Source organism: Odontesthes bonariensis, chromosome 22 (genome assembly GCF_027942865.1).
Source record: "Odontesthes bonariensis isolate fOdoBon6 chromosome 22, fOdoBon6.hap1, whole genome shotgun sequence".
NCBI lineage: Eukaryota > Metazoa > Chordata > Actinopteri > Atheriniformes > Atherinopsidae > Odontesthes > Odontesthes bonariensis.
In genome coordinates, this window is record NC_134527.1 from 26691678 (window position 1) to 26802621 (window position 110944).

General features: G+C 40.6%; 3 protein-coding genes across 7 annotated transcripts; 2 read left to right on the top strand and 1 right to left on the bottom strand.

The window, feature by feature from the left end:
- The first annotated feature begins 6081 nt into the window (after window positions 1-6081).
- On the top strand, window positions 6082-9800 carry cetn3 (centrin 3). Its single transcript, XM_075455344.1, has 5 exons — window positions 6082-6230; window positions 7024-7159; window positions 7291-7405; window positions 7483-7674; window positions 9330-9800. The coding sequence occupies exons 1-5, from the start codon at window positions 6214-6216 to the stop codon at window positions 9371-9373; spliced, it is 504 nt and encodes a 167-aa protein (XP_075311459.1). The 5' UTR covers window positions 6082-6213; the 3' UTR covers window positions 9374-9800.
- A 17732-nt stretch (window positions 9801-27532) lies between these two features.
- LOC142373273 (myocyte-specific enhancer factor 2C-like) lies at window positions 27533-70276 on the top strand. 5 transcript variants are annotated; one of them, XM_075456456.1, is made up of 12 exons: window positions 27533-27745; window positions 31005-31149; window positions 41779-41953; window positions 45855-46058; window positions 60258-60401; window positions 60480-60663; window positions 60979-61023; window positions 61831-61988; window positions 62086-62109; window positions 64176-64305; window positions 64394-64517; window positions 65784-70276. In XM_075456456.1, exons 3-12 carry the CDS (start codon window positions 41900-41902, stop codon window positions 66130-66132), a joined length of 1416 nt encoding a protein of 471 aa, XP_075312571.1. In that variant the 5' UTR covers window positions 27533-27745; window positions 31005-31149; window positions 41779-41899; the 3' UTR covers window positions 66133-70276. The 5 variants fall into 5 exon arrangements, with proteins under 5 accessions (XP_075312571.1, XP_075312569.1, XP_075312573.1 ...); XM_075456454.1 differs by having other exon boundaries at window positions 27534-27745; window positions 60477-60663; XM_075456458.1 differs by lacking the exon at window positions 62086-62109 and having other exon boundaries at window positions 27534-27745.
- A 12910-nt stretch (window positions 70277-83186) lies between these two features.
- Window positions 83187-96491, bottom strand: LOC142372272 (arrestin domain-containing protein 3-like). Its single transcript, XM_075455092.1, has 8 exons — window positions 95988-96491; window positions 92563-92644; window positions 91466-91613; window positions 90908-91010; window positions 90530-90786; window positions 89588-89741; window positions 89344-89498; window positions 83187-84215 (listed from the first exon to the last, which is right to left on the bottom strand). The coding sequence occupies exons 1-8, from the start codon at window positions 96265-96267 to the stop codon at window positions 84147-84149; spliced, it is 1248 nt and encodes a 415-aa protein (XP_075311207.1). The 5' UTR covers window positions 96268-96491; the 3' UTR covers window positions 83187-84146.
- Between the last annotated feature and the right edge of the window lie 14453 nt (window positions 96492-110944).

The window sequence follows — 110944 nt, forward strand, 5'->3', positions numbered from 1 at the left end:
CCATCACAACCCCCCACCTGTTTAACCTCAGCAGAGACAGGAGGCATGAAACACCACCTCTGTCTAAGAGGTGGAAGTCTGACAGACAGGAGTGCTGACTGGAGTTCAATCACAGGTTATTTCAGTTTTAAGAGGCATCTGCTTGTGTTTCTTTAGTTGAACAATATGATGTAGAAGTGTTGTACTTACATTCATGTTCCACAGATGAGAAACCTTCATTACCAGAATATATTTAGTGTTTTTGTTTGTTATGAAAAATACAAAAAACAATGTTTTTATCCACCCCTGATTTCCTTATATTTTATCAGGAAAACAGGAAAAAGCTGCAGTGATTTATTGAAACATGATGAAACATTAATATAAATACATTAAATAAGGCAATAAGACCTGTTGCCACTGATTTTCAGTCCTCTTCTTGTGTCATTTGGCATAACCCAGCCTTTTGTCCCTGTTTCCCTTCCTTAAGAATAGCTTCTTGACAGCCACCCTTCCACGGAGGTAATTTCTGATGAGGCTTGGGCCAACAGTAGATGGATCAAATGAAGGTCCAGATGCATCTCTCCTCTTTCTTAAGGACATCACTTTCAGATACTCTTCATCTGCTGTAGATAGTTTTTGAGGCCTGACACTTCTTCTTGTGTCCTCCACTTGTCCAGTTCCCTCAGATGTTTTAAGGACACACTACACACCATGATGAGATATGCCAAGTTCTGAGCTAATAGCTCTTTGGGAATCACCTTGTTGCTGCAAAAATACTATTTTCTGTCTGTCAAACTGTGTTATCTTTGGTATTTTTCATAGATGTAACTAAAGAAATGGGAACAATTTATGTGTCTGTGTGACAGGCTGCTAGTAAGAAAGTGCCTAGATCCAATTTAAAATGGCTTCTTTGCTAAGTTGTCTGTTATGTGTAGACACAACATTGGTTCATCCCTTGAGTTAGGAGCTTTTTTTCTGCTTGAATGATTCATAGGTCAGAGTTAAGTGGCTTAACAAAGAAAAAACACATTACTCTGAAAATGGTCAGTTTACAAGGACTGGACTGAAAATGAGTGAAAAAGCAGAAAAATGTCCAAAGAACAACTCTGAAAGACCTTCAGAAAGCCTGGAGAACTATTGATAAGGACCACTTTAAAGATTACAGGGAAATCATAAAGAAATGAGGGCTTGATCAGGACTCTGGATTAGGACTACTGTAGTTTAGATAAAACCCCTGTCGGAGCATACTCTGTAATGCTTTAAGCTTCTTAATGACCATTATTTCAAATATCTGTGCATGTGATGATTTGTTTTCACTTTACTTTTCTTATAGCACCGCCCTGAAGATGAGCTTCTTTTTGTGTGTAATGTCTCAGTGGTAAATCTAACCTCTGTGCTTCCACCCTGTTGGGAGCCCTGTAATATGAGTGTGAGCTGATGTGCCCCAAAATTATGACTCACCTTTATCTTTATATATCTTTAGATTTCTTTGTTCACTCTTTATTCTTGTTTTTACAAGTTCTTCTAATTCAGACTGTAATTTCAGCACAGGCTCATTATCACTCCACATTACATTTCACTTGCTGAATTGAATCTGTACAGATACTAAGTGCACGGAGGCTGAACCAAATTCATTTTCAGTCCACCAACAGATTAATTTTCATGATTTTGAGTGAAATATTTCCACAAGTCATGGTTGCAAGGGGGAGCATCTAACTGCATTATGGCAAGAGCACGAATGTCTCTACGACATTTCATCTATTCTTAAAAAATACAGCTGTGGCTAAAATTATATTCCGCTGTGAGCACAAGATTAGTCTGGTTGTTATTTGCAAAATCTTAAATCCATTAACTCCTTTTTTTCAAAGTCAAGGTCCAATTGAATTTACATGTGAGTAGGGTAAGTTGTTTTGTCTGAAAATACACAATGAGCATGTGTGCTGGGGACATTCCTTTTACACAGCCGACATAAAAACTAGCTTTAAGATCCCATCAGTCTTTAACTGAAGAGACAACCTCATTTATGAGGTATGATAAATCCAATGAGAAATAAATCCAAGAAATGGAACTCGTTAAGTTGTTTTGGAACAAATTGTCACGTACAGTTGTAACCACAGCATAATTTTTGTATAATTTCCTGCCTACTCTTCTTGTACACTCTTGTACACTCTACCCAACCGTAAGAGCCATCCAACAATCAGTGGTAAGGTAGAGTATACTGCTGGAAAGTTTAAAAAAGTTTGACAGAGAGATCTGTGGATTTTTCAAAGAAATGTTGACACTTTTTCTTGATCTGAATGGAGTTTATTTCAAAGCTGCATGCTACATATTTAACACTTTTTGAATAAGATGTTCTTATATGCACAAGGGGAATGATCTTTTGTAGAAGGGGGTGGTTCAGCTACATCAACAGATGTGGTCTAAGGAATCAGGTCAGTCCTGAAGTGCAAGTGTTTAAATCCTCTGTGTTTTCACTCAAGACGACACAAAGCAAAGACTTTGAGGAGGGCATATCAACCAGCTTTACGTCTTTCCTGTGATGAGGTAGCTTGTCTCCCAGCTGCTATCTCAGCATACACATGAGAAACAGGAGACACACTCTGAGATAAGCAGAGACCCAACGGCACCTATATCACACAGCACTGTCACAACTGGTGAGAACTCTCTGTGGGAAATACATGATAGTGCTGAAAAGGATGTGGTGAGTCAACAACGGACGACAAGTCTTTGAAAAGATTGAGGTGATGTGGACAGGGTGGATAAGCAGACAGCCCTGGAAAAATGTTTATCAGGAGTTTGTATCTTCCAAACACCTGAGACTAACACATGTAACACAAAGGATCCTAAGTAAAATAACTGGTTGAAATGTACATGTACAGGACATTCAGACAACTAATATATGATATAAATAACGTTGATTATCTTGTAACAAGGGTGCTTGTCAACATTAAGTGAAGAGTTGGGTCTTGTAGTTCATGTGTTGAATGCAGGATGGATGGGGAGGTGAAATGCTCGAGAGACTTTGACAACAATTACAAACGTTACACCCAGACAACTGGAAAAAGCCATTTGTATGGTGCTTCTGATCTGTATTGAGTTTGTAGCAATCGTGGCGAGAGGAGGGACAAACCATGAATTGGCCCTTAAGTGTACAGGAGTTGGTGAAACAAGACCAATCCACTTCAACTCCCAACCACAACATCTTACACGCCTGGTCAGATTCCCTGTGTGTCAGGTACTGCTGCTTTGTCAGGCTAGCTTGGTGAGACGAATCAACACTGAGGGCAACATTTAGCATCGATTTTGTATGTGTTTAGTTAACTTTGTGAGGTGCTTTAATCTAAACCTTTATGTTTGCCCAGCCCTAATCATCTAGTTTTGGTGCCTAAATCAAACTGAGTATTTTTCCCCCAAACTTAACCAAATAAATTTGCTGCCTAAAGCTAACCTAAGTTATGGTGTGTCTACAGCTAACTATGAAGCTTTGCTTAATGCCTTAATGTTAACTAACAAGTTTTGTTGTCCAAACCAAGTAGTTTTGGGGCCTAATCTTAAACTTGTGGTTAAGGTGACTAAAGCTAACCAACCAGTTTTACTGCCTCATCTTATCCAAGTGGTTTTGATACCGAAAGCTAACCATGTAGCTTTGCCACAGAAACCTAACCGAATAGTTTTGTTGCTTCATCAAATCCAAGTAGTTTCGATACCTCAAGCTAACAATGTGGTTTCTGTGCCTAAAGGTAACCAATAATTAATTAGTCTAATTACAGAGTCTAGAGAACCTAGCACTCATTTTGGACCCTAAGGCTAATGGAAATAATTTGTTGCCTAAACCTTACTGAGTAATTGCGTTGCCAACACAAACCAAATCATTCGGATTCCTAAATCATCTTGGGGATGTGGAAGAACTGGAGATTTTAGGTGTGAATGTGCAACTGACAAATCAGCAGAAATTATGTGACAACTGAAGTTAACATAAACAGAACTTAAAGGGACGTTTGGAATGTCAATAAAGACTGAGAACAGAGGGAGGGCCTTCAATTGTTAGTATCTTGAGCCTAATACAGTTCTATATTAGAATGTTACTGTACTTGGATTGAGAACATGAGATTATTGGCCTTACTTTCCTGCCTCTTTGTCAAACACACGGAAGTGATGTTTCTGTGTGTTTGAGTCTATTAAAGAGCTGAAAAGAATGACCTCTTAACACGATTTGTTTGCTGGTCTGCTGTGTATTGTTGCTCTTCTGTAGATTTGACTGATGGCAAACAACCCAACTTGAGTCTTAAACTTACCTGATTTGGAATTTGCATTAGGCTACTTTGTTTTTAGTATCAGTTTTTATTTTTAGTGTTAAAACTTTATTTGCAAATACAGCTTCTATGATATTCCAGCGAAGGCAAACAAAAATGAGATTTCAGTTTATAAAGTATCAGTCAAAGGTTGAGATAACTTTAGTAGTCTCAGGAGGTGTTTTCATCATACCTGCAATACACACCTTTAGCCGGCAGATATCAGTAATTATCCAGTTTGGATTCTAAACTGGTTACAGTTGGCTAAGAAATTGAAACGTACAAAACAAGATAAAGCATGTCAGATATGTTCTGTTTGGAGAGGCAAAAAGCTTCTTTGATGACTAATAATAACAGTTTCAAATACAACTTTGAATCCAAAGGATACAGGGGAGAGTTTAAAATTAAAATTGAAATAATAGCTGAAACTCATGAGAGAGGAAACTGTGATTAATGCAAAATACCCTGAAAAATATGCAAAAAAAAAAAAAGAAAACTCCAAGAAGAATCAATACACATCTCTAAATAACTGGTTTCTTCTATCCATTTAGAGGAAGTCTGTCCCAAGAAACACTTTTTCTAAAATATACTATCTAAGTTAATTATTCCAGTTGATTTTACAGGCCAATCTTATATTCTGTTGTGTCCTGGTTTACTCTTAGTCTCGTATTGCAATTTTGTACATGAAAATAAAGAATCAAAAATTTATCTTTTGAAGATACTAAATGAACACACATGGACAGGGAACTGACCACATGACCTGTTACATGTTGCAAAACTACAAAAAGAGATACAGTCGAGATATAACACACATTCGTCCAAAATCAATAAAACATGAACACAAATACACACAAAGCAACCACTGAAAAACACAGAGGGACTGCTATAAGATGCTAAACAGATACTAAACATATTCACGATGGTGCGAACAAGTATCCTCTTATATTCCATCAGTGAGAAGTATAGATAAGAAAAATTTCAATTATTAGTCAACTGATCAATTGAAATAATAATAAATTGGCCTAAGCATGTGTGGATTCTCTGGATACACCAGCTTTCTCTCACCATCCTAAAGCATGTTATTGTTAACTGGGAATGTGGGGACCATAACAAAATCTAATCTGTACTAATGTTGGATGGAACTGTTCAATCAGATATTGTGAGATATTGTGATATGTAGTACTCTGCAAATTTTGAGCCACTCCTTGTTTCTTAAAATATTTCCAGGAAAACAAGAAATAATTGCGGTGAAGTATTGAAACATGGTCAAACATAAATGTTTGTACATTTATAATGAGTTTTAAAGTGAACATTTGGTCTGAGCGCCGTCATTCTTCTACACAGTCTGATCCCTCTTAGACAAGCTTTATGTCATTTCTTTAAGTAGTCTTCAGGAATAGTTCCCTAGGCTTCTTGAAGGACATCCCAAAGCTCTTCTTTGGATGTTGGCTGCCTTTTGTTCCGTTCTCTGTCAAGATGATCCCACACTGCTTCCATAATGTTGAGGTCCGGGCTCTGGGGAGGATTCATCCCTCCATAAAACCTGTTGCCACCGATTTTTTTCCTCTAAAAATGGTCAGGCGGAAAATATAAAGAAATGAGGGCTGGATCAAGATTTTTGTACAGTGGCTAATAAATAATATGTTTTAAAAAATAAGTTTAATTTAGAACAACTTTGTTTCATCTTTCAAGCCTCTAATCTACACTCCAGTCCAGTAGGTGGCGGTAAAGCGCCTTTAGAAGGCTGTGGGGTAATTTGGACCAATCGGTGAACACTTTGCTGTTGTCTAGCGACCACTGACCAATGGAAATCTTTAGTATCATACCTCTGTGTTTAGTATGAGCGCGGATAAACGGAATTGTCGTTGAGTTGGAGGAAAGCTAACTGTGTGTATAAACCATAGACTGTAATTTAATTTTAAGAGCTTAACATCCACGCGGAATGAGTGTGTCTCTAAGGTAAGCGCTCTGCCACTGTTACTCCTGGAGTTTAACCGGTAAAGTTCAGTCCGGCGCCGTTAAACAGCTCTTAGCCTCGTTAGCAGCTGTTAGCATCTTTGGCTGCCTTTGATGAGTTTCAACCCTGTCTGAAGATGTTTCTCTGAGAAGTCCCAGTTTGCGGACGCGAAAATGTAATGTTTCGGGGAAACATATTGTACCATCTCCGACTACTACTCCGTTTGATAATGATATCATTAATTATATTCAGTTTTCTTACGTAGGCTGAGTCGGTATGAGGATAACTCCTCTTCATGCGTCTGTTTCACTGGCGTTAAGATTCATGGCTTGTTGACACATGTGCCGTTAAAGATTATCCTGATGAAGTGTGTAGTTTAGACCATTACTGGTGTATTGTTTTATCCAGCATCTTATCAAAAATGCGTGTTAATCTTTTACCTTTATGTAAAGTAGCTAAAACGCCGGTCATTTTATTTATTTCCCCAGTTTGCAGATCATACGGAGGCTGTGCATTTTATTGTACAGCTAATTGTCTTATCAAGGATGTAACTTCAATTTATTGCTCTTGAGTGTCTATAGGACAGTCTGCTTTCCCGGTTTGTTTTTTGGTAACAGCTAATGAAGATGTGATGCAGGTGAACAAAAGTGTCTGTCACCCAAAGAGCTTGAATAAGGACAACTTCACTAAGGTGAAAAGAAGTCCAAGCTGTAGGATTACAATGACCTTAATGATTCAAAGCCTACAGCGAAACTCTCACATTTGTGTTCGTTTGTCCATCTTGTGTCTTCGTAGAACTGAGCTCTCTGCTGACAAAACCAAGCGAAAGAAGAGGAGGGAGCTCACCGAGGACCAGAAACATGAAATCAAAGAAGCTTTTGATTTATTCGACACAGACAAAGATAAAGAGATCGACTATCACGAGCTGAAGGTGAGAAACCGAGAGGAGCCAGTTCATTTAAAAAAAAAAAGTTAAGGTGACATGCATAATCTGTGTAAATGTTTGTAAATACTTTTTATCACTCTAATCAATACCAAAATTACAATTTAAATGCTCACCAGGTGGCAATGCGCGCTCTTGGGTTCGAAGTGAAGAAAGTGGACGTTCTGAAGATTCTGAAGGATTACGACAGAGAGGGAAACGGCAAAATTACATATGAGGATTTCAGTGAAGTGGGTAAGTTTTGGAAGAGACGACTCCTCATCCTCAGTGAGAACTAATCCATTGATATTGTGTTTCATGTCCGCCCACAGTAACGGAGCGCATCTTGGAGCGAGACCCAAAAGAAGAGATCATGAAAGCTTTCAAGCTGTTTGACGATGACGAGTCCGGAAAGATCAGTCTGAGGAACCTGAGACGAGTCGCCCGGGAACTGGGCGAGAATATCAGTGACGAGGAGCTTCGCAGCATGATCGATGAGTTTGACGCTGACGGGGACGGAGAAAGTAAGTCTGCTGTTACTGTGTAGTTTCTAATCAGACTGAGAGCAGTTACACCTCCAGTGTTATTGGATCAGCATCTTAGTATCAGATGTTAACAGGCTCATTCTGTACACCCTCTCTAAATCCAGCCTCAGATGAACATCAACACTGTGTCTTTATTTATTGAACAAAAACTGAGACAGAACACAGGAACATCTCCACTTTGGTCTGGTCTGTCTTGTTGTCACCCAGAACTCAAATTAAATGGTGGACAAATAAATTTGACCTTATTGTAATTTTCAGACACTGTTTCACAGATTTTCTTCCATCACTTCACAAGCAACACACGACAGCAGAACAAAGATGCTAGAACAGCTCCTGATGAATTTATCGGCCGTAGCTACTGCCTTTCATTAGCTGCTTTCGGACAGAGCCGTTCTAAGAACACAGTTCTAAGAACTGTCCTACTCGAATTTCGTTCTGATAACTGTCCTTCCCCAGCGGAACTGTTTCAGTCTGCATTCGCAGATGAGTCGGGACCAGGTCGGGACTGATGCGCCGCGCGCAGCCGTCTGCGTCAGTGACGTGTTACTTTAGCCGTTTAGCGCCACATTCGACAACAAAACAAAACAAAACCCAGTAAAAGTAAGGAGAGAAGAAAAAACACCACAAAGAAGCTAATATGGAGAGCGGGGAGGCCACCGTGTTCATGGTCTGCATGATGGTGATATTAATCATGGACGATCACATCAGGCGTCTAATATCGAGGCTGGAAGAGCACACAGAGAGAGTCAGGAGACGAAGGATCGAGCGCAGGCGATACTTTCTCATTTCATGAAGTAAGAAAGGAGAGCAGAGCGCCGCAGACAAAGGAGACAAAGTGTAAGTTTAACTTATTAAACACCCGCCGGTTGTGTCCGTGTCGTATGAGTAAACATTTCAGCCGTGACAGCATGACAAGGGGCGTACCTACCGACCACCAAACACCTACGTCAGATGTGTTCTATAGAACCCTGAAAAGACCCGAGCTCGGAGAAGAGGCTGAAATGGTTATAGGAACTGAGGGCGATGGTCCCGAGTTCCTGTATGTCTGAATGCGGGAGAAAACGGCCCCGCGGATTAAAAGGTTATTAGAACTGCCAAAGGTTCCTAAGGTCCGAAAGCGGCTTTTGTCTTTCGTGGTGATAAACTGAACATTTTTGGGTTCTAAACTCTATAAGTCGTGCTTCCCCTGGTGGCTGCATACCTGAGTTTGTCTTATGTCATCTGTCTCGTTACCAAAGTATCTCCAAATGAATGACGTGTCGTTCTTTTTAGCCATGATTTCTTCTTCGCCCGCATTTTTCTCCTTCGTCCCTCTCCCTCCAGCCATTGCGACCTCTTGGGCTCCGTCTGAGTGGCCAAACATATTGACATGCAGAGCACATTCAAGCAGTCTTTGTGATGTCATGATGATGTTTAGTTTCCCATATGTTGTGCAGCCTTAAACCACAGTAACATGGACATTACCCTACGAGCTCCTGGTGTTGGCTTATTTATCTGCCTCTGCAAACCAGTACGACATCAGTCATGGTGAAGAGTCTTCTAACTTTCCCCTCATCAGATAGTCTGACGTTTTCCATCATTTAGTTGTCTTGGTCATCGACCATCTGACTGGCCTTGTTTCCCTTCTTTCTCAGTAAACCAGGACGAGTTCCTCACCATCATGACCGGAGACTCCTGAGCAGCTTTTCGAACCTTTGGGTTGAATTCTTCGTTCACTTTGAAGCTGAGTGACGCACAGTTTCCCCTCGAGAAGCTGAAGTGGACTGGACTGTTTCATTAACCCGGAGTTTTTTTTTTAACTTGATTCATTGCTTAAGAGCTCTGGCCTGTTTGAGAGGTCCAATATAGTCCTCAGCTGTGTCCTGCTGGTCTGTAAGTGTTGTTGACTGTTCTTTGTCCTCATGAAGTGTTAAGAGACAGATTCACGCTCGTTTAGGTGATTCAACTGTTAGAAACAACTGTTATGGGGATAAATACATGAAAAAATTATTCAATCCTTAACACACACATTTAATAGCTTGTTTTGACTGTTGTATTTGTAGTTTACATGCGAGTGTTTGAATGTGCTATTTATTTTTTACACAATAAATTGTTTTTCAAGCAAATCTCATAAAACCTTTATTTATAATCTTCAGTTTACATCACAACAGGTTAATTCAGAAAGTAACAGCAATAAATCCTTAGAAGTGAGTGTACGTCATCTTCATTAGCTAAGCTGTTAGAATTAGCTACTACAAAAGGAAAAAAACATCAAATAAACCATGAGGAATTATTTCTCAGATGATCAATATAAATCAAAATTATTATCCCATGGAGGTCTGGATTTAGAATCACTAAATAAAAGTGGAAGAAGTGTCATCACACAATGACAAAAATATTACAGGCTGATCCAATTTCAGGGGAAATTCCTCAAGACAAGTCAAAATGAGGCTCAGTAGTGTGTGTGTGTGTGTGTGTGTGTGTGTGTGTGTGGCCTCCACATGCCTGTAGGAACTCCCTACAACGCCTGGGCATGCTCCTGATGAGGCAGCGGATGTTCTCCTGAGGGATCTCCTCCCAGACCTGGATTAAAGCACCAGTCAACTCCTGGACAGTCTGTGGTGCAATGTGGCGTTGGTGGATGGAACGAGACACGATGTCCCAGATGTGCTCTATTGGATTCAGGTCTGGGGAACAGGCACGCCAGTCCATAGCATCAATGCCTTTATCATGCAGGAACTGCCGACACACTTAAGCTGCATGAAAGCTGTGCATTATCATGCACCAGAAGGAACCCAGGGCCAATTGCACCAGCATATGGTCTCACAATGGGTCTGAGGATCTCATCCCGGTACCTCTGGCTAGCACATGGAAGGCTGTGGGGCCCTCCAAAGAAATGCCTCCCCACACCACCGCCAAACCGGTCATGCTGGAGGATGTTGCAGGCAGCAGAACGTTCTCCACGGCATCTCCAGACTCTGTCACATGTGTTCAGTGTGAACTGCTCTCATTCGTGAAGAGCACAGGGCGCTAATGGCGAATCTCCCAATCTTGGTGTTCTCTGGAAAATGCCAATCCCTTGTACGGTGTTGGGCTGTAAGCACAAGCCGCACTTGTGGACGTCAGACATGCATGGAGTCTGTTTCTGACAGTTTGAGCAGAAAAATTCATATTAGTCGCCTGCTGGAGGTCATTTTGCAGTGCTCCTCCTGTTCCTCCCTGCACAAAGGAGGAGGTAGCGGTCCTGCTGCTGGGTTGTTGCCCTCCTAGTCTTCCACGTCTCCTGATATCTCCTCCATGCTCTGGACACTGTGCTGAGAGACACAGCAAACCTTCTTGCCACAGCTCGCATTGATGTGCCATCCTGGATGAGCTGCGCTACCTGAGAAACTTCTGGGGGTTGTAAACACCGCCTCATGCTCTAGGGGTGAGAGCACTGACAAAATGCAAAAGCGACCAAGTCTTCAGCCAGAAAGGATGAGAACAGAGAAATGGTCTGTGGTCACCACCTGCAGAACCACTCCTTTATAGGGGTTGTCTTGCTAAATGCCTCTCATTTCCACCTGTTGTCTGTTCCATTTGCACAACAGTAGGTGAAATTGATTCACAATCAGTGTTGCTTCCTAACTGGACAGGTTGAATTTCACAGAGTTTGACTTGGAGTTACATTGTGTTGTTTAGGTGTTCCCTTCATTTTGAGCAGTGTAGTTTATCCACTGGGCTTTTATATCCTCTCAGGCTGCTGGTAGATGGAAGATGCATGCTCTACGGACAATGAGTCAAATTTTGTTGGAGTCATTTTCAGCTGCAGTTTTTGGACAAATGGAGAAAATGGCAGCAACACGATTAATGCATGCAGACTAGTAGACAACACATTCACCAACACTGCAGCTCAACACAAAGCAGTGAATGAGCCATGCTTAGTTAAAAGAAAACTACAATGGATAAAGATAGAAACCCTGAAGCAGACCCTCCTTTTTGTTGTGTTTTTAACCAGTAAATTACATGTCCGGACTCGTAGTAAAAGAAAATAAACTGCACTTTTAGGTTCAATGTTTTAATAAGCCAGAGTCATACCTACAGTTTCCTCAGTAGATAATAAAACATGTTGTTTGACTTCCTGCTGAACCTTTACTGTCCACAAGATGGAGTCATTCACTCATGACAACACCTAAGCACTGAGGAGCTGATCAGGAAATCAAAGCTGCAGTCTGATGTGAGGACAAAGATTCAAGTAGATCAAGCTAAAAGTGAAAAAATATTACATAAAAACTCTTCTCTCTGGGGTTTTGTGGGCTCCACTGACCTTTATTTACACTCAGACGACAGGAACGTAGGCAGAGAAAGGCATACAGCAAAAAGCCACGGGCCAGGACTAAAATCTGGTCATCCTGTGACTTTCAGCCTTAATACATGAGGTGTCCGTGTAACAGATGAGCTTCTTGCCACCTCAACTTTTTTTTAACAACTATATTATAGTATTGTGCATAAGTCTTGATCCAGTTATGATTTCTTTATATATTTAAAGAAAAACAGAAAGATAGCTGTTGTGAATGAATGAAACATGTTCAAACATAAATATAAATACAGAATATGAGGCAGAAACAGAGTTTGTACAATTCTAAGGAGCTTTAAAGTGAATATTTGCTCTAAGCACCTTTATTCTTCAACACAGCCTGAGCCCTCTTAGATAAGCTTTGTGTCATTTCTTTAAGTAGTCTTCAGGAATAGTTCTCCAGGCTTCTTGAAGGACATCCCAAAGCTCTTATTTGGATGTTGGCTGCCTTTTGTTCCGTTCTCTGCCAAGATGATCCCACACTGCTTCAATAATATTGAGGTCCGGGCTCTGGGGAGGATTCATCCCTCCATAAGACCTGTTGTCACTGATTTTCAGTCCACTTCTTGTGTCATTTGGCACAGCTCAGCCTTTTTCTCCCTGTTTCCCTTCCTTGAGAATGGCTTCTTGACAGCCATCCTTCCACAGAGGTTATTTCTGATGAGGCTTGGGCCAACAGTAGATGGATCAACTGAAGGTCCAGATGCATCTCTCAGGTCCTGTGTCAGGACTTTGCTGGGTTTTTCCTCTTTCTTAAGGACATCACTTTCAGATACTTTTCATCTGCTGTAGATAGTTTTTTAGGCCTGACATTTCTTCATTTGTCCTCCACTTGTCCAGTTTCCTCAAATGTTTTAAGGACATACTGCACACCATGCTCATTTATGCCAAGTTTTCAGCTAATAGCTTTTTGGGAATCACCTTGTAGCTGCAAAAATCCTATTTTCTGTCTGTCAAACTGTGTTATCTTTGGTGTTTTTCATAGATGCAACTAAGTAAATGGGAACAAATTATGTGTCTTTGTGACAGGCTGCTAGTAACAAAGTGCCAAAAGATCCAATTTAAAATTACTTCTTTGCTACGTTGTCTGTTAGGTGTAGACACAAAACTGGTTCATCCCTTGAGTTAGGAGCCTTTTTTCTGCTTGAATGATTCATAGGTCAGAGTTAAGTGGCCTAAAATCACTTTCTTCTGAAAATGGTCGGGTACAAGGACTGGACTGAAAATGAGTGAAACAGCAGAAAATATCCAAAGAAAAACTCTGAAAGACCTTCAGAAAGCCTGGAGAACTATTGATCAAGACCACTTTAAAGATTAGTAGCTTAATTCTTGCTTTAAAATATGAAGGAAACCCATAATAAATTGATTATGGAGATGTCGACACTGGAAAGGGAACAAATAAAATCTTCCAGTTACTTTCATAAAAGTCAGTTTGTGTATTTTCTTTCTTTCTTTTTATGTCTTCATCTGGAAACATGACTTTTAATTTTGCTGTTTCCTTTTATTTCAGAACAGATAAAAACTGGAAAATGACAAAAGATTCAAAGTAGAACCTGAACGTTTGGTTTATAAGATTTCTTTCTTTCTTCTTGATAAGTGGGCACTTTATGGATTATTTTTTTGCTATTTATTCTGAACTTAAAGCAAAATAAACGGCACAAAAGTAATTTTCTCATTTGATATATTTGCCGTTGACAGTTGAATGTTGTTTAGCCTTTTCAAAAAGTAAATGAAGCATCAACAGTTCAACAAATGATGCAATAATGTCAAATATTTAAGAATTAGAGTGTTTTCTTTTTGTTTTGTCATAATTAATGTAAAAAACTTAAAGGTAATAGACTAGAATTGTTTTCATGTTGGCTTCTCAGGTTTGAAACAAAGGGCTCATACTGTTCTGAGTAAACATCCTCATATTACAAATTTGACGCCGGTGCTGATGTATGCGCTGACATGACGAGGGCAGTTTGTGAGGGCTCCTATCGCACACTTTACTCACAACGCAGATGCAGAAAACGCACCACAAACCCTGTTTAGGCGGCTCCCTGTGAGCACCCTGTCATTAGTCTCCCCGCAGGCCTTTGCATACGGCTTCAGATCAGGGCCTGTGGTGGGGAGCTGACTGTCTGCTCGGCTTTTCATCTGTCTGCTGCTCACATGACGGAGAGGGCTGTGGTTCGCTAACCCAGTTTGCTTTGGTAATAACTGGAGCCAATCACACAATGACAGAGTGGAGGACTGTGGTTTTTCTGCAGTGAAACAAAGTTGAAGTATCAGAGGGAGACGAATGAAAGTGAAGCGGTGATAAAAGGCTGTGTGTGTGTGTCTGCTGAAGGTCAGCACCAGTGTGGGTTATCACAACCCGCATCTGGTCGTTACCGTGGGTTTGAGACTCGCCCTTGCTCTGGCACATGCTCAGCTGTTGGTCCCTGGACCAGAGCAACACATGCTCCAGAAATAACCCAGCCCAGTTCCTCCCCAGTTACAACCTCAAAGTCGCCCCCCTGTGGTTTCCACTGTATGACCACACTGACAAACACACACACACACACACACTCTTTTGTGTTGCTAGTAATAATCTGTGTTGATGAGTTTTCTAAAAATACCGGAGACCAGCTGACCTCGCCAGGCTCTGACTGCTCTTTGGTTTATAGGTAACGGCGTCGCTTCTCCAGTTTTAGACGAGCTGACGGGATGAGGGCGCGTTTACTGGAGGAATTCTGACTTTGTGTACTGTTGCTTGAATTGAGAAACTATTCAGTTAATTAGTATCCAGCAAAGAGAAAGTCGCTAGCAGGACTGTAAATAATCAATATGATATAATACTAAAGCAACAAACTGTTTCAGAGCTGCCTGACCCAGAGTCCTGACCCGGAGTCCTGACCCGGAGTCCTGACCCAGAGTCCTGACCCAGAGTCCTGATCCAGAGTCCTGATCCAGAGTCCTGATCCAGCCATCATTTCTTTCTGACTTTCCTGTAGTCTTTTAAGGTGGTCTTGATCAATTGTTTTCCAGACTTTCTGAAGGTCTTTCAGAGTTGTTCTTTGGACATTTTTCTGCTTTTTCACTCATTTTCAGTCCAGTCCTTGTACCTGACCATTTTCAGAGTAATGTGTTTTTTCTTTGTTAAGCCACTTAAAGCTGCCGTCGGCGACTTTTTTTTAGTCATATTAGTTTGAACTGTCATGGGATTCTGGAAGTAGAATATTAAATAGCTGTTTAGGAAAAATCCCGAATTCTGTAACTCCCTCTAAAGCCTGTAATCGTGCTTGCAAAAATCGAGCGCTCCCGGCTGTTTTTAACCAATCATGTTAGGTTTATTATTAATCTATTATCTGAGCAGAACAGTCACCAACCACGTCTTCCATGCTGAGCGTGAGTCTGCCCCCAGCTTGTGTGCGCGCACACTGGTGTGAACTCACGTGCACAACCTCGTCCACAGAGGGGGAGGGACCTGAAAGTTGTATCAGTTCGAATTTTCCTACTTTAGACTCGGAATTTTGAAAACCTGCCGACGGCAGCTTTAACTCTGACCTATGAATCATTCAAGCAGAAAAAAGGTTCCTAACTCAAGGGATGAACCAGTGTTGTGTCTACACATAACATACAACTTAGAAAAGAAGTATTTTTAATTGTATCTTTTGGCACTTTGTCACTAGCAGCCTGTCACAAAGACACATCATTTGTTCCCAATTTTTTTATTTGCATCTATGAAAAACACCAAAGATAACACAGTTTGACAGACAGAAAATAGGATTTTTGCAGCAACAAGGTGATTCCCAAATAACTGTGGCCTAAAAAAAATATCTACAGCAGATGTACAGTAAGAAAGAGGAAAAAATCCAGCAAAGACCTGACACAGGACCTGAGAGATGCATCTGGACCTTCAGCTGATCCATCGACTGTTGGCCCAAGCCTCATCAGAAATGGTCTCCATGGAAGGGGGGCTGTCAAGAAGCCATTCTTAAGGAAGAGAAACAGGGAGAAAAGGCTGAGCTATGCCAAATGACACAAAGTGTTTATACAGACGACTTCATATTTGTCTGATTAAATTCATCGTGTGTGTTTTAATGTGGTTTTTTTAAAGGATGTCGTAGCATCTAGCTGTGACCTTCCTCCCTACCGAGCGCGTAAGAAAAATGTATTTGGTTCTGAAAAATAAGAAAACAAAATGTCTTTTCTAGATGGCTGGATCACAGACAAGAATGGCCATGGATTTTTTAAAAATTTATTATATATGATAACGACTTATTATTTCGTTATCTCAATATAACAAAGATTGCTTTCTCTAGATAACAAATTAATTTATAATGTTTTCGTCTAAGTCCATGGCCGTTCTCGGCTTCCGTATAAACGAGCATAAAGTCACTCAAGAATTTCAGCAATTTTTTAGACAGTTCGTACTTGATTTTTAGAAGTTTTTTTGTTTAAAAAGGCAGTGAAAAGATAACAAAATACTTCTTACATGAACTGAAAATTGTCCCTTCAGCTTTGGAAATTAGACCCAACACATGTACACAAATACTGAATTTCAGCGTAGTTTATTTATCAATGGGATTGACATCTATAGTTTTTAATGGCCATTTTATCGAAAATATATAAAACAATGCCTTTCTGCACAGTTTTTTATGTTATATTTAGGAATTTTGAATGTTTCATTAATTTTTGAGTACAGGACTTTTACGTTGCTGGTATACTCGAGTCAAAACAGACTAAATCAGAGTTTTGTGTATCTGTATGTTTGTGCAGAGAGTGCCTTTAAATGGTCTGATTGATAACTAGTGTCAGAGTTCAGATTGTGTTTCCACCTGTCAGTCATTAGGTGAAGCTATGCCGACCATGTGACAACTCTTGACCTCTAACCTCAGCTGAGACGTGATGGGGCAAAGACCGCAGGGCTGTTTCCTGCCAGCTTTGGTTTGATCTGTCCACCAGAGAGGACAATATATCAATAATAGAGGAAGAAAATGCAGTTTTGAAGTTTTACCTAGTCAAAAGTTTCCATCTTTTATAAGTAAAAACAAAGATGTGATTAAAAAAGTTGAGACAAAGTGAAAATTTGGGCACAAAGAGGAAGAAGTATGAGATTTAAAATCAAATAATAATATCAAGATTTGGACTTTTCATCCATTATCTAATAATTCTGACCTAAAATCTTCTGTTTCTGAAATAATTTGTCATCATGAGTGTGTTACAAAAATATTAAATAAGTTAAAATTCTGAGATTAAATAGTCTAATGCTGAATCGCGTGAATTATGATCAATAATTAAAGTGTAAATTCTGCGAGAAAATGAGAACATGACTTTTATTTTTTTATTTAAAAATCAATATTATTAAGTATAAACTAAGTGAAAGAGTTTTCTAAATCAAGATTATGATGGAAGAACTCAGTTGTTTGAGTAAATTAAACTAAACAGTTCTGACGGAGATAAAAAAATTCTTCAGTTTGAGTCTTTTTTGTCATAATTTAGATTTAGTGAGTGAAAATTCTGCAAAATAAAATATGTATTCTGACAAATGAAGGCTAAACTGTTACAGAAAATTAAAATTTCAACTTGTTTTGACAGAATATAAAAGTCAAAGGATTATTAAATTTCAGATTTTCTGAATAAAGATTATCACATCAAGAATTTCAGTTTTAAATTAAATTGTCTCACAATTTAGACATTTTGCTTGTTCATTAAGTTTTAGACAAAATCCACAAGTATGAAATTTAAAATAATAAAATAAAGTCAAATTGATGTTTTTCTAAATTTGATTGATTTATTTCGTGAAAACTGATGCAGTTTTAACGATGTGAGAAAATATCAAATTGATACAATTATATTATGCTGTTATTCCAAGTCTTGATTTTGATTTATTAAATCATGCCTCCATCTTTTGTAACAGATGATGATAGAGCTGATGATGATTAAGAAATGTCTCCCGTAGTAATGAGCGATTTTAACGGGCGTCAGCTGGTCATGTGACACCCGTGTAGAGGCGGATGCTGTGACCTTTGACCTCGCCCTTAAGAATGACCTTAACCTACGCAACGTCAATCAGTTAAACTGCATTGTAAAATGACCGGCATCTCAAACAGCTCATCACCGTTTTCTATTATTATTATTATTATTATTATCAATGAACCTTTTAAACCATTCTTTCTTATTCACGTTACACACTGATAAATGAATTAATTTGTGAAAATTGATCGTCCTTGTGAAGTATCTTTCAGAATTTCCACTTCTGTTTTTACACAAATACAATAAAAACTCAACACAGTCTTGGTACACTTCATTATTTTCTGCAGAGGGGAGAAAAATGGTTAATTTATAATATTTTGGTTGTAACTAAGAGCATCTATAATCAAAACTCTATAAAGTTTCACTCATTGCTCTTTCTCATATGTGAAAATTAGCTTTTTAAATGAGTTTAAAGATGACATATTGTGTAAAAATCACTTCTTCCTCTTCCAGCGAGCATAAATTAGGGTGTGTGAAGTCACCAGCAAGTGTAAAACTCCCCATAAACACAACGTGGTATTTTTTTAGTTCCCCTTTGTTTGAAAGTTACTCATTTAACGAGTTGTTCTACATTTCAAAAGTACATCACTCCTTAAGTTGTCTCCACCTCCTCTACTAAGCCCTGCCCACTCACATCCACCCTGCAAGACGGATGAAGCCAGCTTCTGGTGGAAATGCTCTGCTGTCGGCTGTACTGAGGAGCATGCATCTTCCATCTACCAGCAGCCTCAGAGGATATAAGAGCCCAGTGGATAAACTATATCTGAGGGTAATGTTCCAGCAGATTTAGCTAAAGACTGTGTATGTGCAGCAACCACTTTTCATCGGACTGTTTTAACAACTTGGTCCAGTTCAACACTGGACTGAAGAAACTGAGCCACAAAGAGGGATCAGTTCCAACCCTCAGAGCCTGAACTTCAGAGCAGGGAAATGGAAGTATCTGAGAAATAATTCCTTATGGTTTTTTAGTGATTCATTTTTTCCTTTAGCAGCAGGTAACGCTAACACCTTAGCTAAGGAAGATGACGTACACCAACTTCTAAGGAGTTATTACTGTTACTTTCTGAAAGATGAACATTATTGTTGCAACATTACTTTTTTAACTGAAGCTTTGCAGTTGAACGGTTACATTCTGTAACTCAGACAACCTGCAGCTGTGTGGATAAGGTGTGTTTTCAACACAACACCGGTCCTCTCCTCACTCCTGTTGCCACATTGAACGCCGTGTACCGCACCCGGTGTGTTAGCATTAAATTATCAGCACGTTTCTGATAAAGATGTAGGTCTCCAGTAGCTGCTGACCTCACCAAAAGGGTGGGGTTGAGCACCTGCTTAGTCTCCACCCTGAAAACAGACTGTTAACAAAGACGTGTCAAAACAGGGCTGAGATAAGAGCCACTTTAACCAACAAATATTTTGAACAAAGTCTGTCTCAAACATCTCAATAAGACCTCAAAATTTAGTTAAATTGTTAGAGTATAATGGGACATCTTCAAGTTTTGTGTTTAGACTTATAATAAACCCAAAAATGAAGCGTTTGAATGTGTCACTGTAACTTCTGGAAAACTGAAGAGCAGTCAACTGATGACAGAAATTAATCTGCAGTTATTACTTGTATCAGCTAAACTTTGTATCAGCTGGTTTTAATTCTACTTCTAATTAGGCCTTCACATTTAATCGAATTTTAATCTCATAGATAAGTACAGCTGAGTATCATCAGCATAGCAATGGAAATGTATGCCATGCTGTCTAATAATGTTACCTAATGGAAGCATGCATAAAGTGGAAAGAAGTGACAAAGCGTTGTCAAAGCTGCACATAACACTTCTAACATAGGACGTACATTATATTTGAGCAGAATTCTGCTTTTCATATTTTCTCCACAATTAAGAGATTTTTGAGCTGTGTTTTGTGTGATAACAGACGTAGTAAACATGACGGAGGTCTGCGAGGGCAACAGACAGACATCGAGAGGGAATGCTTCGAGACATGCGGTGGATGGTGGACTATGCCCGGCAGCTGGGCGAGGATGTATTAGTTTACACACGCTCATGGCTTTCATGGTAACTTTATCTCCCTGACATCCCAGCTCCACCCAGCCCACGCCACAGTATGGCGGACCTTCTCAGAAAACACAAATCCTCCTAAACACATTGTCCTCCTCCTGCCTTGTTCTGATTGAATACAATGAAAGACGCCTCACTGTGGGCATCAAGAGGGATTTAAATCACTTAGAGAGGGCTAAGAGGAGTTTGAAAAGTAATAATGTTGTCAGGATCTTTCTCTGCACACATCTGGTTGTCTTTAAAGAGAGCTTATTGTTTCTGCAGCGCCTCGTCCACCCTCCTACACACACTGAGAGCATGGAAGACTTTTCTTTATGTCACGTGTTTTTATTGGAAACTATTCAGTGATGCAGCAGCCATACCTGTGATACAGACGAATGTTTTCTTTATTTTTCTCCATTTTTACACAACCCACTTAAAACACCTTCAGTTTGGGAGAAGACAGTCACATTGAGCCCTGCAGAAGGAAATCATAACATAAAGATAAATATATATTCCTGAATATGTGCACAAGAGCAGAAACTCCTGGTTGGCAGTTTGTAACTCCACTTCCAAACCTCTGAAGTCTCTTAACTGGACTTTTTGACTGTGTGACTGCAAAGTTGTGTCCCAGGACTAATGCCGACCAAAGCTCACATGGTGCCCAAAGAAAACCTACTCATCAGCACCAAAACTGATCAAAAACTACATTTATGGTCATGACTAGAACAATATAAGCTACAAATAATTAGTTAAAGCTGCAGTCTGCAGGATTTGTTGTTGTCATACGTAAAATCCTAATTTTTGGCATTTTAAGAGTTTACATGATCTATCAGAACGCTTGAAGTTGAAAACGGTGACCTCCGTAGTCGCAAAATGCTTATTTTTTAACCGAAAAATAAAAAGTTATTCAACTTCCTGTCCCGCCCCATCAAAACACATGAGAACTCGTGCACGTCTACGTGCACGCCAGATGCGCGTACACGACTCCTCATTCATCAACTCACCTGTCATTTGCGATCATGGAAGACACAGTAAGTAGACTAGCCCGTAATGAAGTTCAATAGTCTAGATAAATAAGCGTGGGGACGAGCCTACCTTGTATCGCGTGTGCATAATCGGTGATTGACAGGCAGCAGAGCCCAGCTCGTAACCTGATTGGTTACCTTTTACCGGTCCGGTCTGCAATTTTGTAAACAAACCTGCTGGCTTTGGAGGGACCTAGTGGGACATATAGGGGACCTAGAGAACTCTTTTTTTTTTGTATTGGGGTATTTGTTGTACTACTTTCAGAATCCCCGGACAGTTCCAGGCATTATGCTTGAAAAACAGTTGCAGACTGCAACTTTAAAGCTGCGGTCGGCAACTTTTTTTTAGTCATATTAGCTTGAACTGTCATGGGATTCTGGAAGTAGAATATTAAATAGGCTGTTTAGAAAAAATAACGAAATCTGTAGCTCCCTCTGAAGCCTGTAATCATGCTTGCAAAAACCGAGCGCTCCCGGCTGTTTTTAACCAATCAAGTTACTGTGGAGGAATCCTACCTGTCAATCACAGCTTGTGCACACGCTGCTGAGCGTGAGTCTGCCCCAGCTGGTGTGCGCTCACACTGGTGTGAACTCACGTGCACAACCTCGTCCACAGAGGGGGAGGGGTTTGGGGGGCGATTCGGAGCTTGTTAGAGGTTGGGGGAGGGACCTGAAAGTTGTATCAGTTCGAATTTTCCGACTTTAGACTCGGAATTTTGAAAACCTGCCGACTGCAGCTTTAACTATGTTATTAATTCTAATGAGTGATCTCATTAACGTCAGAAAACGAGCATGCTAAGAAAACAAAGCCCAGGACACCAACCAATAGACCAGATGTCCGTTTCACGTAGCAGGTTTAGTGAAAACTCTGAGTTGGTTAACCCTGAAATGAGGGAAACCCTGAGTTTTCCGTTTCACAAAGGGAGGTAACTCAACCCCGAGAAAGAGGGGTAACTCTAGCCTGTTTCACAAAGAGAGGTAACTTAACCTCACGGTCAGTTACCGGAGTAACAGACTCTCTGAACCTAACCTGGTCGGGACCAGGTTTTATTCAAGAAACCTCGAGTTTCTTTCTGTCTCCGCCCTCTTTCAGCCACACACGCCATTTGATTTCCTCATTCATTCAGTCAGCCGAGCGAGTTCTTCTACTTCTAGAAGTCCATTAGGCACAGTAGGAGGTGACTTTTTTCACGAACATGGCAACATGTCCTTTTGACAACGATCCCGTGGAAGGAAGGTGCAGCATTATTGCGCAGAGAAATAAATATTCGTCGGAGATGGTTATCAGACCGCGCACAGATTTTTGCATTTACAGACAATCTTTTTGAGCGGCACCATCAGAATGTGTTGGGACAAAAGAAAAAAAGACATAAAAGACAAATAAATATTTGTATGAAAAGGCTTAAAAAAGATATCTATAGGCCTATTATATTTTATAAAGGCACTCGTTTCTTGGGGGTGGACTCCCTCCAGGGATTCCCTCAGCCACTGGCCTTCCGTTAGAGGTGGCGGTGCTGGGCACCACCCGTTTTACTTGCATCTGCCTTCTTTCTGTTGGCTCAGTAGAAGTCTGTGTTAGTTTAAATAGGCTTAATTATTTAACAGAACATGATATAGATGATGACTCTAAATTGTCCTTAGGAGTGACTGTGAGTGTGTATGGTTGTTTGTCTCGTTTGTCTCTATGTGGCCCTGCGATGGACTGGCGGCGCAGGGTGTACCCCGCCTCTTGCCCATTGACCGCTGGGATAGGCTCCAGCCCCCCCGCGACCCGACTCAGTCGGCTTTTTATGGGTGAAGCCTTCTGTGTAATAGTTGTATGTATGACTGGTGGTCATACTTTTTCAGACTTTTTGATGTTCTTTATGAAGTTTTTTTTTTTTGTCTAAACAGAATAGAACTGAACTGAAGAGTTGGGCCCTAAGATGTTTTTTTGTTAAATGAATTTTGAATAGAATGAGAGGGCCGTGTGTGTGTGTGTGCGCGTGGGGGGGGGGGGGCAGTGTTCATGTTGAGACAGGTAATTTTAATCCAGATGGATTAACCTTGACATGGTTTAAAATGTTTTTTAAAATGAAGTTTGAATTGGATGAGAGGACCAAATAAGACAAATTTGTGTGTGTGCGTGTGATGCTGTTACTGTTGTCAGTTCCAGTCTTTTGCCAAAAATAAAGTGTTAAACTTCAAATGTATGTTTTCTTCAGGACTGACTTTATTACCTAGAATAAGATAAACTTAAAATATATGCAGACTTATCAAAATGGTTGCATGTAGTAGTACTAATAGTAGTAGACTAGCTTTATTTGTCTCATGGGCAAATGTTCTGCAGGACTAGCAGACATAAACACTTTTATATGTATCTGTTCTTCATACAGTGTGACTATTTTTCCTATGTTTAAAATCCATTTGTTATGTCACCATCGGTGCTGATTGATGTGTATGAAAATCCAAAGAACCAAGACTAAGGTTGAATTTTCACAATGTTTTCTTGTTGGGTTACGTATACAAATTATACATGCTCCTTTAGCCTTTTCAAACTTAAAGGCAGAGTGTACATTAAATTCAGCTTTGTGCTCCCAGTCAGCCACCCTTCTCCAGGTAGCCTCCCAGTTTAGTCACCTTTGACCTGAAGGGGCACAGACTCACCAATATACAAAAGGCAGGCATTAATAGATATGACATGTAAATGAACTAAAGAGAAAATAAAGAAATGGCTCCTACACAGTGAAGACATGCTTTTATGTTACACCAGTAATTTTACCACTTACCTTAAGGTGCACTGTGTAAGATTGTGGCCAGAGTAGGTATTGTAACTATGCTGATCATTGAAACAGTGCTGCTTATTGCCATATTTGATCTTTTCATGAATATTTACTAAGTAGTAAACTAATATTTACTAGTATGACCAAAGTAGGCCTACAGTACGTTTTGGAGCTAAAAATGACGGTCAGTGACTATAGTGAGTTAGGCCTATTTTTCGTCCATAAACTGCTCCCCATCTCCGCCCCCCCTCTGGACCTATTGCCCCACCCCTGCCACCCCAGGGAAAAATCTCTAGAACCGCCACTGCCCGACTGACGGATTCAGCGGTATAGATAATGGATGGATGGATAATATAGATGAGAAGAGATAGTTTATGTGTGTGAAAACAGCATTATGTTGGGAATAAAATAACTGCACAGTCAAATAGCCACTTAATATTTATTTTACAGTGTAAAACATGATCAAAATGAGGTACCTCCATGCCTAAAGGTCTCACCTGTTTGAACAATGTTTTTATATTTCATCTTAAACTGCCAAAGTGCGCTTCTCCCCCGCGAGATTGCACCTAAATGAAATAAATGAATGGGCTAGCCTACCATTCAAGCAGTTTCCCTGTAATATTATTGTGATAGCAAAGGACTACATTTAAACTTACACTTTTGCTGCTGCAACGGTGTTGCACTTATTTCTAAAAACGTATTGAAACTCACCGTATGAGCGCATTAAGATTTCCAATTCGAGGTTGGTGAAAAACGTAGCCCCTCCTCTTCCCCGTTGCCAAGGTGACTCGTCGAATCGGGGCTCCATTGATGCTGGCTTTTTAAAGTTGTGGTGCACGCGCTAAACTCAAGGTGAACTTACTCAGAGTTGATTAACCTCACTCAAATCAGCGTTTGTGGAACCGAAAACTCAGGGTTTTCTATCTCAGAGTAGATCAACTCAGAGATCAGGAATAGACTCAGAGTTGGTTGAACCTGCTTTGTGAAACGGACCCCAGGTTTAATGGCAGTTACACCAACATGAGACGGTCACTCTGTTTCCATGCAGAGTTCAGTCGAGCCACAGTTACAGCTCCATGAGGCCATTTAATTTGACAACTGTGAATTGATTTACTGCGTTAAATGTGTCAGAAACGGCTACAATAGATATCCATACACCCCCATTCAGGATGTTAGGCTTTTACCTGTTACAGGACAGACAAGTTGTTGAGTAACAACTGAGTTGGTGGCAAATTGGTACTATGTGGAGGGATCATGTAAAAGACTTAAAAACTCCTGATCCAGTCTTCATTTCTTTCAAGTGGTCCTGATCAATAGTTCTCCAGGCTTTCTGAAGGTCTTTCAGAGCAGTTCTTTGGACATTTTTCTGCTTTTTCATTCATTTTCAGTCCAGTCCTTGTACCTCACCATTTTCGAACTCAAGGGATGAACCAGTGTTGTGTCTACACATAACAGACAACCTAGCAAAGAAGCCATTTTAAATTGGATCTTTAGGCACTTTGTTACTAGCAGCCTGTCACAAAGACACATCATTTGTTCCCATTTCTTTAGTTGCATCTAGTTGTATTTTTGCAGCAACAAGGTGATTCCCAAAGAGCTATAAGCTGAAAACTTGATATAGCTCAGCATGGTGTGCAGTGTGTCCTTAAAATATTTGAGGAAACTAGACAAACTGGAGGGCAAATGAAGAAATGTCAGGCCTAAAAAACTATTTACAGCAGATGAACAATATGTGAAAGTGATGTCCTTAAGAAAGAGGAAAAAATCCAGCAAAGACCTGACACAGGACCTGAGAGGTGCATCTGGACCTTCAGTTGATCCATCTACTGTTGGCCCAAGCCTCATCAGAAATGGTCTCCATGGAAGGGTGGCTGTCAAGAAGCCATTCTCAAGGAAGGGAAACAGGGAGGAAAGGCTGAGTTATTCATATCTATGTTTGCATTTTTCTTGTTTTCTTCAAATATAAAAGAAATGAGGGCTGGATCTGGACAGTAACCTTCTGTACATTTGTCCACAATACGTGACTGTAAACTGTGAGGTGGTGCGGATCCTGAGGGTGTTGATTCCTGTCCTATAACTTTAATGCATCATGACAGGAATCAAAATGTGAAAGCTGTAACCCAGATTGTTGTTTAACCATTTATTTCATTAGAACGATTCGTGGATGAGAGTGCAGTTGAAATGTAACAATTGAAACATTGTGCACAAGTCTCAAACCAGCAATCTTTTGCAGAAAAAAGATTAGACTCTTAAAAAAAAGAGTTCCCATCATCTCCCATCATCTCCAAAACCCCCATTTTAATTTAAATATACTTTTTTGAAAGTGTGTGCAAAATTTTTCATTTCTGTACTTTCCCATTTTCTAAATTCCTTGTATGTTTGTTAAAAATGTGTCATGATGCTACTAAAAGACGCTCAGCAGGGTCCTCCATCCTCCTCTGTAGCTCAGCGAGCTTCAGTCTGATGGAGAGGAAACAGCTACGGTGTAAAGGATTATTCCACCTAAAGATAAACTTTTTGCATGATTACCTTCTTCCAACATACAGATGGGCTCAAAGGAATGTGCCAAATGTTCCGGTGGGTGAAATTTATTTATTTTTAAGTTCCCCACCGTTGGTTTGCATAAATCCTTTGCCTTATTCACCCCAACAGAAACATACTGTGCATGTAATCCCATCTCTCCCCCTCCAACGAGCGGTTAGAGCTCCTCTCTACACCAAAGGTGGAGGGAAATAAAAAAAGGTGGCAGTGATTGTTTGCACTTCTGTCTGAGTCAAACAAGCTGTGAAAACATGGGCTGGATCCTTAATTATGTCAGACATCACTCTGTTTGTGGCTCATTTAGAGTTTGAGACAAACCTCTTAGTTTTTTTAGAAATTTTTTAGAAACATTTAGAAATAACTGATGCCGGGGCGGTCGGTGGCGTAGTGGGTTAAGCAGCCGCCCCATATACAGAGGCTATAGTCCTCGCTGCAGCTGGCCCCGGTTCGAGTCCCGCACCGAGAGGCCCTTTGCTGCATGTCTGCCCCCTCTCTCTGCCCCCTGCTTCCTGTCTCTCTCCAACTGTCCTATAATTAAAGGCATAAAAAGCCCCCCCCCCCCAAAAAAAAGAAATAACTGATGCCATAATTCATGCATTATGTTTTACAGATTTAGTTTGAAAAACACAAGCACACTAATGTCTGACAACCAGCTGGAGATCATTTGGGACATATAAAAACATGAGTTCTGTGTTCTGATTCAATGGTCTCATCCGTGATGGATTCATAATGTCGCCTTTTCCTCCGACTGCTCTGGTCTGACAGGAGGGGACAGCTGAGCGTAATCCTCCGCCAAGCAGATGCTCTGAGCACTGATATCTGGGACACGCTGGCAGGTTTCATCTGCGTGCAAGTGTGTGTGTGTGTGTGTGATGTGTCGAGCCGAAGGCCTTTGGGTCAGTAATCCTGGGCTCTCACACCAAGGCCCACAGAGGCCCCAGAGTGTCAGCAACACATTCTTTTCCCCTGCACACACACACACAGGCAGCATCAGTGACACCTCATAGCTAAATATACAGTGAGTGACAGCGACAGGTGAGCATGCTCCTCCACAGACATGCACTCAAGAGTTCACAGGGTGTGTGAATGTGTGTGTGCTAGTGGGTCGGAGGGGGCGGCGTTTGCGTGTCGCACTACCTCAGCTGCTCAGTCTGCAGACAGCTCAGATCCAAACGCTGCCCAGTACTGGGTGCCCCTCTCGTAAGCCAGCTGGTCTGGCTTAACATCGCGTCTTTTATTCACTATTTTTTGGTTCTTATAAATTCTGTTCTTGTTTGATACAAGGGATTGAGTGTGCATGCCCACAGCTGGAGCTGCTGGGGATCCTTCCAGGTGAAGACTGAACAGAAAGCGCAGGTGAGTTGGCTGAAACGGGATAAATGTGACAGCATCAGTTCTGTCAGATAACTGCTTATTAATGCATAAAGTAAAAAAGAAATTAAATTTTACTCCAAAACTTAGAGATGGAAGTTTAAGATTAAAACAGGAATAGGGGATTTTTTTTAACCACTTGGTGGCAGCAGAAGCTATAACAGATTCAAGCTGTGTTGGAGAATAAAGGTGCTCAGAAAAAATATTCACTTTAGAGCTCACTTTCTGCCTTATATACTGTATTTATATTTATGTTTCAGTAAATCACTGCACCTATTTCCTGTTTTTATAGAAATATATAAAGAAATTAGGGCTGATCAGGACTTTTGTATAAAAACATATGTAATATATCATTGGCAAAGTAAAGCATTATATCTTTCAAAAAGATCAAACAAACTGCAACAGACAGAAGAGATGGGGATGCAATTATTCAACCTGATGTTGTTCTTTCATACAGGCATGAAATTATGTTTCCATTGGCCTCAATCAATCAAGAAAATAAAAAGTAAAAATACTTAAGATTTTATTTTTTCAGCTGCTGAGTCGATGATATTTAACTTCACTTAAGTTTCCAGTCAGCTTTAGTCCAACCCAAAATATTCCAAATGTGCTCTAACCATTCTTTAATGTTAAATAAGTTTGGTTTGAATGATATCTATCTGATTAAATTGTTTTTTTTCTAAAAAAAAAAAGAAATGTATAACACAGAAATACATATATATCACTTTCCATTATAAATAAAAGAGAGGATAAAAAGAAACTGATGATTTGAAGATGTTTGACCTCCTGTTTTCTGAGTTGATCGCCTCTTCAGGAAGATTGTCGTTGTCTGGAAAGCTGCAGATTTAAACCTAAACCACATAAAAGAGTTGAAAGATTAAAGTAAGGGTAAAGTGAATGATCAACGATGGTCAAACTGTGTAACCAGAGACGTTTCTAAGTGACCTCAAACATGTGTTACTCATTTTTGTTCTGACGCTCGTCCACAGACAGAAAACACTCGGATAACATTAAAGCAAAAACAAAGAGCTAAAACAGGCTGAAAGGACCCACAGAGATAATCCCACAGCTCACATGCTGTTAATCTGGTATAGATGTGAAAATGTTGATTACAGCAGATGTGTTTGTATTTACTTGATGAATGTGAGATTGTTGCAGCACAAACTGACGATTCAGACACTTTTTTTTACTGTAATATTCAACAACTTAATTTCCCGATGTGAAATGGAATTTGTCTGCTTTTGTGTGCAATTTGACAAAGATTAATGTAGTCATTTGTAGCACAGTTAGTAATGAAAATACATTCTAACTTTAATTAAAAATGCTCGAAATCAGACCATCTGGCCATCACAGTTGTCCAGGTCACAGTTGTCAAGTCTTTATGTTTGCTTATTTTTCTGCTTCCAACTTCAAGGTCAGAATGCTAATTTTCTGCCTAATATATCAAACCCACTGTCAGTTATCACTGTAATGAGATAATCAGTGTTGACCTGTCAGTGGCTCTAATTTCATGGCTGGTTGGTGTCTGTAAAAGACGACTGTGCAGAAGCAACAGTTGTCAGGATGTATCTGCTGAGCTATTGGTTCTAAGAGCGTTTAGAGACCAGCTGCTGCTCTTTTCTTTCAGGAGCTGGTGGAGACCAAACATGGGGTTTAAACACCTTCAGTGTGGACAATTCAAAATACATCAATGTTATGATTGTTAAAGCAACACTAGAGAAGTTTGAGAACCTTTAAACTAAGTGCTTCTGACTCGTCTTTTGTTCCCGACCCTGAAACTGTCCCGGAGCGTCTGGGAGCTGAGACGTTTCCAGCCCTGCATCACATAATTTTTCCTTTATGGTTGCTTGACATTTTTGTGGGCTTTTCATGGAGTCTTTGTGGGCTCTTCAACTTGAGAACAACTTCACGTGTGTGGCTGTATGTGTGCAGGGCTCAGAGGGAGATTTGTTATCATGACAGTAGTGTTACATCCTACAGGAGTAGAATTCTCTAGTTACTTTAAGAGGCATCAAGAAAAAAAACCTGAGGGTTTAAGAAGTTCTAAAAGAATGAGCAACAGTTTGCCAACAAGGTCAAAAAGTTGATAATATTGTGATTGTTACTTGTTTCTTCTGAAAAGGTTTGACAAAAAGAAAAAGCACTTGGATCTGAATCAGGTCAAAGGTTTGAACAATAGATTATGATTATTATACGTTCATATGAATATGGAACGTTGTCATCAAAAGACACAATTATTCCAGTTTTAAGTTTAAGTTCTTTATTCATTCAAACTAACAACGTTTATTATACTAGTTTAATGGAAAAAATATACCCAAATACTGAGTTTATGTAGAATTTACAGGTATTTCAACTCCTTTGTATCCAGTAAATTATTCATTTAAGAGAAATTCACATCAAGATTTTAGAAAGAAAAATTAGCTTTAAAATTACTTTCATAAAGGAGCAGCTGGTGGTAAAACTTCCTACATTTTGTTGCTTAAACTTCTGTACTAAAGTATTAATCTGCTTATAATACATTATATATATATATGCTTATCATATTTCCATTAATTAATAGAGCTATTAATGTTAAAACACTGAGGAATCTTAAGAGAAACTGAAATTTATAGTATCTTATCTTCAAAAAAGGATTTCTAAAAATCGATAAATTGTTCAAATTGACACTGAATCGTGTCAAATTTATAAAATGTAATTGCAGATGTTATTTTATGCAGTTGAGAGGTTAATGGAAAAATAACAGTGCACTTTGACTAACAGTCCAGAAGTCATGTGGGTTAAAGACAAAAATCAAATTGTAACATTAAAAAAGATTAAACCAGCTGATTTTTTCACATTTCTAATGAATTTACAGATGATCAAATAATTTACTTATTGATTGAATATTTTAGATTAATTATTGCTTTTTTACACATGAAAAAGATTGGAATACTTTTTCAACACTGGTTTTAACAATACCACAGTCCCTGAAACTTTAAAGTGAGTAAAGTTGTACTTTGGGCTGTTTCCACTGAGAGGCAGTGGTGAACCTGAGCTGAGTCTGAAAACTTGTTGAAAATATACATTTAAATCAACTAAAACAAACTAAAGCAAAAAAATCCTCATAAAACTCGTTCTGGTTTTATTTTTAAATTTAAAAAATCTACTTTTCTTTTCTGATGTCGTCCCCCCCCCCCCCCCCATTTTCTGTGTTCGTGCGCCTGCGTGTATGTGTGTGCGTGTGCGCCTCCCGACTTCCATCCAGGTGCTCGCTGACAGCCTGAGAAGCGCGTGCTCTCAGCAGCAGGAGGAGGAGGAGGGGGAGGAGAGTCGCAGATGGACAGAGCTGAACCGCTGGACGGAGACACGAGGCAGCGGGACGTCATAAGACATGCGGGACTGAGCTGGAGGTAAGCGGCCTCACCTTCGGCTGTTTGTGCGCCTGTGTGGGAAAAGGGTGGGTGTGTGTGTGAGCGTGATGCGGGGCTTGACACGACGGTTGACAGATAAACAACAGGAAGGAAACAGGAGCCGGGTCATCCTCCTCTCTGTCCGCGGGGCTTTTCCTCTCTCAGTCACAAGAAGCTGCTCACTTTCTGGATAACTTTTACTCCCACACTTCCCCGGCGGCTTGTAGATCAGAGCCCGGAGCTGCAGGTCGGGCTTTAGCAGCGGACAGGTCGAGTTTCCCGGCTGAGACTGGTGGAAATACTCTGGGCATTTTCCCGTTACGGATTCATCGCACTGGTATGAAAGACATTTCACTTATCTGCAGCAGCTCAGGGTAAGAAAGTTAGAAACTGATGGAAACCAAAATGCTGACAAGGATTCATCCACAATAGTTAATCAGTAGCGAACCCTGAGGTGCCCCGGGGCAGCAGACTTGTTACTGACCCCTCATTATGGGCTGTGTGTGTCCCAGAAACAAAGCAGTCAGAGCTGATGTGGAAACAATTTGGATAATTGAAGAATAGTTTTTAAGCAACACCAAAAAGGTGTCAGCTGCTTTTCCTTTTATCAAAGGTTTGATCTTCAAATTTGGACTCTTTGGCTAATTTAGCTGATTAATTTAGACTTTTTCTTTAATGGTTTGCTACTTAAGCTCTACTGAAACACAGATTTCCTCCATATATAGGTTTGATTGTAGAAATTGAACATTATTCAAGTTTAAGAAGCTGCTTCCAGAGACTTTTGACTGTAAATTGATTTTATTTTTCTTGAAGAAAGGTTGGAGGCTGTAAGTCGAATAAAACAACTCTGTCTGATTTAAACTCTTACTGAAACTCTTACACAACTTCCAAACTAACATCTGTTTCTTTTGTGTTGCAGCATGTTTGTAGCCTATGTTTTATAGATGGGCGTGACTCCTCAGCTGTTTAAAAAAGGTTTACATAAATATTACAACAAGCCAACATATCTTACTAAACCTGAGGGTTTTTTCTTTTTATCAAGGTGAACAGGAGTGAGTCTGACTGTAAAGCAGCTCATATCGACACTAACAAACCTCCAGCTTCCTGAATTTGACTCTTTCATGAGATCTTTTTAAATGAGCTAGTTACAGTCTTCAAACCAACTTGTAATTCTAAAGTTTATTTTTCTGAATGTTGGTGAAATTAGAAAAACTAATATGACAACTTAGCTTTAAATCACATTTTTAGCTATTACTTAGTTTTTAATGTTAAAAAAATACAGTTTTAGTCTGAAAATGGTACCTAGTTACAGACTAAAAGTTAAGTTTTTTAGATTTGATCTCAGGATATTAAAACTTGAAGAGTCTATATTATCAGGAAAGAAAATGGAAGCAGTTTTGCATGAAAAATAACAAGTTAAAACCACTTCAGGCTGGTTTGGAGTGAATAAGCTAGTTTGTTCAGTTTGGTCAGCAGGTGGCGCTAAAGGTTACGTGGCACATGGTTTTCGTAGAGCAGTCGTTGCTAATCGGAAATAAAAGTTGGAAGAAGAAAACATGAACAAAACCAAGTAAAAAGTCGTTTTTATTTGTTCTGATTATATTTTAGTTATGTTACAGAATATTTTCCATGTTTATTCTCCTGAAGCTAAAACAGCTGATTGGTCACGTGATCACATGTGTGATTGTTATCGTTGGTACTCGAGGACTTATTTGCAAAGTGAAATTCTTTGAATATTTGCTGAACTCCTGGATTCTACCACATTTTAAGGTATTTGTGTGTTGGTCTGACAAAACGTTCTGGTTCTGATGGAGGTTTCTTCCTGTTAAAAGGGAGTTTTTCCTCTTCACAGTGGCCTCATGCACGCTCAGGACGGGGGATTGGATCAAAGAGAAGTTTCAGTGCAATCTGTTGGTTTCCTTAGCCATGAATTTTTTTCAGTTGGCTTTGTGTGAATTGGACTCATTTGGAATTTAATTAATTTGATTTGATTGGATTAGGATTGTATTACAATGAATTGAATTGTAATTGGCTTGAATTGGGCTGTATCTTTGTTGGAATTTGGCGCTTTATAAATAAAACTGAAGTGAATTGAATTTATTGAATTGAAAGAACCGAATCAATCGTCGCACTCTTCAGGAGGTTTTCATTCACTATCGCAAGCAAAGAAGCGATCTTTTGAAAAGCATCGAAAACAAATGTGAATCAAACATGTTTGATGGCTTGAAGCGACAAAACGTTGTCTCTGTAGTGTCGCCAGAGAGAGGCGGTATAGGCCACAGCTAGTCGTAGTAATTCAGTAGAAGAAGTAGTTGTCCTAACAAGAACCAAACAAGAGTATAATGGAAACAACATTTCAATAATTTAATTTCTGGGATATTTCCACCGTCGCCTCATGCACACTCAGGACGGGCGATTGAAATGAGGAGTTTCAATGCGGTCTCTTGGTTTCCTTAACTAGGCAACTTTTTAAAGAATTGACTTAATATGACTCATTTGGAATTGAACCCTTAGGAACTCTTAGGAATTACGCACGGAAATAATTTTTACATAAATTTACATTGTCTTTTTGTCGTCTGTCGTGAATGCGGTGGGTTTGGAGATTTACCAAGCTTCTTATTGGACCACAAAGGCAGCATGCAATGCCTTCTGGGATAGATAATCAGTCAGCGCCTTCATTGTGAATTCACCCATTGTTTGATTCAACTGTCTATCAATCTATAAACCAATGAGTATCCAGGGTTTTCACCACTTTCTGTGAAGATGGACAAAACTGGTTCACTTGCACGGGGGATGCAAAAACAGAAGAAGAAAAAAAAGCGACTCCACAGCTGGCATTTGCTTATAAAGATGAAGCAGACATTTGTTGTTTGTTCGTTTGTTGATTCCATCGCACAACTACAAGTAAATGATCAGTTTGCAGTCATCCTGTGACATTTATATGAGGAATATAGTCAGTACTACATCTTAGACATTAATTATGTATTTACTTGGTTATTTTTCATGTTCTGCTGCCCATGTGAAAAAAGCAGATTTTATATAGCAGTCTCATAGTTTTAATTCATATGTAGTAAAGGTGTTTTTACAAGATATTTCACTTTTTTTTCAGCTTCAAAGCCCAATATTTTCTTGTCACAGTGTCCAGTACAAATAATTCTTCATCTAACTGATATCTGAGATTCTCCTGGAATATTAGGTTACAATATATGTATTCCAGACTCCTAAGGGTAACTGAATTTGATTGGATTACAATTAATTGGATTGTAATCGGCTTGAATTGGACTTCTTCAAAGCTCATTTTAACAATGTTAAGCAGAGTTTTACACTATGAAGGCTTTTTTAGTGCATTCACAAATGTTTCCAACGTACCATCGACATAGTCTCAGTGCAGGATTGTTACTTTTTCATCCACTGACAGGATGCCTGCTTTTTTTGTGTGCGTGTGTGAGTTTGAAATGATAAAGTTTTGATTTAAATGGTGAAAGAACCAACAGAGTAAAGTTCCTGGCTTGTTTTACAGTTGTTCAAATCTTTACAAAGAGACAAAGAATCCTTGTAAAGATGCTGTAAATGTCCATGGGATTTTTCACTTACGCTGAGCATGTGGTTCAGTGTCTGTAACACAAAGTGAATCACTCGCCGCTTATAGAGGAGTATCCCTAACCAAACTACATGTATGAGATCGGGTTACTTCTGAGCTCTACGTCTAAAACCCTAAAAGGGGTTTTAATCTGTAATTTAGTCCACTTGTTTGTAGAAGTCGATGAGACACTTTGTTGATATGTTGCTCTGCCTCATTTCATACACCCAAACGTGTTTGATGTGCTTTGTGGACTTTTAAAAGCATTGCAGAGCTCTGTGACAGCAAACACGTGCTTGGAAATCAGCTGTTGGCCTTTATTCAAACTCATGAGTTGCTTTTCCACCAAAAGTTCCAGGAACTTTGAATATTGTTAGTAAACTTTCCCAGTAGAAAAAGTCCACCATCATGCTCTGCAAAGAATTTACATGAACATCTGAATTTTTTAACCTACACTCACTGTAGAGTGTTTAGAGATTTTAGAAGGATGTTTTATAATGCACATCTACTTCACAAATCAGCCACTTTCGGTTCTCCAACTTCCCACAATTTGGAAGTTCCTGAACCTTCAGGTCCACGTTTCCATCAAAACCAAACAGATGGTGGACCGGAAACTATTTAAAGGTTCTTTTAATTCGTCTAAGCTGTACAAGGTAAATCAGACAGTCAATATGTTAGGATGCAGTTGTACAGCATCGATATGGGCTGATGAAGGCCTTAAGATTAAATGGTTATTTGTGGTGGGGGCTTCATCCATCAGATTTAATGAGTTGATAAAGTGTTTAATGAGGAGTTTATAACATGTGATGGTAGTTTTCTTTTATTCAGCTCACTATTTTATGTTGACATGTTTGGTAGCTTTAACTGCAGTTAATAAGTTCTGAATAGAGAGTTTGTTGCAAACAAACAGATACTCGGATGCCTCGAAGCCTGTGCCGCATTTTTCAATGTAATGTACCTCATGCTTCTCTCCACAGTGATAAAGTCAGTTCACAACATACAGAAAAGAGCTGCAGGCTGCTATCAGAGGGGTTGAGACAGAAGAGGGTTTGTGTGGGAGACACACACCATCCCTGAAGTGATTATCACGTGGATATCAATCAGAGTTGTTGATCTTTGCACCTGTTTTATCATTAGGATTATCTGCGTCACTAATTGGTAAGGAATTAGTTTAATTGTTGTTGTAAGTCTTTCAGGGTTCATTGATGTTACACAGTATTTGGAAAAGCCTTTAATTGACTGTTTTTAATTACCTAACTGTAGCTGAATGTCTATTCAACTCCATACAGATCTTTCCCGGAGAACCATATCAGTTTGTAGGTTGATCATTATGAAAAATGCAGAAATAAAGGAAGAAAAACTTTTTAGATTAATTTAGATTTTTATATAAATACAGACAATATGAACCCAATATATTTCAAGTTTAGTCTTTTCAGATTTATTTAATTCGTTATATACATAATTGTTTATATGTTAGGCCTGCAAATCCTTCCAAAAAAAGTCTAAATCACTGAAGTGTTTAAAACAATGCAGAATATCATTAAAGCATTGAAGGAATCTGGAGGAATTTCAGTGTGTAAAGGACAAGGGAGCAAGCCTAAGCTGGACACCTGGGATCTCTGATTCCTCAGACGGTGCTGCATCAAGAACCGTCATTCATCAATAGCTGATAGAGCCACATGGACAAGGGATTACTGTGGGAAACCTTTGTCAAGCACTACAATACAGAGTTCCATTCACAAACTTTACTCTGCAGAAAATAAGCCTTTTGTTAACCTCGTCCAGAGGTGGTATCCACTTGTCTGGGCTCGGAGGCATCTGGGATGGACCATCACACAGTGGAAACGTGTATTGTGGTCAGACCGATCAGTATTCCAGATCTTTGTTGGATGAAATGGACGCCGTGTGCTCTGGACCAAAGAGCTAAAGGAGCATCCAGACTGTTGTCAGCAAACAGTCCCTGCAGCCAGGCTCTGTGATGGTATGGGGTTGTATGAGAAAACATGAAATATTCTGGGTTCATAGTGTCTGCAAACAAAAGTACAAGTTAATGTACAACTGGAAAATGTTTTGAGCTGAATCTACTAGTTCAGACTAGAGGATTGAACATAAAAAAGTCTGTTGGTGGGAAGATGGAAAGACATGAGGTGACAGACATCTGCAGCTGTTATGGCCACATTTAGCTCCCACCAGCATCGCATACCCCAATCCCTACCCAACTGTCAGAAACCAAATACTGTTCAAAGGGAATTTTTTTGGGTTTGCCTCTGTTAAAATGCCTTAAAGATGACTTTATGTTGTGGAATGGAAAACTTGAACTGAACAGCGAGGAGCTTACAAGGTGTAGCTCTTGATTCTGATTAGATGAGTGGCAATTGGGGAAGAAAAATTACACGCATAATTTTCTGGTTTAAAATCTCATGGTAGGCAATAACATAAATCCTGTCTGAACATCAAAAAGTCTCATCTGATCGATTGTTAATATGGTATATTGATCACAGGACTCTTATTGTCCTTGCCTTTAACAGACATGGTCTATCATTTCCAAATCAGTTCCAGGGAGACCTAAAAACCACTCAGCATCAGGGAGCATTCACAGCTGTCCATCCACCTCCTGTCAGCCCCAAGATGGAGACTCCCCCTAACCCTCACCTCTCACCCTTGCAGCCCTCCACCCATCCTCACCCTCACACATCCACAGCGTCCTGCCAACAAGGGCACGGCCACCTGTCATCCATTAGCTTCTGCTCTCTGCTGTGTACAGCAGGCTCGGCGTTTTGGAAATTAATTGTCGAGGGAGCAGCTGAGGAGTGTGAGACAGCTGATTTCCATCTCTTCCCCTGTTCAGCGCTCACTCTTCTGTCTTTCAACCAGAAACCAGTCGTATTGCTGTTTGGGGTAAAAAGTTCACTCATTTATTTTTGGAGTCCTACTGTTTCGAACAGTCTATAAATAGCTGGGAGGTTTGTGTGCGTGGGCGTACAGGAGGGTGAGCTGGGTGGAGATCTGCCGTCATCCTGGAAAAGATCAAACCTCCACACTGATTGTTATTGTTTTAGGCAATCTTCCCGTCTCGGCTTAAAGATCCTTTTTTTTTCTTTTACTCCAGCGTGCTGAGTGTGCGTGTCTGTGAGCGCTCTAAATTTAGTGTTGTATTGTCGTCCTACAGCGAGGAGGACTCGCTGGCAGAGTGACTCACACACCAAATATTCATGTAACACTCAACCGTCATGTCGCTGCTTGCTGCGGATGATTCTGATCCTATCGCTTAATGTTTTTTTGTTTTGTTGTTGCAAAAACACATTAATCATGTCAGAAGCTATCAGTTAATGCATTCCTGCTGCTGAAAACAAGAGGCAGACAGCAACAGAGAAGTGGTGTGAAGCTGATTATTATATTAGTTGATTTGAACTGATGCTGCTTGTTTTTTTAAGGTGTTAAAAAACAGTCCGTGTTCAGTTGCAAACATTATAGTGTAGAAGACTAATGTCTTAGCATTTACAGCTGATGTGCTGCATCCCACCTGTTAGAAGTTGTGTGTTATTATTTTGTTGAGAGTGGTAATCTAAATAGTTTAGGTTTTTTTGCTGCTTTGATGACTTTTAACTGAGGAAAACTAGAACTGAATGTGTAAACCAGCCTGTTTGCCAAACATTTCCACACTTTAAACCAGTCGGGATTTGTGAGCTTGCAGAAGACAAAACTACAGCAAAACTGAGCTCAAAACTTCAAAGGATGGGTTTAGTAAACTGGCAACAGATGCTAATTTTCTTTATGTGCTTATATTTGCCAATATATTTAAGTTTATACTTTACTGTGATATACCTAAATATATTAGCCCTGTGTTAAAAAACATATTTGCAATAACAGTTGAAAGATGGAAACCACCAATTTAGAACAATGAAAAGGTTGTTCTTTATTAAACAAACAGTTTCTCTGAAAATTAAGTTTAAATCTGCACCACAAGTTGTTTCCATCAAATCTCTTAATCCACACTTTGAAGTTTGTCTCTTTTTTTTAAGGAGTCGATGCCTTTGTGGCTGTAAGGAAGCAGCTTTTGTGAACATGTCAGCTGTTTCTGCTTTTAAAGAATAAAAATGGTCGATACTTGGATTTATTGTAATTTAGGATCATGAAAAGCATTTAATTTTCACTTCATTAGCTTCAATTTGCTTGAATTCATTGATTCTCTTTATTTTGACCAACTGAAAAATAAAGCAGAAATGAACGTGCCGAATGAAAAGTCGCGCCACAGTCCTTTTCTCCTTTTTGTCAGAGCGCTCACAACTTCATCATCGACCTACGTCCTCACCAATCCTCGTCTTATTCTCCGTTTCATCCTGCCTGCTCCTGAAACCCATCGCACCTCCTGTGTCTTCACCGCTGCTGTGATGACAGCAGTGAAACGCTGCCAAGAAAGCCACCCGTGCATGTGTTTTGTGTTTGTGCACGTCTGTATCTGCGTGTGTGAACATCCATTTAACTCACCGACCCAAGCTCTTAAGCTGGACACAGGTCACATGGCGCTAACACACGCCTCATGCACTGGTCCTTCTGCTCACACTGGATCACACATTCTTCCCTGAGCCTTTTAGTCGTATGTTCCTTCATGACCGTAAACATGGAGTTAATGGAACTCGAACTACTGGGAGTTCAAACTACTGGGAACTCCAACTACTGGGAGCCGGTTCCCGAAGACGGAGGCGAAAATAGATAAAATGTTGGTGCATACTTGAAATTAAAGTGTTTCTGCAACCAAAGCCATTTGTACTATGTATAACCGGATGAGAATCGATAAGAGAACCGAGAAGGAACTGAATTGATAAGGGATATCGATAATGGAACCGGAATTGCTAAATTCTTAACAATTCCCACCCCTAGTCCCACCACAGCATTTCAATCCGGTTAAGGTCTGGACTTTGACTGGACCATTGCAACACCTTGATTCTTTTCTTTTTCAGACATTCTGTTGTAGATTTGCTGCCGTGTTTGGGATCATTGTCCTGTTGATGACCCAGTTCCAGCCAAGCTTTAGCTGTCAGACAGATGACCTCACATTTGACTCTAGAGGAGTTCATAGTGGACTCAATGACTGTAAGGTGCCCAGGTCCTGTGGCTGCAGAACAAGCCCAAATCATCAGCCCTCCGCCACCGTGCTTGACAGTTGGTATGAGGTGTTTGTGCTGCTATGCTGCTATGCTGTGTTTGGTTTTCTCCAAACGTGCTGCTGTGTATTATGACCAAACATCTCCACTTTAGTCTGGTCTGTCCAAATTATATATCATGATCAGTGATTGTCTTGAATAAACACTTGAAGCAGCTAATTTGAACCAGAATACAACTCGAGTCTTTACCTCAAAGACTTCAGCATTTTTTTCAAATAAATGTAATGATTTGCTTCGGTCACTCACACAAAGGTAAACATTTTAATTATTGATGGAATCAGATTAATCTTTTATGTTAAAGTCTTTCAGAAAACAAAATGTTTTTTATTTATATTTTAGTTTGGTCACTTTCACTTTGAAACCGGTTGGTCTCTGTATTTCAAAACTTAGAACTGGTGTCAGTAATTTTGGGCTTAACTTTCTATGAGGAATATCCAAGCTGTTGGGACATGACCCTTGTGAAGGCAGGTTATTCAACAAGTTCTTAATGTAGTGATGTAAAACAGTGCTGGCAACATAGGGGTGGGTATTGGCAAAGAAGTCACGATTCGATTCGAATCACGATTCACATGCCACGATGCGATTCTATCACGATGCATCACGATACTTGAATTATTGCGATGCATCGCGATGCATTGCGATATTTTCACTGAACATACTTAAAAAAAAATACAGCCATTACCAGTGGCTGACTGGCTGTGTATGATCTGGATAGTGTCTTCAATTGATACATAATTCAAAGCAAATCAATTCATAACTGTATTTATTGAAACAACTTTTGGAGGTATTGCCATTAAAACAAATATTACTGGACACAAATATTACTATTACTGGACACACTCATCACAAAAAGTGCATAGGATTTATAAAACTTAAAATAACAAAATAGGGATGATCAGTACAGACAAAAAAGTGCATAGGCTTTATAAAACTATATATATATATATATATATATATATTGCAAACATCCCTTGCAGCGAAATGTATCAATTACATGTGTCCTATCATTAAAGGCATAAAAAAAAAAAAAAAAAAAAAAAATAATAATTTTTTATTTTTATTTTTTATTTTTTTTAAATAATCGATACTTGGCGTCCAGAATCGATGCAGTAGATTGCGAAAATTAGAATCTCGATGCATCGTCATGACGATTATTTTGCACACCCCTATGGCAACAGTTGTCTTTGTAGGCAGTGAAGTGAGTGTTTGTGAGCTGTAAATCAACCTGCTCGGGGATGATTGTGAACAATAATCGGCAAACATCAGTGACAAGTATTTTTAGCTCAGCCGAGGTGTTTCCCATTCGCCGGTCCCAATTCAGCTCCACCCAGTGAGGAAGTCTTCTGGCCAGCGGTTAAGAAGAAATTCCTGTCCTAAAGTGTGGTTTTTGAAAATCTGCAGATGTTTTTTACTCAGCGTACGACAAAGCCAGACTCCTCAGTCTGTGTTATTTGCATTCTGGCATGCCCGCTTGTTTCACTTCCTCCTGAGGGCACAGTTAACCCCGCGAGGAAGCTGGTTTATGGGTGTGTCGGGGATACAGCAGCAGTGACATGCAAACAGACAGTATGCTGCCTGTCTGTACGTGCATGGCAGTTAAACTCTGCACCAAAGCATGACACGGCACCCCCGCACTGTCCAGTTTTTATAATTAGATATAACGGCCATACATGTCTGGTTTTGTTTTGCAATCTTTTCATTTAATTTCCAATGAGAGCGTGGCTGGAAGTGATGCCTTTTCTCGTTGTTTTGCCCCATCTGCAGTTTCAAACCAGAAGGTCTTTTGTAACAGAGACTGTTGACCTCTTTCAAATGTTTGTGAATGTTTGTGTTGAACTCCTTTAATTTTGAGACTAAAGAAGTTTTGTTGCTGTTTCTCTGCAGGTGCCAGACAGCAGAGTGGATTTGAGAAGTGAAAACTTTTGAGGACCCAGAAGTAAATCGAAGGAGCCGAAAGAGCCAACAAAAAGAAAAAGAGGAAAAGCCGACGGGAAAAATAGCAGAGATGGGGAGAAAAAAGATTCAGATAGCGCGGATTATGGATGAACGGAACAGACATGTAAGCAAACAGATGATTAGAAGTGGTTCAGAAAATGTGTCAATCTGAATTCAGTCACCCAGATGTAGAATTAACAAAAGTAACCAATGCACGGCTCTCCAAACACATACATAACTGATGGAGAAACTGGTGGTGTACAGCCGTTGGTTTAAACTGGGGGCAGTTACATGTTCAAGTATGGTGGGGAAGATACTGAACCCCAAAATTACCCCATGTGTTCATGACTTGAAGTTGCTTTGGATAGAAGTGTCTAAGTGTAGAAGTGTGCTAAATTAATGTAATGTTCAGGTTTTGACACACCTATTCATTTAAAACACTGTGAAAGGTGACATATTTCGCCTTTTTTCTCAGTCTGTTACAATTTCCTGAGATGTTAATGAAATCACTGTAACAGCAGCTCCGTTTGAACCATGTCTTTACAGCTCTGTTTATAGTAGATAGTTTTAGACCGTGCCGTTATCTGCTCAACAGCAGTACTCTCTCCTCTTCCACAGGGTGTGTACATTTGGACACAAATATTCTTTTAAGCATGTTAAAATCTATGACAGAGCGTACAGTATCTAACCCGAAAGCTCACACCAGCACACACAGCAAACTGATAGAAAAATACCTGACTGGCTGTCTTATTAAATACTTACCTTTCCTTCATCTACAGTTGGACCCTGGGCAGCTGGTATTGATCCCTCTTTTAGGCTCAATGTCATGTGTTGAACTCTGCTTTATCAATCGCAAGTTCTGCATTTTTCCCATAAAGTTAGCTTACAAAGTAAACACAAAATATTTTATTTGTAAATGTTGATCTAATAAACAAAAGATGTAAACATTAGATAAAGTTTTATTAAAGCAGCTTTACACTGAAGAAGTCTGTGGACCTTAAAACTGTGCTTTTGACCATGTTTTGAACCACATTGACTTTTGTTGGGTCTGAAACTGCTCTGGAACACCTGGGGGCTGAGATACTGCAGTTCACGACTTTGGTTTCCTGCCCTGCACGGCAATGTTTTGCTTTACAGTTGCTTGACATTTTTGTGGGCTTTTGATGGCCTCTTTGTGGCCTCTTCAACATCACAACAAATTCACGTGTATGGCTGTACATGTGCAGGGCTCAGAGGGAGATTTGTTTTAATGATGGTGTCCATCCATCCATCCATCCATCCATCCATTTTCTATACCCCCTTAATCCGTAGGTCGGGTTGTGGGGGGGCTGGAGCCTATCCCAGCAGTCATCAGGCGAGAGGCGGCGTACACCCTGGACAGGTCGCCAGTCCATCACAGGGCCACACAGAGACAAACGTGACAAACAACAACACGCATGCTTAATGATGGTGTTACTTCCCAAAATTGTAGAAGGAGCCAAAGAGCGATAAATTGCCCAATTAACTTTATAACTGCTAATGAGAATTTGCTATTAGTAGCAAAGCAAAATGGAAAAGAGCCCTGACTTCTTAAGCTCAGGGAATGTAGCATGATGTAAAGTTGTGGTTGGAGATAAAGATCAACACCAGCTACATTCAGAATCACTTCAGTTCTTCCAGCTGGTGATTTCCCATCATGTGATGCTCACAATCATAAAGCACCAGCTAGCTCATTGTAACATGACGACTGAGTAATGAGGGTTGATTGTCAATGGAACTTTTGCATGGGTGCACACACACAAGGACGCACACGCATACACAAGTCCTGTCTGGGGGAGCGGTTCCTCTCTTCCTGTTTTGACAGGAAGTACGGGCACATGTGCTTCCTGACCCGTAACAGGCGGGACTGACCTCACAGTTCTTCCCTGGTCTGTGTGATGGTGCTCCGGGAGGAGCAGAGGAGGCTGCTGTGAGGAATTATCTTAAAAAGAACAAACGCCACCAGCAGGGAGCATAACCTCCCTTTTCGGCAGAGAGACGTATCACATGACATGATGCACAGCAAAGTAACATCAGTTCTGGCTTGTAAGAGGTTTTAGAGAAAAACATACATACTTAATTTTGTCATATTTTTCTGTGGTAATGTAGTTTAAACAGAGACTGATACCATTCAACTGACCACAGATGGAAATTAATGGATGCCTATAAGCTGTGCTCACATCCTGAACTTTAGGAGATTCACGTGTTCGTGTTTTAGCGTGCTAACATTTTCTTTTAAGCCATTTTTGTAGAATTTACAATAGCTGTACCTTCTTGGGTTTTGATGGGTCCTACAGACGCTTGTACAGGCAGACCTGATCGCACACTCTTCCCTGCAGCTCTTCCTGTTTTTCTAATGCACCCTTTGCACAGCAAACACCAGGTTACAAAGATTAAAAGGTGCACAACATGCACCAAAGCACACAGAGCAATTATAAGCAAAGCATTAAAACCCAGAGTTGCAGCTTGTTTTCAACATTCCATATAAGAAATGCAAGGTATTGCCTTTCATACTGTGAAGGCACATCAGCCATTTTGGACCAAACAATGCCAACTCACTGGAAACACCCACAAGCCCTGTGCGCCAACTTTAGTCACAGTATACCAACATTTAACCTACTGATGGTTCTTGTGACTGAAACAAGACAGTGTTTCCCGCAGTGCATTGTAGTCAAGGCGGCCGCCTTAGCAAACTCGCACTGCCACCTTGCCAACGTTCCCAAAAAAAAAAAAAAAAAAAAAAAAAAGTTTTTTTTTTTTTTTTTTAAACTGAAGGAATAATGCTTTGCCAGGCTCAGACATTAAAGCTGCCGTCGGCAGGTTTTCAAAATTCCGAGTCTAAAGTCGGAAAATTCGAACTGATACAACTTTCAGGTCCCTCCCCCAACCTCTACCAAGCTCAGAATCGCCCCCCAAACCCCTCCCCCTCTGTGGACGAGGTTGTGCACGTGAGTTCACACCAGTGTGAGCGCACACAAGCTGGGGCAGACTCACGCTCAGTGTGCACAAGCTGTGATTGACAGGTAGGATTCCTCCACCCTAACTTGATTGGTTAAAAACAGCCGGGAGCGCTCGGTTTTTGCAAGCATGATTACAGGCTTCAGAGGGAGCTACAGATTTTGTTATTTTTCCTAAACAGCCTATTTAATATTCTACTTCCAGAATCCCATGACAGTTCAAGCTAATATGACTAAAAAAAAGTTGCCGACCGCAGCTTTAAAAGATAGCATTGATAACATTGAATTGCGACACCTACTGGTTGTTAATGTAAATAGTTAATAATGTAAATAAAAAAGTGTTACAGCTCTTAAACAGCTTTGTTATTGCTCTAACAGACCCCGTCCCATTCCAAGTACACCCCCCCCCCCCCCGACGACTCACCACCTTGACTAAGCAATTTCCTGCGGGAAACACTGCAAGAAACGAGAGCATATTCTCCCCCAAGGCCTGATCCACCAAATTTGGATTGGTTCTTCTTTTGCTTATAGTCGACCCCTTCATCAAGTTTTATGAAATTGTGCTAGTTAGTTTGTGACGTAGAATCATCTGAGAATCGTTCTGTTGAAGTTGTTTAGAAAAAAACGAGAACTTCAAGAAAAAAAACACCTGTCCAAGCAAACTTCAACCGAAATGTGACGATCAGAGTCAGTCGGTGAACTGGAGCCCCAGTGCCTTCTGTTGTCAAGCCTTAAACCTACATTTGGCTACTGGTATACGCAGCTGGTTAGTCCAAACCTGTTTTTTGCACAAATTGACAGCATGGAGGCATGCAAGATTTGCTTGTGATTTGGAATCTTGTTCAACCACATAACAGACTTTAAAACTTTCTAAAAGCCTTAAGGTGTTATTGAATAAGCAATAAATTGGCCATCAGAACACCTCTTAGATAGATGGAGTTTAAAGATGGAGATCATAACAACTGCTTTGAAAAGAGAAGAAAAAAGTATTTCTGGACACAAGTCAGAGCCGTGCATTGAGTTAATTCTTCATCTTCCTCTTTTCTATAGGTGACGTTCACCAAGCGCAAGTTTGGTCTGATGAAGAAAGCGTACGAGCTGAGCGTGTTGTGCGACTGTGAGATCGCACTCATCATCTTCAACAGCACCAACAAGCTGTTTCAGTATGCCAGCACTGACATGGACAAAGTTCTGCTTAAATACACCGAATACAACGAGCCACACGAGAGCAGGACCAACTCGGACATCGTGGACGTGAGTAAAATCCAAAGTACAGATGTGCACTCTACATGGACAGGAACTGAAGAACACGTGTGACACAACATCGAATTTGGGTTGCTGTTTGTGTTTGCACAGATGTTGACCTGTGGCCACAGAAGGATCATCGAATAGGGCCTCTTTTATGCACTGATATACAGCACGTTTAAGTCTTTCAACACATGAGCTCATGAGATCTTCTGGATAATGATGGTGCAGTCCTACAGAGGATACACAACACAAAAAGTGCACATTGTTGTTTTGTTTTGAGCACTTTGAGAATGGTGGATGAGACTTCCTCATGTTTTTGTGTTTATCTCGATACCACATGTGTTTGAATGTATCCACAACATTAGTGAGTGAGTGGAAGGCACCATGAAGGTCAGCAGGAAAGAGTATGAAGCAGCATTGTGCTGGCAGCAAATGTTCCAGGGGATTAACTCTTACATTCAAACGCTGCCTCACTGGGCAGTTTTCCAGAGGTGTTTTGGGGCCAACAGGAAAACTTCTACCAAACCTAACATAATGAATTCTGCAGATATTTGCATTCTCGCGTGCTGCCCATCCAGAAAATCTCTGGAAATTTTCATGTAATTTGTGCTTGTGTAAAAATGTCTTTACTAACCAGTTGACCGAGGACATGAGCAACCAGCGGAGAACTTGAATATAAAATCAATTATACATTTTATAGTTTCTCATTCATTCTACACCAGTAAAAACATAGTTATGAATGCTTTATTGAATATCTGCCGGCAGAACTTTGTATGAACAGTTCTGAATCAGGATTCCACATATCAAACCAACCATGATTCCTACAAATCATTTCAAATTCCTACAAATCAATTCCTACATGTAACTGAACTGTTTCACCCTTTAATGTCCGGCTCTGCTGGTAAGTAAACCTGCCAGAACCAGCTCTACCAATCAGTTTAGGGAATATAATGTTGAAGATGAGTATGTGTTAGGTGATATCTCAACCATTTTTTAAACTTAAAACATGAACTGTTATTATTTGTGTAACCAGCAGCTCAAAATGGCAGAAAAACAATAAATGTAGCTCATAATGTTGTGGAGCAAATAATGAGAAGTTTCAGGACTTGATGAACCCAAAACTCTGAGAACTTTTAGTCTTTTCCATTCGCCCCAAAACAATCCTGAGTCTGAGTCTGCTGCAACTGAGCATTTGACAGCAAACGTCTCAGTTTGGTGTGTGTGTGTGAATGTTTGTGACAGCTTTGCACACAGTAATACAGTATGTTCTAAAGTCTGTTCTGTCGTGACTTATGTAACAGTGTTAGGAGAGCACAATGGCAAGCGTACGCCTCAGCAGACACATGCGAACACACACTCACACCCTGAGGACATTTGCTAATCACTTTGTGACACTGAGGTCACATTTAAGTCCAGGCAGGATTCTGGTGCAGTGGGAAGGAACGCAGGAGCTTTTATCCCTGCTGAACCTCCTCCCGCAGTCCATCAGAAAGCAGTCAGACGTCATGTTGTCCATCATAAAGGCTTTCTCATGATAACGCAGTGCTTCCTACATGTTAGCTTTCAGTCTCAAAGTTTGAGGATATGATAACAATATTAAATATTGTTAGTTAAGTTTTGAAAAAGTGCATAAACTGACATTGATATCCACTGAAAGACTAACAGAGCTTCCTTCTTTGAGCTGCTGTATTTCTGCTGGATTGGTAGGAAGTTTTCATTTAACTGACATTAATGCTGCACATTTAGTTTAACTGTGTTCTTACCTCCAGTTTTCAGCTGCAGTGGAAACTAACAAATCTGATCTTCTGAGCTGTAAAACAAACTGGCTCAGCTGGCCACCTTAAAAAAGGTGTCAGTGCCATCTTGAACCCATGTCTGCACATGTTCAGTTCATACTGTGTGTTTGCATACCTGAGCACGCGGCCCACCACATGGCCTCCCGGCCGACCCGGTCCAAAGCAGGCTTACCTGCGCCGTAATCCTTGGTAATCTTAACGCAATCCTGTTAGCTCGTTACTGTAATCAGTCCAGGCAGCCTCTTCGTCCCTGCTATGTATCCACACAGTTTGGCTTATTTACAGCAGCTTACTGCTTTCGCTGTTCCTGCATCTGCTCTAACCTCTGCACGATGTTTTCCCCACGTTTTCTGTCACGATATTTATTTTCTATCACCTTTGTCCAAACTGAGGAGGGAAGGTTCCGTTTTTAATTTGAGTAGAGCTGAACAATTCACTCTAATTTAGACAATGAATATAATTTTTAGAAGTGGCCACAGAAGAAAACCGATGTTTATGAGGAGCAGCCTTAAAAGACATGAAGAAGAAGAAGGAATCAGTGGTTGTTGATGCTGTTTTGTGAGAAGTTTGAGTGCAGATATTTGAGAAATGGAGGATCATACATTGTATTTGATGCAAGAGTTACGCAGCAGTGCGTAAATCAGCCTCATCAAAGAACAGAAAACATGAAGATTAGAAGCAAGTCTGGGATAGAACAAACACTGGTGGGACTTTTCCCAGATGTTTGTTTTCTCCTCAATAAGCAATTTAGTCTGTAGTCATTTAATGGGAGGACAACATTTGCAACCCGATCTTATGATTGAATTTTTAACAGATATGTTGGTTCACAACTTAGAGATTTTAGATTACTGCATTTTCTTACCCATTTCCCTTCTGTGATGCCGCTTTCATACCACTACGTGATGACGTTGACAAATGGAAGTCGACAGCAGGCACTGATGATGAGGACGCATGGTTGGTGGATGAAATTTCATTTTCTACTTTACCCCCTCCAGGGAATGTTTAGGGTTTGGACCTAGAGGTACTTGATTAGTGTTACATGTTAATAAATGCGAAGACGGGGATTACAAAAGTACATTGTTATTGTTTATGAAAAAATCCAGCCTAGTTCTGTTTCTGGTGATTTAATTTGAGCTGTGGATTCAGGAGGCTCTGCCATCCTGGTGCTCTAAGACTTAACTGCTACCTACTCAGTCATGCAATCCTCTTATCAGGCCTGGAAACCTGTGCAGGTGATAAATATGTGCACTCTGCTGGTTTCAGCCAAGTAGGAGTTTCTTTATGGGCGAGTAGTCCTCTGAGATGGCTCCTGAATTTATGGACAACCTCTGGGCAGTCCAGCCTCTTAAATTCACCACTTTGTGAAAAGTTTTAAGGTTTATTTTGACAGTGATTTTAAATTCAACTAAAGGATTTCTCAGTTGTTAAGTCTGGCTTCTTTCAGTTGAGACTCATTCCCAAACTAAACCCCATTTTCCCTGCAAAGATTTAGAGAAGGTGATTCATGACAACATGTGGGTATCAACCAGTCATCCATGCATTGCCGACAGCTAATCCAAAAGTCTCCTGATAGGGAAGTAAAAGAGGGACCACATCACTTCGGTATTGTCCTCCTTCCACTCGCTTCCTGTTCACTTCTGGACTGATTCTTACATTTTTATCTCCGACTAACTTTAATCTTTCCAAGCCGCTTGATTTCTACATTCCACCCAGAACAGCTGAGATCATCCAGCCAGTTGCTCCTGCATGTATCTGAAACTAGGCTCTAATGTCATGTGACGTAATGTTTTTTTTTGTTGATATCAACATCAGATGTATGTGAAAGTATGGTCATTAGAATCGAGCATGTGGACCGCAACGTTCAGGTCAAAATGTGCTCACACGGTAACTGATCTGCAGGGTTATCCGCTGAACTCACCCATGGGAAAACACTCTCTGATTTTGCAGACTTCTTATAAGGTCACTGGATAGGTAAGCTGGAGCAAATTCACATGCAGCCCCTGTGAATGTTAAAAAAGTGATAATAACCCATTTATAACCTCCTGATTATTGTTCATGTACCTAATTAAAAAACAGCTACTTCTTATTAAGAATTATCAGATTCATCCAGCAGCACCAAATGGCACAAAAGGGCCATGTTGCTCATAGTTTGTGGTTTGCAGATGGGCTGTGGAGTGAATCATATTCCTGTTCTCTTGTTTAGCTGTTCTATCTGCTCTTCACCCTCAGAGAGAATCTCTATCCCCCAAAATGCCGAACTATTCCTTTAAAGTCCCTCCAGCTGAGCAGAGCTCTGATTGAGCACAGCAAGAGCAGCTCGTCTCAGCCACCTTGGCACCATGTATTGTTGCCTTACCCAGCGAGGTTACACATGCCTCCCAAAGACCACTATCCCTGCCATCATCCAATCAGAGAGCAGCAGGTTGAAGCAGGGTGAGCTGGCCAAGTATTAAATGCTATCAGCGAAGGCAGTAATCACACAGAAACCATGTGCATGCACTCTTCAGGGTTTCTGGTTTCCAGAACACACACACTGAAATGTTTCCAGAGATCTTCATCGGATACGTGACGTATGAGACAACATTACAGCTGCTGCCACAGATCTTTACAGACAGCCCTGCTGAACGCTACCTGAAGCTACTGCTTCCACTCTGAGGATTTCTTCTCTTCTGCGGCGTTTTACAGTAAAATTAAAGTCTTTGTACTACGATAGTCAGTTAAAGCAAGACACAGACGTACCCAAATTGGCAAACTGGAACATTTTTTTACACCCAAATCTTTAGTTTAAGGTTTCTGCCTTATGTTTTATGTTGTTTTATCATCCTGGTAATGGAAAAAATTGGGCTTTATATCTTTAAAGAATCTATTCTCAGGCCCGTCACCATCTTGATATTTCGAAACAGGAAGTTATTAACAAACAGTGAGCTACAGAAACTATGTGCTTCCTTTGAGTAGCAGCTTCATTCAGAATCTAGCTGAGCCACATTAATGTATTTTCTGCATCATTGTCTGTAGAGCTTTTTTGTATTTTGGATAATTGGGTTTGTTTATGCACCGTATTAATCCTGTTGGCACCAACACTGTCTGAAGGGACCCTGCGAACTAAACTCCAGGATCAAGTTTTTAGGTGTGTCCACCCAACAAAACAATAGAAATATCTGTCCACTGCAAGTAAAGAAAAACACCTTTCTTACTTTTCCCATCTCTATCACTTGCATTCTCTCCCAAATCTGAACATTTTGAACTAATTTGACCTAAATTAAAACGAACCAGGCAACAGCGGTCCTCCTATCATGCTGCCAATGGGCAAAAACTAACAGTTAATATAATAAACCCATTAAAAATGTTAACTGAGGTCACTATTAAGGTTTTTTTAATGGAGATTGAGGCTATCCAATTACATTTCTACTGGCTATTAGAGAGACTGCAGGTTGAAGGCTTCTCACAGCTATGTGGTTTAGACTTGAGACACGTTTTTTTAAACCTGGACCTTATTTCTGGCATAAAATACATTCATCTATTCACCGATAACAGTTTGGTGAAAGTCGGCGTCCTTCGGACGATATTTAGATTACTCGAGATCCGCGTATATCCATATAACGGGAGAGAACAGGGCATTGACAATACAGCCTCTAAATAAGGCATTATCTGTCGTTATTTCTCCAATAATAAGACGAATGAATGAATGAACGCATACTATTGAACTGTTAACTCAGAGCTGCCGTGTTGTTGTTATTGGCGGCTATCGGGGGCCTTATAGCTTTCTACACACGCGTCTATTGAGATGACTTCATCGATGCGCACCGCTGCAGTATATTAACGTATTTTATGCCAGAAATAAGATCCAAGTTTAAAAAAAAAACGAACTTCCCCTTTAACTCCCTGAAACTGGAAACACGCACAAGAACATGGATCAAAACAATATGTTTTGGAACTGTTGTGACACTGTGTTGAAGACAAATAGATTTAAACTAGTTTTTATCAACTTGTGGAGGAGTGCAACAGGGAAAAAACAGTTTTCGATGAGGGTTGAAATGTTGGTTCTGGATGATATACGCCCACATAGCTGTGAGAAGGCTGCACACCAATGAAATATCTGCCAGACAGGAATTCAGGAGAAGAGAGGCTCCTTTGTTTTGGGTCATCTTTTTCTGTTCTCATGTGGCAGCTTGGCATGTGCCTGTTTGTGTGTGCAAACAGGCTGCAGGCCAGATAACTATCAGTTTATTGTTTGGTGTCCGTTTAGCCTGGGAACCTTGCTGCTATTTTTAAATTGAAGGAGTTTTGCATTCCTTGCAGTTACTCTGTTAACCTTCTTTTGCTTCAGCCTGCTCTACAGCGTCTCTGTGTGTGTGTGTGTGTGTCAGACTCCTCGCTGTTTTCAGATTAGAAACAGATGAAGCTAACGCTCACACACACTCACAGAGTCAGTCCAGTTCCTTTGTGTTGGCTGAGATCCCTCCCTGCTAAATGGCTGGAAACCGGTAGTGGTCTAAAAATAGCCCAGAACACAGCTAAGAATAGCCATGACGGGCTGCGAGTGTGTGACTGTGGTTTGCTGTGAATGACTGTGTGTGCGTGTTACTGTGTGAGCCAGGGGAGGAAAAAAAAGAAAAGGAAGAGAATCAACTTCAGGCTGAGTCTTAGTTCCCCAAAACTTCCCCCTCTTCCCTCCTTCCTTTTTCCTTTTCTGACCACTATAGTTTATATCAGCAGATTAGGAGGAGGAGAAATGGATGTAGACTGAAATGTAAAGACCTAAAAAGATGTTTATTGTGTCTACTGTTCATATACAGTTTCATGTAATAATGACCCAGCCCTCATTTCTTTCTGCCTTTCTTGTAATCTTTAAAGTGGTCCTGATCAATAGTTCTACAGGCTATCTGAAGCTCTTTCAGAGTTGTTCTTTGGACATTTTTCTGCTTTTTCACTCATTTTCAGTCCAGTCCTTGTACCTGACCATTTTCAGAGGAATGTGTTTTTTCTTTCAATTAAGTCTGACCTATGAATTATTCAAGCAGAAAAAAGGCTCCTAACTTAAGGGATGAACCAGTGTTGTGTCTACACCTAACATACAACTTAGCAAAGAAGCCATTTTAAATTGTATCTTTAAGCACTTAGTTACGAGCAGCCTGTCACAGACACACATCATTTGTTTCCATTTCTTTAGTTGCATCAATGAAAAACACCAAAGATAACACAGTTTGACAGACAGAAAATAGGATTTTTGCAGCAACAAGGTGATTCCCAAAGAGCTATTAGCTGAAAACTTGGCATATCTCAACATAGTGTGCAGTGTGTCCTTAAAACATTTAAGGGAACTGGACAAGTGGAGGACAAAAGAAGCAGTGTCAGGGCTAAAAAAAAAATATCTAGAGCAGATGTACAGTATCTGAAAGTGATGTCCTTAAGAAAGAGGAAAAAATACAGCAAAGATTGCATCTCACAGGACCTGAGAGATGCATCTGGACCTTCTGCTGATCCATCTACTGTTGACTCAAGCCTCATCAGAAAGGGTCTCCATGGAAGGGTGGCTGTCAAGAAGCCATTCTTAAGGAAGGGAAACAGGGAGAAAAGGCTGAGCTATGCCAAAGGACACAAGAAGTGGACTGAAAATCAGTGGCAACAAGTCTGATGGAGGGATGAATCCTCCCCAGAGCACGGACCTCAACATTATTGAAGCAGTGTGGGATCATCTTGACAGAGAACGGAACAAAAGGCAGCCAACATCCAAAGAAGAGCTTTGGGATGTCCTTCAAGAAGCCTGGAGAACTATTCCTGAAGACTACTTAAAGAAATGACAGAAAGCTTGTCTAAGAGGGTTCAGGCTGTGTTAGAGAATAAAGGAGCTCTTACCAAATATTTACTTTAAAGCTCTTACTTTTCTGCCTCATATTCTGTATTTAGATTAATGTTTGACCATGTTTCATTTATTCACTACAGCTATCGTTCTGTTTTTCTTTAAATATTTGAGGGACTTTCACAGTCCTGTACACAATCAACATTTCTTGTTTCAGTGGTAGAAGATGCTCTAAAAGCTTTTAATGATGTAAAAGTAGCAACAGAACGCTGTCAAAGGTTTGTCCTTGGTAGACATTTTGGTAGACTTTGGTAGACATTTACATACATTGTGTCTGGTTAATGTAGGATGATGGAGTTCGTCTACTTTTCAACAATCTGCAGCATTTTAGGCTATTTAAATATAATTAAATTACACGTTGAAAGATAATTATATGTTAAAGATGGTGAATTCGCACTGTGCTCCTGGTGGGCGTGCCACGCTACATGTGAGTGTACATTATGGGCAGCCGAGCCGAGGCTTCTCCCTGATTGGCTCAGAGAATTCAGTCATTTCAAGTGGAAACACTTGAGTCTCCAAACAGAACCAAACTAAAATTGTTCAGAAACCCACAGTGAGAATGGAGCTGCAGCGGTGCTTCAGCGCCCCCTGCTGGTGACAGAAGGTCACATCACATGTTGAATGGCGGCACAGTTAGATTCATCCATCCATCCATTTTCTATACCCTCTTAATCCGCTGGTCTGGTCGCGGGGGGGCTGGAGCCTATCCCAGCGGTCACTGGGCGTGAGGCGGGGTACCCCCTGGACAGGTTGCCAGTCCATCACAGGGCCACCCAGAGACAAACGAGACAAACAACCACACACACGCTCACACTCACTCCTAGGGACACTCCTAGACACCAATTAACCTAACATGCATGTTTTTGGATAGTGGGAGGAAGCTGAAGTTCTGGGTTTATCACCATCATTAATATTAATCTTGTTATGTTTAGTTCCTAACAACACAGATTATTGCTTGTTGATGCAAAAAGGTAGCTTTTATATTTCATATCATGTTTTTTCCCCTTTTCGTATCTATGACAAAAGTGTAGACATCAAAACATCAAACTGTGGTTGATGTTTAATCATGAAAATAGCTGCCTTTTTACTGCCTCAAAATCTAATGATACTTTGATGGTATAAGCATAATAATCCTAATAGGGAATTACAGCTTTTAATTAATAATTAAAAGTGACAATAGCTAATTAATAAATAAATTTGTCTTTGCCTTTTTGGCTTTGGAAGCAAAAGATTGCACATGACTCAACAAAAATAAAGACTTGTATGTATAAAGTCTTACACCAAGGTATACAACTAGCTATTAAACAAATTAGGCCATCGAAGCATTACCTGATACCTTCACAAATGTTTTAAAACCTTCAAAGGCTTCTGTAGCAGTCAGTTGCCAGGCTGGAGCTCCAGCTGTCAGGAGTTTGGTTTTAGAGCTGAATCTACGATGTTAATGTCAGCAGATGGTTGGTGTAATGCAGCTTGTTAAATATAACAAGTGTGACGCACCTCTGGATTATCTCTTAGTGGCAGCAGAAACTCATCCAGCTGTTTTCAGGAAGTTCAAGGAAGATTATCATCGTAATCATCAAATGTAACCGAAGTCCTCTGATTATAGAATAACTAAAACCTTTAGTTGTTGTTTTCATCTGAAGTTGTATTTACCTGATTTTAAGACCAGGTGAATACCAGATTATTTTATATTATGCATTATTACATATGTATTACAACTGAAAGATGGATGTATTAGTAGTAGTCTGCGTGTTGGTTTGTCCGTCTTTTAGTTATGTTTGTTTAGTTATGGGGAACGTTAAGTTTGAACAAAGTGGGTGAATGACTGAGCAGTTAGATACAAATCAATGTTCATGTTTCCTCTTCTACAGGAAGAAATTAAGTGGAGGTACAATATGTGACCATTGGGGTTTGACCAAAGCTGAATTTCATTAAAGTTCTTGGAGAGTTGGAGCAACAAGAACCCATAATGTTTTTGTTCTAATTGGAATCACTTTGGTTAAAAGCTGTGGTATCAATGCACTACTGGAAGCTTTTCCTCCTTTATTGTCCAGTATTTTGAGGGATTTTAATGCAACTGAAACAGCGTCATGTTTTAATAGTTGATAATCAGCAGTAACACTTTCTCATGCTAACAGGGACACGTGTCTCTGGTGTAAAAAGCCAACTGTTTTCATTTTGACTCAATAATATTTTCAGTTTAGGCTCTTAATTCAACAAATATGGAGTGTTTGCTGAAGAGTTTCCTCTGAAAACTCCCAGGTGCACTTCCATCAGAAAATGTTCAAAAATTTTTTATTGTGGTTTGTTTGTACAAGTGCTCCAACTTGAACAGAGTAAATTGCTCATTTATCTTGAAAACTAGCCATGCTTGAGATGTGATCATCAGCATAACATGCACGCCGTGTTACTATTTTAATCCACTTGTTCTGCTCCATTTGTGAGGAAGTTTAATTTAACTTAAGATATCCATCCATCCATTTGCTACACCCGCTTAATCCAACTCAGGATCCCAGCTGTCATTGGGTCAGGGGCAGGATACAAAAATATTAGCAGAAACAAAAACAAATCCTGCCGATAAAAATCATTTTAATTAGTATAACGAGAGCCAGACTGAGTTGGGGCGTTCTGTGAAATATTTGGAACTTTTCAGCCAGGTAGCAGATTGTTTTAGGAAATCATGAGGAAGGTTTTCTAGAAACTTGTAGGAACATTTGAAGCAGTTTCTTGTGTCCCTTTACACAATGTCGGGCTGGTAAATGCTTCCCTCTAATTTTGGACTAAATTTCCATCTGCTGCCGGAGCAGTAACTATGGGATGTTGTAAAATCTGCATGTCATGCTTTTTGACACATGCTCGCTATCGAAGCGCACACACGTTGGTGCACACATGCACCCGAAGCACCAACTGAAGTGGAAGTGGTGGAACAGGAAGAGACCACCCATGAGAAAGAGAGTAGTGGACGGGAGCAAAATTGATGGAAAAGCAAAATAGTTGGGTGGGATGTTATATTATAACCTCACCCTCCATCCATCTTCTATTTTCTATGTCCACACTCGTGGTCAGTGGTAGAAAATTACCTGTCTGTAGATGTGATGTTTAAAATGACCTGTAGCTGTAGATTTTATGTTTTTGTTGCTGTGTGATTATGAATTTGGCTTTAAAATCATTTAAATAATTAGTTTTAAGTGTCTGCAGCACTTTTCTTTTCTCTTAGAAGAGGAATTGTTTGTGCCCACAGATTACAGATCAGTGGCCACGTGTACATCTCATCCACATGCACGTTTACAGATCAGAGGACTAAAACTGCCAAAAACTAACAGAATATATATAAATGGCTCTAAATATATTAATATGCCAATATTAAAAAGAACCATGAAACTATTTATCCAATAGTTAATATAATAAATTTATATTTCTGATTAGATTATGAAATGCATTAATTTAACATTTTTGCTGTCATTTAGTTTAGTTTGTTCAAGACAGCGACCCTAATTTGCATAATTTAGCAGAAACACATTCAGAATTGTTAAAAACCAGAAAATAAAAAATACACTAAGGAAAATAAACTGTAGAAATAACTAAACAATAAAATGATTTAATGTATAAAAAATACATTTTAAACTGAAAGTACAATACATAAGTACAAAAGAGAAGGAAATAAAGAAAAATGTAGAATTTAATCAATAATAAATTATTAAATAGAGACGATGTTTTTATTCATTCAGTAAATAAATGAGGCATTAACAAAGTTTTCACAGTTTTACATTTTATACATGAATTATTCTTAGTTTTATTAATTTAGTGTCACAGAAACTTATTTATTGAGCTTTTTTCTTATTTTTGATGATGGCAGCGCAGTAGTCGTCACTCTGAAAATATGTCAGACACCTTTTTTTCTGAGCCTTTTCTTTGTGTCACTGCACCTTAAAATGATCGTGTGATGGTATCAATCAGTGGGACGTGTGGGTGATGCAGGCTGACACAAGCAGAGCAGATACTTTTTTTGTTGTTGTCATTGAGGGATTTTGAAGGATTGTTTTATCCCTCACCTCTAATTAGAGAATTTTAATTATTTCATTAATCATCTCACAACTCATCAGAAATCAGTCTCAGGGGACATGTTGCTGCACATTTCGTCTTTTTTATTAGTAAATACTTCCATGTGTTACATTGAAAAAGGAAGCTGGATGCACTGCTCTAACTGGTGGAAGTAGGCTACTGGAGTCGGATTTATGTTTCAACAGAGCGGCCAGATTGCGAGGGAGGGACGGGAGTGACGGGAGTGACGAGAAGCTCAGAGGAGCTCGGCAGCAAAAAATAGCCTTCTACGGCCATCCCTCCAGGAGCCATGCTTATATTGGTGGTTGCTGCCTCCTCCTCCTCCTCTCACCACACTCCCCCCTCCCTGCCACTAAAGCAAAACAGGTGGACATGACTGGGATGAGTGGGATAGCTGGTCCAGCAACTGTGTGTGTGATACTGCGGCAGGCAACCAGTGACAGACTGAACTAATGGGCTGTGAAGTGCTGAAGCAGGCCACCGATAGCCAAACCGCATACTGTACAACACACACACACACACACACACACACACACACACACACACACTCATCATCACCTGATACTTGTGTGAGAGATTTCACAACACTGACATGACACACATGCAACATTTCAGACGCATCCTCAATGGAACATGTTTGCTTTTCATGTGTGAGAGATAAAGTGTGGAATGTGTGTTTTTGTCGTGCTGGAGATGGTCTGTCAGGTGTGATTGTGCCCGGTGCTCACTACGGTCTGACTTCAAGACTTATGACCGTTGTGCAGCTGCAGTCTAACTGCTGGGAAAGCTGATCAGATGGCGCCCTCCTGTGGTCAACACTGCCGCCTGCTTCCCCTCGTTTTTGATCCGAGAAATCTTTCGGACAGAAGCTTTTATTTTGTAAAACACGATCCAAAGATCTTAAAACACTGAAATCTACATTGTAAAGTCATGTAAAAAGAAAGCACACCCTCTTTGGAGGCTCAAGTTTTAAGTACCAAGGCATACATAGGCATAAATAGATGTATTAATGATTAATGTAAAATTAGAGATTACTCACAAGTGGAAAACATTCAAGACAGCTGTCAATCTTCCCAGGAGTGGACGTCAGTAAGTTCAACCCAAGGTTAAAAACCCAAGAGCTACATCTCGGACTCTACAAGCCTCAGTTAGCATGTTAAATGTTTATGACAGTGCAATTAGAAAAAGACTGAACAAGTATGGCTTGTTTGGAATGGTTGCAGGAGAGTTACAAAGCTGCATCTGAACAAACCACAAGACTTCTGGAACAATGTCCTTTGGACAGACCAGACCAAAGTGGAAATGTTTGGTCATGATACACAGTAGCATGTTTGGAGAAAACCAAACACAGCATAGCAGCACAAACACCTCATACTAACTGTCAAGCACGGTGGTGGAGGGCTGATGATTTGGGCTTGTTCTGCAGCCACAGGACCTGGGCAGATTGCAGTCATTGAGTCCACCATGAACTCCTCTGTAAACCAAAGTATTTTAGAGTCAAATGTGAGGCCATCTGTCCAACAGCTAAAATTGGCTGAATCTGGGTCATCAACAGGACAATGATCCTAAACACAGCAGCAAATCTACAACAGAATGTCTGAAAAAGAAAAGAATCAAGGTGTTGCAATGGTTCAGTCAAAGTCCAGACCTCAACCTGATTGAAATGCTGTGGTGGGACCTTAAGAGACTTGTGCATAAACCAATGCTGCAAACCTCAATGAACTGAAACAACGTTGGAAAGAAGAGTGGGCCAAATATTTCTCCACAAACATGTGAGAGACTGATAACGTCACACAGAAAACCATTACTTCAACTTACTGCTGCTAAAGGTGCTTCTACAAGCTGTTGGATCAGGGGGTTCACATAGTTTTTCACACACATTTACTTTGTTCAGTAAATAATGACACAGTGTGTTGTTGTTACTCTTGTTGGATTGAACTAATTTTTAAAACTTTATTAAAAATTCTGTCTTGACATGTTAAACATTCGAACTGAAAGCAGGTTTTCTGTCTTTTTCACACATGTAAACATGCATAAGTACAACAATGTTAGGACCTAAAATTATTTAGAAGTTGTTTGAAACAAACTAATATCTAATTAAATTAAAAAAGGCTGTTACAAAGTTTAAACAGGGAACAGTTAAGAGGATAAAGAAGTCTTCTGCTGAAATAATGAATAAAAAATCTGTTCCAGACTAGGTGTGACTTTGTGTGCGAGTTATAAGATCTTAAGTTAAATTTTGAATTTAGTTGAAAGCCGGTGTGGGGAGATGAAAATTGGAATGATGTTGCACCACCAACATTTGGACAGTTTTTGTTAGCAGCTCAGCATTTATTTGTGTCATTTTGGACTAAGTGAAGACTGATAAAGCAGGCTGGAGATGAGAGGATGAAGATATGATTTAAAAAAAAATTGTTTTTGTGCAAAGAAATGTAAAAAATGAAGAAGAAGTAAAGTTTGTGTGTCTTGTCTGCTGTTTCTAACCAGACGCTGCGTAAGAAAGGTTTAAACGGCTGCGACAGCCCCGACATCGAAGCCGACGACTCTGCAGGCCAGAGCCCAGAGTCGGACGACAAGTACCGCAAAATCAACGAAGACATCGACCTGATGATCAACAGACAGAGAATCTGTGTAAGTTCACATCTGCCTCTTGCCATGCTGTGTTTGTGTTGGCAGTTATATGACAGAGTCCTCCTGCTCTCCCAGCAGGGTCTGCCTGCCTCCAACTACGACATGGGGGTGACCATCCCGGGCAGCAATCACAGCGGACTGCTGTACTCCCACCAGGGTATAGGGGGCGCTCTGGGTAACCACAACCTGCTGCCCATGTCACACCCCTCCCTGCAGAGAAACAGCATGTCGCCTCAGCGACCCTCCAGCACAGGAAACGCAGGTGTGTTTATCGTCCTCATCATCATGTTTCCCATCACCGTGTTTTCAGGTTTCATCTTATCGTGTGAGGTGTGATGATTCAGTTTTACAGAAACCACCAGCAGCAGATTATTGTAGATGAGAAGAAAAACTAAAATCTGAGTCGTGTTTGATCCGATGTGGGTTGTGTTCTCAGACACTGAACGTTTCTTTTTCAGCTGTAATACTCACAAAAAATCCATCAAAATCTGTAGCTAATGAATGATATATCACTGGAAATGTAAAAATCTGTAAAAGTTAGTACATAGGTTGCTTTGACGTGTGTTTCTGTCTGCAGGACTGATTGGTTCAGAGCTGAACAGCACTGTGGTCTCCAATGTGGGTAAGTCTGTCGTCTTATTTCTCCAATCAGCAACTCAGACCTCAGTTCAGGTCTTTATTTTTCACCGTCCTGACATTACACAGAAAGAAAGACTTTAAAAAGGGACACAACAATGTTCTAATTGAGCTTAATTATCAGATTAAAATGGGAGAAAAAGTGTCCCACAGATCACTGCCTGAGACGAAGATCAGAATTAAATTTTTGTGATTTCTAAGCTTTGCTGCCTTCTCCTTTTCTACAGTTCTGTCCTGAACACTTTGGGTCAGATCGAATAGTCTTTTCTGCTCAGGTTCTTATCTGAGTGAAATTAGTTATTCATTAATCAGTTATTCATGAACCAAATGAAACAATCATCAGTTTCCTATAAACAGATCAAATGAAACTGGATCAAATATGAAAAGAACAATCAGAAAAGGGAAGCTTGCAATAATCAGATAAATGTCGCCCATAAAAGGACCAAAAACAAGGAATAAAGAGACTCTGTTCTCACCTCACTTCACTGGCTCCAGATGAAACACAGAATTGATTTTAAAAGTCTTTAAATGGGTTGGTCCTTACTCTGTTAGGTTTTACTTGGTGTTTCTTTTTGCTTTCACGTGCCTTTAATCTGTCTCTGCTTATCATATTTTTTAGTTTTCAGCTTTGTGTTCTGCTCTGTACGGCACTTTATGGTTGTTTTAAATGTGCTTTACAGATAGATTTGATTTGATTTGAGAAGTCCTGAAAGAGACAACAATGTTGGTCACTGTTGGTTTACAGACAGTAAGCTCAGGTCATTTATGTTGACGGCTGCATCATCTCTTACAGGAAACGGCAGCTACTGCACCTCCCCCGGGCTCATGTCACCGGGCAGCATCTCCAAAAACATGCAGGACAAGAGTCCTCCTCAGTTGAGCATGAGCCGTAAACCTGACCTCAGAACGCTGATGCCCCCCTCCAACAAGTGCACCAACATGCCAACTATTGTGAGTGAATCCTTCTCTGTTACACTTTTGATTTAATTTCATGAGTCAGTTTTAATGCAGAGACTAATTTTAGTTTGTGCTCTAACGCTGCCCCCAGTGTGAGGACTTTGACCTTATGTTGGTAAGTACCTCTCAGATTTCAGTAGTTTTCAGCAGGGAGGGATGTTCTGACAGACCAGCTGCTCATTAACCAGCAAAATATCTCCATCAAACACATGAAGCTCTCTGACTTCATTTTGTAAATGCTGCTGCTGCCTGACACTTCACTTTCAAGTGAGTGCACTATGTGGTCTTCAGAAGTTCAGATAAAACTCCAAAAATGAGCTTCTACCATGAATTTGTGCCAGTAAAATTCAGATTTAATGCTCCCTGAATGCTGCTGTTCAGGAGCCAATAATTCACATTAAACTATGTTAAATTCTGCATTTTTCTACCAAGCTGAACAAATCACAAGTTTTAGTGAATAACTTTTGGTTTCCCTCCAAAGAAATATCTTTTATGAACTGTCATTCTGGACTATATCGAACAAAAATAGACAAATTAGTTAAATAAAACTATAAAGACGTTTATTCAGTTCAAAAACTCTATTTTCATTTTTTTTAAAAGGACAACTTTCTTTCAGGGGACTTGTATTCTGATGCCACTTTTATTTTCCAGCTCTGATCATTTCAATTCAGTTTTATTTATAAATTTATCAAGGCACATCAAAGATGCAGTCCAATTAGAATCCAATCAAATCAAATTCAGTAAATTCCAAATCAGTCCAATTCATACAAAGCCAATTAGATCAAGTTTCCTAGCTAAGGACACCAACAGATTGCACTGAAACTTCTCTTTGATCCGATCCCCCATCCTGAGTGGGCATGAGGCGAGCATGGAGAGAAAAAACTTTTTAACAGGAAGAAACCTGCATTCTCCCTTTGTGAGTCAGAGAAACTCTTCCAGAAAGTTTAATCATCAGAAAACAACTTGAAGCTTATGAGTGTGGAGGTTTTTCAGATATACATTTTCCAACTTAGTAATTAATTGGGAAGCCCTCACTTGGTGGACGGGTCAAGGCTCACCATGAGAGTCTTTAGCCCCTTTCACACTGCGACCCGCTACCTTAGCGGGTCCAAATTGCACCTTCGACCCGCGTCGAGCAATGTGAACGCTTGGCGTGTTGGTGACCCGTGTCGCCTGACATGGGTCACCGTGTCGTTTTTGCAATTGTATATGCAGTTCATGGAGATGTTATTTTACGGGGTGTGGATGGTTACAACGTGGGATGCCGCCAAAGAACATATGCGGAGAATACAAGAGCACTATAGTCCCCGAAATGTGGCGGTAAATAACGTCCTCTGCTCGGAGGCTGAGGAGCTCGCGGACCTCCTTGTCTCCCCAGTTGGCCATCTTCAAAAATGTCTCGAACTTGATGTAGGCTAAAACAGAGTGAAACTTGTCCTCACCTGTCGCTGTTGTTCTGAATCAGCTGTCCATTCTGTCTTTTAAACTTCTCACGTCACGCCACGCCCACGTCCGACCCGCGTCGATTGCGTTCACACCAAACTCGGCTCGGCAAAAAGACTAGGGTCCGACGCGGGTCGAGAGGCGAGTCGAGTTGACGCGGCAGCCCGGGTCGGCAGTGTGAACGCAACAGCGGACACGCTAAATTCGCGGATTAAACGCGGGTTATTCCTCAGTGTGAAAGGGGCTATTGATTAGTTAAAATGATATATTTCTTAATACAAAAGAGACCCAACTGTTCTGGAAATGGGGGTTGTATTTATTTTATGTACAAAATAATTTTATATTCAGATTGCATTCCATACATACAACAGCTCTGCTGCGGATGTAAAAAAAAAAAAAGGATTTTATTCCATAAATTGAGATGGAAAATGTTCAGTAAAAACAGCGCTGTGAACTATTATTCCTGAAATAGTTGAATATATTCAGTCTCCATGTTGCAGCCCACACATTTTCCTCATATTTTTGGAACCAAATTCTACAGATCTTTCATAGGAATTTCATTGAAAATACTAAATAAATAAGGAAATCATAAAATAAAAAAAACGCAGCCCTTTGTCAGGAATAATACACTGTGGTCATTAGAATACAACACTGTTATATTTGGGAATCTGCAGATAATTGTTTCACCTGTGCTGATTTGATCTTTGTGTTTCTGAGTGTTGTTCCTTTTCTTTGCAGAACCAGAGAATAAATCACTCCCAGACCGCTCAGACTCTGTCCACCCCTGCGGTGTCCATTGCCGCTCCGGCTCTGCCCGGTCAGGGGATGGGCGGCTACCCGTCTGCGCTCTCCTCCTCGTACGGCACAGGTGAGTGCAGCTGACCTGCCCAGCTAGAGGCTGCCTCGTGTAGGACGTCTTTAATAAAGAGGACCGTCTTTGTCTCGTTTCTCCTCAGAGTTCTCCCTCGGCAGCGACCTGTCCTCTCTGTCTGGGTTTGGAGGTTCTGGTCTGGGATCAGTGACGAGCTGGCAGCAACAGCAGATACAGAATCTCCAGCACTCAGCGCTCGGACACATGGGGTGAGCCCAAAAGCTGATTTAAAACCAGCCTCCACGAGCATGTTCACACCTGACGTTAAAATCTGTAAATTTGTCCCGAGTGACCGGTTGTGATCAGATCTCAGTTTGTAGATAAACACGTGTGCTGTGTCACTAAGTCGAACAGAACATTAGCAGGTCCACTGATGTTTTAAATGTACATGCAAATTATTTCCAAAAATTTAAATCAGCTCAGATAAGTTTACACATGTGTTATGAGAGAGGATAAAAAGCTTCTGTCTACTTAGACTTTACTGGCTCACCATCAGACCGTCAACCACGACTCTTCTGATTTGATTGATGCACAACGGGTACAAAAAGTGAATCTGTTGAGTAAACTTTCCTATAAAGTGTCCCTGATCGATATTTTCCTGATAAAAAAAACCCAACTTTTTTTCATTGACAAGTCTCAACGTTCCAGCTCAAGTGAAACTTTAGCCCCCGAAAAATAGCTTTTTCTCCATCTCCCACAGATTTTTAAAAGTTTTTTTTCTCTGCTTTTTCTCTCTGTCCCCTTTCCTGTCAAATAAAGGACAGGAAAGGGGACAGAGAGACATGCAGAAAAAGGACTCGAACCTGGGCCGACTGTAGCGGAACCACAGCCTCAGTCCCAGTCCCATATACAGGGACCACAGCGTCCCTGTACATGGGACGCCTGCTCAGCCAGCTGTGCCTCATCTTTCACTAATTCTCCCTCATAAGTCCAGTTTGCATGTAAAAATAGAAATACAGTCCACCTTCCGAGCTTTTGATTGACACCTCACAGACTACGGGAGCTTCATGTCGTATCAACAGGCTGCAGGAACCAACCTGAGTCTGTGTTGTAAGAAAGTTGGTTACCCTTTTCTGCTGTGAGGTCACAGGTGGAGGAGCGTTAAAAGGCAACTCCCAGGAATGACAGGAGCTTTGAAGCTGCACTCACATCTGTTCTGGTTACAGCCTCTTTAGACCTTTTTTACATAAAACACGAGCAAGAGGGTTTCTGTCAAAGACCTGTGAGTTTGGGTACTGCTTTCTACAGATTATTTGTTCCTGAAACCAAGAGTTGTGATCATCGTATAAACCATGTGATTCACGTGACTTGTTTAGGGTGTGTCTGATGTGGAGGGTTTTCTGGTTTCTGCTAAATAAATAAATAAACGTGTCCTGGGTACGTTTGCACCTGATTGGATCACTCAGAACACATGTCAGGATGTCAGCATCAGGTTTGAGCGGCCACTGAATCTGACACGCCTCTCCTCCTCACAGGAACTTGTGCCAGAACTCGAACATGAACCTCCCATCCACTCATCAGAACCTCCACATCAAGTGTGAGCCGGCTTCTCCTCCCAGAGACCGGAGCATCGGCATGGTCGGCGCCGGACTCGGAGGATGCGTGACCACAACTGGCTACTCCATCACCGGCCGGGGTCCTCACGAATCTGGCCATTCGCCCGGCGACAGCGCATCCAGCTGCGGGAGCTCGTACGAAGGCAGCGAGGAGCGTGAGGATCACCACGGCAACGGCGGCTTCCTGCTCCGACCTCTGACGAGTCAGGACGAGCGCCACAGCCCGTCAGTCAAACGGATGAGGCTATCAGAAGGTTGGGCAACATGATGGGAGCCACCCTGCGGCCTCAGGGGAGGGGGTGGTATTAAAGTTACCTTATAGTGTTATTATTATTATTATTATTATTATTATTATTATCATATTCTTCTTGTACTGAGTGCGTGTGCTTTATGTGTAACGGTAACATGTACATGAGGGAGGCTGTTTTGTACGGTTATAGTGATATTCTGCTGTTTTTAACAACATAAGAAGACCTGAGGCAGAGTGAAGACTCTTCACAGGTCGGGATCAGTACACAAAACTGGGAAGTTTGACTCGTGTCAAAATATTTTCAGTAAGAAGTAGAATCTGAGAGCTTTGTGTCTGCAAACAAGTGACAAGAATTCAAACAAAACCAGTACAATCGATCAGATTACATCCAAGGCCTCAAATTTAAATGTTACAAACAGTCAGAATCTGAAGGGAGCTGCCTTAGATTTAAAGACCGGAAACAGAGGGAAAAAGATCCACCTACCTCACATTTCTGTCCATTGGGCAAAACACCCAAAAACATTTGGTTCTCATCTGCAGTGTGAACACAGTCAATGCAAATCACATTAAAAGTGTCCATTAAATGCTGCTTGGTTTCCACAGCTTCTTTAAGGTTGTTGTAACATCTTATTTTATAACTATTTTAAAATAAAAAAGAGCTTCATTTGGGAACTGAAACACATTAAAAATAGGATATGAAGAACTTTGAAAACTACAAAAATCAATCGGGATTCAATAATGATTGATTTTATCAACCGATCATATCATATTTGATTATTTTAAGGTCACAATCATTGTCACAACAACCTGAACTTTAAGTGTTTTCTTTAAATGGAAAATCTTTGTCCATGTATTTTGATCCTGATTTGATTTGATCCCCAACTCAACATTAAACCTTAAATATCATGAAATACAACAGGCCATATACACCGTGATGTCATATACTCACATTTAAACCTCAAATTTTATTTAATGGGAACCTTAAATTGACCCTAAAAAACATGAAACTATTGTAATAGAGTATGACTAAAATGTCAGTATGATGTGTTTAAATATCTGACCAACAGTTCAAACCTGGGAATTCTTAAATCTACTTCAATCAAAGATGGAAAAAATCTGCAAATTTTTGTGAAGGGGAAACAAATAGATTTTCAGACAACAAACTAATATTTGCTGTTTGGTCATCTTTTACAGCACATTTAAGTTCTTATAATCTGAATTTGTATGAAAGTAAAGCTTTTACATAAATGTAAATCTTTGTTCAAAGCTCCCAGTTTCGCTGAAGTTTTTTTGACACATAAGTTAAACTTTAGAGTCTTCTACCAACACTTTGAATATCATGTGCTGACGCAGCTGGAGGGTTCATCAGTGTACATTTACGGCTTGTTTTATGTGTGCGTGTTCGGGGGGGGGGGTTATAAGTTAATAACATGTCAAATGCACATGTACGCTCATGTATGCAAACTAACAAAAAGGTGAAAGTGAAGAAGTCTGGTACTCTGAACAGTGAAGCTACTGGTGAGTTTAACGTGACGTGGATCCCTGCAGGCGTGCTCGGTCCACAGTTACACAAGCTGCGTTGCAGGTTCAACAGTTTATATATGCACATATTAAAGTATCACACAGTTAAATGCGAATGTATGGAGGTTGAAGAGTGGCAAATTAAACAGGTAGGAAAAGAGTGGAGGAGTAAGTGCAGGAAAGGGTTTCAACCAGCAGAACTGGTCCAGCTCTCGTTCATTTAAACCAAAAACCGCATTAACTAAGAAACTAAAGTCTTGTTTCTAGATAAAAACAGTGGATGTGTTTTAAAATTATAGAAACAAACATGCTGCCTGACAGCAGCATGGAACTGCTGCTGCTGGTTCGATTGCAGTGGAAGAGATGGAGAAATTGGAGGTTTTAGTGGGAGTGAAAGGATATGCAACAGGTTGCACAGGAGAGAAGCTTCAGAGAATGTCACTTGATGTGAAAACGTTTATCAGCGAGAAAAAAGTGGGAAATGTGAAAAAAAAAAAAAAATCCAAATGCACAAAACTGTGGAAGTGAAGAGAAGCAGTGACGACTGATTCTCCCAAGAAACTGCAAAACTAACCGTAAAAATGAACCACCACAAAACTCCTGTTGGGTTTTTAAAGAGCTCTCATCCAAGAGACGTTTTCATGTAAGATGATAAGCTGTGGATGAGAGCTGGAAAGCAAAAACTCAGAGATTACATGAAAAGTTAATAAAAATGCAGTGAAATCCAGAGGTAGACCAGCTCTAACAACCACTGCTGCTAGCTCAAAAGCTTTTAATATTGCTAAATGTGACACACTGGAACTTAAAATAATCAGGGATGGAAAAGAAACCAGGAAACAAGGATTTTATTTAAAGTAGAGGATTTAAAGAGGATTGTAGCATTTACATATTTCTCTTATAAATCTTTTTTTTTATTATTTTAAGTTCTGCAAATTAGGAGAAAAAAAGCTTTTATTACCTTTTTAATATTTCGATTTTCAAGGTCCACAAGTTTGGACTCTTAAATGCTTTTTAACACTCTTTGAAGTTGACTAAAGGTGCATTTCATAAAACTTTAGGTCTCTGATTTACTAAATTTAGTACATTTTAAGTAAATTAAGATGGAAATTGATACGTGGGCGAAATCAGACTACATAAATGGATCATTCCTTTTAAATATCTCAACATAAAGGGTTTTGTAGTGGTTCTATTTCACTGTTTTCTTTCCAGTATATTCAAAAAGTGGTGTTTTTTGGCCTTGTTTCTATGATAAACAAACAGCGTGTGCAGTTTTACATACCGGACACTCAAGTCCTCGTGATGCACACACACAGTTAGCATGTGCTGATAGCTTTGCAGATTTAGTGGTCAGAGTGAGGAACCTTAATGCCATAACTGAGAGGATAGAGATGCTTTGCTGCACAGGAATAATAGTGTTGTGTTTTTAAAAGTTTGTAACAGTGAAAGTTTCCGATTTTTCTTTTTGGGATGTCTGTTGTTCTGTTTGATGACAGATTGTTTATAAAAACAGCAGCTGGAAGCACAAAGTTCTCTTAAATTTCAGGGAGATTTTACATCAGCTTGAAGTTAAACTGACGTGTTCAGCTGGTGTTGGCCTCAACGAGAGCTCACAGCAACAAACGGAGTGCAAACATGGCTGCTGTCTGTCCTCAGTATTTATTTGATATCAATTTGTTAGAGGTGGAAGAAGCACTTAGGTAGTTTATCTTTTACCAGATTATCTGATTACTGATTGGTCAAATTTACACTTCAGATTCCTACAAAGCTCACAAGATGATGCTAATGACTGTGACAGCCACTTTCTGTAGCCGTGGGTTTGTGCTGTATCTGAGCCGGTCCAACACCAGCCACACAGAGGCTGAACAGACGAGCTGCAGGACTGCAGACTAACATCCACTTTTATTTTTTTTTGTAATTGTTGCAGAGGCAGAAGGGGCTGAGAGTTGTTCACATTTGAATATTTTGGTTTAAAACTGTATATTTGGAGCTCAAACCCTCAGCTGCCCTCCTCTGTCTCGACTGTAAATCCAGCAGCTGTTCTGGAGCAACACACAACACAGGGCAGAGCCCAGGCGTGTTCTTCCTCTGCACTCTCCCCTTTCACAGAGCTGGTCTTTCTGCATCACACCCAGCTCAGACAAAGGACACGAGAGCCAGGAGCTTGTCCTCGTCAACTGAGTTTGGGTGGGGGTGGAAGCTCATGTTAAAAAGGAAGGTGGAGCGTGAACTAACCACAGTGTGAATTCCCAAGTGTGTACATGTTTTTGGTTTGATTCTTTAATTGGTTACTTATGAAACTTTGCCATATCTGTACCTCAAAAGCTCCAATAAAATCATATTAATTTTGTTTTCACCAGGTGACATCCATGAATGTCCTCTGTGTAGAAATGTACACTTTGGGCTGTACCCCCCCCCCCCCCCCCCCACCCACTTTATATGCACTACTGCTTCCAATAACGACCACTTAGATGTTCTAAGATTGTTAGCGGCATAAGCTGGCCTTTTGTCGCCACCAGGAGACAAAGATGAATAAATTAAGTGCACATCTGTTGCAGATCATGTACAGAAATCCCTCACTCAGAAATGTGGTAGTATTTGTATTTTGCAGGAAAAATAAATATATACGGGGCTCTGTAAGAAATGTGTATGTGTGGTTTGTTATCTTTGCTGCTTCAATTTCTTGTTGTATTTAGAATTATTTAAGGTTCTCATTGAGAATCAAAGGACGGACACTGCATTTAAGGATCCTCACGCTGTATATATACTGTACATACATACAAACACACTTACTGATCTGCTTGACCAGTAGATGGCGATGAATCACTATTAACTGTATGATGACGCTCCTCAAACTTCCTGCTGAACTTCAACACAGATGTGCAACACATTAAGGGCTGCAGCTTTTCATCAGCAGGAAACCAGTAGCTGAGAAAAAAACTGAAAACCTTAACACTGAGGAAGCTGCAAAAAGATGTTTTTATTTGACAAAAATCTTGTTTAATTCATTACCCAAATAGATAAATAGATTGATTTTTATGAATGTGTCCTCAGCTCCCCAGACAAGACAGTATTTTCTAAAAAGAAACCAGATCCAGAGCAGAAACATGAACTACATCTGCAGATTCTCAGTCATCGAGGTCATGGTCGTTTAAATAGAAGCCAACTGAACTTTACTGTCTTTACTCTGCCGACATCCACACGGTTCTGTTCGTGCTACATTTTGGGTCAGCAGCATCAAAACTCCCCATGCATGAGAACATAATCAGAACGTAGTCGAGGTATGCACAACTCCTGCAAAGTCTCCCTTCAAAACCGTTTTATTTATAAAGCGCCAAATCCCAACAAATATTATCTCTGGGCACTTCAGTCAGATTCAGTACAGTTCAAGCCAATTACAATACAATCGTAATCCAATGGTCCAATTCATACAGAGCCAGTTAAAACAGGTAGCCTAGCTAAGGAAACCAACAGATTGCACCGAAACTTCTCTTTGATCCAATCCCCCGTCCTGAGCGTGTACGAGGCGACTGTGAAGAGAAAAAACTGCTAAGAACATGACAGCACAGGTCATTTTTGCAAAGCTGCATCTAAAGCTTGGCTGAAACTGAGTCTCAATAGAGTCTATTTATAGAAATGGAGTGTTTTTGGTATACTGGAGGAATAGCTTCATTATGTCTGTGTTCACTGCATTAAATTACACAGCAGATGTCTAGGTGTTGATGACAGGTAATGTACTTAAACACACCGTAACTCTCCTCAGCAGCATGACAGTGTGTCCTTAGCCAACGTACAAACATATAGAACCTAACCCTTCACCAACATCCAGTTGAAGCCTTGTATGTTGAATCTCTTCGGGAACTCCTCAACTCCAGTTCGAACTCGTATAAATCCACTTTTTGTGAGTAGCTGCTGACCTCACCCAAAGGGCAGGGATAAGTACTTGAGGGCTAAGACTCCACCCCAAAAACAGACAGTTAAAAAAGCGCTGTCAAAATGGCTGAAAGAGTGAGCCACTCTGCTTAAACCAAAAAGTAATTTCACCAAAGTCAAAAATGTCCAAAATTTCAAAAATGTCTCATACATCTCAGTAAAACACCTCTGAAAACTGTGTGAAATTGTTAAAAAAAGAGGACATAATATGTCACCTTTATTCTCTGATGTTTGTATGAGTAAAGAACAAAAAAATGACAGATGTATTTATTTTAACAACTAAAATGAGTAATTAAAGACATTTCACAGTTGTGTATGTATAAGTCTATTTTACAGGCTGTACTTGAACGCACCATGTGTCATGCGTGAGGCTAGTAAGAACTTATTTGTTGTTTAATTTATCCATTTTCCAACACATCAAGAAGAAGTGGGCGGGTGTTGGACACTGAGGTTGAGAATCTGGCCTTAACTGTGTGTCACTGTTTGCATGTATGCACAGTAGAGCCACTTGTCCTCCTCAGAGGACATTTATACACCAACATTGTCACATCAGCTTTAAATTCTCATGGAGCTCTCATAAAACTCAGCTTCACAGCCTTGATGTGCACTCGCACCGCTTGTATGTATTTTTGGCAGTGTGTCTAATGATCAGTGTTTGCTGCCCATCTGCAGCCAAACAGGATGCCAAAATACAGGGTGGAGGTTTCAGCACTTTATACACTTGAGGCAGGATGTAATCAGTCTGAATTAAAGCCACTGTGCCCACTACCTAAAACACTACATCATGTGTGTGCTCCTTTCTAGATGTTATGCATTCATGGCTTAAACTGGGCTGAAATACAGCGGCGGATCCACACACAGTGAGCCACTTACCACCAACTTGAGCTGTGTTTAGACACAGTCAAGGACAGCCAGTAAATTGGACTCCTGCCCACATTCCTGGTAGGCACCTTTCATGAACGTGCGTGTTGTGTGTGCATGAGTGCTTGGATTAATCTGTTTGTCTGATGCAAATGCAAGTTCATCGAATATGCAGGAGAACTTTATAAATCTCAAGTCTGGAAACAACATTTATGCGTTAGCTTAGCATTTTTTGGAACATCGCAGTGTTTTTGCTTCTCTCTGTTTCTCTGACCAACTTCCTGTTGAGCTGCAGCAAACAGAAAGCATATTTGTGCTAAAAATGTTTTCATCTCAGATAGATGAAGCCACGTTTTAGCTCCAGATTTGTTCATACGACACAAAAAAATGTTCATGTTTACAGTATTTGTGGCAGTGCTGTGTTTGTGGGTACTGGTATGGATTTTACAATATTTGATTACATTTTCAGGCTGTTTGGATTATCTATACCCATTTTTTCCTGTTGAGGGTTGCTGGGAGCTGGGAGCTGAATCCTGTCCCGTCTGTCAGAGTCACTGGACCATTACAGAGCTGTGTTGCAATATTCAGTAGGATTCTCTGAATCTCTGGCATTTTTCATATTTTCAGTGTGTTGCATTGTTTTAATTTCATTTTTGTTTTGGCAGTTTCATGTTACTTTTCATTCGCTGCATGTTGCAGTTTATTTTCTTTCTTTTTCGCATGTTTTTGTTGTCTGTTGTTCCCTTTTTCATTTAGAAGTTTTGGACACACCCTCCAAGTGACCAGGCTGTTTGTCTGTCTTTGTTGTCTTTGTCTTATTGCTGTGCATTAGCCCTTATCTTGTACACTCTGCATTCTGTATGCAAAGAAACGCATCTGCACAAAGCCAGTGTGTATAGAAAAATGATGACGCCACAAAAAAACAAAGTCTTTCAGGGTTCACGTGTGAGAACTTCACCTCTACGTGTTTCCAGACTATTGCATGACTGCAGAAAACATGATCTGAGCAAATGTTTTGGCGTCTTTTTGTTCAGATTCCTTCTAGACAATCACTGGTCTTTCAGAATTTACTGATCAAGATAAAACACCTGTCCTCATCAGAGGTTAAATGATAAAAAACACAAAATGAACAGGTCCTTTTTAAAACTGCGATGCCTATCAGTGAGTGTGTCTGTTGGCACATTCCCTCTGCTGTCTCTGCCTGTTTCCTCATCCAGTTCAAACCAGTTTCTGTTTATCAGCCGGATAGAAACAGCCTGTATAACAGAGCCAAAACATTATTCATGTGACCTCTCATCATTCTGTGAGTGTGTGCGCGCGTGTGTGTCTCAGAATGTGAGTGTGGCATTGTTATGAGTTAAGGTAAAACCGAGCGAACATTTCAGAAAACCCTCATCAACCCGATGTATTTTCACTGTAGATGAAACGCAGCCTGGCTTTTATTCATCAACAAGAACAGTCTGTCCTGAACGTGCGTTCGCTCCAGACTGATTGCCTCAATAATTTGCACAAAGATGCTCAGTTAGGCTGGATGGTCATGTCCCCGTACTGAGTATCAGTTAAAGTAGTTCTCAGTATATTTCTGAAAATAAAACTATTGTGCATAAAAGTTGTGCATTGAAAGTATAATTTAAGTATCAAAATGAACTCCATCTGCAACAAATGTCCCGTTCTTGATGTTTGGATGGTAATAATGGAGCCAGTTCCTGTTGTACAGTTCCCAACATAAAACCTGAAGAAGTGGTTCATTTAAGTAAAATTAAAAAAGATAAGACTTTTGACACAGAAAATCTGTTTTTAGGGTTCAGATTTATATGTCACCAGTGAAATGTTTAATAAGTTTTCCTGTCTGAGGTTCGAACAAACACTGAAGTGAAATAGAGACGATTAGTACATTTCTGTAGTGAAACTGATAATGAAGCTGAAGGATATCAGTGTGTTAACACCAGAGATTAAGAGGAAAACTCTTGTCTGAGGAAGGAACAACTTACCCAATGATGGTGAGTGATGAAGACTGTGACCTTCCTCACACTGATACAAGAAACTAAAAAAGAAGCCTAATTTATGTTACTGTGTCTGCATGATTTTGAAGAATTAGACCGACTTTGGCAACAAAGTAAAGTTTTGAATGAGCAAAAAATAAATCCATTCTGAACAAAAAACTAGAAAGTCCTTGTTCTGAACAAGCTTAACTTGAGCCTGACAGTTTTTTTGAGCCAATCCTGAATACAGTCAACAAGCACATGTTGTTATTCTGACCATTTTCAACATTTTTTACTCATAAAATATAATGACATATCCTTTAACCTTGTAGCACCCACAGTTGCAGATTTGCAACAAGCTTTTTATTTATTTACATTATTTATTTACATTGTATTTTTATTTACATTACATTATTTGATTTTTTTAAATTTACATACATTATTTACATTCATGTGTAAAAAATTTTTTACATTACATTTTATGTGCCGACAGTTGTCACAGCAATCATTTTCTTGGTCAGTGAATTACACTCTGCTTTGCGGTGGTCTGTTCTAGTTCGTTCTGGTCTCGCTTGGTGTGGTCTGCTTTGTCCACTTTTCACAGCGGTAATGGGAGGTCAGGTCTCCAAATTGTATTATTACAAAATTAATCAGGAAAGCCCACAGTTGCAAATATGCAACATTGCCTAAAATGATCAAAAATAGCCAGATTTCAAAAATTCCAAAAATAATGGTTTATTCCCACCCAAAAAGATGCAAGAAGAGCCAAAATGATTTTTTTCAATGATTATTCATATGCTTGGGTGCCACAAGGCTAAGAACATTTCTTATATATGTAATAGTTTTGCAATGTGCTGTAATTTTTGACAATTTAAAGATTTTAAATATAAAGATGCCTTGCACAAATGTCCTTTAAGATAGGGGCTTTTCAGGGTAAATCAACTGTGACGTTTAGAAATACAGCAGAGCAGAAGCTGGCTGCAGCTAAGAAATGGCTTCCAACGGATGTAATTAGATTTCTCTTAACCGCCCAGTTACTCTTCAAGTAATATCATTTCAACTAGATGAAATACATTTGTGATAAATTGTGATAAAATAAATTGAATTTCTTGACATCCAGAACAAAATTAGTTGATAATTTATCCACTTTTATCTTATTATCTTTTACTTTACTCCTTTTATCTGTGAGAATGAGAAACACCAGAACCTGAAGTGGATACTGCATCATTAGTTGCCAGATTCGTCTGTATTTAAACTTCACCTGTGGTTTATATCAGACAGGTAAAGCAGCACTCAAGCTACAAAATCAATAAAACCAAAGGAAAGGGAAGTAATAAGTGACTGTGGCAAACGTTAGGTCTGCAATCAGGATCATGAATTTTGTCCTTACTTCTGTCATTTTTAGACACTTTCTGCAAAGTTTCCAACTGCTGACAGACATTTAGTTCATCAGGCTCCAAAGTCAGAGCATCAATAAATGTCAAGGATTTTAACTGAACATCCTCACCAGAAAAAGGCAAGATAATGCTCATATCTGGTCTGAGTGATTACAAAGCGATGATGAAGTGTTCCCTGAGGAATCCATGACCCGTCCCACAAATAACAGCTCACTGTTTAACCTACAAACATTCTCAAACACGCGTGAGGGTTTGTGTCAGCGTTTTTTATCCACTCGTGCACGCTGCAGGTGACCTGTGTCCTCTGAGTGAGAGTCACAGTTGAGAAAAGTTTCCTCCAACAGAAACTCAAAGTTATGAAATAGCCTGAGTGAAGATGGCGTTCCTCAAAGAGCTCATCTGTGTTTTCCCTCTGTGCTGTCAGAGAGGCGGCAAGAGGGAATTAGGTCAGCGGCTCTGTCCTACATCTGCTTTACTAGCAGACATCAGTGACCGCATGTTGATGCGGTAGAAGAAGAAGATTTTTTTTATTTTTACAAAAACATTTTATTTACATTTTAACAAGATACATGCCACTGTGTCAATATGTCAAACAGGATTTAATTTTGGAGAAAATGCGCAAAATGCAGTTAGTTTTCAACAACATTACAAAGAATATTTTTATAACACCAGATGCTTTTAAAAATCATCTGTGAGCTTATAAATACTGAATTCTAGCCTCAGTCTGCATCTGATGTTGCAGCACCATACTGAGACTGCCTCCTGACCTGCTTTGTCTTGTACTTTGTTTCTCCTGGAAACATAAATAACCAGCTTAGCTTCACCAGAGATATAATTTAGGAGCAGAAACTTTCTTTGATTGGTTTTCTTGTACCCCTGCACCATGAATAAAATGTGTAATACTCATTAAACAGTTTAAACACAGTTGTTAAAAGTTTGAATGAGTGAAGAGCACTGTGAGTCTCTTACACTTACTAAAAACATGAAAAACTGTCTCATGAAGGAGACAGAAAGGGCACTGGTGTGACCCAGCAGGGTTAAGAACAGAGATAAAAGCATTTGAGGCGATGGCACCATGTAAAATTCTCCACTGGAGGTCGGCAGTTTTTTTCTTGATGGCAGGTTTATACAAAACTCGTTACTTTGGACCAGCTCCATCTACTCCTAACCTGCCAGTCCAAGCAGTGGGCTCTCTGTCACAAACCTCCCTCCTGTTCAGTATTTTCACACAGTTTTTGTAAAGCGTTTTTTTCTCAGCTGTACATAAGCTGAGACTCTTGGGGTCCTTGAGAAGAGTTCCATCGAACTCTCCATACTGGGGACTTACATAGACCTCTGGGAAAAGATCTCCAGGTTCAGGTTCCACCCCTTGGTTGTAGTCCATGTGGAGGCTTCTCGCACTCTCAGAGAGCCTCTGCCTCCAAAGTTCCAGGACCCTCTTCGCCAACCTGGCGGACCTGATGCCCAGGAGAGAGAGCCCACATCCTGCGAGTCTGTCAGCGCCGGCCCCGCAGTGTCCACCAGTTGGTTGAGCACAAGTGTTTTTTCCTTGCATGCGCTGTCATCAGTCCAGGCATAGCTCCGCTGGACACGTCCAGCTTGGCTCCATGAACTAGTGGCTCCTTTAGCAGCCAAAAATCTTTGCCTGGACCTGGGCTAATAACGCTGATGGGGGATCCATGCAGGCCAGGCGGTGCCACAACAACGATGCCACCAGATTGTTCAGTTTTAAGTTTTTCCTTTATTCTGTGACGCCTTCCCAGTTTCTTTTGGTCATCGCCTTGCACCCAAGGAATACACCAAGGTACTTTAAACCATCTTTATTCCATTGTAGGTGTTGGGGAAGAACTGGGAGACCATAACACCATCCACCAACTGCAAGGGCTTCATTTTTTTCCAGTTCACCCTTACTGCAGACAGAGTGTTAAAATAAGTGTTTAACTCAACAAAACAACAACATCCTTTTGTGAATTTATCAGACCAATATCACCATCTGCAAAAGCAAATAACACAATGTTCTCTCTAAAACCAGGTAAAATTAGGCCATCAATGTTTGTGCGAATCTTACAAAAGGAGGGGTTCTAGGGAGAGTGCATAGAGCATCCCAGACAGAGCACATCCCTGCCGGATACCCCTGTGCACCTTGAAAGCAGCACACAAACTGCCATTTAACTTCAGCATATTCTCAATGTCACTGTATAACACCTGTATCTTTGCAATAAAATCAGCGCTGAAACCAAACCTCTCCATGGTTTTCCAGAGGAAATTGTGTTCAACACGGTCAAAACCCCTTTTCTGGTCTAGCGAAATGAGACCACTGAGCCCGATGAGCTGGAAACCTCCAAAACATACCAAATTAGGTAGACATTGTCTACCATAGACCTGCCAGGTATGCAGTAAGTCTGATCCCAGTGGATGACCTGCTCCATAGCATTTCTCAACCTGTTTGCTAACACCTTAGAAAGAATCTTGTAATCCGTGCACAGGAAGGACCGATTTTTTATGTCCCGCAGATTACCTTTTTTTGGCAGGAGGGTGACAGCAGCCCTGCGGCAGGACAGTAGCAGAGAACCCAAAGCCAAACTTTTATTAAAAACCTCGAAAACATCAGGTGCTAAAATAGTCCAGAAGGCTTTGTAAAATTTATTCATTGATGCAGGGAGCTCTCCGTCTCTGCATGCTCTGCAGAGCAGCCTGTAGCTCCACCATCTGTAATGGCTGATTCAGCTGTGAATTAGTGTCCATAGAGAGCTGAGGTAGCTCACCACAGAACCTCTCCAACAGTGCGTCATTCTCCTCATATTCACTTGATAAAAATCTACAGCTCGCCTTCTTATTTGATTTATCTCAGTGAGTTCTTGTCCTGTGTCAGAGAGCAGAGTGGATTACCTTTTTCTGATTGTGCTTCTTCTCCAGGCCGAAGAAAAAGCAAGAGGGAGCACCCATCTCTGAGATGTTCACTATCCGGTATCGGACCAGTGGACCCTGTACCTTTGTCTCCAGCAGGTTGGCCAGCGCCATTCTCTTGGACTTGAGGACTTCAATATATCCTCGATATCCTGTGGAAGTGTTAATTGTCTCCAAGTCTTTGATAGATTGACAGGCATCCCGTGTAACATTGAGAGTAAACTGCTGGCACAAGAGTTTTATCTCAGTTTTACCATGGTCCCACCACTGCCTGAGACATGTAAAATCATCTCTCCTTTGTCTAAAAATGGCCCAAAAATAACTTAAGGCTTCTTTAAAACCTTTGTCATATGTTAGCGCTGAATAAAAATGCCAATATGCACTCCGGGGTAAAACATTTTTCATAACAACATGACATAAAACCAAAGAACGATCAGTAAAACCAACTGGCATGATTGTACAGCCCTTTAAAACAATAAAAATGATCAAGTCTGGCTGAGGAGATCCTATCCTCTGTCAGGTGGGACCATGTGTACTGTCTGCAGTCTGTGAGCATCCTTTTCCACATATCCACAAGGCTGTGGGAGCAGACAAACCGCTGTAGAGTGAGCTGGGAGGCTGGATGAGGCTCTGCATGATACATTTAAAATCCCCACCCAAGAATAAAAAATCCTTCAAGCCACAGCAATTCAATCCATTGATGATCTTATCAAAAAAGCTCTTCCTCCCCGCACCATTGGTTGGGGCATAAACGTTGACAAAAACCAGAGTGTGATGCTCAAATTTTGCTTTAACTGAGAATCACCTCCGTTTTACAATATGCTCAGCCTCCAGAGATAATGGAGTGAATGTTCTGGAGAAAAGAAAGCCCACTCCCGCACTCTGAGTGCTGTGATGGCTTAAAAACACTTGTCCTTCCCACTCTGTGTTCCAGTCTGCCTCATTGCTGTCATCACTATGGATTTCTTGTAAAAACAATAAATCAATATTTTTCCTCAGTGCTGTGTCAAAAACCAGTGCTCTTTTCTTAGCCTCCCTGGCTCCGTTAACATTTAACGTCCCCACTCTCAAAGGATTCATTGTGAAGGAGACGTTAAAAACAAAGTAAAATAGTGAAATAGAGAAGTAAAACCAATTCATCATTAAAGCCCGGTTTGTAAATCTCTTGATCAATGAGAACTGAAGTTGCTCTGTGTTTAATAATAAATCTCGCTGAATTATAAAACGTGAGTAAGTTTTCAACATTTCAGCAGGATACAGTTCACTTTCCTGACTGACGGTTATCTGACTGTGAGACAGCTCGCTGCAGTCAGACACACAGCCTTCACTGTCGATGCTGTCTTTGTCACTTGCTCGAGCCTCCAGTTGATAGGGTTTACAGCCCGCAACAACCTTCACCACATTTTTACGCTTACACGCTTTGCAGGAGTAGAGGTCTCCCCAGACTCACAGGTCTCCATAAATCCAGCTTCAGCAGCTAAGGCATCTTCACAAGCCGTCTCAGGCATCACCTCACCTCTAACCACACCTGTCTCACTCACCTTACCTCTAACCACACCTGTGTCACTCACCTTACCTCCAACCTCACCTGTCTTACTCACCTTACTTCCAACCTCACCTGTCTCACTCACCTTACCTCCAACCTCACCTGTGTCACTCACCTTACCTCCAACCTCACCTGTGTCACTCACCTTACCTTCAACCTCACCTGTCTCACTGACCTTACCTCCAACCTCACCTGTGTCACTCACCCTACCTCCAACCTCACCTGTGTCACTCACCTTACCTCTAACCACACCTGTGTCACTCACCTTACCTCCAACCTCACCTGTCTTACTCACCTTACTTCCAACCTCACCTGTCTCACTCACCTTACCTCCAACCTCACCTGTGTCACTCACCTTACCTCCAACCTCACCTGTGTCACTCACCTTACCTTCAACCTCACCTGTCTCACTGACCTTACCTCCAACCTCACCTGTGTCACTCACCTTACCTCCAACCTCACCTGTGTCACTCACCTTACCTCCAACCTCACCGTGTCACTCACCTTACCTCCAACCTCACCTGTCTCACTCACCTTACCTCCAACCTCACCTGTCTCACTCACCTTACCTCCAACCTCACCTGTGTCACTCACCCTACCTCCAACCTCACCTGTGTCACTCACCTTACCTCCAACCTCACCGTGTCACTCACCTTACCTCCAACCTCAGCTGTGTCACTCACCTTACCTCCAACCTCAGCTGTGTTACTCACCTTACCTCCAACCTCACCTGTGTCACTCACCTTACCTCTTACCTCACCTGTGTCACACACATTACCACTAACCTCATCTGTCTCGTCTAAATCACCATTTTTTCCTAAATCTCAAGTTGTACCTGACTCACCGGTCACCTCACCTAGCTCTCTTCCTTCACCTGCCTCACTTTCCCTGTGTCAGCAGCAGAGATTTAAACAGCACTTTTCTCAGCGGTGATATAACACCTCCATGCCTGGAAAGCTCTTTGATGAGAAAATCATCACTAATGAACTGGGGCACATTGGAAAGAGTAATTTTCAAAGCCGACTGCGTCAGCAGCACCACCAGCTCCAAGACCCCATTCACAGTGAGACCTGTTTCCACAAGCACCTTTACCTGCTCTTCTGAACTTGAACTTCTGAGTTGTGTCATTTTAGTAGTTTACACTTTGACACACAGGCTTTGATTAAAAAAAAAGAAATACACCAAATGAACTCTCAGCAGCGTTAGTTTGCAGTCTACACATGGCTACAGTACATTTTGATGTATATATATATATGACTGCAATGGCTGCAAGATATGGAGTCTAACGTTGTTTTCTTCACTGAACTGAGCATGCTCTGTACAACAGGGCTGATAGTGTGGATACATTTGATGGAATATTATTTTATTTTAATCTTGGAATGAATTCAAACATTGTCCTGCTCTCTCCTGTGATTATGCTCAGTGTCATTCGTAAAATACTAATTCAGCTGCACAGTCTGAAACCCTAACGATGTGTGGACATTGGATGAAGAGATTTTCAAAATATATCCTCTCCTCCAATGATTTCTAAGCAGATTTATGGACATGATTTATAGAGTGATATCAAAGTGATACCTTTAGAGAGTGTAAATCACATTTAAAGATAAGTTATTGTCTAAATTGTAACTTTGGGATTGGGCAAATAGAGGTCACTTATCACTGTTGATCAAATATTGGTTACCATAGCATCCATCCATTCAGCATCTTCCTCTAAATCTGAGGTCAGGTCATGGAGCCAGTTTACCTGACTCCCGCCCTCTGGTATTCGCATACCATCTGGGACGAGCCCACAACCGACATGATTTCAAATGGGGCTATTTTTTCTAAAACTTGTGCATGTGATTGGATGAAGAATCTGTCCGTCATCTTGACTGACACGCCACTTCAGCCACTCCCAATGACTCAACCCGTGACGTAGCTCAGAGCTTACCTGACTCCCGCCCTCTGGAGCATGAATGGGCGGCCATAACGTGGCCATAACGCCGCCCATTCATCCAAAGTCCCACCCAGCGATTAATGATTGGCTCTGATTATTTTCTAGTCGGACAAAACACATATGACTCCGAGGCTCCTCAGATGGTTGTGTGAGGAAATGGAACGCCCCCGCATGTAGTTGGTGAACACAGCCAGATGATGTGAGTCAGGTTAGGAGCCAGCAGGTTCAGGAGGGAAACCCAGACACCCCTCACCCCAGCAACACTCTCCAGCTCCTTCTGGGGGATCCCGAGGTGTTCCCAGGCCAGATGGGATATATGATCCCTCCAGTGAGTTCTGGGTCTGCCCCGGGACCTCCTCCCAGTTGGATGTCCCTGAAAAACTTCCAAAGGGAGGCAACCAGGAGGCATCCTAACCAGATGAATCAACTCAGCTGACTGATGTGGAGGAGCAGCGGCTCTACTCCGAGGTCCCTCCAGATGGTGGAACTCCTCCCCCTATCTCTAAGGCTGAGCCCAGCCCCCCCTCTGAAGGAAACTTATTTCAGCCACTTGATCCACGACCTCATTCTTTGGGTCACAACTCCCAAAAGACCCCTCCTGAGAATCATCACCTGAACACTGGTTGGGTTAGGGTATCCCCATGATCCTAAGGGCTGTGCTGTCGGGGGCCAATTTCTCCTCGGGCAAATTGGTCTCAGGTTAAGGGTCAGACTGTGTGTGATTCAAAGACCTCGATTGAGTTTAAACAAGTTATCTCCCTTGAAAAGGGAAACCAGGGAATCTCCTTGGTGCCAGGCCTGGAGGAGGAGCTCACAGACATGGCCTAGTTGGGCTCAGCCTGAAGTAGCAACATGACGCCATCTTCTTGTGGGCTCACCTCTCTGAACTGGGAGGTAGGTGAAGGCGGGGGCCCGATTGCCATTGCAACAAATATTAAAAAGGCAGTTGTTGTTTTATCTTATAAAATAAACCTTTTATTTTATCAAAAGTTGATCATGACAGCAACAAGATCATGATAATAATATATAATGCACAGAAATGGAATAAACAGCAACAGAGTATATGAAAAAAAACTAGTGCAAAAAAAATCAAATACAAAAATATATTGCACTTGGTAATTTGAAATATTAGGTGGAAGAAGTCATGTTTAAACATTCTTAATTTGATATAATTATCTGTAAACATTAATCTTTTATTCTTTGCTATTGTTTTTGCGAGCACAAAGCATTGTGACATCCGTACTATAGAAGAATCTGCAGCTCCAGAAGCTTCGGTTCAGGGCAGAAACCAGCAGGTGGTGCGCCCAGTTGGTCCGAGTTGTGCTTTGTTTCTACACCCAGTTGGGGTTTACACCTGGTCGTTTAACTCACACACAAACACGCTCACACACACATTCACACATTTGAGCTTGAAGTGCTCGAGGTGGTTGTTGATGCGACACATTTCTGCCAAATCATCACCCATTTCTGTTTCTTAACAAAACTCTCAGTGAATTTCAGCTTTGTTCACAAAGATTCGATTTCCACCTGAAGTCTGGTCGGTGACGGCGCCACCTTCAGGGCTTAGGGTCAGTCGCAAGCTCAAACTATCATTTAACTGAAGATAGCTTTCGACTTGTCGTGATGTGCCATTAAAAGTAGAATAAAGTTTATACCTGTGGACAGAATCTACTGTAGCGTATAGGCCTGCAGCGGTCTGAGAGGAAACAGTAATTACGGCATGTGCAAAATTCCCTGAGGCCTGAGGAGGCATCCTCTGACCAGTTCTCAGTTTTCTATCAGAGGACGCTCTTTAACGCCTCATCTTGAGCACAGGATATAAGTTGGCTCCAGCATGACTCTGGTCCATCACGGCATCCCAGCCAGCTGTTCCTGGGTCAGCGAGGGTTCAGCCGTTTTCATGGTGACATACAGTCTGCTGTCTTGCTTGTGAAGAAGTCTCTGAGCTCCTCTCAACGGGACGGACACATGTCGGGCCTCCGGACGTCTCCGGCCTCCACGGTGTCGGGGTAAGGGTCCACCTGAGGGAGGGCGGGGACAGTAATTAATCCACACATTCAATCCTTTCTAATTTGGATCATTTCCCGTTTTTTAGTCTGAAACAGGAGTAGAAACTGAGCAGATTTGTTTGTCTGAATGATCTGAACTGTAAGTCTGCGTCTATATGTTTATCTTTTAATCACATCTTACTCAATATTTTATGAGTTATTCACTGTATAATCTTATTTCATCTTAATATTGTGGCCAATTTTGTATATTTTTGCTGGAACTTCACTGTATACTTTATATACTTTTAAAGCTAATTATAACATGCTTTTATATAGATGTTGTTTACTGCATCCAGAGGGAAAATTTCCATGAATCTGCTCGGAAAGGAGCATTCTATATATGTTAAGTTGCACCTTGGCTTCTTTATTTTGTTAACTATAGTCAAGTCAAGTCAAGTCAAATTTATTTGCCTGACTCTAGCACATTTCATGAACAAAACAATTCAAAGTGCTTTACATAAAATAAAAGCATTGCTGCGGAGAGTGTAAGAAGCATTAAAAATACATAAAAGAAAATAAAGAGAAACAAATAAAATAATTAAAATGAATTAAAGGTGGGGTCTGTGATGTTTTGTGGAGCATATTTTATCATATTGTCTGGAAACCTCCTCACGACCCCATTGCACCCACTAAAATAGAATGTTTGGAAAAAAACTAAATCTTTTAGTCCATTGTAGAGGGTGTAGCAAGAGGAAATGTCTGACCAATAGAAGTAATGATGAGAGTTACTTCTATTGGATTCTGACACGCCAATCAACCGTCAGCCCCCCTCCCCCCTGCGCGTTCACAGACTCGTGACTCGTTCATGTGTTTTGAAGGCGTGGTTTCGAGGGGTGGGCTGAAGGGAGAGGCAAGGTTGTGTATTTTCAAAAATATAGCTTGCAGGAACCGTTTTTCCAAGATCTCAGACCCCACCTTTAAGATTATTAAAAACAAGCAACAGACTAGATAAATTCAAAGATACCGCACAGATTTCATGCATAGACACATGAGAAAAGAAATGTTTTTAACCTGGATTTATCTCCACTGGCAGTTTGTTCCACTTGTTTGCAGCATAACAGCTAAATGCTGCTTCTCCGTGTTTAGTCTGGACTCTGGACTGGACCAGCTGACCTGAGTCCTTGGATCTAAGGGCTCTGCTAGGTTTATATTCTCTGAACATATCACAGATGTATTTTGGGCCTAAACCGTTCTGGGATTTGTAAACCATCAGCAGGCTTTTAACATCTATTCTGTGACTGACTGGAAGCCAGTGTAAACCAGTGTAAACCAGTGTAAGCCAGTGTACTAATATAAAAATAAAGACTTTAAAACTGGTATGATGTGTTCAGATCTCTTAGTCCGGGTTAAAACTCCAGCAGCAGCGTTCTGGATGAGCTGCAGATGTTTAATGCTCTTTTTGGGAAGTCCAGTTAAAAGAGCATTACAGTAATCGAGTCTACTGGAGATGAATGCATGGATGAAGGCTGAGTTATACTTCTTTTAACTGCCCTTGCGCTTGCGTCTTGCGCTTGTGTTAATGGCTCGAGACGTTTATGCTTCATTTAGCTTTGCCGGCGCTTGCGTGTGCTGCGTGGCGATTCACCGCCAGGACAGTAGGTGGAGTAGCGGGTTTTTTCAATGACAAGCCTACTACGATGAAAGGAAATTCACCGCCAGGATCTCTTCGGCAAGTCTCTCTTCGAGTGGATTCATCATAGACATAGTATATGTAATATATTATGTCTATGGGATCCGAGACCATGGTCTTCGGCCGGAAAAGGGTGGAATGCTCTCTCCGGGTCAGGAATGAGATCCTTCCCCAAGTGGAGGAGTTCAAGTATCTCGGGGTCTTGTTCACAAGTGAGGGACGAATGGAGCAGGAGATTGACAGGCGGATCGGTGCGGCGTCTGCAGTGATGCGGGCTCTGCACCGGCCCGTCGTGGTGAAGAAGGAGCTGAGCCAGAAGGCGAAGCTCTCGATTTACCGGTCAGTCTATGTTCCTACCCTCACCTATGGTCACGAGCTGTGGGTAGTGACCGAAAGAACGAGATCGCGAATATAAGCGGCCAAAATGAGTTTCCTCCGCAGGGTGTCTGGGCTCTCCCTTAGAGATAGGGTGAGAAGCTCGGTCATCCGGGAGGGGCTCGGAGTAGAACCGCTGCTCCTCCGCAACGAGAGGAGCAGCGGTGAACGAGGTGAACGATCGAGAATGAGAGACTTGTTTTGTATGATTGTTTCTAACGTGCTCACTTGAATGGCAAATGACGTTAGTTGATTTTTGAGGTGGCTCGGGCATCTGGTTAGGATGCCTCCTGGACGCCTCCCCGGCAGCGCCGGCGCCACGGGGGGGGGGGCACTCGCGGGCATTGCCCCCCCATCCACGCCGGTGTGCCCCCCCTGGGTTCACTTTGACGTTTGACCGGAGATTGCCTCAAACACTGCAGTGCATGAGGGGACACGATCTAAAAGTCTTAAATAAAAAATACGTTTTTTAAGGTCTTAAAATGTCTTAAATTTCTCTGATTTTCGAAGAGTGGCATTAAATTTCATCTGGGCGGAATGAAAGAAAGATATGTCTGGAGAGAGCTTTTGTGTGTGCGCCAGTACTTCCGGTGAAAACTTCCGGTGATTTGACAGCTAAGCTAACGCGTCAGGTTAGGGCCAGTGGCCGTAAACAAAGGTTATAGCCGAGAAGAAAGATGATAATATAATGTAACTAAAAAGACTAGCTTTCTTCAGTAGCCTAATGCTTACCGATTTAGCATGCCTAGCAGCCTCGTTGCTAATGCTAGCCGCCGTAACGTTACCAACCATACCCGACGTCAAGGAGTTGGCTGAGCAGGGGCAAGAGTATGGGGCTGGCAGAGTTAACTTCATAATGGGTGAGTGCAGGTTTCATTCACTTGTTTTCATTCTTTCACAGGATTGATTCACTTCATTGGTTTATCCGATTGCTGGCCGCCGAGCCATTATGTGTCTGGGTTTGTGTAGGTTACTGATCATGGTTGTTAGCCGATAGTCAGGTTGTGTGTTGGGTGTGTATTTTTTCAATGGGTACATGCCATTGACTGAGCGGTCTGTGCTCGTTTTTTATTTTTATTTAATTAGATTGGAGATACTAATTAATACTGAGGGGGGGGCTGGTCCCGGGGAAAATTGCCAGGGCCGATTTTTTTTCCCAGTCCGACCCTGAACTACATGTTCAAATGCGTTCTGATGTCGGCTCAACGCCAGTCTGAATTCACTGTGGCCGTGCGTGGGCGTTGCTGTTGTTGTTGCGCTCCTGTTTGCTCGTTGTGTGTATTAGTATTAATGGCGACTAGAAAGGGGCAAAAGTGATCTGGGCTTTGCGTTCAATTTATGCACCGATGATTATACAGAGTGGATTAAACTGTGCAGGCTATTCGAGATGTCTCCGAATGCCTACTTTAAAGGAAGCGTGATGTGTTTGCCAGGGCTGCCTAAACGAGTTGCCAACCGTCCCTTGAAATAATGGAATCGTCACGTATTTAGTAACAAAAGGAGAGTTCCTTATTGGGCTGAAACGGGGCCCACAATTCGATTAAAATGCAAAAAATTGCATCTAAGAAATACCAAATTTTCTGGGGGAGGACCCCCAGACCCCCCGCTAGGGGGTCCCCCTACTCATTTAAATGCCCGTCCAATAGCTTGTCTCTGCCGCCGGGTCTGCTCCCCGGTGAGGTGTTCCGGGCCCGTCCCACTGGGAAGAAGCCCCGGGGAAGACCCAGGACACGTTGGAGAGACTATGTTTCTCGGCTGGCCTGGGAACGCCTCGGGGTCCCCCCAGAAGAGCTGGAGGAAGTGGCCGGGGACAGGGACGTCTGGGTCTCTTTGCTCAAGCTGCTGCCCCCGCGACCCGATCCCCGATCCCCGGACCAGCGGAAGATAATGGATGGATGGATGGATGTCTATGGGATTCATGCTTCTTCTTCTTCTTCTTCGCTTTCTACCTTGGCGTTTGAAAACAGCGGTCTTTTATTAGGGGATGTGATGTAGATAGTGGCTTGTGCTCGCGTCCAGAGTGGCTACTCTATAGCTCTCCTCGCGTCTTACGTCTTGCGTGAAGTTTAGAAAATTGAGGTGACACACGCAAGCACGCAAGGGGGGGCTTGCAACCGCGCAAGGGCTTGCGTTGCGTCTTGCGTTGCGTCTTGCGTCTTGCGTTGCGTCTTGCGTTACCGACTATAAACCAGGCTTGAGTTTCTCCTGGTCTTTTTGGGAGAGAAAAGCTGAGATGGTCAAAAGCTGCCTTGGTTACAGCTTTGATGTGGCTTCAGATTTGGGTCTGAAGACAGAATCTTGGCTTTAGCAAGCTCTGGTGTAAAATCCAAAGTATAGCTCACCTACAGAATTAATTTTAAGTATTATATGTCTTTTTTATTTAAAAATGTTTTCTGTTTATTTCCGTTCAATCTTCAATCTAGATATTTTAGGTGCTTCTTAGTGGGATATTTTTATTTATTTATTTATTTATTTTTTTGTTCTTTTTTTTATTTTATTACATTTTATTAGCATTTTAGTATACTTACTTAAATAATAATTTAATCCGTTGCATCGTTTTCTTCTGGTCATATTTGCACTGTTAAAGTTTCTTCTGAATAATATAGTTTTTGTTATTTTGTTGTTATTCACTGCATCTTTTTGTAGATATTATATTATATCATATTATTTTTGTAGATGATTTACTTTTAACTGGATGTTTAGTTTAGTTATTGAATTTTGTAGTTTTGTAGTTTTATTTTAAACTTAACAGGACTTTTCCAAACTGGATCTTCACTTGATATTTAGTGCAAATTTGTGGCATTTTCTTGAATTTTCTTTGTATTTTTATTACAGTTACTTCAGTTTTCTATTTCTATTTCTTCAGTTTATTTTCTGATTCCTGCTTTCAGTTATTTTATTATGTGTTCTTTGTATTTATCACAGCAGTAAGATTTTTTGTTGTGTTGATTTAAAGAATGTGAAAAATGACAATTGAACACTTTCTTGAGTGATTAGGACGCTGTGTGTGAGTGTGTGTGTGTTGGGGGGGGGGGGGGGGGGTACGTGTGTGCGTGTGTGTGTGTGTGTGTGTGTGTGTGTGTGTGTGGAGTGTACCTCAGTGTAGAGTGGTGGGGGAAGATATTTGAACTCTGTGATGTATGTCAGCAGAGATCCTTGGTCCTCTCCCTCCCCGTCAGACCTATCACAGCCCTGCAGACAGTCCCGCCTGTGAGACTCTGATATCGCCAGATCGCTGTAGCTCGGCGGTGCTGCAATAAACAAACCAGAGTAAGAGATCATTTTGTTCCACAAGCGCTGACGAGAGAAAAACATGCCTGCATGCATTTCCAGTTCATACCCTCGGGTCTCTCCGGCAGGCCCAGCCAGCTCACGGAGCTGCAGTTGCTGCTGATGCTGGAGGTGCGGCTGGTGCACGCGTGAAGAGGGATGGTTCCAATCACCAGCGGCAGCGACAGTGACAGGTTCAACCCGCCAGGAACGTCCACGTAAACCTGCGGGTTTGAAAAGGAAGAAGAGAGACAGGTTTTAGTTTTTAAACACATGACCTGAGGCGTGTTACACAAGCCGCCACGAGTACATGTGAGAAGTATAAACACGCTGAGTTTCCAACTCCCTGCTGCCTCAAACATCTTAACTTCGTTTCCACCTTTTGTTCACACAGTGGAGCTCTGAACAACACCCTCATATCACTTTTCTCCAAATATTTTCATCTGAGCTGAAGTTCAAGAAGCAGAAAAAAATCAAATAAAAGATGGAACAGGAGTCGTCCATAATGAGCGGATCATTAGCAGGTCATTAACAGCAGGTTATCTAAAGGTTCAGCGTGTTGCTGGGAGCAGATATGATGAAGGGTTCATCAGGTTCACGGTTATTACCGGAACATTGGTGGTTCAGTTAGAAACTAAACATGAACTGAACATTCAGTGACCATGTTATTAGTTTAAAAGTGAGTTACTGAAAATGATGGCTTACTGATGAGATTACAAACAGGTTATTGGTCATTTCTAATTAAGTTTATATCTAAAAGTTTTAACCAGATAATGTGTCATTCTCAGGCTATTTGTACTTTTTTATTTAACCAGAAAATAAAAACTAATTTTTCCAAGCGTGACCAACATATAGTTGTACAGTTTTTAGTTATTAGTTGTTGAATAAGAATCAGTTGGCCAGAAAAATCTAATAAACCTCCTTCATTCTTACTGAAATTTGTACATTTTGTTAAATTCCATCAGACTGAGGCAAAATTTCAGGTAACTGACGATGGTTTGCGGTGACTCACCACGAGGGCGTACTCCACCCTGATGATGGGGCAGTCCAGGATGGAGGGGGACACCGGGGGGATCTTGAGCAGCTTGCCCTCCCAGCTCTGACTCTTTCCCTGCTGCAGAGGCTCTCCTCGCAGGTTGGACACCAGCTGCTGGATCTGCTTGCCTTTGCCTTTGGCGAAGAAGGTCTGGGTCTGGTACAGCGCGGCCTTGGGCACCACCACGCGAGACGAACAGTTTTCCACCTCGGCAAAGATTTGGATGGACTCGCCTTGGAGAGAAGGGAGAAGAGATCAGTCTGTCAGACTGAGAGAGAAGCGACATAAGTGAGACCATGAAGGTAAAGATGGAGAAGAAGAGCAGGAGGAATAAAGGGAAGAGGCGTGGCTCACCAGGTGTGTAGCCCTTTCGTTCGATTTTGGCACTGAGGGAGATTGGACCCGAAGCACAGAACCAGCAGCACAGGGTTTTCTCCTTTGTTCCAGCTTGAGGGGCCTGTTCACACACATCATCTGATTTAACTTCAAAACATCAACAAGCCGTCAAATGTCACACGAATAACAAGTACAGACATGATCAGGGGTTAGAAACATCTGATGTGCTCAGCATCCTGTTTCTGAAAATGCTCTGATGTGTCGGTTATGAGTTTTAATCAACTAAATATTTAATTTATAATGTATCTTTATTTCTTCTCTGTTACGTTAGCCTTCTTATTACCTAAATGTATCTGTGATACATATTTGTATGTTTGTACGAGACTAGTTAAAGTTAAAGTACTGACTCACTGAGAATTGTTTTTATTATGCAGAAAACTCAAAACTGTTGATTTACACGACTCATTTGTCTTTTTGTTTAGAATTAAATATGAAAGAACTGAAAAATACTGCTTCGTTCACTACTCGTTAAACTAGTTTAAGCTCTGTTTTCCAGCCTGTAGTAACTGTTCCTACCAGCAGCAGCGGCGTGTTGATGTCGATGTGCTCAAACACGATGAACTCCTTCTTGACTTTAACGGGCAGCAGCCAGGGACGGTGCAGCTCGGCTTTCACCCAGTACCTCACACTACCGTGCTTCCCTTCAAAGGAAGTGGCCAGAGCCCTGAAGGAAAGAGGCAGATTAGTGAGCTTGGGTGGTCTGTGGTCAGGTCCGACTTCGAGCCCTCAGATGCTTTTGTTCCAGTTTAAGTAGCAGCGAACAACAAAGTCAAGCATTAGCAGAGGAATTTGCCCAAATTTTCAGAGTAACAGTCGACCCGCTGCAAGCTCGTTTTAACTGCTTCTTCTGGTGTACGTTTAATATCTCTTCATGTAAAATCTGAATGTTTTTATCCTGCACTTTAAAGACAAAACATTCAGGAGTCTTTTCCTGTATCTGTCATCCTGTTTTCATCATTGACTCGGGAAACAGGTTACCCTCCAACGATTTGACTTTAAAGTTACCCATCAGACAGCTTATAGGGTTCTTCTTTATTCAATCACTTTATCTTCAACTCCTCCCGTAAATGTACTCAATCAATGAGTCTGATGTCTGTTGCAAACTCAATAAAAGGGATAAATAAATTAAAGCTGTGAAACATGGAGAGTTTCCATCTGATTTTGTAAATTCCTTTTAATCCATTCAACTTTTTGCAAATGAAACAAAAAAAAAAGATTTGATTCTTGTTGATCCGAACAGGATCATGGGCCTTTCTTTTTAAATCCCAAGATAATGTTTCCATCACAGAAAGGAGGCAAAATAATCCTTCAGAGAGCTCTGGGTGAAGCATTGAAAAAGTTATTTTTAATCATTTCTTCATTTGGAGCTCATTTATATTAAATCTAGTGTTGTTTTTTCTTTTTATTTCCTGTATTTCCACTCATAGTTTCCTTTAACGTTAAATGAGTCCTTATGAGATGTTTAAAGCGTTTGAAGTGAGACAAAAAGGCACAACTAAACACTGTTTTGTTGTTGACAAGAGAAAAATCTAATAAATTGAATCTTTTTTTAAAAGGTGAAGTGAAACGTGGCAGAGTGGAAGCAACAGGTGACGTCCTGAGTTTGTACTCACATCTGAGGGAGGTTGAAGCTGAAGGCGAACTCGTGCAGACCGGCGTGCAGAACAGTCAGACCCTCCTCTGGACTGTCTTCATCTGAAAGACAGAGAACACGCGGTTAAGTCCACCCGAAGTCTGCAGTGAAACACAAACTGACACAGACAGAACCTCTTGGGTGTCATTCATGCAGTTAGAGGCACAACCACAGATGGGTCAGAGAAGAAATAATCATGAAAATGTGCCAATAAAACTAATATTTCCTGCTTTTCTCCTCTGAGCTGGATGTCTGTAGGTCAGACGAAATGGAAAGTCAGCTGAGAGTTCATGGATCGAATGATTAATGGAGAAAATTAGCCTTTTGGTTTCATCTGAAATTTATTCCAGTTTTTCCTGACACTATAAACACTTTCCCTTTGTTTTGGCAGAATGTTCAGGTTTCTTCACACAAGCCAGCGAAGCTTGAACATGATTAAAACACAAAGAACAAGTTAACACAATGATTAGAACCTTTAAAAGATCAATAAAAAAGCTTTTGGTCATTTTATGTTAGAAGAGGAGGATGAGGAAGAAAAGGACGGAGATTTTCCATTTTATTTCATTTATACACGACAGCATATTGCTTTGAAGTATTACTGTATGATGATAATGTGTATTAAGGGGTTAAATAACTGTAAACATCTGTTGTTTTATTGTCTTCATGGTTTTGTAACCAGCTTGTGTGATAATGAGAGGAGAGTTTCTGTGCTCAGTTATGAATTCGTTTCTAGAATTTGGGGAAAAAATTTCTATAAATATTAGTAACTGATAAAAAGTGTAATATTCAGTTTACCTGGAAATAACCAGAATCTGGAAATGTGGTTGTTTCTGTTGTTAAAGGTCAGACGCTGCTGCGTTTCTTTATCATTTTTCTGAAATATTTTGGTTTCCTTATTTCTTTATCGTATTTTCTAAAGTTAGGGTTAAGATTACATAACCTAAATGAAGAAATGTGTTTTGTGAAAACTCTTTTTTTTTCTTCCTTTAATTTTTCTGCTTTTGTGTGTCAAGAAAATCTAATTTGTTGTCACTTTTTCTTAACTTTAGTTGTTAACTGTATTTAACTTATTAAAACTTCTTAATCTACTTCAGTATTTTGAAATTAAGCAGGTTTGTTTTTCTTTGAAATTAAAAATCTATTTTCTAAAACCATTCACCGCTTCTCTGGTTTAATTTCACATGAACACGCAGTTTAATTAAGTGAGAAGCGGATGAAGAAACACCCAGTGGGAGAAAGAACATGACCTGCATTCACTTCCTCATTTCTTCTGTTATTGTTTGTATTTCACAGTTTGTCTCCAGCGACCCTGCTGAACTGCAGCTTCCTGCCACCTCATCCTGCATCTCTGTATGAGTGAGTGCGTCTGTACTGTGCGGCGTGAGAGCTGTCAGCGCACGTGTGCATGTGTGTGTGCTCGTGCGCGTATGAGCGTGCGCCCCGAGTCTAGTCACCGGCAGCGCAGCACAAGCAGGAGCAGACCGGTATGAACCAGACTGAGCAGCTTCCTCCAGCTGGAAACTCCAACGCACACATCACAAGTTGGCCTCCGATTGCAGGAGGCCGAGACACGAAGAGCAGGTCGCGCGCTGATTGGCTCTGCTCCGCGACTATGTCCCGCCCACATGACTACAGCCATGTGGTGTGTGTGGCCTGGGAGGAGGAGGAGGAGGAGGAGAGGAAGGGTGTTGCACTCTGGAGATGAACTTTCAGGTGGACCTGCTGTTCTCACGCGAACACTTCAATAACAGAAATAAGGACAGAAAAATGTCTGGTGCCAAACTGATAGGTTTTATTTTCAAAATTAGAAAATACAGACAGTAAAACTCAGCATCACATTTCCAGCTTTCTTTCTCTTTGTACAGAATCAGGTCATCACAGGAGCTCAGAAACCACCTTAGTGGTTTAAAAATGTCTGAAAAGGATCCATTCAAGTCTGGATCCATCTTAAAGGGGTTTTAGCTCCATGCAAACTGAACATTTTTGTGTTTTTTTGGCTGCTGGCAACACAAACCAAGTCATTTCATAAGTGTTAGTTATCACGTTTAAAATATCAGAAGAATCCAGACGTAAGCACCATGAAGTCTGCGTACAGACAACCATCTTAAACCTGGCTGCCTTTTCTGTTCCGCACTAACTAAAGATTAAATTATTATCCAGATAAAACTCTCTGTCATTTAAAGTTCACCTAAAAAAGTGTAATGAGTTTAAAACCTGTGGATTTTCAGCTGGAGCTGCTATGATTTATGATGAAATAATGTCACTTTAAGGCTCCGAAATGTGAAAGTTGGTGCTTTGTTCAGTCTTTAATGATTTTAAATGTAATAAGATGGAGGTCTGTAATGGTGATTGAATAAAGTATGTGTGGACTTGTTTTAAGACTCATACCAAACTGAAATGTCTGCCTCCCTAAATTCTTATATTTCTTTTCTTTGAACTATTTACTTATTTGAGTTAAAAACTCTACAGATGTACATCATTTGATCAAGTTTAACAGCGAAGCCGTCCCTCAAAGTCAGTTCTGTTTGACCTGTGACCCTGGCGCTTTCCTCCCTGTCTACCCTTGAATAAACAGACCAGAGATAAGAAACCTCCTCAGAGGCCAGGTGAAGGATCTTCACAGACAGGTTTGATGTAAAAACACCAGCCTCGGATTAATTGGGCACTTCATGTTTGAGTCCGGGGAGGCTGCAGGTGATAGTCTGACTCTGCAGGATGCCAGGAGGCTGCTGCCACACATCTTCTCCCATTTCCGTAAAGCTTCCATCCAACTGTCTCTTCACTCATTTGTATCATGCTTAACAAACAGGTAGGCTATGTGAAGTAATGGGAGGCTTAAGCCGCAGCTGAGCCATTATTCCAAACGCACACGCGCGCACACACACACAAAGTCAGCCCGGTCCTCCCCTCCCCCTCCCCCCTCTCCGGCAGTTTCTGAACAGGTTTGAACCGCTTCTAACAAAGGGAGTTGCCTGAGCTGGCCTTCTCGTGGATGTCAGCAGTGAAAACGCATTGTGCGCATCAGTTTGACGCAAATGTTGCGATTTAACACGAAGCGCCATCGACTGATTTAGGTTTTAGATCGATTTCTTTTGTGTTTGCAACTTTTCCCCACGAAGCAACCAGCGACGAGAAGATGCAGACTGCGCAGAAATCAGCAGAACAGCCTCCATCCCCGCGGCTCACATGGACCCGTGCGCTTTATGAAAGGTTCGGGTTGATAATTCATATGTTCTCTCTGGGTGAATGGCATCAGCTGTTGCATCAGTACCACTGTCACTGAGGGACTGCACCCTCTGTATTGATAAAGTTTTCTATCACATCGACGCGCTGTCAAAAGTTTGCAGCGATCAGCTGACCCGCATCACTTCACACACACAGCAGCAACACGCATCCTCTCCTTACCTCTCTCCTCTCCTATCAAGGTGTCATAATGGTGCAGGTATTCCACCTCCTCCGTGTAGTTCTGGGTGTAAGCCGTGTTCGCTCCGGCGTTCCTCGACTCCGTCCATCGGACCTTGGCGACTCCCCGCGCGGTTATGTCCAGGCTCTTCACCCGCACATCCCCGGTTACCTCCACAACCACCCTCCCCGACACCAGGTCTCCCCCGGAGAACACCGGCAGGTTGTTCTCATTGAGGCTGTCAAAGTAGACCGACAGGGCCCTCACTTTGCCCAGTACCATGATGGGAATCAATTAAAAGTTTTTACAAAAATGTAAGAAACAACCAAGTAAGAGTCAGTGGAGGAGCAGTTGTGAGTAGAGCCGTGTGGCACAAATGAATGCGCCTAGCTCCGGGTGCCCAGCATAGAGCTGGGTCTGCGGCTGTCAGTGATGGCTCATCTGGCGGCTGATGGTCCGCTTCTGCTTCTCTTCGCCCTCTCTGCTGCCGTCTGCCTGCAGCCGCGGCGCTCTTAAAGCTTCCGTGCGCAAAAATAACCCCACTGAGCATGTGCGCAGAGACCAGCCGGCCTCAGCTTAGGCTCAGCCTATAACACAAACACACACAGAAGATGTCTCCACTTGTCCCCACAGCCTCTTCTGAAAGGAAAGATTTTTTTTTTAAAAACCGGCGTGAATAATTGTTTATACAAACAACATGTAAATCTAATAATATGTATGATTTTTATTTAATGTTTCAAATGCTTATCAAATAGAAAGTATCAAACATTTTGTATAATTTAATTACAGTAAAACCAACAATATTTTTCGTTGTTATACCTCTGACATTTATTTCCTTGACATTTAGGTATGAAAATGCTCATAGTTGTCACCTGAACTCAGGTGAACGTGTTCAAATTACTTTCTTTTATGTGACCATCTGTAAAAAAAAGAAAATGTTAAGTTTACTTTTGTATACTGCGTTTTAGTAAAGTTGTGCATTAGAATTAGTGGATGGAAACAGCTTAACTTTCCCAATTTGACAAAAATGTTTTTATGCTCACATGAGATGGTTTTTGTTTTTTACAATTCTAGAGAATAAACCAATACTCACTGGGTGTGTTTTCATGTGATTGACATTTTAAGTAAATCACTCGAATGTGTTTCAAGCAGCTCAGGAGGGAGAAAATAACTTTTAAAAAAAATTAAATAACCCATAACTGGACCCTTTAGAGGAAAAAATGCCAACAATAAAGGTTTTCTGTAGCTGTGTTTCAATCCAACTGTGCATTGACAGAAATTGATAGAAAAATGTTAAATTTTCTATTTAATAATAATTCCCTAAGGTAAATTATATCACTTCAGTATTAATTATTAGAAAGATCAGCTCTTGCTACAGACAGATAACAAAATAAAATATAAATCAGCTGACAAACATGTAGAAAGTTGAAGTGGAGCAGAGAGGAAGATGTGGTAGAAATCAGAGGTCTCCATCAATGAGTTGGGGTGGGGTGTTGTTTTTGTAGCTTAGCAACAACTTAGCTGATGATGTCACACACAGCGTCAGCAGGTAACACAGGTGAACTCTCTCAGTAGACAACATGGACAGAAACTCACAGCCAACCGTTCAACATCTGGGGTGCAGAGACACTCCTTCTCAGTGACATGTCCAGGATTACACCATCTCTGTAATCCTCCTCCTTTACTGATACTACTCTGTCGGCAGTCTGTCTGCCCGTATACTTAAAGCTGAGCAGAGAGCTGTTAAAGTTGTTCCTGCAGCCAGGTCTCTTCCTGATATTCCTGCTGTGTCCTAATCAGGCCTCCAAGCTCATCCATGTTATCTGCCAGTGATCTCACATTTCCCATGATGATCAAAGGAAGAAATGGTTTAAACTTCCTCCTCCTTTTGAACTGTTTTGGTCTTGCTCTGCATCCTAGATGTCTCCTCTGCAACTCACCTAGATTTGAGGTCTTATTCCAAGTATTACCTGGGTTTTGTAAAGCTCAGTTGGCTGCTCCAATAGGTTAACAACTTTCCTGTTGCCATTGTTATGAATCATAACAGAAGTTAAAAAAAAAGGGGCCACTTATCAGCAGAAACAGCGTCAAAATAAACAAAGAAGTACAATTAAAACAGCCCAGTCTCACCAGATTTAATGAATGGGATTTATTTCCCATTTTTTCACAACGTAGCAGTTCCACAGGCTGTTTGTTACCAACTGTGAGATGGAAATGATATATATATATATATATATATATATATATATATAATAGAATATAATAGAATAGAAAAATACTTTATTTATCCCCCAATGGGGGAAATTCAAATTCGTCAAGTAGCTCAACATTTTTTTAAATATTTACAATGATTGAATTAACAACAATAAAACAACAATAATAATTCTACTACTATAGTCCAGGCAAAGTAACTCATTTTTGAGCCAAAAATGGAACTAATTGTAAAAGATTTTTTTTCAGCATAAATCATTTCTATGGGGTGTCCAGAACAACATACTAAAAGTCCTAAGAAATCCCAGTTGAGGAAATAAGTTAAATTTTCATCAATCCGAGATGTGTGCCAGTAGGGCCAAGCAACAATACACCCCAATGGGGTTATTTTTTCCCCTTACTCCTATCAAAATGAAACTTTACACAATGAAAGTACCCATGAACAGTAACATTTTTTGTATTACAAGTTTCTTTGAAAATAAATTGTAATATGCAAATGAGCTATACACTAATCGAATATGCCAGTATCATGTATGCATGTATCCGATCAGGTGTTACTCCTGGTGTAACTGTACACTTCTCTGGTCACATGATCATCCAATCCAAAAAGGACCAGTTCCTTAAAAAACAAAACAGAAAACAAACAACGGTTCTTGGTTTATCTCAGTGAAAAACTTGAGAGGGCTGGGTGTATCACAGACCATGCAAAGCATGACGCAGATGTGCTCATTGTTCAAACTGCCATTGCCTCTGCCAGAACAAAAGACACAGTCTTAGTAGGTGATGACACAGACTTGTTAGTACTCTTGTTGCATCATGCTGATCTGAATGCACAGGAGCTGTTTCTGGCAACAGAACCAAAGAAAGCAACAAAAACAAGACGGATATGGTGCATAAAGCAAATGAAGGAGTTACTTGGTCCCAAGGTGTGTGACAATCTCCTCTTTATCCATGCCATTTTAGGCTGTGATTCTACATCTCGTCTTTTTGGCATAGGAAAGGGAATGGCACTGAAAAAAGTCAAGAATGACACTAGCTTTCTTGAACAAGCTAAGGTGTTCAGCCAGTCACAGGAACATGTGGGAAAAGGCATCATTATTGCAGCAGGTGAGAAAGTTCTGGTATCACTGTATGGTGGCGAAAAAGATGAATCACTGGATATGCTGAGATACAGGCGATTCTGTGAGAAAGCCACTCAGAACTCGTCTCCAGTGGAACCTCAAACTCTCCCTCCAACATCAACAGCTGCAAAGTTCCACAGTCTTCGGGTCTTTTACCAGATAATGGAGTGGAAAGGGGAAAGTGAACATATGGACCCAAAAGACTGGGGGTGGTATGTTTTGGATGGGAGATTTACGCCAATAATGACAGATCAGCCTGCGGCACCACCAGAGATACTCGATGTAGTCCGCTGTAGTTGCAGGAAAGACTGCAGCACAAAGAAATGCACATGCAGAAGACATGGACTCCCTTGCACTGCCATTTGCGGAGAATGTCGTGGTACTAGCTGCACAAACTCACAGTTGCCTGATTTATCAGATGAATAAGAAAAAAACTAATAAAAAATAAGTAAATAAAAAAAATCTAGAAAAACCAAAAAAAAAATTTTAATTAAATTAAAAAACACAAAAAAACCCTCCCCTGCTGTTGCTACCTTGTTGTGGTGGGGAGGCTTGTGTGCCTCCGTGACACTGAAGACTATACCGGCGGGGGTTATACCCCTGGCAGGTACTACCAAGCCAGGCAGTTTTCAGGTTAGAGGCCAGTCTAAGAGCAGCATTGCCATCACCCATTGGCAGTAGGATGATTGGATGAAGATTGGGCCGATGTATTTGTCATACATGAATGGTGTTTCTGCCTGTGCAAATTAGTATAAGGGTGGAGCTCATGTGCATATTCAAATTCATTTTCAAAGAAACTTCTAATACAAAATGTTTTACTTTTCATGTACACTTTCATTGTGTGAACTTTTATTGTGGTAGGAGTAAAAGAAAAAATTAGGCCTATTTGGATGTATTTTGGGCATATTCGATTAGTGTATAGCTCATTTGCATATTACAATTTATTTTCAAAGAAACTTGTAATACAAGAAATTTTACTATTCATGGGTACTTTCATTGTGTAAAGTTTCATTTTGATAGGAGTAAAGGAAAAAAATAGCCCCATTGGGGTGTATTTTGGGCATATTCGATTAGTGTATAGCTCATTTGCATATTACAATTTATTTTCAAAGAAACTTGTAATACAAAAAATTTTACTGTTCATGGGTACTTTCATTGTGTAAAGTTTCATTTTGATAGGAGTAAGGGGAAAAAATAGCCCCATTGAGGTGTATTGTTGCCTGGCCGTATTGGCATACATCTCAGATTCATGAGAATATAACATATTTCCCTATCTAGGATTTCTTAGGACTTTTAGTATGTTGTTCTGGACACCTCATAGAAATGATTTAAGCTGAAAAAACTTCTTTTACAATTAGTCCGTCGTAAAATGCTACTTTGCCTGGACTACTAACTAAATAATAATAAATGACTAAATGGCAAAATAAACAAATAAATTAAAAAATCAATCAATCAATTTGAGAAGAACTCAGCAGTCACTGTTATAAAGCCTTATGGCTGTGGGAACAAATACAAAGGACCTTCTGAACCTCTCAGTCCTGCAGCACAGAGAGATGAGCCTCTCACTGCAGCTGCTCCTCTGTCCTGTCAGGATGCTGTAGAGAGGATGTTTATTATTCTCCATCACAGAATCTAACTATATATCTAATAAAATCTAATATATATATATATATATATATACATACATACATACATATATATATATATACATATCGCATAGCTGGTGTTTTCTATCGGGTGCATTCACATCATGACACAAATCGTAACGCATGAAAGCTGTAACTGTAGATTGTTTTTAATGGTTAAACCATGTATTTTAAAACATTCACACCTAACCATGTACTTTATTATAACTCCAACAATCTGTTCATGAGAGTTTAGAAGAAAAGTGCAATGCCTGGTGATGAATTCTTAAACACTAATCCTCTAATTCATCTCCTCCGGCCTCCGGAGAAGTGGATGCAATGTGGGGACACATATGGAGATGTACGAAGTTGACGTGCTATACCAGGAATAGTGTGAGAAAAAACGTTGCATTTGTACAGTTTTCCTGGTTTTGTTGCAAAGTTTCTGCGTTTTTCACTTTGGACCAATTCACTACACGATCTGCCAAGAAATCCCGTTGGAAAAATGTATTTGTTTTTAAATCATTCCCATTTCCATCGACCCTTTTCAAAGAGAACCTTTCTCAAAAAACTGATGAAAATACATCAACTAGCATCAGAGAACAACCACAACATTCCGAAATTTCTCTCATATACGACCACCTTGTTTGTGTTCTCTTCCTGAGGTTTTTCTATTTCACAACAGAAGGTATTAAAGTTAGGAACAGTAAGCCCCCCTCAGATGAAGATAGGAATAAAAAAATAATTTATGTTAATTTCTAAACGCTTATGTGAGTAAGCCAAAGTGAAAGCATGAGTCTGTCCAAAGGCATTTATTAGTTTGCAACTCAAAAAAAGTTTTAGTGTCTTAATGGCTGCTTTTTCCCTGATTTTGTTGTAGTTTTTGTTTCTTATCCATCCCTGTGGTCATTTTCAGTCCATTTTTGTTACTTAGTGAATAAGTTACTGTCAATACTGGCAAATACTCAGTGGCTGTTTTATATCTCTTGGTGGTCTTTTTGATTCTTTTGTTACACAATTGTTTCTGATTTAAATCTCTTTTTAGCCGTTTTGTGTCTGTACAGTGTTTCTCTCTCTGTTCTTGATAGTTGTTTTAATATTTCATGACCATGTGGTTGTCAAAGTCAAAGTCAAAGTAAACTTTATTGTCAATCCAACCATGCAATCAGTGCAAGCAATTACATAGAGGATCGAAATTGCGTTTCCCCATAATCCAAATGTGCAGCAACATTATAACACACACAAAATATACAACATACAATAATGCACACAGGTAAGACAAATAAACACAACATGTACAGACAAATGGACGGGGAAATAATTAGAGGTAGATAGTGATGTACAAAAGGTGCAGTAAGTAAAGTGCAGAGTGACAAAAGCAGCATACAGTGGGTTTGAGTGTTTGAACTCTGGTTTTTTGGACTATGTTTGTGGTTGTTTTGTGTCTAAAATCAATTAAATTCCTTTAAAACAAATGAATCCATAAGCTGTGTCTTTAACCAGATCCCTCACACTTTGTCTACTACTTTTATTTAGCAGTTCAATAGCTACTCCTAATATTTCATCAATTCTATTCACTGAGCCTCAGCTGATATTGTTCGTAGTAAAACTTCTGTAATATAGTTTGTTTATTGTGTCCTGTATTAACTGGCCCTTATGAGTTATATTTTCCTGTATTTATGCTGTTTACGTTACTTATTCTATATGAATGTTTATGTATTTTATGCTGAGTTTTATGTTACTGATCTGGGGATGGGACAGTATATGAATGCAGGCTATAAATGCTCTGGTTTGCAGCGTTTGTTAAGCCTAAACACTTACCCCTATAAAGATAACATTGAAGGTCAAAGTAAGAGTATTCAGTCCAATATTTTCACTCTAGACAAACTGATAATTTGCAAAAACTACAGCTGCAGAAAACTTCCAAATATTTCAGACCATAAAATGTTGACAAACAGTATTTCACTCAACTTTTCTTTAATGTGTCTCATCTTTTCTTGTGGTTGTGAAAAGTCTGCTTTGTTACGAAGTGCACGCCAAACAGATACAGTGTTGCTGATCTGCCCGAAACTGTCTGAACCTGATTACATCACAGTGTAATGAGCGGGGCGACCGTGGCTCAGTGGTTAGAGTCGGTCGTCCAATAACCACAAGGTTGGTAGGTTTTATTCCCACTCTCGCCACTCAAAAAAAATTGGTGGAACTGACAGCTGGAGGGGTGTCCGTCCACCTCCTTGTCATGGCAGAGGTGCCCTTGAGCAAGGCACCATACCCCCATGCTCCCCGCGCGCTGCAAACGGCTGCCCACCGCTCCAGGTTGGCATCTGTCTCCATGAGTGTGTGACCCTGTGCATGTGCATGTGTGTGTGTCAACAGGTGCCAACCTGGATGGGTTAAAAACGGAGGACAAATTTCGTGTGTATGCATGTATATGCATGTCAAATAAAGCTAATCTTAATCTAGATGTGTATATATATATTTAGCTGAATATCTTGGATTTTGGACCATTGATCGGACAATTTGGAACTTTGAAACACATCATGTGAAAGAGAAAAGTGATGAGTTTAGTACTCTCAGGTTAAATGAAAAACAAATTAACAGTTAGCAGTCAGTGTTGGGAAGCTGCAAACTATATGTCATTAAATCAGAAGTTTTAAAACATCTTTAAGGAGATTGCTGATGGTTCAGCTACATTTACGTATGCTTGCATAGCGGTTCAATTAGTTCAATAATTTTCTGTCAATAGATGGAAAGGAAGGATTTCACATTCTTTATTAATTTTCTACTGTCATCAAACCCGCTTTAACCCTGTTTCTTTCATCCTGACCGCTGTGAGGACACGTTCACCACTGCAAACTGATCTACCTTTTTGTGGTTAGTGTGCAAAAGAATGGGCCGTCTTCGGCACTCACACAGACACTATAATCACAGATAAACCGAGATAATATCCCAGCCAGAGGAGGATTCACTGTGACCAAACGTGAGAAAATAAAGAGTTTCATACTCTGAGCTGAGAGCAAACACACAACATCATATAAGTCAAACAGAAACTTATCAACACTTTTTCTTAGGATTTTTCCAATTGTTTTTATTTATTCATTTGGTTATCTTTTGTAAAGTAAGTTGTCAGTTTAAGTTTTTCTTTATACAAAGAAGTTTAACCCATTCTGACCTGATGTGACATGTGTGTTTTCAAGTTTTCCATACACACAAACTACTGATTATTTTTCCAGATACTGATAAACATGAGGGGGAATTCAGTCACTTACAATTAAAGAATAAGGTTTAACCTTTCAAATGGCTTTTATTTGATGTTTTAAGTTTAATAAGAGCCTTAAAAGACTTTGATGGGCAGCTTTAAATTTTCCAGAGAACACTCAGGTTTTAGAAAGGCGTTGAAGCATAATGAGTTGAACGACTTGTTGGTTTATTAAACTGAACTACGTGAATCTTTTGTGAGGCTTTGCTGTACTGCATGATTTCACTTGCCATTTCTACACTTTTTAGGCATATTACATGTCATTTCATGCTTTTTAAAAGGACTTGCCAGGTTGTCGGAGTAAGGGTAAAAGCCCTGGGCGCGAAGTTCTGACACAGTAAATGGCGTGCAATGACAAGAGATAGAACTTGGCGTGTTATTCGTACAGCTTAACATGAAATTATACTGCTAGTTCAGCTTCTTCTAGTGCCAAATAGCACTTATAAAAACAGATTCTATATCAACACTCTATTATCTTGCCTGGATAACAGAATGAATTGGAAATGCAACACTGAAGCTCTTTTCTAAGAACTCAGGGGAATCTCAAGATAATAAAAATTGTCAAAGGGATTTATTTCAGTGAGAAATGGTGTTTGCGTCTGGTACATATCAGCTAATGATCCATGACAAGGACATGTTGATACTGTACATTATCATGACATCTGTTTTAATGCAAATAATGACATTTTGCGACTGAAACTCAGAAATGACAGTTAATGGTAAGTTCCATCCATCCATCCATTATCTTAGAAACATAGTCTCTCTAACGTGTCCTGGGTCTTCCCTGGGGCCTCCTCCCAGTGGGACGGGCCCGGAACACCTCACCGGGGAGGCGTCCATGAGGCATCCTAACCAGATGCCCGAGCCACCTCATCTGACTCCTCTCAATGCGGAGGAGCAGCGGTTCTACTCCGAGCCCCTCCCGGATGACCAAGCTTCTCACCCTATTTCTAAGGGAGAACCCAGACACCCTGCGGAGGAAACTCATTTCGGCCGCTTGTATTCGCGATCTCGTTCTTTCGGTCACTACCCACAGCTCATGACCATAGGTGAGGGTAGGAACATAGATTGACCGGTAAATCGAGAGCTTCGCCTTCTGGTTCATCTCCTTCTTCACCACGGCGGACGCCGCACCGATCCGCCTGTCAATCTCCTGCTCCATTCATCCCTCACTCGTGAACAAGACCCCGAGATACTTGAACTCCTCCACTTGGGGAAGGATCTCATTCCCGACCCGGAGAGGGCATTCCACCCTTTTCCGGCCGAGGACCATGGTCTCAGATTTGGAGGTGCTGATTCTCATCCCAGCCGCTTCACACTCGGCTGCGAACCGCTCCAGTGAGAGCTGAAGGTCACGGCCCGATGCCGCCAACAGAACCACATCGTCCGCAAAAAGCAGAGACCCGATTCTGAGGTCGCCAAAACGGACCCCCTCAACGCCCTGGCTGCGCCTAGAAATTCTGTCCATAAAAATTATGAACAGAATCGGTGACAAAGGGCAGCCCTGACGGAGTCCAACCCTCACAGGAAACATGTCCGACTTAGTCGCTGAGTATGAAACTCAACAAACACCTGATGATTGAGCACGAAGACAACATATTTTCTGGTAGCATAATTATTTACATAAAAACAGCAATATGAGCGACTATCCCAATAGCTACGTAGGAGACTCAGTCAGTGTGGAAGTCAAACCACATTTAGTATAAAAACACCTCAGCACTGATCAAATTTGCTCATATCATTGAAAGATCCTACAGAATTCCTTTCCTTATTTCAACTCATTTATCCTGTAAAGGTCTAACATACAGGACAGTGATATCTAGTGGCTTAAATGCAAGTTGCAGGTAATTTAATCCTACGACCAAATTCTCAAAAAATTTATCTTTTTCCTCTTTATTTGTTAGTTTTTTCATCTTGACTCCTCTCCTTCACACCAAAGAACACAAGGAGAGAAAAGTAATAATTAGTTTTGCAGCTTACACATTTATTTAATAATCTATATCAGAGGAACATTAAATCTGATTATTACAGCATAAATATATACTTTAATTTGGATTTAAAATTTGGGATGATAGGTCACACCCATAGACTAGAAAGTAAAGGAGGACGGCATTAACATGCAATACCAAAAATGGCCACTAGGTGCTGACCACAAAACAAACTTCTTTTATAAAATACTCAGTTACTACATTTTCTTCACAAGTCATTATGGTTTTCTTTGCAAGTTTCACTCCTTCTTATCAATCTACCGAAGTTCCTTCTGGAAATTATGCAACAATTACAAAGATATTCATCCTTAAAGATAAACAATCATCTTTCTAGTAACACCCAACAATTCCATCTTGTTACCAAATTTTTACACTTAATTAAGTATAACTTTTCTGGCTGCAGGAAGACCAAGTAAGTGACGCGCAAACAGCAGTTCCCAAATCAATGGGTGACGTCACAGCGTCTCTGTCCATCAATTATAAACAGTTTGGTGATCAAACACCTTTAAAGGCTGCCAAAAAGATGTCCACAAAGAACACACCTGTTTGAGAAGAGCCCATTCGAATCGGTTTAGAGGAAGAGAAGGAGTCAGGTGACCTTCCGCCTGGTCATGCTGTACTGACTGCACTTAAACCTGGCCAAAATAGCCAAATGTGGGCTGTCTGATCCAACATGCATGTTTAAATATTCAGTTGTCCAGCTATTCATAAATATTCTAGGCATGAATTGGGTTCTGTGTTTCCCTGCTGCACAACATGTTGCACTTGATGGCGACTCACAAAATGAATTCATAAGGAGCCAGAAATGTACCTGTTAGCACAAAAGTCTCTGCATATAGAGAGATGCAGGCTGCGTGACACTTTCTTTCATGCTTAAGAACACACATGCTGTGGTTTATTTTCACTTAATCCTATATGTAATATCAGGTTGCCCCATATTCTCGCACCAAATGTGGGATATTCCGCAGCTGAAAATAGTCCCTCCTGCAGTTGCTTTAGGATATTACTGAGCCTTTTTACAAGTCAGTGCAGTCAGATCATGAGAGAGAGCCTCTCACACTGTTACTTTGGGTCTTCATGGGACTGAGGGCAAAGAGAAAACCATGTATTTTTGTTGCTTCAACTAAGGCCCTCAGAGGAGTTTGTACAGCGTTATCTCAGTTTTTATCATCTATACTCACTCAGTACTGAAGAAAACAGTAATAAACATGCTGTCTCTGATGTATGACTGTGTGCCCGTAATATATAACAAGTCTTTAGTGACACTGCAGGTAAACTGAGTGCATTATTTGGTGCCAAGTGTCAGAGATTGAGTTTGTGACCTTGTGGTGCGACAAGCAACAGCACACAGGATGAGGTGTGGCAGAAATGTTTCTGCCAGTGAGAGAAAATGAGGAAATACACGAACTTTGATTGTCTATTTTGAGAAGAACATATTCAGATTAGATAAAGCATGCAAGGCTTCTGAGTTATAAAAGTATGTGAGAATCACTCAACATATAATCAGCTGTATGAGGCTTGTGTTCCCTTTTAATGCGTTCTATAAATACAGTGACCTAACATGACATATAGTGTCTGAGAGCTGGGGGCAGCAACTACTGTAGATCTAAAAGTGAAATGCTCGATAGTCTGTTGTCACATTTTGTATTTCAAGCCCCAGATTTTCTCATAATGTGGTTTGTTTAACATTATCTCAATTAAATTAGATACTTACTGAAAAATACATCTGGATGGCAGCATATGTTGCTCCAAAACTTGTGCATATGATTCAGTATTAGAGTTGATTTAGTATTTAGTTTCAATTTGGTCTCCTTGTTGTAACTGATTTTTCTGTGGAGATTTGTTGGATCACTTTAAATAATAGACATGCTGCTGCCTGTTTTTAAACTTGGCTGAGTGCAGAACCTGCAGCAGGTCAGTTATTGTGTTCCTATTCAGATAATAAACTGCAGCATAGAAAGATAAGCAAGCCTTCTATCCATCATTTTCTACACAGTACAGAGTTGTCAGTCTTAGTTAAATGTATCTGACCCGTGTACAACCCCCCAAACCTTCACATATGATTTCTGTGCTGCCTGAGGGGTTTAAAAATCACCAATTTTCAATACTGATGTATATGTGTTAAGAGATTTCACTGATTATTTAAATGTTTTTACTGATAGTATGATTGTGTGTATAAAAACACAATTTCAATTAATGATATATTATTGTGCAAAACTCTTGATCCAGCCCCCATTTCCTTTAGACTTCCCTGTAATCTTTCATCTTTAAGCTTACTGAAGGTCTTTCAAAGTTTTTTTTTTGGACATTTTCTGCTTTTTTCACTCATTTTCAGTCCAGTCCTTGTACTTGACCAGTTTCAGAGGATTGTGTTTTTTCTTTGTTAGGCCACTTAACTCTGACCTATGAATCATTCAAGCAGAAAAAAGGCTCCTAACTCAAGGGATGAACCAGTGTTGTGTCTAAACATAACAGAAAACTTAGCAAAGAAGCCATTTTAAATTGTACCTCTAGGCACTTTGTAACTAGCAGCCAGTCACAAAGACACATCATCCTCCCCAGAGCCCGGACCTCAACATTATTGAAGCAGTGTGGGATCATCTTGACAGAGAACGGAACAAATGGCAGCCAACATCCAAAGAAGAGCTTTGGGATGTCTTTCAAGAAACGTGGAGAACTATTCCTGAAGACTACTTAAAGAAATGACAGAAAGCTTGTCTAAGAGGGTTCAGGCTGTGTTGGAGAATAAAGGTGCTCAGAGCAAATATTCACTTTAAAGCTCCTTAGAACTGTACAAACTCAGATTTGATCTTATTTTCAGTATTTATATTAATATTGAACCCGGTTTCATTAATTCACTGCAACTGTTTCCTGTTTTTCTGGAAACATAAATAATGTGCAGCTTGAGACTTTTAAACAGTATCGTGAAGTGTTGTCTCTCTCAGTGGGAAACACCTCTTCTTTCATCTTTACTTCTGACACACTTAAACTCTGATGCTCTTTTTCAAACCAGTTGATAATTAGCCTCAATAGTTGCGAGATGCTCCATCAGGAGTGCGTTCTGTTTTTTTTTGTCTTCACAGGCAAAGGCGGGAAACTTAGGTAGACTTGCCAGAACAAGGCATCTGTACATGGAGCACCTGCTCAACCAGATTCACCTGCACATAGGTGTGTGTGTGTTTTAGTATTACATCACATTTCCAATTTATGACACTGGTCTCGGCAAATTTTCTGTTAAATTTGAGGTTTAACTAATCCGGAAATCACCACTTAGTTCTTAAGGAAGGGAAACAGGGAGAAAAGGCTGAGCTGTGCCAAATGACACAATAAGTGGACTGAAAATCAGAGGCAACAGGTCTTATGGAGGGATGAATCCTCCCCAGAACCCGGACCTCAACATTATTGAAGCAGTGTGGGATCATCTTGACTTGAATTTTAAGAGCAACCAACTCTTGTGAAAACGGGTTGTACTAGTTATATTCAACCTTTAAGGTGACATTTGGAAGCAGTGGTGGTTGTAGTTTTACCTTCCTCCAGCAGCTCTAGTCTCAATAAAAATGTGGCCTATGAGTCCCTCTTCTGGCCAAAGCTGTGATACACAACATGGAGGCAGAGCTTCTGCATCCAAGATAAACAGAATCTCCAAAATTACACTCAAGCAGACTTACACACAATAAATAATAAAAAAAAGATTTTGATAAATGTACTGAGACCTATTTCAGTTGAATCAAATGTAATAATACTTTATTCTCCAGCTGCTTCTTCACCCGACTGCTGGAGACACACCGGCTGGAGGTCTCAGTGTGTGCCAAGTGCTTATCTGAACTGAACCATTGGCTCTGTCCAGGCTTCCGTCAGCCTGATCCCCTTTCATCCTAAAGCCTGTGCTCTTCTTTATCCCTGACCACAAGTCTCTCACGTCGGGAAAAGTATTGGCTCTGAAATGCACTTTAAGTGTAAAAGTCAGTTTCAATGCAGATGACTGAACCCCACATCATAACATAGTTTCATGAACACCTTTCTAACTTCATTCACCCAGAATTGTTTTTACAGTTTCCTTAAATAAAACCGTGTTTGAGGAATAACTTCAATCTGGATCTGCAGACCATCTGGTTCACTTTCATCCAAGTCTCCGACTCTTTGACCCAAACTCAGGACAGGCAGGCTGGTGTGTAAATACTGAGAGAGACAATGCAGTTGTGTCATTAAGTAACTGAAACAAGAAGTAGTGAGCTCAACACAAGGGATGAAACAGGAAGTGAATAAACAGAGACACAGTAAAACAGCTACAAGATAAAGAGTGAAAGTCACATCTTTAACTTCTGATGGACAAAGTAGGAAAAGAAAACATGGCCGCCTCCAGGTTTCTGCAGTTTGCTTCACAAGTTGTTCACATGCACGTTATCCAAGTTTTATTTGATCAACAAACATTTATTTATGAGCTACCTTTCTGGGAAATGACAGAACCGTGTTGGACAAACCTTACTTCTGGTTGTGTTTTCTTGAATTTTCCCAGTCAGGAGTCAGAATTACAAAGCTCCCAGTTGTTGTCACAGAATGCGGTGTAGACGAGGACATGAGGATCTGAATGCAGATATTAAAGTAAAAACTTGATTTAATTTAATAATATAAACAAAAGGCACATCAAAGCTGAAATTCCAAAAAACTGACTTGACTTGACTTGACAACATCAATAACAAACCTGACTTGGAAACATAGGTGACAGTAAGGATCTTACGAATGGCATGAACAAAT

Bases quoted from the DNA above. Each gene is read 5' to 3' on its own strand.
- cetn3 (XM_075455344.1), top strand. The intron at 7,160-7,290 runs GTGAGAAACCGA...AATGCTCACCAG, and splicing joins TCGACTATCACGAGCTGAAG to GTGGCAATGCGCGCTCTTGG. The intron at 7,406-7,482 runs GTAAGTTTTGGA...GTCCGCCCACAG, and splicing joins TGAGGATTTCAGTGAAGTGG to TAACGGAGCGCATCTTGGAG.
- LOC142372272 (XM_075455092.1), bottom strand. From the start codon at position 96,267: ATGGTACTGGGCAAAGTGAGGGCCCTGTCGGTCTACTTTGACAGCCTC. The intron at 91,614-92,562 runs GTGAGTACAAAC...TCTTTCCTTCAG, and splicing joins AGCTTCAACCTCCCTCAGAT to GGCTCTGGCCACTTCCTTTG. The intron at 89,742-90,529 runs GTGAGTCACCGC...TCAAACCCGCAG, and splicing joins GGGTGGAGTACGCCCTCGTG to GTTTACGTGGACGTTCCTGG.
- LOC142373273 (XM_075456454.1), top strand. From the start codon at position 41,900: ATGGGGAGAAAAAAGATTCAGATAGCGCGGATTATGGATGAACGGAAC. The intron at 60,664-60,978 runs GTGTGTTTATCG...TTCTGTCTGCAG, and splicing joins CTCCAGCACAGGAAACGCAG to GACTGATTGGTTCAGAGCTG. The intron at 61,024-61,830 runs GTAAGTCTGTCG...CATCTCTTACAG, and splicing joins CACTGTGGTCTCCAATGTGG to GAAACGGCAGCTACTGCACC.